This window comes from Echiichthys vipera, assembly GCF_963691815.1.
Source record: "Echiichthys vipera genome assembly, chromosome: 11".
NCBI lineage: Eukaryota > Metazoa > Chordata > Actinopteri > Perciformes > Trachinidae > Echiichthys > Echiichthys vipera.
Genome location: NC_139836.1, coordinates 23,855,793 through 23,999,971, shown reverse-complemented (window position 1 = coordinate 23,999,971; position 144,179 = coordinate 23,855,793). Strand labels below are relative to the sequence as shown.

The 144,179-nt window shown below is 40.4% G+C and overlaps 7 protein-coding genes across 8 annotated transcripts in view; 3 read left to right on the top strand and 4 right to left on the bottom strand.

The window, feature by feature from the left end:
- The window catches only part of ccdc88ab (coiled-coil domain containing 88Ab), a 64,792-nt gene extending 33,860 nt beyond the window's left edge, over positions 1–30,932 (bottom strand). Inside the window, exons 1-4 of the mRNA XM_083923089.1 lie at positions 30,817–30,932; positions 30,582–30,682; positions 20,052–20,160; positions 4,849–4,918 (exon numbers count right to left, since the gene is read on the bottom strand). Coding sequence (XP_083779215.1) covers positions 4,849–4,918; positions 20,052–20,160; positions 30,582–30,682; positions 30,817–30,879 — 343 coding nt within the window. The 5' untranslated portion in view covers positions 30,880–30,932. The remainder of the gene's footprint in view (positions 1–4,848; positions 4,919–20,051; positions 20,161–30,581; positions 30,683–30,816) is intronic.
- An 8,247-nt stretch (positions 30,933–39,179) lies between these two features.
- On the top strand, positions 39,180–48,867 carry pnpt1 (polyribonucleotide nucleotidyltransferase 1; the record flags this gene model as incomplete). Its single annotated transcript, XM_083922377.1, has 28 exons — positions 39,180–39,292; positions 39,541–39,601; positions 40,379–40,453; positions 40,724–40,829; positions 40,948–40,997; positions 41,135–41,198; positions 41,288–41,335; positions 41,995–42,108; positions 42,584–42,770; positions 43,003–43,054; positions 43,660–43,717; positions 43,876–43,972; positions 44,061–44,163; positions 44,335–44,405; positions 44,603–44,639; positions 44,773–44,839; positions 44,980–45,069; positions 45,168–45,221; positions 45,517–45,626; positions 45,780–45,851; positions 45,956–46,019; positions 46,116–46,199; positions 46,738–46,821; positions 46,994–47,100; positions 47,287–47,342; positions 47,507–47,585; positions 47,682–47,729; positions 47,821–48,867. The coding sequence occupies 28 exons, from the start codon at positions 39,180–39,182 to the stop codon at positions 47,974–47,976; spliced, it is 2,307 nt and encodes a 768-aa protein (XP_083778503.1). The 3' UTR covers positions 47,977–48,867.
- A 3,372-nt stretch (positions 48,868–52,239) lies between these two features.
- Positions 52,240–61,662, top strand: ppp4r3b (protein phosphatase 4, regulatory subunit 3B). Its single transcript, XM_083923348.1, has 16 exons — positions 52,240–52,645; positions 53,256–53,311; positions 53,982–54,080; positions 54,197–54,820; positions 55,357–55,434; positions 55,894–56,010; positions 56,121–56,237; positions 56,659–56,790; positions 57,000–57,102; positions 57,205–57,246; positions 58,024–58,182; positions 58,342–58,511; positions 58,602–58,741; positions 58,901–59,049; positions 59,140–59,279; positions 59,377–61,662. The coding sequence occupies exons 1-16, from the start codon at positions 52,519–52,521 to the stop codon at positions 59,482–59,484; spliced, it is 2,361 nt and encodes a 786-aa protein (XP_083779474.1). The 5' UTR covers positions 52,240–52,518; the 3' UTR covers positions 59,485–61,662.
- A 410-nt stretch (positions 61,663–62,072) lies between these two features.
- cfap36 (cilia and flagella associated protein 36) lies at positions 62,073–73,723 on the bottom strand. Of its 2 annotated transcripts, XM_083922771.1 has the most exons (11): positions 73,381–73,723; positions 72,586–72,650; positions 72,373–72,474; positions 69,285–69,399; positions 69,091–69,178; positions 67,008–67,167; positions 65,544–65,649; positions 64,838–65,010; positions 64,126–64,269; positions 63,624–63,728; positions 62,073–63,174 (listed from the first exon to the last, which is right to left on the bottom strand). In XM_083922771.1, the coding sequence occupies exons 1-11, from the start codon at positions 73,484–73,486 to the stop codon at positions 63,091–63,093; spliced, it is 1,248 nt and encodes a 415-aa protein (XP_083778897.1). In that variant the 5' UTR covers positions 73,487–73,723; the 3' UTR covers positions 62,073–63,090. The 2 variants fall into 2 exon arrangements, with proteins under 2 accessions (XP_083778897.1, XP_083778898.1); XM_083922772.1 differs by lacking the exon at positions 63,624–63,728.
- A 5,481-nt stretch (positions 73,724–79,204) lies between these two features.
- Positions 79,205–117,843, bottom strand: LOC310953376 (inactive phospholipase D5-like; the record flags this gene model as incomplete). Its single annotated transcript, XM_083922400.1, has 10 exons — positions 117,739–117,843; positions 91,371–91,507; positions 85,490–85,676; positions 84,556–84,664; positions 84,155–84,282; positions 82,709–82,906; positions 80,823–80,959; positions 80,542–80,707; positions 80,241–80,331; positions 79,205–79,755 (listed from the first exon to the last, which is right to left on the bottom strand). The coding sequence occupies exons 1-10, from the start codon at positions 117,742–117,744 to the stop codon at positions 79,205–79,207; spliced, it is 1,710 nt and encodes a 569-aa protein (XP_083778526.1). The 5' UTR covers positions 117,745–117,843.
- A 15,994-nt stretch (positions 117,844–133,837) lies between these two features.
- Positions 133,838–137,012, top strand: LOC310953694 (SLC35A4 upstream microprotein-like). The gene is made up of 3 exons (XM_083922803.1): positions 133,838–133,876; positions 134,870–134,968; positions 135,139–137,012. The coding sequence occupies exons 1-3, from the start codon at positions 133,862–133,864 to the stop codon at positions 135,334–135,336; spliced, it is 312 nt and encodes a 103-aa protein (XP_083778929.1). The 5' UTR covers positions 133,838–133,861; the 3' UTR covers positions 135,337–137,012.
- Positions 137,013–137,136: 124 nt separating this feature from the next.
- LOC310953693 (uncharacterized protein) lies at positions 137,137–141,723 on the bottom strand. Its single transcript, XM_083922802.1, has 8 exons — positions 141,615–141,723; positions 141,400–141,491; positions 139,777–139,946; positions 139,249–139,313; positions 138,855–138,885; positions 138,548–138,754; positions 138,242–138,292; positions 137,137–137,694 (listed from the first exon to the last, which is right to left on the bottom strand). Exons 2-7 carry the CDS (start codon positions 141,471–141,473, stop codon positions 138,249–138,251), a joined length of 591 nt encoding a protein of 196 aa, XP_083778928.1. The 5' UTR covers positions 141,474–141,491; positions 141,615–141,723; the 3' UTR covers positions 137,137–137,694; positions 138,242–138,248.
- Between the last annotated feature and the right edge of the window lie 2,456 nt (positions 141,724–144,179).

Here is a 144,179-nt window from a genome sequence, read left to right as displayed (position 1 = left end):
ACGGGTAAAGGCATCAGGATACTCCAACAGAAGTGTTTGTCAAATGGTCAAACAGCATCTGAAACTCTCTTCCCTTAGACCTCTGGGACATTGGGGCTGTGTCTGGCAATTTCTGTAACTTTCCAAAGCAGACAATCCGACAATGACTAACTAACACCCTCATCTTTTGTATGAACAACCAAGTGTAACACTATGAATGGCTGAATATAAAACCATTATCCCCATTTAAAAAATGATCGTATCTCACTCCTCTCTATGATGGATTTTTACCATACATCTGATGTCTGACCACTGTGGAAGGCAAATGTTTATAGTTTTATCCAGCAACCGCGCTCAAATTAGTTCTCTTCAAGCATACCTGCACATTAAGGATGTCCCGATCCTGCAACAGCCAAAACGAACTTTATTAAGTAACTACATCTGCAGAGGACTGATTTTACCCAGCAGCACCCAGACATAAATGATCAAGAGGATGTCACTCTTTTGTGCATAGTCAATACTAGACAATTCTTAGTTATGTACTGTATAAGAATGATATGAGAAGCAATATTAAGCATATAGAGAGAATAGGAGCAAATTTGGGCCTAGAAGGGCGACAGTAGATAAAAAAAAAACTTCATTCTCACAGCCTGAGGGCTATATAGTACACTATTATAGCCATAGGAACCTGTTCTATTCAGGGAAGGGATTTAGCTCAGCAAATCGACTCAAGCAACGCAGAAAGGATAAGGACCCTCATACGATAAATAATTCATACATCCAGGGTGGGGGAGCAAGAGGGAGAAATGGTAACAGGGTGAGATAAAAGGAAAAGAGACAAAAGAGGAGAAGCAACACAAACACATGGGATATAGAAATAGAGAAAGCAGAGAGAGAGAAAGAGAGCAGCGGGAAGGCAAAGTGGCAAGGTTGAAAATAGAAAAGAGAAATCTCCCTCCAGCAGCAACAGCAGCAGCAAGGAGGCTTCAAGGAGGCCCTACCATCTCTCTACTAGCCGCATCTTTTCTCCCTCCCTTCTTACACACTCACTTCATCATACATATATTGTCTGTAACATGCATCCACCCGCCCTTCCTTCCTTCCTTCCTTCATCATTGTTACAAGTCATCTGCACCTCCCAAGTGTTTGCATTCACTCATCTAGGCTTCCCTTTTCACCGCGTGTCCTTCCTCCCTGCTTTATCATCCTATCAGGAAACAAGAGGTCATACGGACAGTGACTAACCCTTCTTGCTGCAGTGCCATTGTTAATCTGTGAGCGAGGATGTGAGTGAATAGGAAGAAAAATAAATGCGTGGCTGATGTGCAATAGATTGCTACAAGCCTCTCTTCTGCCATGATGAATAGAGTCATTCAGGGCCCGATGACTTGCACATCAGTGGTGAAACAATCAAGCTTGGTACAAGCAATCTGATATTGCTTTGACAGCATGCCAGCTTATATTCAGACCATCTCACTGTAGCAGAGGAGAGAGTTGGCTGAACCTTATTTTCAGATTATTGCAGCCCGGAGCTGAGGTCAATGTCATGAGCAACAGTGCACGCTACACTGTCTGTTACACAAGGAGCACTGGACCGGCTAAAGATGATCATAAGAAAAGAAAATGATGAAGCACATATCGGTCAAATTGGCACCTTCTCTTGTTTATCTCCATTGTTTTAGTCCCATAACTTTCAAAGTCAACATAGCACTTAAGGCCGACAATTGTGTCTATTCTATTTTTCTTATGCAGACACTAGACACCACAACACTGTATAAACACATCAAACCTACACACATGGACCACTGTTCAGTTGAGAAATAAGTCAGGACTGCTGTTTTTCGGCTTAAAAAGCTACTGCTTCACACGCACACACACACACACACACACACACATACGCACACACACACCCCTCAGTTAATGCTTTCTGTCAGCTGTCAACAGTTGTCTTTCCTGTTGCTTCTAATGTTAAAAGTAGTTCTGTTCATTTAGGTCATTTCATTTATGTTTTCATTTGTTATTCATACAATGTATTTATATTTATAGCAGATAAACAAAAATCTAGACTGCATCTGCGATTTGTATAAGGCAAACTGCCAACTGTGTAAATGTTTTCCTTCAGTAGGGTTATTGGAGAGAGGATATAATGCTTTTGTAGTCAATCACTGTTGAAAACTGAATTTATGCAACAATGATAACGCAAATAAATAACCGCAAAGAACTTGAGTGAGGCAGCTACAGACCAGCAAACACATGAGAGAGAGCAAAGCAGATAGTCACAAACACATTTTGAGGGGAAAGGCTTAAGTTTTCAGAAGATCGGAGCAGAAACAGACAGACTAAATAAACAGGGTTGTGTGCGTGTGTGCCACTGTGCATGTATATATGAGGCAGTGAGGTAAATCACAGCCTGGGGGGTGTACTACAGTGCGTTCCCACTGTTCACAGTTTTAAAGACGGCCCCCTCCCCCATCCACCAACTAAACATACATGTGCACGCACTCACACACACGCAGAGTTGTCCCCTGCCCCCCAATGAGAGCATAATAAAAGCCACATGGCCAATGACTTTCAGCTGGCAGCGGCTGAGCCAGAGAGCCAGACTCCACAGCCACCGCTGGTCTGACGGACTGACTGACTGATTATCTGACAAACCAGAGGGTAAAGGGCAAAAAGAAACCTTGAGGAATGCCGTCTAATGCTTTCTGCCTGCTCTCGTCCACTTGCCCTGAGCTGCCTTCCACTCCTGTCTTCGTTGAGTCCACTTTAGTATTCATTTAATATTCACTTCAGACAAGTACAAGGCTGTTGTGTAAGGCTGTAGGGCTGGACTACTTTCAGAAATTTACTGCTGTGAAATTCAAACAGTAGACGTTTTAGGAGTTCTGTTCATAAAATAATCCCTTTTGGCTTCACAATGACTAGACTTGGTTATAATGTCAAGCAGCACTGAGTTAAGAGTTATTGGGATGCTGCCGATGGTTGTTATGAACAAATACTTAGAATTACTGTTTTAAAAAAGTTTGTACTGTTGATGTTGCAAGGAAGTGGTATAAGTGGATTTTTTTTTTTACCTCCAAAGGTAAATCAAGAACCAAGTTATCCCTGCATGAAACAGGCTGCAGTGAGTGCTCTGTTTTGTTTCTGTTATGGTTAGTTTATTTACCCTTCATGCCCGTGGGGCGTATGGAAATTAAAAGGTTACTGTGACCATTGAAAAGTGATGAAAACCCTCAAATTGCAGAAATGATTGTGGTGAAAGTGTGACAAAGGCAGCTGAGGGAGGACAGGGATTTAAAAGCCATTTTGTCTGCTTTAAAAAAAAAAAAAAAAGGTACAGATATCCTTCAACAGGCTCTGTCGGCCGAACCTGGAAACAATTGTCTCTGAGGAGCTGATGATTTCATGAGAAGAGACAAAGGCTATCAAACTGTGTGCAGACAAGCTTTTCCAAAACAAAAGCAACATATGCAATGCCCTTGTAGTTGTTTTGCAGTGGGGGCTATTGTGCAAATCGTTGATCCACACAGACAGAGAGTTCTCCTTTCATCCTTTCATCCATACCATCCCTTTATTTCCATAACCGGCACACCGTAATCTTAAAGGATGGACTGTTACTAGTTATTTTATCACCTCAGTGGCTTCATCAAGGTCACATTGGGAAATCAAGTAGGGTTCGGGGCTACAGGGGTCAAGCCGCTCAGATAGATCAAATGGCTGAGTTCATAGGTCGAAGCTTTGCTGCAGAACGGTTAAATACATTTAACACTTCAGGTGAAGTATACAGATGTGACCTGCCTTCTTTTATCCTTTTTCCTAGATCTCCATTAAGCCATGGCAAAGAATTTTTACTCTGTGGTTCACATTTAACTGTTCTTGTAAAAGGACATGTTGATGCTATTATGTGCTATTAACAGTGTTTTATAGCCAGGCTCAACATCGTCACTGGATAGCAAATTGAAGCAATCAATTTGACTAATGCTAGGTGGCATAATTCTGCCAACTCTTAGCAATTACATTGAAATACTGCTTTTTCCTGTTTTGTTCCCCAAATGTATCGTATAGTCACCCATGAGAAATATCTCCTTTTAATCCCATTATTTGAGAGCTGTATGAAAGTATTTATTAAATGTGCTGTCAGAAGACGGTGGTTTTAAGTAATTTGGTTGATTCCACTGTATGAGACTTGCACTTAAATGTTCTCTAAATCTGCCATCCCTCTTTTCCTTTCTGAACAAATTGCAGCAAGCGCTGTTAAAGGAATCTATCTTTAAATGTTCCGAATGTGTCTTCTAATAAACAATACTTTTAACATTAAAGTGACCACACAGTGTCCCAAAGCATTTTTGCATCAATAACAGTTTTCAAAAGTTTCATTAGCCTTTTGAAGTGTTATATAGTGTAAATGAGTCCTTGAAACCAACCAACCATGAATCTGGCATTGTAATTTCCCATCACCGCAACAATACATCAGCATTGTTCAATTTGTTCTGTTAAGTCCCTTTTAATTCTGCCATCCAGTCCAATTGTTAAAGCTGTGGGTTATGAATGACGGTCAAATGGGCAGCTCATTATCGAGCATATGGAGAAACAAAGAAAAGAAAAATGAAATCTACAGTCAGGGAGAAAGTCACAGTCACTTGAAACATCAAAAGGAATGTATAATTAGAAAGTGGTCTACTGTTGCTTTCTAATTAGGTGAGAAAAGCACTGCAAAATTGCATGTGTCCTCCTTGTGAACTGTATATGCGTTTGCTGCTCATGCGGTTCGACTAGGGGAATGTCTTGAAGCAGATAGGAACACTTGTTGTACAATACACTGTGTCTGTACAATAATGTGGTTGTATTGATCAGTACATTGACACTTACCAGACAGAGGGTTTCGGCCCAACACCAGCACGTTTGGTAAAGGCATCATCACCAGCTGCTGCAGAGTCTCCTGTTACACAAATACATAAAAAAGAAAGTCAGGAAGAGAGATCACTATTTTGCATTTCAAAAGAATTATGTATATGAACATCTTACAGTGCCCAAATAACTTGATTTAATTATTCAAATTAGTTTTTGGGTGTTGGACTGTGTCACTAGGAGTGTGCTGAAACAACATGTCAATGAAAGATTCAACCACTAATGAAATAACTTTATTGTCTTAATGTTACTCCAAATATGAGCTTGCTATAAGATGAGCCAAGGGTGCAACATTTCTAGTTTACGTCCCCATTTGAGATAACGCGGCACTTCAGTGAGAATATAAACCCTAGAACATGGATCCTTGGGGGTCTGAGTATGACATGAAGGAGGTATATGACTGTAATATCATATCCAATCACACATATCCATCCGCGCGCGTGTGTGTGTGTGTGTGTGTGTGTGTGTGTGTGTGTGTGTGTGTGTGTGTGTGTGTGTGTGTGTGTGTGTGTGTGTGTGTGTGTGTGTGTGTGTGTGTGTGTGTGTGTGTGTGTGTGTGTGTGTGTGTGTGTGTGTGTGTGTGTGTGTGTGTGTGTGTGTGTGTGTGTGTGTGTGTGTGTGAGATAACTCAAGTGACAGTGGTATTTATGTGGGTTAAATTGCTGGTGTGGGTTTTGCCGCAGGGCCCCCCCTCCATTCACATGTCAATCATGGAAACCAAAATGAAAGCATAAGCTGCAGTTTACAGCGCTCATGCAGACACATGCAATGATATGTAGATACTCACATATACAGGCCCACAGCGGGTAAATAGTATATTAGTGTTGATGTTTTGGTTCATCTCCAATCATCAAATCGCGGGCACTGCAATAGTGCACAAACAAGCTACGTGCAACAACAAATTACTTTCATTCATGTCTTTACATAATTATATTACCTAATATTTTCCCTCACTGACATGAAGCACAGTGCATTTACTTAAATAGGATGACTGTTTGGTATGATGGTGCATTATAAAATCCTACATGGAGGCTATGACTCATCGACAGCCTGCCAAACTATTTTTGCAGTCCTAACCTTTACAGCAGTATAAACCAACTCCAAACCACGGTTGTGTTGGAAGGAAAGGCTGGTTTCTTCAAGCAGAAAGGACATGAAGGTCAGCCAACTTGAATATTTCATGTCCACCTGATGGCAGAGTATAGTTTGAGCTCATCTGACCCGCCAGCTTGACTATTCTATGCAGGTTACTGCTGATGTCATGACAAAGAGGCTTATGTAAGTAAGGGGTTCCCGGCCGTAACCATCTGCCCTATACATATTGCATTACCTCATCGTGGAGGTAAAGGGGGGCATGAGATCTGACTCATCTGGTGGTTTTGATTGGTTAAAAATAGAGACACATCTGTGATTATTTTGTTTCTCACTAATCTGTAGGAAGATGTGGAGCTGTTCTTGAGAAGCAACACCTCACCTTAAATGAATAAATGTAGGATGGAGAGCCCCTAAAATGATAATTACAACCATATGGTAAATATTACCATGTTCACTACATCATGAAAACGTTTGAACATGTTTTCTAAGCACATATGTTTCCTAACAATTAGGCTGTCATTTTAATAAAATGTCCACTTTGCATTCTTTCTTCCAAGGTTTTCTTCAAGACGTGCCAGTGTTTGTACACAATGTGCGTGTTGTTTGGAGAACCATAACCATAACAGCGTCATAAATTCTCCATGTCAAAGGAAATTTATTCAGTACAGTTGCAAACACAACTTCAGATATATCCTCCTTATCAGAGCTTGCAGAAAAGGCCACTGGCGCCTCTCGTCATTTAAACCTTTGTTGGCTGTTTGATTTGATGCAGCGACAGAAACAACTGGTTTACAGAGGAAGACGGGGAGAATGGGGAGGTAGATTTCCAGCGCCTCACTCACATCTGGTTCTTAGCAGATAGTAGCACACGGTCTTACAGACTCTGACAATGGAAAAGTACCTAAATTTATCTATGTTCATATAAAAAAACAAATCTGTATCATAGGTGCTGATTAAATGTATTCAAGAGGAGACCAACATCATGAGGATCAGACTCATGCTTTTATACCCACGCAAATACGCAGAGAAGCCTCTATGACCTGAGGTGAAGGTCAAAGTTTAGGTCGCACGGATGGTCAGTCACAGTTATTAGGTTAGGAGCATGGCTGCCATGGTTTTTCTGTCATGGTGATGAAAGCACTAACACCATTTGCCCCGTCTGTTCATCTCTGTTTACACCGGTGTATGCCCCATACGTGCAGGGAGAGAGGTTATGGTGTGTTATGATGGTGTGCCATTTACAAACCTCTCAAAAATAAATGGATGAGACTATTACCCTTTCGGATATGCATTTCAGATCTTGTATTCACAGTGGCTTATATTGGTCTTCACTGTTATCTGTAAAGCAGTATAAATACCAACCAAATGTTTTATAAATACATAGACATCAGCAAATATGCTGATGGCGAAAACAATACTGATAATACTTTTTAGAATATTATATGGTAACCCTGAAACTAATGATGACTGATACTGCATCATGCAGTTCCAGTTAAAAATGACCCAACAGACTAATTGACTCAACAAACGTCAGACTGAATAATGGGCGTAACTCAGATAGCCACAGTCGGTGTCTCACAGAGGCTTTTGATGTGACTGAAAGCCAATCCACATGTAGAACTTGTGACAGCCGCTTTGGACAGAATCACCCAAGACTTTAAAAAGGGCAAAGAAACCAACAGCTGCATCACCAAGAAAACTAAAGATCCTAGAGTCAGCCTAATACCCGACAGTCTTAGATTGTCTCCCAAGTTGTGTCTTATATTAATTTCAGAGAGAAACAGATTTGACGATGACACTAGAAGAAGAGTGTTGTTTGTACACATCTTGCAGGCTTGTGCAAACTGCTAATTGTGCTCTTTGCTAGAAAATGATTCGTCTGCACAGAGAAAAAGAACACCAACTGGATCTTAAGTTTGAACATTCATGCTTTCTCTCCTTCCCAACAACCACCTGTCCCACTTTTGACCACCGCTTCCCATCAACACATACACACACCTGTCCCCTTCAGCATGTGTTTGCCGTGCAAGCGTGACACTTCAGGCTGTGCTTCTTTCCTGTCAATCTTTTTCTCTTTTCATACCACCCACATATTCACATTCAATGTATCACAATAGGCTCACACCGCTAGGGAGTCAAGTATTTAGTCAAGTTCCAGGGCTAAATTACAGTCGAGGCTTAGCTTGAGTGCAGGTTATCAGTTTAAGAGTTTGCAAAGGAATGATCTGTACTGTGCCATGAGCTTGGTGCAACACTATGCCTATTCAGTGCCACTTTTCTTTCCTTTCCTTCCCTTTTCAAAGGTCAATTGAACTGCTCCTTCATAGTCTGTGTTCCTCTGATCTGCCCGGTTGTAAGCTTGGAGCTTTCTGGAAAAAACAGGGCATCATGAGCTTCTGATGCATTTTCTCTCATTTTTAGTCTGACTTTTTAACAGTTAAAATATAGATTGCAGCACTAAAAGGCTAGTGTAGACTAGCTTGTTGATAGGTGTTCAGAGTGCTGCTGTGTCTTTCCTGCAGAGCATGGCACCGTCACTGCTTTATGTCTTCCACCTATTGTGCAGTGGTATACAGCGCAACGTCTATATTTTACGCCTTATGGAGAGGAAAATTAAATCACCAGTTACAAACTGTAATGCTCTGACTTCTTAGGGAGATGGAGATAGAAGAAAATCGCTAAAACAAAAGGGGGTTACCAATAAAAACCAATCCAATAGCTGCAAACTAAACGTGTAAGTCTAACCAGTGATAGTTGTATCATGGAGACGAAATGCATGATTGGATGGAAGTCTAATAGTGCATAGGACTGTATTTTAAAAGATGTGGGTAATAACATGCTTTGAGGATTAGCTGCATGCTAATAAATGCTAAGACTACAGTATACTCATATGCCTCTTGGATTAGCTTGTGAAGGCTTAGCTCTCATACATAAAACATGATGGACACTGCAGAGGGAGACCAGCCACCGCACTGATCATGTCACGGCCATATGCTACAAACACTAACAGGCATGCACATGCACACACACGTTCACACAGTTTTCAAATGGTAAGCTTCAGTGTAGCTGTGACAGCAGAAAGGTCTCTGGCTCAGTCACTGTGTTACTCCAATATTCACCATCGTATATTTAATTCACGCGTGTGGAATGGGGCAAAGCCAGTCAAAAAAATCATGAAAAAAAGAAGGGGGGAGCGAGGACTGAGAGGAAGAGAGAGCTGCAGCTTTGATTCCAATACTTCTCACTCCAGGCACGCAGGGCTGAGCTGCCGCCTCCTCTCTTCCTCCTCTTCTCAACATTTTTCCTCCCCCCCATCCCCCTATCCTGACACTATATTGCTGTATTATTGATTCCGCCAGGATTCACAGCTCCTCAACACTAGCTCATCTTCCATCCCACAGAGACATTTAGACAGACTGATAGAACAACGCCTTGCTTCAAGAGGAGCTTGTGAAACGCAATTTACTCATTCAATACATGTTGTGCAAATAGATGTGGTATTGGACATGAGACTTTACGTATATGTGAGCAGAGCAATAAAGTCTTTGAATGAGCTCTGTTGAGGTTTATTAAGCTGCTCTACTTTAACAAATATTGATCTTCCTCACCCCCCCCCCCCCCTGTATTGTTCAGACATTAGTTCTTGAAAGGTAAAATCATGAGGCAGAAATGTAAAACCTAAATTATTCTGAGTTCTGCATCCTGCTCTATTGCCTTAAGCTACATGTGGGCTGAATGGACGTCTGCTGACAACAGAGATAATATTCTGCTGATCCATCAGCCTGGTAGATGACTCTCACACACACACACACATACACATACACACACAGCTGCAAATGGCCAGGGCCGTGCTAACATAAATAGTACATGTGCTCTTACAGTAAATAGGTGTACGTTTGGTGTAAAACGGTTTCAGTGGAAAGGTTATAAGGCTGCAGTGTTTCTGTCTCACAGGAGCCCTGTCTGTTAAACCAGGCCCCCCAACACACACACCTCCCTACTACTCTTTCCCATCTATCAATCCAAGCACAAGTTCCGCTGTCGGCACAGCTTTAACAGGGGACTAATTGTACTGCTGTGTGCGCGTGCGTGTGCAAACGCAGCCTGAGCCCTGCATGCCTGAATCACACCCATTCTGCAGACATGGTGTGTTACCATAGAAACGAGGAGATGGGTTTATTCTCCCCATGCCTGGGTACGGCACTGCGGACTTCTCTCCTTCTAAAAAAACGCAGAGATTATGAACTTGAAAAGGTTATTACCACCAACAATGGGAAGGAGCATGCTTCCTCTTTCCATCACATCTATCACAAACACACACAGAAACCATTTAACACCAGATCTCGCTACATCCCCACGAGCTGAATCAATGCAAAGAAAGCTTTTCCTGCTGTTCAACACTGTAAGAGATCCATAACAAGAATTGGTTTGTGCACTGCAGTTCAACATGCATTTAGTACATTAATGGATGGATGACCAAAGGCTTTGTTCTGATACTATTATCCAGGAAAAACAACAATTATCTCAAGAGTGATTGCGTATGGGTGCAAACTAGCTACAAGCGGCTAAATGGGCCAAAGGCTTTAATCAAGGAACACTAACGGATCGAACAAATGTATTCATTCATATTTTTGCTTTAAAAATAGTTTTTAAAAATGTCTTTGAAAGCATGAAGAACAACAAAAGAGGTTTTAACTTTAACAAAGCATGAATTATAGAGAATTAAGAATGAACCTGTAAAAATTGTTCTATCAATCATCACATAATTCCTGGTTATGTGCAACACTTTATAATTAAAGAGATTAAATAAAGCTACCATGCTTGCTGAACTACTAATTAATTAGGGTAAATTTGACCCGACAAAAAACATTTAACAGTTGCTCTTGGCTCGGTAGTAAAATCCACTGAAAAGGACAGCAGTTGGGGTCTACTGTCGGCCAGATGGACAGATCATCTCTTACATGAGGAGGAGGAGAAAACGAGCCATTAGTACCCTGTTTCTTTTGTTCTGTGCTGTATTCTATCAGCTAGAGTGCTTTTTACAACTGACCCCTGAGGCTGAACGAGCGGACGGGTTGATCCTGCTGCTCAGCTCAAAGGTGGAGGCAGGTGGGCTGGGGAAGCCCGAACCCTCCAACCTCCACCGCATCACCCCAGGGCTCTGCTTCTGGAAAAGTTAACACGTCATTCTATTCAACTGAAGTCGATGCAATTATTGTTCTGAAATTGAGTTTGATTGTTTCTGCTGATGGTTCTTTCAACTCTAATCTACTGTTTTCAATTTAGGTTTAATTTACTTTATAGCTTCGTTGGATTTCAGAGTGGCTTGGATAACAGGTTTTCTTTTTTTGCAATGACGATTTGGAGTAAATGCGTTTATTCGTTACTACCTGGATGTTACAATAAAAAAAAGTGGTCAATTAAAAATGGGCTTCCTTTTATCCACATTGTGTTATAAAGGAACTGAAAGAATACAGCATAAACAACTTAATTTTTATTTTAATTGAATCCGACCAGTTACTCCTGCAGACACAACCCACATGCTCTAGTTCAGAGATGGAAAACAAGAACTCTGCTCCATGCTTCCCCTCAACACAGCTACTGTGCCAGTGCCTAAAAATAGCTCCCTTTCAGCATATGGGAACTTTTTATACATCATAACTGCCGCAAATTCCCCTTCACATGTACTCTGTATCTCACCAGGCACACAAACAAAGACACAAAGTAAGGGCTTGCAGAGATGTACGCACATTTTGTTATTTTGGTAAACCAATGTTCAGCTCTCACTCAGGGCTGTGATTATATGATGTGACTAGTGAGCGGTTCTGGGTGTAAACGGGAACATCCCTCAACACGAAGGACTTGAAACCTCAGAAACAGTGGGGATGTCTATGTACACATATGTCTCAGAAAAAGTAAAGTGTTTGTTTACAGTAAGAAGCGGACGAGAAAGCTGGCGGCAACAGATGACACTTGGTTACATGAATACTTCCCTTGTTCTTTGAAAACAGATAAAGTATAATGCGTGACTGTTCAGAAGTAATATCAATTCTAGGAATGTGAGAGAAGAAAGATCTTTGATTTCAAGAAATTAATTTCACGGGCAAAAATACTGAATAGTTGTCAGCTTGTTCAAAGCAACTTGTGGCTTTGGCATTTCCTCAGTCTAACAAGCAACCAGTAGAGGATATCGACTTTTAGCAGCGCTGCAGAATCAAGCATATAGCTAAACAACAGTCCTTATTAATAAAGTCAGGTATTTGATTAGGATTTATAAGTAATCAAAGCCAAACCCAAGTACGGTCTTAGAAACAGAACAGAAATTATATGATTATAGGCTTAAAGTATATTGTATGGCTTGATCCATCTAATTCACGTCTGAACTCAATTATAATTATACAGTATACCGTTACTCTACTCAGTGGATAACAGTCTGCTGCCTATTTGATTGTTGAAAAACGTAGCTAGTTGGCTAGCTGTTACACATCATAAACAGGGTTTTCAGACTAGCTAGCATGTGAGTCTGCATGACAACACACACTGAGCCTGCAGCTACAAGCACATGCCCTAATAAACTGATTTGCCCATGACTGATGCTGAAAGGAGCAGCAAGACAATGAGTCAAGAGGGAAATCCAGACAAACATAGCCTTTATAATAGATATGTTTACACATGTACAGCATTTTGACAGAGTTCTAATTGAAGGTAATATCAATAACAGCTGTATTGAGGCAAAAGCTGTAATAACAAGGATGGAAAATTATTTTCTCCATTTTTGATGAAGTCAAAACCAAAAATACCTCCATAGCTACAGTACGTTACAGCAGTGTGTGTGTGTGTGTGTGTGTGTGTGTGTGTGTGTGTGTGTGTGTGTGTGTGTGTGTGTGTGTGTGTGTGTGTGTGTGTGTGTGTGTGTGTGTGTGTGTGTGTGTGTGTGTGTGTGTGTGTGTGTGTGTGTGATTGAGGGTGAAAGAGTGTACTGTATCTGTGTCAATGTCTGTTCCACTTCACTCTGGCCCAGCAACAGAAAAAGGACATTTGCAGACAAATGGGTATAAGACGATAAAGATGAATTCAGAGTATTTAAATAGCAGGTAAAGAGTTTGTTATCATCAGTAATGAAACAAGTGTGTTCTCTCAGTCTGGGTGCATCAAAGGTCTCATGACCTACAGATGATAATGACTAAGGGCGTGATCACACTGTGCTTTTGGCCGCGGCCAAAACCGGTTTTTCAGCTAAAGCCTAGTACCTTTAAGCCATGTGAGTGCACCCGCTCCGCGCTCAGCTGCGGCCAGCTGGCCCTCCACGGCCCGCTTGAAAGAGGTGGGCTTTAGCGGAGCCGTTTGCACATGTACGAGCACGAGCGTGCGCACGTGTACGAGCACGAGCACGAGCCCTGCGGCAGTAGCGTTATGTCCGCCTGTTCGGACATGTAAATAGAAGGACGGACCATGCGCGGACATTTAACAACAACAACAATGTCGGTGAAAGGTTCACGTTGGTGTGGTGCGGAGGTGGAGTGTTTACTGCAGATTTGGTCGGATGAAAATATTCAAAAACAGTCGACAAGACGCACAAAAACTCCGAGGTCTATGGAAAGATTTGTAAACAAAGCCACACACACGCGATCAATGCGTGTGACGTGTTACGGCTTGAAGGCGTATGGACAGCAAGAAGTATTGGCCGAGGCCCTGGTAGTGTGAGTACAAACGGGGCTGGGGCGCCGGGGGGAGAGGGAGGGCCTCCGGGAGGACAGTGTGATCACGCTCTAAGGGTGTGATCACACTGTCCTCCCGGACCACGACCCGGACTTTAGGGTACTTGTCCCCCCTCCCTCTCCCCCCCGCGCCCCAGCCCCGTTTGTACTCACACTACCAGGGCCTCGGCCAATACTTCTTGCTGTCCATACGCCTTCAAGCCGTAACACGTCACACGCATTGATCGCGTGTGTGTGGTTTTGTTTACAAATCTTTCCATAGACCTCGGAGTTTTTGTGCGTCTTGTCGACTGTTTTTGAATATTTTCATCCGACCAAATCTGCAGTAAACACTCCACCTCCGCATCACACCAACATGAACCTTTCACCGCCATTGTTGTTGTTGTTAAATGTCCGCGCATGGTCCGTCCTTCTATTTACATGTCCGAACAGGCGGACATAACGCTACTGCCGTAGGGCTCGTGCTCGTGCTCGTGCGCGTACACGTGCGCACGCTCGTGCTCGTACATGTGCAAACGGCTCCGCTAAAGCCCACCTATTTCAAGCGGGCCGTGGAGGGCCAGCTGGCCCCAGTTGAGCGCGGAGCGGGTGCGCTCACACTACTTAAAGGTACTAGACTTTAGCTGAAAAAACGGTTTTGGCCGCGGCCAAAAGCACAGTGTGATCACACTCTAAAACACCTAAAGGAGGCCTGAAATAACCTTTTCTAGATTATCTATTCCCAGAGTCTTGCCAAAGACCCTTGGAAAGGTTTAGGGCCAGGCTCCCTCAGCATGAATGGTGTCCTCTGTCACCCTTTAAAACAGTCAAAACAGAGCTCCCAAACTTTGCGCCACACCCCAAACCAAAGCAGTGGCAAACTGAGGACAGAAGTGCTCTTATAGTAACGTCTTAAGCTGGGAGCAGAGAAAAATGTTGCTTTTAACTGGACTTCCGTCTACACCAGCCTGCAATAAAACAAATCAACATTGAATAACATCCACTGGAGCTTATAGATTTTTATAAAAAATCGTTTCACAACTAAAGAAACCACATTTTTGTCATTGAGAAAAGCTATCACCATCTCATCAGTTTGAATGAGTGGTTTTGACACTGAATGGCCCCAGATGCTGCCTGAGCCTGATTTTCATAAAGCAGGATAAAGGGACTCACTTTGCAAGCTTTGAGAAAAGCCAGTAAAAGAACAAAGAATTTACTTCAGCTGGCTGAAGCTCCATAATACACCCTGCTGAAGAATGCCAAACCAAGGCCACTAAATTAAAAAGGAGGCCCAGTATATATTTGGACTGACCAACAGAAAAATGAAACCTTCAATGGACTCTGTACAGAAATGACCAACTAACCGGAAAAGTTAATAGCCCACTCGGGACGCAAAAATGCGATAATTGCTACCATGAACATTAACCCTCACCAACGGTAAGGAAATATGTTACTACGATCATCATGGCTGCGTCTATGCATCATTAGAAATAGTAGCAGTATATTAATACGCACATGCATGCTTACAGCTGTTCAGCCTTGATCTGTTCACCAGATTCTGAAATCAAAGTCTGAAGCCTGTCTAGACATTTGACCTCCTCCTACACAATCTACTATACCAGAACAATAACATAGACTTTGATAGCAGACACACACTCAAACTCAGCCCAAGAGAGCTATGAAATGAAAACCATCATTATTGGAATTCTTGTCCTGTGCCAATTCATATTTCACAACCTCTGAGCAAAATCAATCTCTCATTTCCCATCTCCCATCTCCTATTTCCCATGTGGAAAAGGACACATGCTGCCAGGATTACATCTTGTACAGAAGTGAAGGGGCAGGGAGGAGGAGTGGAATAGTAGCGAAGGTAAGGGACATAAGAAAGTCAACTGTCTGCATCTGGCAGTTCAAGAAGGTTAATGATTAGTAATCTCTTGACACCAGAGGAGCCTTTGGGGAGAAGGAGGTGAAGACTTTATTGAATCGGAGCCCTTGCTGACTCGCCACTAACTCTAAATGAAATATAGAGCTTTTATAGAAGAGCCGACATATCTATGGACACCAGTTAGCTTTCAGTTAGACATTGACTGTATGTGTGTGAATTCAGCTCATGTTGATGCATCACTCATTAGCTTTGTCCTCTTAAGATCCAATAAAGAAAACAAGACTATTTGCTCTGTTCACATGCGGTGATATCCTTACCTAGAGTGGTTTCTAACCGATTCTCCGAAAATTTAATTAAAAAGAGTCTTAAGTGAGATCAATTTATTGAATCACAGGAAGCAACGGACCATACAAGGCTTCCACTTACTGCAGGTCCCCTTTTCAAAGTGCTGCGTAGTACAGTACATTGAAAACCTGTTATGTCCATTACCCTAAGACCCGAATAGTTCCATCTTCATCCATATGGCTCTGGAAATCTAAAACCCGTAAGCGACCAAACAACCACAGGAAACGGAGATCACTATAAAACCGTATATCAAAGCCAAGTTTCCTCCTCATTCCCCAAAGAAGAATAGGCTAATTCTGTCTTTCGATCAGAAACTGTGTGTGAGTGTGTGTATTTAGACACATGTTCAGTTTTTTGGGCCTATGAGGTTAAAGAGCTGACTTTCAGCTTTAAGTGTGTTTGAGACATCCATTTTGGTTTAACAATGCAGGACATTTAGCTATTTTCATTCAGTGCACTTCCAATTTTTTTAACAGCACCGCGAAAAGTAGAAAGCGGCACAGGTCCATAGCTGACAGTCACTACTTTAATCTCAAAGTCGTTTCCTTAAAAATTCAATGAGCTGGAACACAGAACCAAACTAAACTATGTGTCACTGGCCTACTGACCAAACCATAACCAGATGATGGGTACTCTGTCCGTCTCTCATACTTAAGCCGCATTCGCATAGCCTCAGGCAGCTTCGGCGATCACTGCAGGGTTGTGTGGCGGTGGGAGTGTCTCTTAAATGGCTCACGCTTGTGACTGTTACATTCTTTAACCCCCTAATGTAGCACAAGTAGACTTTGTACTTCACAATTATTGCTTTCTGTCATATTGTTGTTATAAGGACGGCATTTACATCTGTTTCTGAGGGCGAGAAAAGAGATGGAGGGATCGAGCTTTGTGCACAGACAAGTCTGATCACCATGTGACGTCAGGTTGCATTTCTCCAAAAGTTGAATTCGTCTGAACTTTTCGCCACCGGCCGGTGTGTTTTTTTCCGGCCCCCCCCCCCCCCCCCCCCGTGGTCCCCACTACCAAAGCTTAAACACACTACACCCATTCAAAAAGAATGGGAGGACTTGCGTTTTAGCCAGACCGCCTGATCTAGTCTTAATGCCCGCTTACCATCTTCCTTAGTGGTCTTGCATTTTTAAGCCTAATTCTGAGTCAGCGTCTTTACTCTGATTAAATACACATTAACCAACTGCTTGACACTTTTAGCTGATTAGCAGCTGCAATGATCGCAGCAGTAAAATAAGAAGAGCAACTTAAAGTCTCATCCCTGACAGTCTACTTGTAAATCAAAGAGTGGGAGATGCATAAAAAAAAATCGAGATAATTCAAAGAGCAAACAATCAAGAGTCTCATGCCTTTTTAAATCATCCAACTTTAATCTCTTTGGTATGAAGTACTGAGAGCCCTATGTAAACAAAGCGCTTTGTTTTTTTTCTAAGAACTACATTATGTTACAGTCTGGCTTTTATCTAAATTACGGTAAAAATATCAGTCGATTTCGAAGTCCCTCAAAGGCCATAAAGGGGGCAGACAGATGCACAGTAGGGAACTTTGGGGGTGGGGGGTAGGGGGGTCAAACCTGTAGGTGGTCTCTGTGAGGCAGAGCCTGCAGACACAAGTGGCTGAACAATAGTGTAACCATGAGGTCAACAGAGCGATGCAGCGGCAAACAGAGAAGATTAACGAAACACCATAGACGAACAACAGTCTCATTGTTGGGTTACAATGTCCTCCTAAAGCTAAAACAACTCGGATTACTCAATAGCATGAGTTAAATGCCCACAAAACACATAAAAAGTGCAATCCTTGCCTTTCATTGAGATCTCGAACAGAACACCGGTTTACTCACATTGTGTTAGGTGAAAAACTTACTTTGTCTCTGCTTATGTCCATGTATTGAACACTCTGGCCATATGGAACAAGGCTACCTCAACTTTAAGATAAAACAATGGATCCGTTCAAATCATTTTCGATACATGCTCAAATTCCGCTGGCCAGAAGTAAAACTAAGAACCGGAAGTGAACCGGAAGTAAACCTGCTGTCAAAGGAGTCATGAAGATGCTGTTAATGTTCTTATTTCTCCCTGTTCATCTCATCATCCCCCGACTCTGCTGGTCACTACTTAACTCCAGCAGTCACCGACCCAACCACTGACTCTGAGACCTATAATTCTAGTGAAGCTTTTGTAGGCTTAAAACGTCAAAGTCTAAACAAAAGGCTGATTGTTTAAATAAGATGAAGAGCGTTAACAGGATGTTTGGTACTAAGGCAAACTGGATCTAACAAAGCAATTAACCAACCAGTGACACTCTTCGCTTGACCTCTGGGGCAAAGATAAAGATGAAACTTAAGCATAGAAATAGTAGACTTATCACAATTACAATCTAGACACACAAAAACAAAAACAACCTTAAGAGCTGTTTAGTCTTATTCCAGTACTCTCAAGTACAACAACGAAAATGTAATGAGATGCAGCTAAAGGTAGGAGTTAAAATGCACTGTTTCTCCATTTCATACTGAATAATACCAAATTATGTTAAAAAAAAAAAGATGCCTTTGCACAGCCACAGCCATGAATATATGGGTCATGGTCCCAAACCTAAAGTGTGGGAAATCTGTCTCTATCAGTGCGACTGCTTGGCCATGATGGCATTCCTAAACTCACTGCACTGTCGCAACAGCATGCTGGGTCACGCTCAGTTCCTGGTTATCATAAACACAGTTACAGAGACACTGTTGCAGCAATGTAGTGCATCACATTCTCTATGGACTGTTCATATTTGCCAAGATTACTGGTTTCACAATTGGATTAACAGTCACACACAGTTAAGAAGTGACACTGCATTTAAGTAATACTGTAGATGAATGAATGAATGAATGTATGACAGCAGACTGTAAAAAATAAAAAAGTAAACATCGATTGAAGACAAAGAATTGCAAAATTGTACCATCAACTTGACATTTGGTCGCGTGCACCATGATTGTTATGATTTGTTGAATACCAGCCGAAACCATCACATTTACCTTACATTTAAAAAACGTTTACCTGTCCATCAACGAGGAGGATATAATCATGTCACAATAACTCTCTAGATAACGCTCTAGAGATTACATTCATTAGCACAATGCAGAGGAAAGTAGGACCATGTTCTATGAAGCCAGACAGAACATGCAACTTTCTATCATTTTCATGTTCAGTATATTTTATCTACTTCTATTCAGATTTATTCACAGGCAAATCAACCATGTAGTGTGCTATACTGTATGTGCACACTGCAAAGTTGACTGTGTGCTTAAGAGATGGTTCAGGATGTGCGCATGTATGAGCACAGCATTTTGTTGACTAATTGTTTATTGGTGCATCATTTCCACTTGCACTTACAGCTTTCCACATGTTTTTGAGATCACCAAATGTGCATTGAAGTGCTGTGTGTAAGAAGTATGACTTTATGATATCTTGTTATCAAGGAGTCAATCTTCCATTATTTTAGTTCCCCACACTTCCTCCTCCACTTTTGCTTTACGTCTTAATCATTTCCTTTTAGTATAAGTAATGATCAAATGTGATGGTGATATATCTGCTGTACAAGATCTTTTTTTTTTAAATAAAAAGACAAAAGTAAATTCATTGAATGATTCATCAGAGCAAGCAGGAGCGACAGATCAATGGCTTCATGTGTGTCACATTCCTCAAGTCTCTGTATATTTACTGGGCCCTCTCTGACATCTGGATGAGGATCATGATACCACATCATACGTAGTCAACGACAAACACATCTGCAAGTATATCTCTGTTTATACTTCCAAGTCTTTATGTGGAATGTGCTTCTGTGGGCACATTCAATTCTGTTTGTGTGTGAGTGAAAGCAGTTTTTCACTGTAACATAGAGGGCAAAAAAATGCAGACCACCCTGACTCAGGCATAAAAGGAAGCTTTCCATAGAGCTTAGCTTCAGCCCACACCACGCAGGTCCGTATTTATGCAAGGTATTCAGCAAGTTTCTGACCCAGAGATTCTGCAACAAAACAAACAGCTCACAACCTTCCCCTCAACATGGACACTGTTGAACAACCAAAAGAGGAACATACTGTATATCTGACTTTGCAGCTTGTTTGGGAGCAAAAAAAAAGATCTCACCTGATAGTAGGCTTTAATCTGCCTGATGAGAATAGAGAGGTTCTGGATGCGCAGCGTGGGGTCATTGTTCACCTTCTTGTTGGTCCTCTGCACCGTGGCCTTAGGATTTCTGTGGAATAAATATGGTAAATTGTTATGTAATCTCTGTTTTAGCAGACATAAAATATCAGTTGAAGATGTAGACAGACATTTTAACATTAACGTTTCTTAGCATGTGTTTGGTTAAATTCATAAGCAGCACAGTGACCTTGGACCCTTGGCCCCTGTCCAAGTAGAGTTGGTGCCATAACCATGTTAAGGAAAGTAAAAACGCATTCAAAGACTGAGCTAAATAGAAATGGCGCCCATCCACTGTCTCCGATGTTTCAGACAGACAGTTTCTCCGGCCTTCAAATCAAATCTTCAATGAGTTAAACCCAATTCAAACGTCTTTGGGAAGCAAATTCTACAAGGGACCCTCTGTAGACTGTATATCCAAATACTGAGGAGGAGTTTATTCGCATGGTAAACGGAGCATGTATTTCAGTAACTCTCTAACGTTAGTGATCTCCATTTACCTCATCTTTCTGAATCAAAGAGAAGAAGTATATTCTGAGTGCCTGTAGAAGAGCGACCATGTGTGTGTTTACCTGACTGTGCTGCCCAAAGGACATTAAAAGGAGCATGCATGGCGACTGATGTTATCACGGGTGTCAACATGTTTTAGTGAGCCTCATAGACATTCCTCAAGCTCACACAGTACCACCTCAACAGCCAAACTATCATTAGCATATGCATTGAAATTACCTTTAAAATACCCAAAACAATTTCAGCTCAAAGCTTTTTTAAAACACAGGCACTGACGAGATATATGGTGTGACAAACTGATGCAAAAAGATGAGTTTACTAGCCATTTGTGTGTCTCTTTTTCATGCGCTTATCAGCCAATTACTTTCCCCTTGTTTTAACTGTAAAGTATTCATGTCAGGACTTCTTAACTGCCACCTCTGTAGTACAGACTACTTACAAGTGAACAGTTCAACAGCCTAATTCTATGCAAGACCTGTGATACCTGATAACTGATCCCCTGAGGGAAATTCCTATTTCTTAGACTCCTTCACAAAATAGAAGTGGTGACAAAGCAGCAACCCTAGAGCCGATATGGGTTCACCACGTAGCAGAGGGACACTGTCCCTTTGTAGGCTTCAAATATCTGTGCAAGGTAGTGGGATCCTATGACATCAAGTACATTTGACAATTTATAATAGAAAAATCAGACAATCAAATATCAAGATGAACATCCACTGTATCCATATGTTTTCACAGAACTGAAACAGGACATGCATTTGACTGACACTGAGAGGGGCACATTTTGACACAGGATGACAGTCATCCTTGGTCAACCATGCATCAAGCCCAAGAGGGGAAAGTAGTAAAATCCCACCCACCCTCCCTAAACAATCCCTGTAAGTAATTTATGATACACCTGCTTTGAGATTGTCTGGGAAAACCATCTCATGTATTCGAGATTTGTAGATCTTAACACCGACACTGTTAAAGAGCTGCTGTCTTTTTCATGATATCAACTTCTGACTTCAAAGCATATACATACTATGACCTATATACAAGGGTCAACATGCTCCAAGTAGGGGGAGGAGAGTCCTGTCTGCTTGTGAATGTATGCGTGCTTGCATGTAGTGTGCAGCACATGTGTAGCCATGCATACTGTATGTGTGCACGTCTGCATCTGCACTCCAGAATAGCATGTATGTATGTGCTAACGGCTCAATGAAGCTTCATCCTGAAATGCCATAAGACAGTCTATAAAAATCAAGATTTTTTTTGTCCGTCTTGTTCTGTTTGAGAGAGGAGGTCAAAGGTAAAGGATTATTAATATTCCATCTTCAAGGACATTCAGCTTGATGGATGCTTGGGAGTCACAGGGGACTTCTGGCTGAATGGCTCTTCCTAAATCACTATACCATGCTGCTGTCCTGTTTCTACTAAGACTGATTAAAAATACATCGCATATAAAATCAAACCATAATTTAAGGCTTAAATAATATTCTCATATAATAAAATAATAATCTAATGTTACACCAATAAAAAGGGCAGGTTTACTGTCTCTTAAATCAACCGGCTGCAGTGTGGATGTGTTAATTAGTCTTGTGATCAGCCTCTGCCCTGATATAGACACCCACACACGATCAGGCTAATCAGAAGGACACAGGGTTCTTTTTAATACTGGTCTAAATGAACCATCACGTGACCTCCCCAACTCCCCCCATCCACACACACGCAGCCCCTTTCGAGGTCCATAGTAGGGGGTCTATTTAACCCATTAATCAAAAAGCACAGAGGAGGCTGTAATCCTGTCAGGGCGAGGAGGGTGATGTCGTGTGTGTGTGTGTGTGTGTGTGTGTGTGTGTGTGTGTGTGTGTGTGTGTGTGTGTGTGTGTGTGTGTGTGTGTGTGTGAGTGAGAGAGAGAGAGAGAGAGAGACTGAAAGAGAGAAAAAACAATGAGACGGTTGCCGATTCACACATTCCTTCACCATCAGTCAGCCAAGAACATGGCGTCCACATCAACATGACTCTGACTCCACACAATCCACCCCTCGCTTCTCTGGCTCTCTCCCACACATACTAGCACGCGACAGGCCGACCTCCCAGGGATCAGCATGAGAATATATTCAGGGACTTAGAAGAGTAACAGGGGTCAGAAATCCCTCTTTTTGCCTCCTTCCCTGTTCCTGCTGATATAGTAAACTTAAGACTTTAAATAAATAGATTAGGCACAGACAGGCAGAAAGCCAGCTAAGCAGCTAGCAAGGCAGACAACTACTGAGCAAGTCAGCCAGACGGCCAGTCAATAAGCCGGTCCGTCGGTGCTGTCGATAGGCACTGCAGCCTTATGTAGAGCCTAGGGCCACTGGGCTTTCTCTTCTCGTCTCTTGGCTTTGATTGGCTGGTTAGGGAGTAGTTTTAACCTATATATGACAGGCTACATTACAGTCAGCATGGGCAGCCAGGCACATACACACACACACAAAGTAGGCTAAATGCACACACACAAACAAAAAAATGAAGGCTACACATGGCCACGTGTTGGGGATAGAGCTTATGAGCTGTACTGTCCAAACACAGCGGGGGAGTGTGTGTTTTTGCCTCTGTGTGACACACACACACACACACACACACACACGCACACACACTAAGAGGAATGTGGGGGATGAGCACTTATTAGCAAGGATAACAGTTCAGTTCAGGATAATTCTGTGGGTCTGATTCTGAAACATCCACCATACAAAACTGGCTGACACCAACACGCCTCAACAAACGGCAACATCACAAACAAAACCACAACATCTGCATTATTGGCCAAATGACTCATTTTGACCAGTGTCTCCCTCAGTAAATACACATAACTCAATTACCCAGATCAAAGTCATACTTTAACCATTCACATGCCTTACAGAATCACAACTAACCATGCAATGCTTGTGACATGCCCCAACAGCTGACAGGCCAACAATAAATATGACTGGGAAAATAAATGATCATAATGAATGAATTTACAAGATTTTGTGTTGAATTTTACAGAATATTTTAAGAAGTGTTGCCATTACATTCAAGTCATATCTGAATGGATTAGTAGATAAAATCTCTGCAGACTTTATGTTGCATGCACAGCATCAACAGGGCAGGAATCATTTGAAGTAGTAATGAGTGATACAACTCAAATTATGAGTTCTCAGTATAACCTAAGCACGATAACTTTTTTGAAACGTTTACACAGCAAACCAGTTCCTAGAAATTGAAATTCAGCCTTAACCTTGCTACAATCAAATCCTGTTATACTGGCGTGCATCCCTACTGCCTTTCCAAATGGAATCTGTTAAGTACAGTAAGAGCAGACAGGCAGGTTAACCAGTACTTCTACAAATGCAATTAAACTCAAACTAGGAAAGAGTGATGTGATGATCTCAAAACATCATGTGACGATGGTACTATCATTCTACTTTCAAAATATGCATATACTGTATATTTAGTATGCCAGTAGTTTAGATTTTCCCATCATGTGGACCAATTCTCAAGATGACTGCATCCCATTTTCTCATCCCCCACTCTTTTCCTGTGAGAACTGTAGTATACAAATGGCCCAGTGAGGGTTTGACCATTGGTATGTAATTCTCATCACCCCATTTCCTTGTCTTGACTTTTCATGGCCTCGTTTCTCTCCTGTCTTTGTCTTTCTGTTTCCACAGGGCCTCTTCCCATTATCCTCCTCAGCCATTATAGCCATAGGGACTGCAGCTAAACTCATTCCTTACAAACTGGATGTGATCAAATGCATTACTTTGTACTGGACTGCAAGTTCTTAGACCAGAAAACCTTTAAATGTTATTCAATATCTCACATAATAATTTCTTATATCATAATGGCTCCTAAATTAAATCCAGCGCGTACAATGCCTTAAGTACAACATCGTCCTGCCATACTCACTACTCCAAGTTCCTCTTTTTTAACAGACATGTTGTATTTGATAACTGATATATTCTACTGTGCTGTTAATTCTCAATGTTAAGCTGCTGTTGATGAAACTCAACACTTCATGCAGATGCTTCACAGCAAAAGTCTTCCAGGGGACAGAAGGGCTTATTTCCCCTGAGCTATTGAAGGGCCTGTAACATGAAGCCGGTGGAGGAAGTGTTGAGTTTGCATTAACAGCAGCAGCAGCAGAATTAGGATCTAACCAATTTGATTAAGCATAATCGAATAGAAATCAGGGGGGAATGGGAAATTCATGATAAACCCACGTCTCTAACAAGATCTCAATCTCCAACAAAGGACTGGTTCTCTCTTAGATTGAGGTAGCCTGAATACGTATAAATTAATTTAAGACTTAACAGTATTGTAATTTTTGTTTACATGCTCCTAAGTTAACAGAACGCACAATAGAACATCCAAAACCACAATGTCAAATGGTTAAGGGCTGTGATTCATTCATAGTCAGAGGAAATGCAGCACAAATGGCAGGTTAAATGTTAATATCTATAGCATTTCCTGACACATGCTGAACATCATGGTCAAGTCCCAACTAATCCTGAGAATACATGGCTGTAAGAAAAAACTTTCCTTGTAAATCAGATGGACTGAATTGCTAGGTTTGCAAAACTAACAGCAAACTTGTGTCTAAATTCCTAAAATGGTCCCTGTGGGGTTTAACATGTCCTTGGTTGTGGGATTTTGAGTGTCTCACATTAACACAGCCTTGTTAAATTTTTGTCCTCTCAAGGTCACAGCTGCTGCTTCCTGTCTGACTTGATATACATCCTCCTGCTAGACAGACAGAGCGAGCATGGTATGACAAAGACACTCATGCGAGATGCCGAAATAATGTGCGATTCTACGCTTTGATGCGGAGGGCTGTGGACGCCACAGTCCAGGCAGTAGCAGCAGTGGGAGGACGGAACAGACTGACAACCCAGCAGCAGATCTGCCCGCATCTTTTCTATAGTCCTGCCGGAATCCCAACTATGTCTGCTGTAACTAGCCCTAGAGAAAGCAACAAAGGCTTCAACATGCTGCTCAAAGAAAACAGATGAGGGAAAGGGGCGGGAGAGCGAGAGAGGTGAGGCATGAACAGGAAAGGAGACACAGAGATGAAGACTTCAGCAGGAGGAGGGGAGGGAGGAAGGGGGGAAATTCAAGAGGTACAGTAGCAGAAGGAGTTGACAGAAAGGGAAGAGAGAAAAACAACATGAGGATTAGGACAAGAAGCATAGCATCTCTCGGCGCAACTAACAATTGTGTTCATTTTCACTGAACCGATTATTTTCTATATAAAAACTAGAATCCACGGTAATGTTTTCCAATGTCTTGTACCGTCAGAACAAGTTCAAAATTCAGATATTTCATTTGCATTTGAGAAGCTGAAACCAGCACACATCTGGTAGATTAGCTAAGAAAATTGCCATCGATTCACAAATAGCTGCAGATTAATTTCTTTAGATCAGTTAATCGATAAATGCAGCTCTAGTGCAGTCAGGTGAATACAACACGGGTGGAAGCCAGCAAAGAAAGTGTGGGATCCGTGATGAATTGAATATATTAACATGAATCATGTTTTATGCTTAATTACAGTAGGTCTGAAAGGGCAACATAAATAGGATTTGTGTTCTAGGATAATGCATTCCTTTAGGTCTTAATTTAGAAAATTATGAATTAGAGATTAAGATTGAAATTAAAAACAGGAGGAGAGCTGACTCAGGTTTCTTTTTTAGATTGTGCCTGTAATAATGAAATGTAGCCAAATGGCTGTCTAACCTCAGAATATTCTACTGGAGCCATAAAAAGCAGAGCATGAGTATAACATGGCCTCCGTATGTTAGTATAACAGTTACCAGAGAATCAAATGATGCATCTGATCGTCTACAACAAAAGACCAACTGGGTCCAGGGCTTAAACCAACACATGTCATTCAGTGTTGTCCCTCTTCTAAAGAGCCCATGGGTTGAGTCCAGTGTTTATTTGCATGATGTGTCGAAAAGCCAATTCTGTCATGAAAGGAAGTGATGACAGCAGAGGACTACATCCTGTGTATTTGAGCCTACACAGTGGATTTACTGTAACGTGGCCTTGAGAGAAAAAATAGGCTCTCAGATCAGCCTTCAGTATTAATAAATCCATATTCACTGACTCATCTTTTAACTCCTTCATGATGGACAACCACTGGAAAATACCCTTCTTGTCTGCAAGTTATAAGCAGTTTAAATGCTGGAAGCTGTACTCTTGTGTTTTTTACCCTCTCATTCATGCATGCAGCCATTCAAAAATGTACAGACATGCACAGATCTGTCTGAAATACTCAAGCCAACAGGAGCATTAACTGGTATAACATGTATAACAGCATTCTTTTCCCGATCCACATATTCTACCCATCTGTACTTGCACTTTTCTTCACTCAAACTTGCAACAAAGTAAAAAAACCTGCAAAAAACAGACATAGCTTGCTGTGCCAGCCAACATGATTAATGTTATGTAAAACTCAATGTAAAAAGTAAAGCGCACTAAACCTTTTTTTATTCTTCCAAGTGTCTTTCGCATAACTCTGTCCCAGCAGCCCATAGAGGACAGACTTGACAGTTCACCGAATAGGCCAATGAGCCAGCACGGGTCTACAGCTTTGGCAGGACAAGAGAGAATTCAACCGGACAGTTGTCACTCTGAAAAAACTTTAATTGGTTCCCTCTTGCTGGGCGGGAAAACTAATTGGTTCGACAGCACTGAGGAGGCAATCTAATTGGCTAGGTAATGTCAGTCACGAGAGGGCGGGGGTGGAGGGGACGTGGTGCCATCTGCGAGTCAGCAAACCGTTAGATAATCCTAGGGTCTCTCTCTTCTTCTCTCCCATGCTGTTCTGATGACAACTGCTGCCAGCCTGTCTGCCATGTCTGCACTAAAGCCACACAGAAACATCCACACAGCAACACCACAGCTTATACTACAACAGCTGACATTACCAGTAAAAATGTTAAAAGCTCAAGTTTCCTCAGCCAATACGAATCGTGTGAGTTTTGTAAGAGAGCAAGAGAAACCTGTCTTTAAGTTAATTAATCAAACCATGTTCGACATTATTATGTTCACACATTACTGCACACGTTCCATCGACTAATGTGTGTATATATTTGGAGTCCCCCTCGAGACTAATAAAGGTATGCTTTCTTTAATCGTACACTCCAGAGGATACAAGTGTTTTGTGGCTGCAGAGAACATTTTATTCATGGCAGAGTATGCATCAGCGCTGAACTCTTTTTTTTCAGTGTAAACAGCAGCTACAGACCGGAGGCTGACACCAGCGGAGCCTTTTTTAGCATGACTGGATCAATCGCAAGCAGCGCAATGCCAACAAACACTCACTATAAAACAGATGGGGTGAGGAAAAAACCGAATGAGTAAGTGAGAGTGTATTTGTGGGAGCCCAGGAATTGGAACGAATACAATCCCTGTCAATTATCGCCTACAGTCCCTCAAGGAAGTTGGAAAACTCACCTGTGGTTTCTAAGCTACTTTTAATGAGTAACAGAAGAAGACAGAAGAGAGGAAAGGAGTCATTACCAAACAATTCTTCCAGTATGGCCGGATCTTCATCCACACTTCGGTCTTTTAACACTAAATTCATTTATATTCAGATTTGAGAATGAATAGGAGAAGACAAGGAAAGGAAAGTGCCACCGATGTACGCTCTGTGTCCGTTCCCCGTGTATTATGGATGAGCACATCTCTGGTAAAGAAGATTTAAAGTTGTGCTTTTGAATGATTCTTTAAGGAGAAACTGAGGTTTTGTGTGTTAATCGACTAGAATTTTCTTTCATCGACGTCAAAAAAATTATAGAACATGTCTTTGATGACTGCCATCATAGCTGCAACATACATTTTAGCTTATGATACAGCCTATTTTAGCTCAGCTAACTGGAGGTGACCACATGGTGCTTGTAAAGTGGGAGAGGCGGACAAAAAGCAGTCTCACCAACCAACATAACATCTGACCAATACTGTAGGCCTTTTGTGTGGGAGGGTGGCTGGGCAAGACGACTACCAACAGCTGCCTCAGTCCAAAAAACCCCACAGATACACAAACTCCCACACAGACACAGAAGCCCTACAGAAAACACACACACACACACTCACACAAATATAAACACAGAGTTGGCTGCGACTGGCAATCCCTGACATCCTGTCAGGCGATCACTAAGCCAGTCAGTTCATTTTAGTGCAACGCTGGCTGTTCTGTATTGGAGCACTCGACAACACACCACAGAAAGGTCCCAGCCAGTTCATTCCATTTATTTGTAGACAGAAATCCTACCGAGTGTCTCTCAGTCTTAGTATGTAGATCTAAAGAATTGCCAGTAAAACTGCCTCAGTAAACCAGGGCTTGAAATTATCTTTGCATATCTTTCCTGTCACGTTTAAGGTTTTAAACCATTTTGGCAAATCATTTACTTTCTCGCCTCACACTTCCAACCCTTTATCCCATAGGGAAAAATGCTCTAAAAATATTGCTGACTTGTGTGACTTTGTGTGGAAGAGGCCCTAAACACATTTCTGTTTTTAAGGATTCCTCTGAGAGTTTAGACACAGCCTGGAGCGGTAGGAGGAGAAAGAACAAGCATGGGAAAGAGAGGTGGACAAGGAAGGTAGGTAGGCGGCTTAGTGGAGTGATGCAGCCAAACAGCAGGAGGTCGAGGACAGTGGAAGAGGGCAGAGCAGGAGGAAGAGGACACCAACCAAGAACAGGAAACAGCCAGTCAGAGCTAATCAGCTCCTCATGCAACACAGCTAACAGCTTAACCCTTCTAAAAACAATTCACACGGAGGTATACTCTGCACATGTAAAAATACAGACACTTGTGCAGAAGACAAGCTCCCCCTTACAGAGACACTTATCTGCCAATCTAACCTTGGAATACAAGATACAAAAGCAAGGCGACACGAGAAGCTGCCCTCTGAAACTGCAACACATAATCTCTTGTGAGGTGTAAATCAGTTCCACTGGGAACGGGCTTGGTTAAACTGACAGGCAAACAGGAGGAGTAAATGCTGACAGCGTAGAGTATAGCATTAGCGGAAAAGATGAAAAATTGCCCTGCAAGCTGGAAATAGCAGCCCTAAGCCAGACAAAGGAATGGAAAGCTGTCATGCTATACCATAGAGGGTGACTGGAAAAATACGCACAGACAGATTCAGACAGACACCTAATGCCTCATCATCTCCACCATCCACACTCTATCAAGAGATGTGCCCGAGCATCTCCTTCCCTGTCACTTGAATAAAAACAAACAAATGTGTGTCTGTGCTGGCATGCTACATTACTGAGGGATCTGCATCGCTGTGTAATCTGCATCCAGAATCTGCACTGCTTCCAACGTTTATCACCTTAAGGCTACTATTTCTAGTTTAATCTGCAGCACAGCAGGAAACGTGAGCCCTGTAGCTTCCAGAAGCGGGGTGTCTTCCAGCAGGCTGCAGATGACAGTGACTGAAAAATACTACTTGCTACTGGAAGTTGTGACTGCTTCCTAGATGCTTAAGCAGCATCACACACACCTCCAAAAGATCCTGACAATAACGGTCTGCAAATATCTCTGATGGTGTGTGACCCACGTTTGCCCCCAATACAAGGTCCCTTTGTGCATAGCCTACATTCACTTCAGCAGACAATTTCAAGGGATGGACACAGGCTGGTTCTTAAAGATATGCTAAATTTGCTCATTAGGGGATGACCCAGGTAAAACCCCCATAAATAATTTGCTCATCCACACCCATAGCCCCTGTCACTGAGCAATATATAAGTGGCTACTATTTATTCAATGCATGCTTTTGAGGTGTAGCCTACATAGCCTAGATCTTTCAACATGGTGCGTTTGAGGTCCTAAGCAAAGGTCTGCATGCTCTTATATTGGTCAATCCTGCTGCACTATGGCGGTGCCGTGCAGGGGGACATATGTTGGACTGTAATATTTCGGAATATGTGACAAATAACTCACATCTCGAGCATGATCTCGTTCAGGTAAATCCCATCCACTAATTCGATATATTCCGATAGTGTGGTGCCATCGGTCCACGTCGCCTGGCCGACTGTCTTCACCTGAGAATAAACGGGACAATGCAAATAAGGTGTTAAGACAATCAATGAACACTTGAAAGGGAATGCTTCAGCAGGGCAGGGCCGTTTAATTCGTGCTCTCCCGTTACACATTTGCATAGTTGATTAGGGCTTACCCAGCAGACCAGAGGCGTGAGCATGAACTGCTCCAGCAAAGGGGAGAAAACCTCGCTTTCCATATTTGCCGGGGCGACTGGCGCAGTCCAAAAAAATGTGCGCTCCTCGGAAGAAATATGCGTTTGTTTTGACTTCACTCATGTAAGTGATTCGATTAAATCGACGCTCATTTTGGCCACTGGAAGAAGAAAAAAAACCGGGTCCGGGTTTTTCCTTTGGAGATATTCAGGGGGGCAAAAAAACCCAAAACGTTAATCCACAATCTTCTCGACACGACCCAGCTGTTTCAGATGCCAACGCCTGGGCTTCGCTACCTCGCGGGTGTTGGGAAATGAATCACATTTTCTTGTGTTCAGAACCATTACCTGAGGATATGCTGTATTTTAGATAGTGGTGAATGACCACACAGAGGGGAATCTAACGTTAAAGGGAAATATTCCTCCAAAATATCCAGTGCGTAAAATTTAAAAAAAATCCAGAGGTTCAAGGTCCTGGCTTTAAAATCGTCCTTTTACTCCTCATATTAATTGTGAAGTTGTTTGTGGCCGGGTAGCCTACTTGTCTGTCCCCTGTCTACCTCCGTTCAAATGCAGCACAGTAGTGAACAGAGGGAGTTGACTGAGAGGATGACTGGAGGACACTTAGCACCGCCTCCCTTCCTGTCTCCTCTCTGCATCTCCATCCGCCTCTTTTACTCTAAAAGGAAAAATAGGGCATTGATCATCAAAGCATCCTTTTCTGTTTAGGTTTTATTATAAGGTATAAATGATAATAATGGTTATTAGAAGAACATATAGAAGTCTGCAATTATTTGAAAAACTTTGTTGGAAAAAATAGTTGTTTTTTTAAGAATGATACATAAAGACAGAAATGGGATGGGGATAACTTTTAAATACACTTTTTTCTTATTATTTTATTCTTAACTACTCATACTGGGGGTCCATACACAGCCTTTGTCTGCATGTACAGCATATGGTTTAATACAAATAGGCTGCATTAAAGCAGCAAGGCAAGTAGGCTACTGACACCTGGTGGGTAATGTACAATGGGACTACTGTACGTGTAAATGTAAATGATTAAAACCATTGTCTGGTCACTTCCCTTGTGTGGGAAATGCATCACATCACATCCTGTTTGACGAAATAGAGGGATTCTCAGCAGTGTATCATGCAGGATGTAAAGGAAATACAAAATGAATCAACCAATAATGATTTTAAGGTACTTTGGGTCACACAACTTAGTGAATTGATAATTAAAGTCAGTTCCAGTTCTAGATTTTTTTTAAGATGAATATTTTAGAGGTTTTGGAGCAAAGGTTGGATGTTGCTCTGAGTTTTGAGAAATTGTGATTGACATTTTTTACTATTTCCTGACAATTCTGACTATTTCTGACTATCTATAAACTGAACATATTCAGTTGCCACTCTTGGTGTCACGAACTAACTATGCCAAGATACCAAAGATATACCATCTAAAGAAAAGCCAAGTAAAGAAATGTGCAACATTTAAAACATTGGACTGAAATAAGTATATATGTAAATAATATAATAATACTATAACATAGTATATTTATGTATATGTATAGTATACCACAGTATAGACTACCACATATTTGAAAGAAGAAATGCATTAAGTATTTTTTTAGCTGTATCAGCAGCAAGGTAATGACTGAATGGTAAGTCCAGCCCCACATGCATTCACTTTACATCGAGGAGACAACTAATCAACAATTGATGAATGGCTCTGTCATGTGAAGAGGGAGCAGGGGCTGTGTGGTCAAATAGCCAATTAACACACAATCACTGATTTGGGAGCTGGAGACCTGGGTCACCTCTCAGGAACAAATAGAGTATTGTATGTTCACCTAAAACTTTTAATAAGCACATTTCAGCAGCAGCAGCAGCAGCAGCTCTTGTGGATAAGCAGAGGTTCTCATTTGCATTTAGAATAACGGTTGCTGTGGTTGGTGCTTCAGCTTGAGGCTATACAGTATGAGATCCTGAATAGACCTGTTGTGTCTTGTTTTTTCCGCAAAACATGTTTGACTGGAGGGTTGTGTGCTCAGTGAGTGCAAATCGGAAGGTTACAGCGCGAAGTACAGCTTCTTGAAAATCCACCGCAAAACTGCCATTTGGAGACTCGACATTCTTAAACCCAAACGCATCTACCAAGATACTAAAAATAGAAATTAAGGTTGTCAAAAGTATCGATTCTTCAATACTTATCAATACACGTGCTTCAAAACGATACGGTATCCATATTCGGCGGTATCGAAGCAATCAGAAAAGCTGTTCTACAATCAGATTTTCATCCGAATGCAGCAGATGAAACAGCAGGAAAGATACTCTACTGTGTGTTGTTTTTTGTATCAGATTTAATGTGCCATGGACTTTTTTCTCTTTTTCCTGGTATTTTGCAGTTCTTAAGCCTTTAATTAGATAGGACAGACAGGAAATGGGGTGAGAGAGAGAGGGGAGACATGCAGCAAAGGGCCACAGGTCGGAGTCAAACCCGCGGCCGCTGCCTCGAGGACTTTCTGCCTCTATACATGGGGCAACTGCTCTAACCACTGTACCATCAGCCACCCCTTTGCCTGGTATTTAATTTGGTATCAAGTATCGTTAAAAACTTAAAGTGAGCCTAAGTTTCCCTGAACAGTGGCTTCAGCACAAACAGAGAGTCATGAATTCAGCTAACTGACTCAGTAATATGCGTTATACAGTACAGCTTTATCATTAGCTAGCATCAGCCACATATGCCACTGGTTCTACTGGTCAGACCAAGACCAGACCTGTAAGTGTGAAAAAAACACAGTAACAGTTGGGCCCTTATTTATATTTATTAAGAGTTTAATCTTCAAAAACGTATTCAACCTGCTTCATCAGGATGGTTCAGTGATAAAGTGCCTCATATCACCTCATGTATTCATATTCTCACATTCCACTTTACACCAGTGAGAGCACAGAGCACAGATAAAACTGGAAAATACAGAAAAACTAACTGAATTAGCCAGAAAAGATTGCATTCTTGTTGGACCCCATTAAGAGGCTGATTGAGAAAATACGTTTTCAGTGCTTTTGTTTCCCAAACTACAACACAATGCTCTTGTGATTCAATTTTCTCCTTAGCAATCGACGGAGTTTATCTTGTCTTAATGATGTGATGAGTGTTTTGTTTCAGAATCTTCTCCAATCAAGTCTTTTCAGATGAAATAAAGCCCATTTCTGTGGCACACTTCCCTATACTGACCCTGTCACCCCAGCACACAATTTAACGCTGACGCAGATAATGAAAACCTTTCATGGCTCGTGTATGTGCCTGCTTACCCACACAGCAGTCTGCACACAATTATGTTCTGCTCAATTACTGTGTGGAGGGAGGATTAGGTGGATATTTTGTATAGCTCAGTGCATTTGTGATTGTGTATGCGTGTTTGCATTAATTTGGGATTCATTAACCTTGGATTGAACGGTGTGATCCTGCCTGTTTAATCAAAATCTATTATTCAGGATGCTTTAGAAGTTTTGTCACAAAGCAGCATCCACCTCCATCTAATGACTCAGTGATTCTAAGGACCCGCTGCAGCATTCCTCACACACACACACACACACACACACACACACACACACACACACACACACACACACACACACACACTCAGCTATGAAAGAAGGCAAAAGTACCCAGAGGAAACCCACCGACAGCCTCTTTTGGCTCAGACTCAACAGATCCAGTGTGTGCAGAGACTTTGTTGCAGAGACACATGGAAATGTTTCCTCTTGGTATTAATCCAGCCCAGGGATAAAGTCTATGACCTCGAAGCAGCGCTGCTCTGAAATCCACAACAGAAAAAACAAATGATCTCTCTAAACAACCAGAGGACCTTGCAGTTCCTCTCTCAGATAAACCTTTCTTTCGAACTACTTTATAAGACTGCAGTTTCCTGTTAGTTATTTCACTGGAATTTACAAGTGACCACAAGCATTTTGATTTGGAGCTGTGCTGATGCTCATGCGGCCTTGAATGCAGGGCGGGCTTACTAATGCTGGACAGAATTGTTTGAGTTGTTACCATTTCCTCTTTCTTTGAGTAACAAAGAGTATAAACAGTATGACCACCCCTAATAAAGTAATATGACTCATACTACAGGGACAATGTGTAGTTAAGTTGAAAAGGAGAGTTCAGATCCCCTGTACTCTCATACAATTGGCTACATGCACGCAAGTCAAAACCAAAAAGCTCCTGAATATGGTTAATTCATTTAGTGAAATTCTGTTGACCATAATTAGAATTACATGGTAAAATTTATTACATTACAGCTTTTGGGTTCATCCAGTAAGGATCATGAATATTTATACCAAATTTGATCTGCGATCTGCGGCGATCTGCTGCCAAATGCTCAATCAGGATGCTATAATATAATGTACAATCAGGATTACGTACTTAACATAAATTCTATACTTTCAAATTATCATATTCTGCTGAATCACTAGTTGAAGAGACATCTTGCTTCAGACCAAAGTGTTGAATAGATACCTTGAACTTAAATAATCTTTAAATTGAATGAAGATTCACACTGTTGGAAAAGTCTAGGTGGACTGAGGAACACATGTTCAAATGGATGTTTGTCAAATATGTTGAGCACAGATATGCATAAAAATGTCCATCAGAAACATGACATTAATAACATACTGTATCTTCATGGGAACAACAGCGCAAAAGCACAATTTTTTTACATAGATCATTACTCCTGTCTTTCTAGACTGACTAAATAATTTAAAGGTCTGACCTCTATCTTCACAGCGGAGGTCACTGACCATCATCTCGGCCTCTGCTTGTCTCCATCCTGTAATGCTGCTATGGGAAATCAATATCTGACACTCAGATCTTCAGTTCAAATGATTAAGACCCCCAGTGGCTGAGTCAAAGCCTAATTGCATAACATTGCAGTGTGTCCCAGCCCACTGCATCCTGTAAATTCTGATGCAGAGAGATTAAATAAGTGTTTTCTTTACCATTATATCACCATTATAGAAGCCTAATTCCCTTTACTCTCCCATATCAAACGCCAAACTGTGCTTTATCTAGATTCTTTAACCCTTATAGTCACCGCATAGCTGAGGTCCTCAAGCTGAGCCTTAATAACCACTCTGGATTCAAGGCTTGAAACCAAAAAGTAATCAGCTCTTTGCAGTCCAAGCCTCAAGGCTTTGGATCTCTCTATCTGCCCTCCATCTGAGAGGCTTTTTAGATCAACAACACAGCAGGGAGCCTTTATTTAGGAATGCAGGGGTCAGAGTTGTAATGAAAAAAAATCTTAATTACTCTATATGTTACACGACAATCAAATAAACATTGATTCTGGCCCGCAGTCTTACTGTGAAGACACCCAGTGAATTTAAAAAAGTGCCTTTTCTGTGTCTTTATGTTATATTTTCTCCACTGTCGTTATTATTCATTTATATCTTATTCTGATTTGCTTGAACACTGCATCAACTTGTTGTTTATTGTCCATTTATCATTCAAGCTTCAACACTCATCTATGAATCATCATTTCCTCATCTGCATTCAATCATTAGACTGTTCCTCTGAGGTTCATTTATTATGAGAGCACATAATGCCTGATGACAGGCATGTAATGGCACCTAGGTCATTCGTTTTTTGATCTGTTATAAGGGAAATGACTTTATGATAGTTCAAAGCCGTTGCACTGGACAAATTCTGCTCTGTTTTGTCTGAGGGAGTGGAACCTTATGGTGTGGAACCTTGCCATGTGCTATAATGTAATTACCACGCTTGTGACAAAGGAAGTGATGCCAATTCAAGTCGCTACGAGCTGTCTAAACGTTGGTCCCCTCAAGCTATGCGTGTCAATATAAGTAGATCCAATTACTGTGACACGCAAGTATACCTTTCAACCACACAGGGGGAATGGAAATTTGGAAACATATCCAATTCTGCAAGAAAAGTTACAGGTATAAAAAGGAGAATGAGAGATAATCTACCTCTAAAGAAACAGCCATGTTTGATGCCAAGTTCCAGGGAAAAAAAACCTCGGTTCTCAACCCTGCTGAAAATCCAGTGAATTCTGTGTGTGTTCATGTGAGAGTAACAGAGATCTGTGCAGTCTTGTTGTCAACTGAAATAACACAGCATGAAAATCAGAAACGCACTAAAAACTCTAGAGCTAACACAGCGACACACACGCACAAACAAGGACAGATCAGTACTGAAAAACTGAAGTTTGTATTTGTATCACTCCAAATGTGGTCCATCACTTTGAAGCCCAGTTGCTATGGCTCAAATGTTTTGTAAATTGTTTCCAAAATCATCATATTATTTGCTCTTTAGCTGGATACTTGGTTGTTTAAATTTGACCTGTTTGAATACCACTTAGTTCTCATTAACAACAACCATCGGTCCAAATAATTTTGAGGGTCACAGAGATCTCTTAAGATGACTAAATGATAGTTTAATAAGTAATTGGTAGATTTGCAGACAATCGCCAGATCAATCAATTCATTTCTATGTTGGTCGAAGGGCATTTACATAAGTAGATTCTCTGATTAAGACAAAGCAACACAGCATCATGCACTGAGCTGCTTATGATCCTTTTAGTCTTCCACAAAACACTGACTGGTCCATTGCGCACTAATAGTCCATGGCTCTGCTTGGTAATAACGAGATTGCAATGTGTCCCGGAGCCATGGAAACAAGATAACATGAAAGAACCCTTGGTAATAATGGGCCTGTGTTTTTCAGTGTGTGATGCTTGTGTGAAATCCTGCAATTAACTGGAGTGTGTGCATGTGTTTGCGCGTGTGTGAGTGTGTGCATGTGTGAAAGTAATCCAGAGAGTGTTGGAGATGCTGTTAACACTCATCTGTTGCCATAACAACTGCAGCAGCCCCACTGTGTGAGTTGGCTCAGTGACTGACTGGAGGGTTGTTTGGCTGGTAGGCTAACCTCTGGACTCCCCGTCTGATCCTCATGCAAGGTCACTGATTTACTGACAGTCTGATGTACTGACAGTCGAGCGAATGGCTGTCTGAAGCGCACAGAGTTCATTTTTTCCAGAAAGATTTCCCAGTTAACAACAGTTGGATCCACTGGCACCATTTTTTCTGCCTTGCTGTAAACTAAAAGGCCCTGGATGTTTCATATACGTGTGTCTGAAAAGTTGGCAGGAGATGATCAAACTAATGGGCGTAGCAGCACAAATAATTCAAAAATTAACTTAATTTCTAAACTATAGCCAATACAGTTAACAGGGGTGTATGTAGGATAAAAGGGAGGTGGTTGATGTGTTTATTTAGGCTATAAACCTTCTTACACTCTGAAAGATTATCTTTGTGAAGCAATCCTGACACCTAGCGGTAAGGATTTGAAATTGCACATGACTGCTGCTACCTTCTCCCGCCTGTCGACTTCCAGATACATATACATTGTTTTAAAAGGTTGATTTAGATTGCCTGTACTTAGTGACATTTAAAAAAAATGTATTTTTCCATTTAAGAGATAGACCTGCAGTAATCTATAAGCCTATGATAATTAGGCTAAAAGCGTATCTTTGTTGAGTTGGAGTGAGGTACAATGGGTATAAAAGTTGAGACATTTTCCACATGCATGAGTGAACGGTTTGGTACACTTAAATGTGTTTTTATGTGTGGATATGTGTTTGTATACAGTATAGGTATGACACCCCTCTTTGGGGGTGGAGGTGTGTGTACACGTGTGAACACCTATGTGCATGTTTCTGCTTTTTTTTCTTTATTATTATTATTATTATTATCATCATCATTATTATTATTTTATCGTTTTAAAATCTTTTTATTTCATTCTTTAAAATATATTTTTTCTTTATTTTTCTCTCTCATTTTCTGAGTGTTAGGGTTGAGTAATAAAAATGTATACATTTAAAAATTAGGCTACTTGTTCGGTATGGAGCCTGGTGTAAATGTAAAGGGTTAAATGTATGATAATTCTCGCAGGTGTCAGTTATTTGTATCATAGGAAGATGCATAAGAATTCACAAACACCACAGTTTAACGGTAAAAACTCAAATTAAATAAAATACTGCATCCAAACTGCTTTAAAAAAAGAGAATTTAAGTGGGCTAGGAAAAACCGGGACTCAAATGCCCCTTTTTAAAGAAAGCTAAAGCGGAATTGTTGTGATTGTGCGTCGGAAGGTACGGACTCCTTTTTATGTTACACACTCACCTCGGCCGGTCCAATCAGAAGGCGCGTCTGAATGACGTAATTCCGTACATGTGTTCTGACATGGAAGCGCCCGTCGCGCACACCTGAACTGAATGTTACCCAGATACTTTTCTCTGTTTTGATATCGAGTTTCTTCAGATATGAGGTTTCTGCTCCGACTGGGGCACTCGTTCGCCCGCCTTCATGCCCGTCACCAGAGTGTTTACAGCGGCCATTCAAATCCTCGAAGACTGGCAGTGGACCTTGGGGAGAAGTGAGTTGACTTTACCGGCTTTATTTCTCTTCCAATAACTCTTAACATGCAACATTTGATTTTTGAGCAATTGTTTGTGTACCCATTATCAAAGTGGTTCTCTCAGCCAGACCCAGAACACACAACTTGGATGTGTTGGTATCCAGAACACAAATATGTCACCTTGCTGCATGTATTGACTCTTATGTAAATATAAAAGGGGGTTTTGAGACATTTTGATGTTTTGTCGGGGTCTTGTTTTTTTGTAGGAAGCTTGAGATCTCTTCAGGGAGGTTTGCCAGATTTGCTGATGGATCTGCTGTAGTACAGGTACAGAACAAAAACATGTCAACAGGTATAATAGACAGGATATTCATATCCATATTCCTGTGCTATATGTATATTGGAAATGTCTGTATATATATGACTGGTTGTGTGTAGTTGTATCTATTATCTCTTATTGTTTGTTTTTATTATAATTCATTTCATCTCATCTTCAACCGCTTATCTGGGGTCGGGTCGCGGGGGCAGCAGCTTTAGCATGGGAGCCCAAACTTCCCTTTCCTGGGCCACATTAACCAGCTCTAACTGGGGGATCCCGAGGCGTTCCCAGGCCAGTGTGGAGATCTAATCTCTTCACCTGGTCCTGGGTCTTCCCCGAGGCCTCCTCCCAGCTGGACTTGCCTGGAACACCTCCATAGGGAGGCGCCCAGAGGGCATCCTTACTAGATAATTGATAATAATTGATGTTCTCTAATCTGCACTGTGCCTAGTTTTATTTTTTATTCTACGCCAACTTTATATTTTTCTACACCATATGTGTGGAAAAATAGAATTTCCCCTGTGTGGATGAATTAAGTTTATTCATTTACACATCACAGCAGTGATGAAGTGCATTCACTCAAATACTGTAGTCTACCTAACTACAGTTTGGTCATACTTGAACTACACTTGAATATTTCCCTTTAATGCTATTTTATACTTCTGCTCCACTGCATTAATATGGGACCAGTTAGCCCCCTTTTATTCAGACGAAGAACATGTGTGGCACTTCACTGTCTAATTCCCCAATATATATTCCTTTGTAACCTCTCTCTGTTTTTGAAGCTGGGAGACACCTCTGTGATGGTGACCGCTGTGAGCAAAACCAGACCTTCTCCGTCTCAGTTCATGCCTCTTGTGGTATGTTAACGCTAACATTACTGTAAAAATACCCAACCTGTCTTCGTTTTTAGACTGTGATTATGTCTTCATGTTCATTCTGTCTTGTCTTGTAATATCTTGTTGTATCTATTATGTAATGTAAATGGATTGGGTAGAAAAATCATTAAGTACTAAGTGTTATCCAGTCTGTCAGCACCAGATGTTTGCGACTTATTGCCCCAGAACTAGAAACTAGAAAGACTACCTTATGAGTCAGACGACAAGGACGATGTCCATTTTGATTGACAGGTGGACTACAGACAGAAAGCCGCCGCTGCAGGTCGCATCCCCACTAACCATTTGAGACGAGAGCTGGGCGTCACTGACAATGAGATCCTCACCAGCAGACTCATAGGTGAGCTGATGAGAATGTGCCGTGTTATATGCATACCTTTTGATGTAGCACTTCTGTGTTTGTGTGTACTCTGACTTGAGTGCTTTGACTAAACGTTCCTCATGTTTCTGTTGCTCAGACAGGTGTATAAGACCACTTTTCCCTGCTGGTTACTTTTATGATACTCAGGTCAGTTCAGTTTGAAATTGTTCTCACCATTATGCTTTGATAGTTTTGCCCTCTTTTGCTTTTTGCACAAAGATGATATTAATGTGTATCTGCCTCCCAACTTTTTGTATGTATGTGTCCGTTTATGTCTCCTGAAGATCCTTTGTAACCTGCTGGCAGTTGATGGTGTCAATGATCCAGATGTGCTGGCTATTAATGCAGGTGAGTTAAATCTCAGCTATTTATGTTTCCCACAGAGCATAGTTTTCTTTCCCGATCCTTAGATAAAACTATATCTTCTTTTGTTAAAGCTTCCGCTGCTCTGGCCCTGTCTGACATCCCCTGGGATGGACCCATAGGTGAGGAACCCACAGCAGATTTAGGCCTCTTACCATATTTAATTTATTGGCCTTAAAGTTGTACTCCATAAGAATTGAGATCTTGTTTCTCGCAGCCTCTTAGGCAGTAAGATGTTATTGCGGAAGAGCCTGTTCGTTCAGAGCCTCCATCTCGTCACGTTCACGGTCACTTTGTGTTTTGACTATTTCTTTTTAATTTTTTTACTCTTTTGTAAACTTTATTGAAACACATTAACCTCTCTACTTCTGATCCGTCCCCTATATGTTATCCTCTTAAATCCATAAACACACACACACACACACACACACACACGTTACAAGCCTGACTCAGAAGTTGGGATTTCTTATTACAAGTGAATGCAGCATAACCGCTCGTAGTGACGGCTTATTTACATCTAGCCTGCGAATTTCGCCACATACACCGATATTGGAATACTCTGTAAAAAGGTAAGTAGAAGTGCATTCATTAGTGGGTCATATGATCAATCACCATTGCAATCACCAACTCACTATTTGATAGATAGTAACTTAAAATAAAATCTTACGGCGAACAACTTTAAATCTTAGTTTTCACATGTTCAATTTAAATTCCATATTATTATTATTATACTTTATTTCAATCTATCTTGGGTCTATTTGTGCAATTTGTATTTTTCCAGGTGCTGTGCGGGTGGGCTTGGTAGACGGAGAGTTGCTGATTAACCCCACAAGGGCAGAAATGTCTTCCAGCAGTCTGAACCTGATTGTGGCTGGAGCCCCCAGCAGTCAAGTGGGTGAGTTGGCAAACAAGATAAAACTTCCATCAGAAGCTTGGATGTTTATTGGACTGGCAATAACACAAGTAGTTCATTTAGTATTCATTCTTTCACACAAACACGTCATAATGCTATGAACTAACTGCTTATAAATCAGTTCCAAAGTGTAGTTGTCATGCCCAGCAGCCTAACACATATACCTGATGCATATATAGCAGTAAATGTGATGGACAATGTAGTAATATGTCAAACTTTATAAATGTTCCACTGAATCTAAATAGGTTAAAAATGTAATAAAACCTGTAGGCAATGTAATAATCATGTACACTATGCAAATTATTAAAGAAGTGTTGATGAGATGGAATACCCCCTTTAGATTGCAACAACTTAAAATGTTATGTTAATGTAATAATACTATCAAACAATGCTCTCTTCTGTCTATCTGATGGCAGCATCATGCATCTCTTTTTTAATGTGACTCTGTGTCTGCCAGTGATGATTGAGGCGTCAGCAGAGAACATTCTGCAGCAGGACTTTTGCCACGCAGTGAAGGTGGGAATCAAACACACCCAGCAGATCATACATGCCATCCAGCAGCTGGCACGAGAACAGAAGGTCACCAAGCGCACCCCGGTCAAGATCTTCTCCGTCCCGGCTGACATGGTGGAATACGTTCGGCAGTAAGACCAGTGATTGCACTGTTTTTACGTTGTTCCACAGCGATGGAGTGAATTAGCACCAGGACTGTATTTAGATATCATTTCCAGGCTAAAACAAAACCAAATTCTGGATTTTTCCCAATTTAATGATTCTGACCTTGGTCAAGTGAGCTTTATTTCCCAAATTGAGTGACAAAAGTAGTCCTCATTGTTTTAAAGGTTAATGTCTTGTTTTTTCTTTTCTTCTTTGCAGAGTGGCCTCCAAGGAGATCTATGCTGTATTCACTGATTACACTCTTGATAAGGTCTGACGCTTGTTGCCCAGGTGTTGGCTCAATGTGTGTGTGTGTGTGTTAGCTTTGTCTTATCATCTTATGTGGTCATTTTGAACCCATGTTAGTCCCTGTTTATGGTTTTAAATGCATTTTGGTGAGCTGAAAACACTCTCACCATGTACGTTAGCAGTAGTGTGGGTACAGCCGGGGATATTACTGTCAGCAGAGCACAACAACAGATCTCCTTCCTTAAGACAAAAGGATGGGCGGTCATGCACAAGTTATTGAGCATTAGTTGAATTGATGATGTATTTTCCAGTCACGTCCGTGTCGGGAATGCATCAGGACGCATTAGCGCTTTCACTACAAAAGACATGCTGTCAAATATTTCCCAGAACGGATCACAATGTGTCTTTGTGGTTGTTTTTTAATATTTAGCACTTGTGATTCGATCGCCAAAGATGCATTTTAAAACCAAGTGTAAACATTGTCTTAGAGTGTATTCAGTTTTATTTCTTTAAGTAATCTAAAGCCGCTAGAATCACTGAAGTTTCTCTTCTCTGTGATATGACCAAGTTTATGTATCTTAATTCTTGATCAGTTATAGTAATAATCTCATCCTGATCTCGTTTAAGATTTCCAGAGATGAAGCCATCAATAAAGTCCGACTAGAAACTGAAGAAGGCCTAAAAGGTACATCATTTTCAGTGTCTATGTTGCATGGAAAGAATTCAAGTTAGCTGTTTCATATACTGTTGGAACCCCTTCATACGATCATGTGATTACATTTCAATTCAGCTGGGCCTGTGTATCTAATTTTAGTTTTGTCAATCGATGTCCTCCTTGTTTAGAAAGATTCCCTGAGGCTGAGCACTTTGAAGTGATTGAATCCTTCAACACTGTGAGCAAAGAAATCTTCCGCAATTTAGTGCTCAATGAGTACAAGAGGTAAGCGCTGTACATGGTAAAATTTATGTTTTTTCTCATGACATAATGTTCCTTTGTAACTGGATTTTCTAAATTGTACGTGCTGTAGATGTGATGGGAGGGAGTTGACCGCTTTAAGGAACATTTCCTGTGATGTCGACCTCTTTAAACCGCTGCATGGCTCGGCTCTATTCCAGAGAGGTCAAACACAGGTAGGTACAGAGCAGGAAGCTCCATTCTAAAATATACATTTTGTTGAAGGAGAAATACCCTTGTACCTAAATTTGATGGAACAGATAGAAAACTGATGTTTTACTAAGAAACAGCCGCTCTAGTCTTTTAAAGTTAAAGCTCAGTCCTCATCTTCTTCCTTTTTCATATAGGTGCTGTGCAGTGTCACGTTTGATTCCCTGGAATCCATTATCAAAGCAGATATTATCACCACAGCTTTGAGGTACAGTTATCACCCATTTTCACACATGAAACAACATAATCAAGACAGATAGTGGTCTCAGGAACATTACATATCTATATCTGAATGTCATGGCACACAGGGTATCACCCGAAAGGCACCCTAAATTACTTAAAGACTCAAATAAAAGTATATAAACGACTTTTTAACCAGGTTTTCCATTCCATTTCTTTCTGCAGTGGCATCAAATCTAAAAATTTCATGCTTCATTATGAGGTGAGTAAAATCCTCTTCATTAAAGTCATGTAGATTATAATGTTTGATTATGTACGTATATACAATACGAGTATGATTCTGTATCTTTTAGTTTTCAAGGTGAACTTAAAATCCGCCTCGCCTTTAATTTCAGTTCCCTCCATATGCAACCAATGAAACTGGAAAGATGGGAGGCACCAACAGAAGAGAGCTCGGACACGGTTTGTGTTCAAATTGACATCTTCTTCTTGTATTCAGTGACCGCTAACTACGCATTTCCATCAAGAATCTACTGGACAAAGACTGTGTGTATGTGTATGTGTTTGTCTTGGTTAATGTCTGTGTGCTTGTGTATTCCCAGGGGCCCTGGCTGAGAAAGCTCTGAGACCTGTCATTCCTAAAGACTTCCCTTTCACTATCCGTGTCACTGCTGAGGTGCTGGAGTCAAACGGTCAGAGTGGTAACACAGTTTTACATCATTGTCTGAATTCATCTTTTTCTTCTTCCTCTCCTTATTTACACCTTTTTTTTTGTTAAATCTCCTCTCAGGATCCTCCTCAATGGCTTCAGCATGTGGAGGCAGCCTTGCTCTAATGGATGCAGGTACTACAGTGGAGCACATTTTATCTGTTCATTTAATAATTACTGTTTATTTACATTATCAGGGTATTAGTGTGTTCCAGTTACGAAGCTACTATCCATTTTACAAATACTCAACACACCCTGGAACTCAACAATGCAAAACACATTTATGTTTCATCATAAGACAAATTAAAGATGGATAGATGATAGGATAGTGATAGGATCTCTTGATTGGCTTTTGCGTCAGTATTTCTATTAAGTAAAGTGCAATTGTGTGATAACATGTAACTAATTCATCAAAATCTCTGTCTCCCAGGTGTGCCCATCTCTTCTGCTGTGGCAGGTGTTGCAGTCGGCCTCATCTCCAAGGCCAACCCAGAGAAACCTACTGAGATCCAAGACTACAGATTACTCACTGATATTCTGGTACATACAATGTGTGGTCAACCATTTCTATCTACCCAGGAGAAGAAAGAAATCTAGCTAACCAATACGTGTCTTCAAAAAAGTTATAACCAATGCCCCCGCATGATCATTTTGGAGATGTTGAATATGAGGCAATTATTGTTTTCTACACAGGGAATAGAGGATTACCTTGGAGACATGGACTTCAAACTGGCAGGAACAAACAAGGGCATCACTGCTTTACAGGTACTGTCTCTGATAACTCATAGTTACTGCCAAAATACGCTCTTAATGCAACTTTATGTTTTGTCCTTTGGTCCATATTTTACACTCATTTGTTTCACCTCCAGGCGGACGTGAAGATCCCAGGTTTGCCCCTGAAGGTGGTCATGGAGGCTATCCAGCAGGCCACAGGTAAGCTCAAATGGCAGTGAAACTGAGTATTTCACACCAAAGAATAAAGTGTGTGCATATTTTGATGACGTTTGTTTCAATATTATTATGTTCCAGTGGCAAAGAGAGAAATCTTGGGCATCATGAACAAATCTATAGCAAAACCCAGAGAGACGAGGAAAGAGAATGGACCTGTTGTTGGTAAGTTTTTCGTTTGAACATAAATTTGTGTTTGCACATCATACAGGAAGAGGGAGATGCTTGGACTTGGTCAGACACTGGTGTGAAATGTTTACCAGACATAACTAGGAACTATCTGTTAGTTAAGTTAGAGAAGTAGGGATGATAGCTGGACTACTGGCCATTAAGATGATACTGCCAACCAAGCCGGAGAGACCAACCATAGCAGTTTAACCTGAGTTGCTGTTTGCTCATGGAGGAATTGTTGGGTCTCTGTAAATCACAATAAATGAGTCATAGAGTGTGGTTGTTGAATTGAATTTGCTCGTGTGAAAGTAGGAGTTAAAGGCAGCTTAGAGGTACATAAGGTCAGGGCCAGGGAATGGTATTGCCTATCATGCCCATTAGATTTACGACTGCACAGCCTGATCTCCACTGCAGGGCCTAATGATAGGTCAAAACATTCATTTAACATAAACACTGCTCTTCCACGCAATGTTTGGCACATTTCACTGTGTATTTGAGACTAATGTGTGCAAGTTCTATTCTGTCTTTTCAGAAAACGTCCGAGTGCCCGTTTCAAAGCGAGCACGCTTTGTTGGTCCAGGGGGTTATAACCTTCGCAGGCTACAAGCTGAAACAGGTAACTAGTTAGGTCAAATCGATATTTAACGGAATTTAAAAAAACAGGAAGATGACATTGTTGTGAATGAAGTACAGTATTAACCAAGCATCTGTTTTCTTTTCCCATACTACTGCATGATGCAGACTCCTTGACATAATGTTGAAACTGTAATTTGGTGTTTCTTCTCGAGGTGTGACGATAAGTCAGGTGGACGAGGAGACTTTCTCTGTGTTCGCTCCAACACCAGGAGCCATGAATGAAGCCCAAGCTTTCATCGGTGACATCTGCAAAGATGATGTGAGTCTCCACCATTTTAAACACTGTGCATTTAAGAGAAAAACCTAAGACCCATAAAAAAGTACTTACCACAGCATAGCACTGTCCATGATGAAAAAGAGTCTTAACATTGATTTGAACATGAGTGTGTGTGTGTAAATTCGTATGTGCTTGAACATACATGTGTGTTTCTGTTTTGTGTTGCAGCAAGAACAGCAGCTGGAGTTTGGGGCTATCTATACTGCCACCATCACTGAGATGAGGTAAACCAATTACATAGCAATATTTACGGTAAAGCAGTGTTTGATGCCAGTCATTAACACGCAGTTTAAACATGTTATATAGGATAATTTTATTCATGATCTCAATAAAAATCAAACGGTTAGTGTTCAAACTGCCCCTGAAGCCTTTTCCTGCTCTGTTTCAGGGACATCGGTGTGATGGTGAAACTTTATCCCAACATGAGTGCTGTCCTTCTGCACAACTCACAACTGGACCACAAACGGGTCAGTGAATGTGTCTCTGCATACTGTTGTGTCTATGTTTCTGCGAGTGAGGAAAACGCTACTGAATGGTAATTTCTTTGTATCTTAATCTTCTAGATCAAACATCCAAGTGCGTTGGGATTAGACGTGGGACAGCAGATACAGGTACGTGTCAGTAACTACTGACTGTGTTGTCAAAATTAGCCTCCTGTGTTTACATCCTGGGCTCATTGTCTCTCCCTGGACTTGCTTACAGGTCAAGTACTTCGGCCGGGACCCAACAGACGGCAGAATGAGACTTTCACGGAAGGTGCTCCAGTCTCCCGCTGCAACAGTCGTCAAGACACTAAGTGAGAAACAGAGCATCACCATGGGTTCGAGCAACAGCAACACGACCAGCACTGATATGTGACAAACCAACACAACAGGCTAACGTTTGGCTTTGTTGCTACAGAACAGTTCTGTTGAGAAATCTACTAAACCGAGAGACACAAACGGAACCCAGTGCTGTACAAAGAGAGGTTTACCTTACTGGGTATGGAAGTGATTCAAGTGCACTGGAGAGAACTGCAGCTCACCGAGGACAGGTTCCTGCTGACATTGTGCTTCAGTGGATATGCACAAACTGATAAGAAGACATGCGCACATTTTCACGTTTTATTGTAAAGTATCCCCTTTTGTGGTGTCTTGTCACAGCCATCTAGCAGTAAGAGGTCTTTTCTTTCAGCCCCCCCAGCAGTCATCTAGCAGCTTTCATCCAACAGAGACAGTGCAATCTCACATCTCTCTTATTCATATGTGTGATAATACTGCCTCTTGTGGTATGAGACCTCCATATTTGGGGTCTACTGTGGCAGTGTCTCCCCCAAGTTGCCAGGATCAAGATATGGACAGAGATGGCAAAGTTAGAGAAGTGTACCGTTTTTTTTAAATGTCCCCTTAATGTTAGGTTGCATTTACAGCACATGTGAGTCATCGGTAAGTAGAGCAATTACTGGTTGCTTTGTAAACTCAAATCAAAATGCTGACTTTATACATTGCCACTGTAATTCATTTGTTCAGGCAATTGGAAAATACCATGTGCCCTGATGGTGAATTATGTGATATTAAATACAAACGGAATGATTTGGCCTTTGTAGTTATATTTATAACTCTCAACCCTAACCGTGTAGCAGAAATATTCACCAAATTAAGATGGACTCTTCCTGGGGTGACAATTGAAACAATTTTAATACGATTATGCAAACTCTGTTAATGCATACTCTTCCCATATGTTGTGAACTTTTTCTGAATAATTCAGAGAACAGAAGGAGTCCCCTTTACCGTCCAATGCTGCCTGGAGCTTTATCTGTTGTATAAAGACTGTCCCCCTTTGGGCAGGGAAAGTACAGTACTTACTGTAGCATGGAGTGTTTTTTGTGGTTGGAGGACGCGGGATGCTCAGTATTAGTTCTAATAAACTGAGCTGGTTTTGAAATAATCTGTGTGCCTGTCTTGCTTACTGGTCCAGTTTATAAAAGAATACCTTCTTTTTTTCCTGTTTTAACCATTTAAAATAATTTGGTTATTTGGATGCATAGCCACATATAGCTAATGTACGGCCACAGCTGGCATCTGGTGTGTATCCAGGACACTGGACACTAAACTTCATACTGGGATGGTCTATATATATTTTGCACACCCCATCCTTATAACTTCAAACACTGTATAGCTTAGTGACAAATACATAATAGATGTATTTTGCATATTTTTAAATATATATATTCACATTTTTATTGAAAATGTTTCTATCTTCTCTTTATGTTAATAGATGTTAACTCCCCTATGTGTTAATCAGAGTTACAGCAGGGCCAAATTGTTTGATAATCTTTCCTAAAAAGTAAATAATCCATTTTTACAACCTACAATAGACTAACTGGCTTGTAGGCAAGGTAGCCATGCACAGATATTACTGAGTTGAATGATTCAATGTGCCTTCATAATGTATGTTTAACATTTAAGGGTGAATATGGAGAATGAGCAGAACACCGTCATGTAGTGTCTTAAGATTGTAGTTGGAACAACAAAAAAGAATTCCACCACTCAGGTTTCCAGGTTGGTCAGACTCGGCCCAGTAGCCTACAGGAGACCGGAGTCTGTTTGAGCCTAATTGAACCCGTCCACTCCGGCAAATCACACCATAAAAAAAAGTATTGCAGAGGAGTTTGACTGACAGTTAGCAATAGCCGTTACAGCTACATAAACACGAAAGTTAACTTACCGATCAAGGAGAAACGTAGCCATTTGGGCGTGCGTTTTAATGCCACTGAACTCCTTTATCTTAGTGAATCAAGTGAATGCTTGGCCTATATTGACTCTGGTTTTTGCCCGTCTCTGGTCACTCAGCTGCTGGGACAAATAAGCAGCTGCAGGATTGGCAAACTCCATTTCACCCAGTGCCAGCCTACAGTAGCTGCACCCAACAACAGACAACCCTGGCATCCAGCAATGCCCAACGCTATTGGCTGTTACAATGTAAACAGAACGTGACAGAAAGTCATTGTCAAACCCTAAAAAAAATATGTAAATATCAAGTCAGACTAAATTTTTTTTTTTTTTTGGAAAAGCGAGACTTTTATTCTGTACCCCTCAAAACGGCAAGTGGCTGTATTATAATTATTATTATTAAATACAGTGAAGAAAATAAGTATTTGAACACTCTGCTATTTTGCAAGTTCTCCCACTTAGAAATCATGGAGGGGTCTGAAAATTTTCATGGTAGGTCAATTTCCACTGTGTGAGAGATAATCTAAAAAGAAAAACCCAGAAACCACAATCTATGATTTTCTAACAATTTATTCGTGTGATACAGCTGAAAATAAGTATTTGAACACCAACGTTAATATTTGGTAGAGTAGCCTTTGTTTGCAATTACAGAGGTCAAACGTTTCCTGTAGTTCTTCACCAGGTTTGTACAGACTGCAGGAGGGATTTTGGCCCACTCCTCCACACAGATCTTCTCTAGATCAGTCAGGTTTCTGGGCTGTCGCTGAGAAACACGGAGTTTCAGCTCCCTCCAAAGATTTTCAATTGGATTTAGGTCTGGAGACTGGCTAGGCCACTCCAGAACCTTGATATGCTTCTTACGAAGCCACTCCTTGGTTTTCCTGGCTGTGTGCTTTGGGTCATTGTCATGTTGGAAGATCCAGCCACGACTCATCTTCAATGATCTGACTGAGGGAAAGAGGTTGTTCCCCAAAATCTCACAATACATGGCTGCAGTCATCCTCTCCTTAATACAGTACAGTCGTCCTGTCCCATGAGCAGAAAAACACCCCCAAAGCATGATGCTACCACCCCCATGCTTCACAGTAGGGATGGTGTTCTTGGGATGGTACGCATCATTCTTCTTCCTCCAAACACGCTTAGTGGAATTATGACCAAAAAGGTCAATTTTGGTCTCATCTGACCACAAAACTTTCTCCCATGACTCCTCTGGATCATCCAAATGGTCATTGGCAAACTTAAGACGGGCCTTAACATGTGCTGGTTTAAGCAGGGGAACCTTCCGTGCCATGCATGATTTCAAACCATGATGGTCATTGACCAAGTCCTGCTGTGTAGTTCTGGGCTGATTCCTCACCTTTCTTAGCATCATTGAGATCCCACGAGGTGATATCTTGCATGGGGCTCCACTCTGATTGAGATTGACCGTCATGTTTAGCTTCTTCCATTTTCTAATGATTGCTCCAACAGTGGACCTTTTTTCACCAAGCTGCTTGGCAATTTCTCCGTAGCCCTTTCCAGCCTTGTGGAGTTGTACAATTTTGTCTCTGGTGTCTTTGGACAGCTCTTTGCTCTTAGCCATGCTGAATGTTTGGGTCTTACTGATTGTATGGGGTGGACAGGTGTCTTTATGCAGCTAACGACCTCACAAAGGTGCATCTGATTCAGGATAATACAGTGGAGTGGAGGAGGACTTTTAAAGGCGGACTAACAGGTCTTTGAAGGTCAAAATTCTAGCTGATAGACAGGTGTTCAAATACTTATTTTCAGCTGTATCACACAAATAAATTGTTAGAAAATCATATATTGTGATTTCTGGGTTTTCCTTTTTAGATTATCTCTCACACAGTGGAAATGGACCTACCATGAAAATTTCAGACCCCTCCATGATTTCTAAGTGGGAGAACTTGCAAAATAGCAGAGTGTTCAAATACTTATTTTCTTCACTGTAGCTTTTAATGAAGATTCTACATAATCAACCTTTAACATATGATGTATAAATATATGAATATGTTAATGATGATGTAATATCTTAGTATTGTATGCACCATAAATGTGTGCATAAGCTTTAAACCACCCAAGCAGTTTAATGTGCTGCTCAATTGAATCAAATATTTGTAGTAGGGGGTCCCTGCTCCATCTCTCTTTCAGCTGAGGGGTCCTTGGCTTAATAACGTTGAATGCCCCCGGTCTACATCACAGACTACTGTATATACAGTATATATACAGTACTGTACAGTAGTCTATGGTATACATCTGAGCTGCTATTACTTTCCCTGCCTATAGGCGGCGCTCTAAGCTTCCGTCGCTGACGTCGCTCGGGGGGAGGAGCCCCCGCGGCAGTTAGCGCCGCTTGATTGACGTCGAGGAAGAAAAAAGAACACAAGATCGGATTACAAGATGGCGGTCTGTGGACGTTAGCAAGAAGGCCGTTAGAGTTGTTGTGTTCTCTGTGAATTTTTACTGTTTGACAATAGGCCCTCCTGTTGAGTCATTTCATACCGTGAGGGTAACATGTTTATGAAATAGCTACTGATAAAGTGTACTACTGTTGTGAGCGTTACTTTAGACGTGCATGTTTTTATAACATGCGGGTGGAAACAAAGTTAACAGGTCGAGGGTAGAAGACACCAGACGGGGGTGAGGTGGTAGCTTGTTAGCAGCCTGCTAGCTCCGACTCGGTACAACCATGTCGGACACTCGGCGGCGAGTGAAAGTATATACGTTAAACGAAGACCGGCAGTGGGACGATCGGGGCACCGGACACGTTTCGTCCACATTTGTTGAATCATTATTAGTTCGGGCCGAATCAGACGGTAAGTTCACCAGTTAGCATAGCCACATTGACGTCACATTGGCTATTAGCATTAGCACGCTCACTTCTGGTTGTTCAGACAAGAATGCTTCAATGTGTCACTATGTAACTTTTATACGTGGTTATACCTTGCTGTTGGGGTTGCTGCTTTACATTTGTTGCAGTTAGTGGTTTCTAACAGTTGTATAAACACTATCCCTTAGGTAAAAAGGCAAATCATTTATTGAATAGCTGGTTAGTTTAGCAGCAGGCGACGTGATATCGGTAGCATGAGGGGCCTGCATAGTCTATAGTCTTAATGTACAGACTTGTTATTGCTTAGGGAGATAGTAAACTATAATGGGTCCAAGCACAAATCGCCCCGCCCTTAAACAACAACACTGAAAGACACTGGCGATAATAAGCCGTGCTTTTGTTCGTTTTGACTTTTGCAACATTGTTTGATCTAAAGCTAGCATTTCGCATTGTCTAAAATGCTCTCTTGCCAGGCAGATTAATTGATCTTAACCTTCAAGAATGTTGTTACGTGTTATATGGTGATCTCTGTTGAGATCATTAGCTCAGAAGTTACCCAACTCTTTTTTTTCGTTTGTTTGTTTGTTTTGTTGTAGGATCTCTTCTATTGGAGTCCAAGATAAGCCCAAACACTGCATATCAGAAACAACAGGTAAGAATGGATTATCTTGAGGTTGGATCAGATACAAAAAGCATGCACAAATCAGTATTTTCACATTTTAATTCAGTGAACTTAATGTATCTGTTAGGAACTTAATTTGTGCAGGAAATCAGTTCATGTACAGTTCACATACTCTGCAACTCAACACAATAAACCACACACATCAAATACCATCTGTGTGAAAATGTAATAATTTCAACATTGAGATTTGTGGCTGGACAAATAATGTCGCTCTACAATTATGCGGTGTAGATGACAGGGATTCAGTATCTGGTCTAATCGTAATCCTGGAAATAAGTAATACACAGCTCATATTCTCAGTATAAACACCAGCTTTTATTGTTCATCATTTTTGCAGACAGTGCCATGAAATTAATTTGAAACAGAAACCTGCCACATGGTGTGAAATTAAGATCTGATCCAAATGTTTGTCTTGCCGTTTGTAGATAAAATAATCTCATTCATCATTTTAAAGGACGTAAAAAGGCATTAAAGGGCTTGTAGGTGTGTTGCTAATATGTGAGGTCTCACTCTTTTTGACATGTTTTAAGAATGTGACCATTTTGTGTGTAAGCGCATGCAACCATATTTGAATGTGTCCGGGGAATATGATAAACATTTCTTTTTATGCAGTTTGACATTTTTTTTCTCCTCCTTCCAGGACACACTGATTGTCTGGTCAGAAGCAGATAATTACGACCTTGCCCTAAGTTTCCAGGAAAAGGCGGGCTGTGATGAGATATGGGAGAAGATTTGCCAGGTAAAATCAACTCAGTTTTCCAAGTTTCCTAGTCTTTTAAAACATTTGTTTGCTGCAGAGTATGTAACAAGCTGCAATTTCCCAGTTTCTGCAATTTCCAACTATTTCTTTTCCAGGTTCAAGGCAAGGACCCTGCCCTGGACATCACCCAGGACCCCATTGATGAGTCAGAGGAGGAACGTTTCGAGGAGATTCCAGAAACGAGCCATCTGGTGGAACTCCCTCCTTGCGAGCTAAGTCGACTGGAGGAGATTGCTGACCTGGTTACCTCTGTCCTGTCCTCGCCCATTCGGAGAGAAAAACTAGCCCTGGCCCTGATGAGTGAGGGCTACATCAAGAAACTCCTGGGTCTCTTCAGAGTATGTGAGGACCTGGACAACAGGGAAGGCCTACATCACCTCTACGAGATTGTTCGGGGTGTCTTGTTTCTCAATAAAGCGGCCCTCTTCGAGGTGATGTTCTCTGATGACTGTATCATGGATGTGGTGGGCTGCCTTGAATATGACCCAGCGCTGGTTCAGCCTAAACGGCACCGGGAATTCTTGACCAAGACAGCAAAGTTTAAGGAGGTGATTCCTATCACGGACTCTGAGCTGCGGCAGAAGATCCACCAGACCTACAGAGTGCAGTACATCCAGGACATCATCTTGCCTACGCCATCCGTTTTTGAGGAGAACTTCCTGTCCACACTCACCTCCTTCATCTTCTTCAACAAGGTGGAGATTGTCAGTATGTTGCAGGTAAGGATTGAAACCAGGTGACTTGTATTATTTTGTTAAGGCATAGTATCAACAAGCCATGGTTCCAGACGATAACATAAAATAACATAACACACTTAAATAAATAATAATGAATAAACAACTGAATTTCCATTGATTGAAATGGATACGGATTGTGATGATCTACCTCTACATGCTGTCATCAAACATTGCATATGGAGTATGGGAGAAAACATTTTGTAAGGTAATTAAACAAATGAGTTGAGGTCCAATTGTGTTGCTTGTAAGTAGATTTCAATGTGGAAGTTTGAGATATCCTACATTATTTTCATGATGTGAACAGTACCTTACAGTCCATTCATTTTCTTGTCTTCTGTTCATCCATCCAGTTATTGTATATAAGAAACATTGTTTTTTTAATGTTGTAGCAAAACTTGACTGATGCAAATTATCCACGATTCTGTTTTGTATTTTTCTTTTTTTTTTGCCGTGGAAGTGTTTTAGCCTTTAATGTCTCGGTATCTCAATTTATTAAACCTGTTTTTCATGTGCCACAGGAGGACGAGAAGTTCCTAACAGAGGTCTTTGCACAGCTCACAGATGAAGCCACAGAGGACAGTAAAAGGAGAGAGCTTGTAAGTTCTTAGCTTACTTTGCTGTAAGAATGAAATGTGCTCAGTATTACTGTTCTTGTTATATTGATTCATTCTGTGGTCTGTAATGCCATTTCTTTCACAAGGCTTAAATATTTACTGCAGGGTTTTCCATAATGATGTTGACGTTATTTAGCTCTTTGTCTATTGGTTTGTAATTTAACAACTTTTGCAACAGTATACATTTAACAGTATAGGCTCTCATTGAGAGAGAAATAGGAGATGTTTCATTCTATTGGTCCATGCAGTTTTTTTTGATTCCGCTGTTGAAAAGTATCCTTTGAAGATGGCTAAGTTTGTGACTGGAAATGATCATTCTGCTGTACAATATCACAAATGAAACAATGCTTGGGAATAGTGTTTTTGTTAATTTAACTGTTGGCTTCAATTGGTCCAACACTGAATAACCATTACCTTTGTTCTTTTCTCTCGACTCCCCAGGTGAACTTTGTCAAGGAATTCTGTGCTTTTTCACAAACGTTGCAGCCTCAAAACAGGGATGCTTTCTTCAAAACTCTGGCAAATCTGGGCATTTTACCTGCTCTTGAAATAGTCATGGTATGTTCTGCGTGTCTTAAGTTGCTGTAAACAAACTGTTTCTCTGTTATTTATTGTTTAGGAAATATTTCTTTGTTCTGATCTTGAGCTTTTCTCTTTCTCCTGTTCAGGGAATGGATGACCTGCAGGTGAGGGCAGCAGCTACAGACATCTTCTCTTACCTGGTGGAATTCAGCCCCTCCATGGTCAGAGAGTTTGTAATGCAGGAACCACAGCAGACGGATGACGTAAGTATCTAAACAGGCTGTCAGAGCAGTGCTCCTCTTGAGTACTTAGCAATTGATGCATTGTGTTCTAAACAAGGTTTTTTTTTAAGCCTGTGTGACTGTGAGCACTTTGCCCTACTCTATCTGAGATGTACAATAGGGTAGAGGGGATGGACAAGAGACCTACAACTGGCAGAGAAACTATGCATTGGCTGCAGTTGATCTACGTATCGACAAGGCCGCTTTTAATTGACTTCTATACTTAAAGGAGGGGAGCCTGTATAGTTCAGGGAATCCACAATCTTTCTTTGAAATAAATTTTATTTAGTAGGGCTAGGGTTGCTTTACTGTGTCATGCAAAGTTTTTTTTGTTGAATTCATCTTTTAATCGGAATACACAACACAACTATAACTTCTATTATGTGTTTTATTTCATTTACAGGATGTTTTGCTGATAAATGTTGTGATCAAGCAGATGATTTGTGACTCTGACCCAGAGTTGGGAGGGGCTGTCCAGCTCATGGGTCTACTCAGGACGCTCATCGACCCTGAAAACATGCTGGCTTCAACCAATGTAAGCAGAATCAACACACACAAGACCTTTAATGGTGACAGGCACTAAATTTCATAGTGATGGCAAGGGTCAGATTTTGCATTATATTTCCCAAAATGAAATATAGACACGCTGCTGCCCGCTGGTACACTGCAAACCCCGGTTGCGTTGTCCGACACTTAAACATCAATGGCACTTACTAAATCTTCTTGTCATATGTTTCCTTTTAGAAAACAGAGAAGACAGAATTTCTGAGTTTCTTCTACAAGTACTGCATGCATGTCCTTACTGCTCCTCTGCTGGCCAACACTGCACATGACAAAAACTCAAAAGGTGAGCTGAGGACAGAGGCCTCGCATAAACTGAACTAGTGTGTTTCAGATTGTAAGATAAACAGAGAATGTGACTGATTTATTCCATGTCATGGCCTTTCAGATCTGCAGGAGGGATCAACTAAGATCAACCCGGTTTGTCCAGGTGGGTGTTATGTAATTCATCACCAAGCATGAACCACCAAACAGTGAAAAACCTATTCATGTCAGAGTTTACTGGAAATTAGTCATGTCTCGGGGCATTGTAACATTACAGTTTAGTTTAGATTTAGTCTTGTTTCTTTTACTTGAACCCACCAGAAAAGACCAGTTACCTCTTCATAGTGGCTTTAATAACTTGTAAGATAAAACCATATATTCTAGGATTACCTACATGCTTTAAGGGCACACTGTCCTTCCGCACCGGGCCAAAACAGGTTTTTCGGCTAAAGCCTAGTGCGTTTGACCAGTATGAGTGCACAAGCTCCGCTCATAGCTGCGGCCAGCTGGCCGTTCAGGCCCGTCTGGAGAGGTGGGCTTTTGTAGAGCACGTTTGCACATGTACGAGCACAAGGCCTACTGTGGTTCTGACGTCATTTATGTGCGCCTGTTCGGACATAGAAAATGGAAGGACGGACCATGCGTGGACATTTAACAACAACAACAATGGCGGCGAAAGGTTCATGTTGGTGTGATGCGGAGGTGTAATGTTTACTGCAGATTCGGTCGGATGAAAATATTCAAAAACAGTCGGACAAGACGCAAGCAAGCGGGGGGAGAGGGAGGGAGGGGAGGGCAAGTACCCTAAACCCCGGGGACAGTGCGAGTGCGCCCTAAATTGAATAAGTGAAAATGATCAGGCTTGCGTTTTGATATACTCTGCTGCTGAATGTGAATTTTGGAAATGTTGCATTGCTTATTTGCATGGTTTTATTTTGTGTAGACAACTTCCAGACAGCTCAGCTGCTGGCACTGATCCTGGAGCTCCTGACCTTCTGTGTGGAGCACCACACCTATCACATCAAGACCTACATCATGAACAAAGACCTGCTCAGGAGAGTGCTGGTTCTTATGAATTCAAAACACACCTTTCTTGCTCTTTGTAAGTTCCCATACACACAAATGGTTTACACACACACCTTTCCGCTGTGTTTTCAGTCATGTTTTTTACCCTTACATGAGCTGTGGGTTGCTGCTATATGCATCCATGCTCGAAAGCAAGAGGCTTAATTTGTTATTAAGTTGTCTGTTTTTGTCCAAGGTGCCCTGCGTTTCATGCGCAGAATCATCGGTCTGAAGGATGAGTATTACAACCGCTACATCATCAAAGGGAACCTGTTTGAACCTGTCATCAATGCCCTGCTGGACAACGGCACCCGATACAACCTCCTCAACTCAGCCATCATAGAGCTCTTTGAGTTCATTAAAGTGGTATGCAAATACAAAATTTACCCCGGTGAAAAATATGCATGTGGCACTGAAGGTATGTAGTTTGCGATTTTTACCGTTTTCTCTTCCCAGGAGGATGTCAAGTCTCTTATAGCTCACATTGTGGATAACTTCTACAAAGCACTTGAACCCATTGAGTACGTCCAGACTTTCAAGGGCCTTAAAGGGCGGTACGAGCAGGAAAAAGACAGGCAGAGTCAGAGACTAAACAGGTTAGTAGACTGATAGGAGCTAAAGGTCATATCATGGCAGTGTTCTTTATCTTGGAGATGTTATGCCTCTTTCTATATACCTAATTCTCCCACATACATGATTTTTTTTCATCACCTTTCATTTAGATAAAGTGTAATGAAGTAAAATTTCCCCTGTAGGTATCGCAGAGATGCAAGGTCATTGGACGAGGATGAGGAGTTGTGGTTCAATGATGACGACGACGATGATGATGGAGAGGCCGTGGAGAAGAGCCGAATGGAGGATGACTTCACTGACAGCTACGGCAAGTACATGGAAGCCAAAAAAGGTAAGCTGCTCCAGTATTGTCAAATGTATAGCTTTTCCCCAGATTACAACAGCCCTTTAAGTTTGATACTGACGGTCTGTGTTACTGCAGGAGCTGCCAACGGAGCTAATGGTGCCAACAATAACGGGAAAGCTGCTGTAATCCCACCTGCCTCACCAGCCGCCACTCCAAACAACAGTTCAACTTCCTCTGTCAAAACAGTTGCTCTTCCTGCTACACCAGTAGTGAAGGTAATGACAAACTGACACATTTGAATTTTTAATTTTGCCTTGCTTGTCCTTTGTATGCATTTTTGACAATCTTTGTTTCTCTTCTTGTTTGTCGTAGACTGCTCTGGTTGGTTTGGTGGACTACCCCGACGATGAGGATGAAGAGGAAGAAGACGAGGAGGAGGAAGAGCAGTCTCCAAGGAAGCGACCCCGTCTGAGTTCTTAAGGCTAATTGTCCTCTGTTTGGTCGTAGTGGACGGACACTGAGTCCCTCCCATCCTCCCTCCTCTGGTCGTCTCATTGGTCCTTGGCCTGCCTGTGCCACCTGTCAGTCTCACTGAGGAGACGGGCAAAGACGAGCTCCCACCTCACCCAGTTCCTCCAGATCTCTGCTCCTCTTTTCTCCCTCAGTGCAGGGAGATGGAGAGCTTCTCTTTTTGGAAAGAAAGGCAAATGAGTCTGTTCCTTCAGTCTGTTGATTTTACCTCTTCTTTTTTACAAACCGCCTCCTCTAAGAGTCCCCAACATGTCCTTTCTGCCTCCTGAGGAGAAACTCATTGATCCTTTGCGAACTCATCCCTCCTCTCTGTCCTAACTGTCTCCTGCTCTCCCTGTTCTGACCTTCTCCTGAACAACTTTATCCTCCTCATACACCTTCCTACATACTGACCAGAGAGGCTGCGGTAGAAGTAACGGTGACAAGGCGGTTCCCAACTCTTCTCTGTTGCTATAGCAACAGTAGAAAGGAAGCTGCAGTACTACAGCAACCCTCACGTGTCCTCATTTGAACTCCCTTTCGTCCTTCTTGACCCTGAACCAATGAGCTCCAGAGACAGAGGAAGCCAGAACACAACCAGCCACCTGTTCAGAAAGCCAGTCAGTCTAGCAGGACTAGCCGTCATAGTTATAGAAAGCTTGACTGGCTGAAGCAGTGTGTGCCGCTCTGCCACAGAACTGTTCACTTTTGTCGGAGATAGAGGGATCTAGGCAACATAGAAGAATTAAACCAAATGTTGAGAGGGAGGTCACATGACAAAATGTACCAGGATGAAAACTCATCAGTAATGAGGCTTAGATCCAGAGGAGCAGGACTCAAACCTACAAAAGCCATGGAGTCAGTTTGGCCAAGGCACACACAAAACACACACACACGTCTCACACACACAGGACTGCGTTAGCCAGAAATCCTGTAATTTCATGACTTTGTTAAAAAGTACTGTACAGATGTTTTTTTTTTTCTTTTTAATCATTTTACCCTGATCTAATTTTCAAAAGGGGAGAGAGTTACCTACCTACCTGTGTATTTTTGTTGTTGTTGCACAAAAAGGTGGGGTCACTGTTCACCCTTTCAGTCCAGTTCATTTGTTTCAATGTTAAATGCGGAGAAGTTGCAAATGCTGGTTTTAAGAATAACATTAAAACTGCAGTAAAGTCATTTTTGCAGCCAATATTTTGAGGATGTCTGGAGTTTTGTATTTTAGTGGATTTAAGAATTTTAGTGGCCTCATTATGACGCACACAGCCCAGTTTTTGTTTTAACTGGGTGACAGCCCTGAGATGTTGGTGTGCTTAGAGTAGATTTAGCGCACACTCTCGTTTCAGGAGGTTCAAGACTTGGCACCCTTCTTTCAGACAGATCTCAGGTTCAGAGTCATATCTGCATCAGAAACAAAACGCTGCCCACCTTGTCTGTGCACTGTAACACTGCTAACTGGTGAAACGTACTGAATGAAGAATTACTCAAGTGAGCTACGAGGGGCTTGAGGTGCCAGGAGCTTTTATCCCAGTTTGAAGGTCCAGAATGTTCAACACCAGTTGTTCTAGGTCTTTGGCCTGTGATGTTAGAAACAACTCTGTGAATCAAAAATAAGTTAAAGGAAAACCTTTCTTTTACAATTTAATTCAAGGTCCATGATTGGATGAGCTGTTTTTATTTGTTATGGAGACAATTTAACCCCAGAGTTGATGCATTGCAGTTTTAGAATCAAACCATGTTGTTTAAGTGGAGTTTTTGTAACACAACACAGGTTTGACAAAATCAGAAGGTGATGAGACACGTTGTTGTCTGACTGAAACGCATGTGTTGTGTCTTCTCTCCTGGTCTTAACCACAAGCACACAGAGAGACGGACGAAGGGAATCCAAATTTGCTAAAAAGAAAAAAAAACGCCAGATCACAGACTTCTGACTAACGAGCAGCAGGGTAGGAGCACAAGTAAAATGATTGCCAACGTGCTTTTCAGCAGTACATGAGCAGCGAATTGTCTTTCCTCCTGTCTGTAAGCGTCACCCAACAATGACTGTTTTTGCTCCCCCTTGATGAATTTGTACCAAGTGCATTTACTACCACTATCCATTCTTAACATTTGTATGAATTTATTTGATAAGTTTTGAAATTAAATGTGACCCTGACATTGAACTTGTGAATCTAGCTTTGTTTTAATTTTTCGGATTTGGCAATTGGAGCTACCAAATTTCTAATTGATTCTGAGTTATTCCAGATGGTTGTATTTGATCAAATCTTCCAAACCTGACTCTTTATATATATATATATATATCACATTGTGGAAAACAGTTCATGCTAATTTTACAGCAAGTAATCAACTGTATTTTTGTACGAGGAAAATTATTCATGCGCAGTATTCTGTACTGATGATGGAAACTGTTCCATTTCTCATTTGGCTCTGCAAAGCACCAAAGCTCTATTTTCCAGATTAAAACTGACGATAAGTGTGAGACCTGCCACCTTCCTTCTGACCACAAAGTACTTATCAACCGAGTGTAGTTTTCATACACACAAAGTCTGGAGTCAAGCTTGTTTCTATAAAATGTGATTTATTCAACAGCGTACATGAAATACTGCATTCCTTATAGAAAGCGACCCGCTTTTCTCTTGGCCGCATCACGTGACACACAACAATGTGTCCATCTCGACAACTTGCACAGCGCTCTTTGACCACGATGAGCTCTTACAGTGTTATCAGCTTTATGATGTAGCAGCTGACTCTTCCCTCTGGGACTGTAATGTTACTACCTTCACCTCAACATAAACTCTTCCATGAGTCTATCACCAGTGTTAACCCCTGACTCGCAGATACCTGTCCAGGCCAGTTGTGCTAACATTGAGTTTTGAACATTTTTGACTGCTGTCTACAGAGAAACAAACCAGGAGATGTAGCAAAAATGACTTCTTCAGGCAACAGTCATTGGTTAGGTCTACAGTGATTACAAAAATTATTTATGACTCATGATTTTGCACTATTACCAACTAGTGTGACGTTGCATAGTAAACATTTACGCTGTCAATAGTGAAGCAATGCATAGAAAGATTTTTAGAAAGTTTGGACACATTTTTCACTGCAATGTGGGGGCACTGTATAGCCATATATTTTGCACTTCGAATTTCAACACCACAATGTCATTAAAGTAAATCTAGTGCACCCAATGGTAAAATAAGGAGTGCCTTACGCACAGCCCAGATGTGTCTTGTGGTTAAAGTAAAAGCCATCTGGGTTCTCCACTCAAGTGTACTAACACTGGCAGCATATTGCCTGAATGATCTGTGTTTTTAAGTTTGCCTGGCTTGCCTCATTTTCTTAACTTGCACAGTCAAGCAGATGCTCGAATATCCGTGTGTGAAAACTGCCACTTGATGTCACATCCAAAACCCTCTGCAGACAGCAATCAAAAGAACCTTTAAAGAAGGAAGATCTCAGACTTTGTGTTTATTTGGAAAAACTGATCTGTGTCATGCAAAGTGAATGATCTGTCTGAAGGAGGCAGTGTAAAGGAAGCCATAGTAGATAAATGAGAATATTGCAAATAGAGGGAAATCATTTCTTGATCACCTCCTCTTTCAGCTTGTCAGCCAGATGTTTTCTCTTCTGTAGCTTCTTCCTCTCCTCAGCAGATATCTCCTGCGTAAAGAGACCAGAGCAGGCAGCGGAGTTAAAAACACAATAGAAAAGATAATAACCACCACCTGTGGCTCAAGACAAAATGTTGCAGGAGTGAAATAGCAGCAGGAAAAACTACTAAAACACAACCAAGTACACATGCATAGGTGTTTTTTACAAAGCTTTATACATCTAAAGAGGAAATGTTGATAAATTCAAATGGTAGTTGTCAATTCAAAACCGAAAGCATCCACAATGTAAGTGAGTCCTCATTCTCTTTCCTTTGTGGAGTAAAAAAAGCTCAGATTGGAGACTGTTCCTTCTCTTTGCTTGTGGGACGGAGACTGAGGACTTTCAGTTAGTTTGTGTGGATCGAGTACCACAGAGATAGAGGGGGGAGAGTGCACTACACATCAAAACCTTAGACGTAAATGACTACATGTCTTCCCATCAGGCAGCTGATGGATCACCTTCTGTTTGGAGGAGTTAGCGGAGTGTTGTGCTGGAGGAAGAGGAGCAGGAGGAAGTGGAGGAGGGGTACAGGCCCCATTCCTCTGGGACTGCCCCACTGCCTCCTGACAGATCAGGTCCGATACAGGCAGAGGACAATGAGAACAAGCAAGTCATACAGATGATTTGAAAAAAAAAAAGAAATCAGGAGGAAAATGGGGTTAAAGAAAATCATGTGGAATGAAGGAAAGTAGTTTTGGCATTAAAAAAGATTTAAAAAACAAATGTGACCAAAATGAATAGTATGGATATGAAGTCTAAATTAGGAGGTCCTGGTGCAATCTCTTACTATGATCGCTGAAAGACACATGAAATTATCTGTAGTCTGTATTTATAACAATTTCTCTAAATAACCCTAATGTGCCAATAGGAGGAAATACACACTTAATTACATTTTACATCAAGTCAAATGTAATCAGGCCTGTATCAGTCATGGAAGGAACAGATACAGACTGTACTTACTGGGGCGGGGGTGGGTGCCTCCTCTGGTGGGGTTGCCTGCTTGGGTTTCTGCTGTTCTTTTTTCAGTGCATGCAGCTTGTCTCGCTGCTGACGCAGATATGCCGCCCTCTGCTGGAGCTGCTCCTGCTGAGACGCTGACAACTCCTGGAGGGAAAGGGAAGTGGAGGTGGAGGTGAAACAGAAGGAGTACCAGTACAACTCAAACAATGCATTAGAGCTGCGAAGATTAATCGATTGATGGATCAGTTGTCAGGTAATACATTGATCAGAACTATTTTGATTATCAATTAATGGGTCAAAATTCTCTGATTCCAGCTTCTTTAATGTGAATGTGGTTTCTTTACTCCTTGAGAGAGTAAACTGAATATATTTGGGTTGTGCACAAAATAAGACATTTGGGGACGGCATCTTGAGCTTTAATAAACACTGATTGATGTTTCTTTTTTTTCACACCATTTCTGACATTTTATAAACCACACAACTAATCAGTTAATTTAGAAAATGATCTCTGTTGAGCAGAAACTACACAGCTGGTCTGAGAGTCTGTTTTTCCTACAGTTCCCTTCTGACGTGGTGGTGTGCAAACCAAAAAATATGAAAGTCACATAAAGAAACTTCTTACTTGAATTAGGTCACAAGGGGATTTGATATCCTACTGTTCAACAACTTCACACAGTTGTGCTAAATGAAACAAGGGGAAGGGAAGACTCACAGTATATGGTTTAGAGAAGCCGGCCTCCCTGTGTGCCTCCTCCAGCCAAGTCTGGCTGCTGCCGCTGCTCTGTTCCTTGGTACCAGGACTGAGGCTGACGGAGGGTCCGACCGACTTTACTGGAGCTCTCACTGCTGGAAGGACTCTTGACTCCACACCGTTACTGCCACAATCTGCACACACATATTCTCATCAGTTTGGCAACGTGCAGCTTTATATGGTTGGTTGCGTGTTAAAAAAAAAAGATACAATATTATAAAAATAAAGGCTTATTTACTTGGCAAACAATAGAACACAATCTTCACATTTTTCATCAGAGGTTAATAAGGAATTATGCAGCATTTTTCAAGATTAAAAGAACTTAAATAACAGCTAATTGTGGTGGGTGTCCGTACCGTGCCCCGTGCTTTAGGGTACTTGTCCCCCCTCCCTCTTCCCCGCGGGCCAGGCCCGTTTGTACTCACACTACCTGGGCCTCGCGCGAATGCTTCTTGTTGCCTATACGTCATCACGCCGTAACACCTCACACGCCCACCTCTCCCAAACGGGCCGTGGTCGGCAAGCGTACCGCACCTAGGAGTGGTACAGTTGCACTCACACTGGTCAAACGAACTAGACTTTAGCCATGAAACGTCCTGGGGCACGGTACGGAAGGACAGTGTGAGTGCCACCTAAGAAGAGTTGGAAGTTCTAGAGTTAATGATACCTGGTGTAGGTTTAGACATGGAGCTGCTCTTAGTCGCACTTTTCTTATCTCCACCTCCTGGGGCAGCCGTCTTGCTCTCTTCTTTTGTGACAGATTTGCCATTGACCTGGAGGGATGGACCCACAGGCATTAATACATATCGTACAGATAACACCAACACTGCATCAAATTCTACCCACTGTTGTCACATGCTAATGCAGCTACAGCACTATACAGCCTACTCAGATTATAGGCACTAGTGTGTCACATTACTTTAGGACATTGCCAGATGCTGAAAAACAAGCCACATTTTTCAGTTGACCTGATTCTCTTGCTCTTATTTTGCTGATACCTCATCAGACAGACCCTTTAACGCAGCCTCGGGTAGTCCAGCTCTGATTGGTACCAAACTGGTCGGGAAAGATCCTGACCGGTGAACGACTCGGTACATACAACCAACGTCCTCTAAATATCCAAAGGCAATCAGCCGCATTCCCCAAGTTTATTCTTAAATGTGTTCTTGAGAAAGGTCCTAAGAAAAGTCTGTTAGATTCATGACGTGTTCTAAAACTACAAAATTGTTTCCAACTGTGTTCTTATAATGATGATGACTCTCCAAATTCAAAGCCCCACTAATGCACACAAAAGGGTGTGAGAGTGCAGGACCCTATGATACTATACAACTGAAGAACGCAATAACCAATTATGTTTCCAGTCTAACCTCAGAACAAATGCCAAATAAGAAAAAAGAGGTGAATGTCGGAGGAGTTGTGAAAACTGTGAAAAATGGCTTTTAAGAAAAAAATCCTTCTTCAGAACCGTCAACATCATAATTGTTTATAGTGACTAAAATGCACAAACACTTCCCAGTCATTTATTGATACTACATAAGCAACATACAATAGTTCACAGGCTTTAAAACTACAACGCTTCTACATGAGTCAACTACTATGTAGGCTATGAAACAGAAAAGTTACTATCTGCCCTTGGGATGCACTAATACCTAGGTTTGTTCATGCCAGTACTGCAATTTACCTGTAACCCCAGAAACATTATTTTCAACCCGATTCACAGATATTCAGTTTTACATTTACCTTCTCTTTAGCCTTTACAGATACTGCTGAAATGGTATTAATGCATCCTTAGACTGGACAGTAAACTGTGGCAAATTCATTTTTAGGTCACTGACTAAAATGTTACTACATGGATAGTTCAGTTACCAGATTCAATTTTGTGGCAGGGTTTCCATTCATTAGTGGGGCATTGTGACCATTACTGTGGCTGCTGTCACCATTCCTCTCAGCTTTGCCCTTAGCATGGAATAAATGACACATAAAGGACAGACTGGGCTTTAAGGGGAAAAGAGGTGTTAGCAATGACTGATAAGCATTGGTAGCATCAGGCGCTACGCGTCTGAGTTGTGAGATAACAGTCCAACAAAACATCCGAACCCATAATGCTGCTCGTAATAGCTCGTGAGCTCACCTTGGCAGTGTGGCTTTGTTGGCTGGGAGCAGAGGTGGTATTCTGGGCGTCACTGCTTTCTGCCATTGACTTATCAGAGCAGCTTCTGGAGGTGGAGCCAATCTCTTCCTCTAATAGCAGCCTCCTAGACATTTCCTCATCATACTCCTCTTTTGACTTTCTGAGGAATAAGAAGCAGGAGAGAAAATAAAATATATTACATGTGATCGATGGGCATTTGTCTAAATTGTTCCTATGCATAAGCTAAAAATCAGAAGTAATATATTTGGCAAAGCCTCAACTGGTCCTGCTACAAAGCATCCAAGAGCCCACTTAGACGGCTTCTGAGTATGTGGAATAGCTCAGTTGTAATAAGATCTCAGTTAATCTACAGTTAAGCCGTTTCTATTGTATATTTAACCTTAGGCAGATTGCACAAATGGACTCGACACTAGAATAAAACAGCAATGTAAAGGATTCCCACGCTATGCCCTAGCTTGTTCACAGGTATCACCAGAGCTCCTCACACAGATCCTTTAATTTGATTTAACAACTTAAATTGCCTTAGAGGAGACTTCCGCAAAGCATTTGTCAGCAGATAGAGAGAGATGTAGAAGAGCAAGGTGGTGGTCTATAATTTAATTTTTCCAAGTTAAGCTGTAGAAAAAGTGATTGCTCTCAGTGATGGTGGCTTTATGTCTTTTCACAAGTGCTCTTAATTACTTTACAAGAGCCGTATGTGACCATTAAAGATATTTTAAATTAAATTGTTTGTTTGGCTTATGTTGAAATGCAAACTAATATTGAATTAATTGGCAGTATAGTTGTATTTGATCACGGTTATTGCAGGTGTTACTGTGACAGAAATCCTGCAAAGATTTTTACTGCATGTCAATGGACCTTGAAACCGTTACTGAACTGTCTCATTGAAATGACACTCTAACCACAATGCAGTGGGCATCAAGGGACAAATCCAAGTCGGTCAACCAAACGTAAGACTGCTACCTGAGCTCTAGTACATAGTTTACTGTACTTGAGAAAAAACATTTCTATAAATCATGCAGTTTATTTAGCAGTATCTGTTTACACAAAGAAAGCATTTATTTATTATTTGAAGATTTGACCCAACTTTGAAACATTTCTTTTTTGGCAAAACTAGTGGCTTTAATGCATACTTGCATACATGAAACTTGCTTGAGATTGGTAATCCAAAACCATCATAGTCATTTAGCTGCTTCAAAGTGTTGTCATTGCATGGTAATGCAGTTGCAGTCGGGGACTAGGGAAAACAATTCCTTTATTGTGCATTCAATTGCTTGTAGGTAAGACAGTTGCATAAAAGCAGAGAAGTAAAAAGATGTATCCCCGACATTAAGAAGCAAAGATGACAAGAAAAATGTATCTTGGAGTTTCTGAAGTCTCTCCAAGTTGATTTTCAGATCACACTGAAATGAACTAGTGGTGATCTGGAAGGGAGGCATGCAAAATAATGCAGTGCTGATAAGAAGCCAAGGTATCCTGGTAAGACAAAGGGGATAAAAATACTATTTCTCTCAGTTGTTAAGTGTCAATCAGTCCAACCTAGCTGGACCCTAAGGAGCTTAACTGCGGCTCCATTTGACTCAGTGTGTTCTACTTGGCCAGGCTGCCACTAGCAAAATCCCATTAGAGAGCAGGAACAGGAGCTTCAACACATGGGCACACAGGAGCAATGGATGCATAGAGAAAATGTGAAAATATTAGTGCGGTGTAATGTAGAAAAAACTGACCGAGTGACTGAATTAATCTGCAGTCTTATAAGGCTGATTTTTGTGCTTTCTGTCAGAATAAAGAGTCAGAAGTCACGACACGTGAGGATAAGATATGATAAAAAAATGATCCTATCTTTGTATCTGTTCATGCACACTTTATGACAACTTTGCTGGAAATAATTTCAGAAATATCATAAAGTCTGTCCATCATCCAGGTCAGGATAAAGGTTGATTTTTATTGAATTGTGGTTCCCATGCAATGAAGCCCCCAACCAATGCAAAGTCTTTAAATGTTTAAGATGTCCCTTTAAAAAATCCCAAAAGAGGGACAGTCGTCTGAACAGATGACTTACTTGAGAACCTCCTGCAGGATTTTCATCTCTTGATCCTCCAACTCTGTCATCACATCCACACCATCAGTTAGACACTCTGGGAGGGCCCCTGCTGACACACAACCGTCGTATTACTTGCAGCTATATCGATATTGTTTTCCTGTTTGTGAGTGTGTGTTTGGTGTGTTTGATGAATGTGTGTTTGTCCAGCCTACCGTTTCTTTCTTTAATGACTCTGAGGGCCTGAAGCTGCAGCTCCATGTTCTTTTGGACCATCAGGGAGCGAAATGTCTGGAAGTCGTCTGTAGCCAGAACTGGCTGGAACACCGACTGAACAACAAAAACAACAACGACCACAACCATATAAGACTCAAAAAATCACTGTGCCCACAAGATAATGATGAATGAATGGCATGAAGATCAGGGAGAGAGAAGTGTCTGTGACTGTAGAGAGTGGGTCAGTTTACAAAGCTATATAAACACAGTACATGTCATTCATCATTGGGTAAAATTAGGATCAGTTTATTTAAATGTTAGAAACTCTTTTGGTATCAAACTTATCCAAAAGGCTAAACCATACCCACCATACTCTTGCATACTCTCCTGTTTTGTCAAAATCACTGAGGTCTAAAAAGTATTTAACAGAAAAACAATCAAGATATTGACACATTAGAAAAACTTTGGCAGCTATTGGTCTGGCTATGAATTTGAAATTTACAATCTCCTTCATTTTGGTTCAGTATTTCAAACACGTTCTCCATTATATACAAACAGGTGTCTGTCTGCATAAAGGATAAAGACTGAATGATAAAGAGTCAATGTTCCTAGACAGTCATGCCCTGTCAGCCACCTGCAGATTAGGACAGGACGTATGGTCCTCTCAGCCTGGTAGACAAGTCCTTCACATATCAAGCTATGTTTGCAAACAGAGAGGTACTTAGGCCTAATCTTTCACATTAGCTTCCTGACTATGTTCAAAGGTTTGTCCCCCATCAAGACTAATGCTAGGCAAATCTTTCTGACCAACCTTTAATACAAGTTCACTGTTCTTAGTTCAACTGGGTCACCAGGTTCTCAGTACCTATGGTTAGTCTTATGTGTTGTCCAAAGTATATCCTGTTTCTCTGAGTAACGAGTTTCTCTACAGTAAGTAAGTTTTAAGAGCTATGACAACACAACACACTAGTCTCCGTCTGTCTACTGCATCCCAGTTCTTTACAAATGAAAACAAAGGCCTCTTCTTTTATCAGTGCAGATGCTTTAAACTACTTTTTCAGTGAGATACAGCGCCATGTGCTAGACTTCAAGTAAGCCTATACAAAGTAACGGAGTTAGTGATTTTAAGCCTGATTCTTATTCTTTATTTTCAATTTATTAAGGTAAATTATGCTTTGCTGATTTTACAATACAGGACACAAAGGTCAAGCAAGTAATCTCTTGTTGAACCCAAAAACCAACTGAAACACAACACTACACTAAGCCTGTGAATATTCTAATTTGTCCAGGTCATCGTTATCCCCAAAGCAATTTCAGTCAAACGCAACTGGACTTGGTTAATTGTCTAGGAAGACGTTTCACCTCTCATCCAAGAGACTATCTGGTGTGGAGATCCACGTATTTAACCTTTCTCAAAGCCGATGATGTCACTGGAACCCCTTGTGCTCCAAGTGCCAACTACCGTCGCTAGAGTGACAGTCGTTGGTGGGATGTGGGTTTTCTACTTCGTGAGTGCTCTACTGGGTTACAACAACAGTGGTTGGAGCCACAGGAGGCCATTTGTGAACAGTTAGATTGGTTATATTGATTAGGTTAGATTGTTGAGTCTCCTGGGAAAGGATGAGAGGGCAGCATTGTAAATTGGAAATAAGTGGTGTCTCAGACCTCCTCCTCTATTTGTCTACTTTTACACAGAGCACAAAGGGCTCCAGTGACATCATCGGCCTTGTGAGAGGTTAAATACATGGATCTCCACACCAGACAGTTGGACCAGTCCCAGCCTGGTCAGATGCGTACATGAACTGAGGAAGCCTCTTGGATGAGAGGTGAAACGTCTTCCTAGACAAATAACCAAGTCCAGTTGCTTTTGACTGAAATTGCTTTGGTGGACAACACTACGCTGTTTCTATGAGTGCACAAGACTATTTTTTCATGCATCTCATAAAGTCTCTGCAATGGCAAACTGAAATAGAACATATGTGTAATAAAAACTGCAACTTCTTCTATTATTTATCTTTGTATTAGGAGAATCTGATCTGCTTTGCAGGTCTCAGCGGTAAATAATGAGATCAGAGTCTTGAGGATTGTGATGGTATCCAGTTCTGAATCACTGCCAATCTGGCACAGCCACATTAAACCTGTTGTCATTAAATCAGTGCCAGGGAAAATATAACGATAGATTGTAAAATCTAGAGCTGTAACTTGTATTGTCTTTAAATTCCTATTCAAGCAAAGTGATATGAAATCCCAAATCCTCACAATTCCATGCTTGTTTATACATTAGCCACACGAGAGCATAAACATGCACAAACATGCATGAGAAGGAGCCCAAAGTTTAAGTTTTCAGGGTCTCATTAAGCACTGCCAGTTTATTGCCTCCACCACCATAGATGGATGGGGTTCTGCTTCAAGAAAATGTTATTTAAGTGAATTAGCAACACACGTTTTCATGCAAGAACTAAACAGTTGAAATTTCCCCCCACCAACTACATATAGCAGGTGCTGTGGAGGGCATGAATCCTAAAAAAAGCGCCCTTTCTCTAAAGATTAAAGTTACCTATCAGGAGACTGTGTTGGATTTTTCTGAAAAAAATAATATCTTGCCATTAGATACAAGCACCTAGTTAATGTAACAAAATAAAAAGTTGTAGATATATTTGTTTTAAAACAAATATAGTGTTGGCAGGCAAAATTTAAATAAAATGATAAAAGTGGCAATAACCATGGAAAGGAGTATGTCATGTTGAGGTTTAGGTACAGTTATGAAACTATGAGAGAATCCTGATGTACTAGGGTCCAGGCAAAGAATGAATAGCTTTTGATGAAAATATGTTGCACAGTGTCATAGCCATGCACATAAATAGGTCAAATCTAAATTTAAGATAAACGCCTTGCAGGCTATATCTCAAACAAAAAAACACACATATGCCTTGAAGGAGGAGACAGAGACAGAGACCAGTTATGTCCGGCACAAGGTAAACAGCCGCCTACAGTAACTAGTGCTATGTAAGCAAATCCCTTCCTTGATTCTCCACTCAGGTTAGCTGGCAGTCTGAAAATGCTGTGGGGACAGAGAGCTTAACATACCTGCAGTGTTTTGGACTTGGCAAGAGGAGAGGTGCATGCATCCAGAAACTGCTGCTCGTCGATGCCAACCTCCTGCATGTAAGTCTCCAACAGCTTCTCCACCTACACAAGCAAAGCAGCTTACATCAGTGCAGTTTGATGAGTCAGACCATTGAAGAGTAGGTTAATGTTGACGAGGCAGTTTGACACATCTGGACCAAAGAGTGTACTCACCAATTTCTTATACTGCTGGTGGATCTCTGTGTATGATAGCTTATTCTCATCCTCATCGTCAAAAACTAAGAGAGGGCCAAATGAATAAGGTACTAAATGTTAGTAATTCAACATTTATACTGTGCCTAGAGGAGAAATTTAAAAAGAACTTCACAAACTATCTTTATTTACCTAGCTGTGTATATGTGGTCGCGTTAATTGACCACAAAAAGATAATATACACAACCTTTGTGGTAGCTAAGGTTTCTACCTTGTTAGCTATCAGTACAGAAGTTTGTTCAGAACAGGAGTGGTCACCATATAGCAATTGTGCAAAATTATATCATCACTGGATTTGGACATCATTTTTTAATTTATTATTATAGATATAGATATCTTATCTTATCTTATATATATATATATATATATATATATATATATATATATATATATATATATTATTTAGATATTTTTTATATGCATTACTAGCACACAGGTCTTATTTTTATGAATATCTATTTTTGCAGATTGTCTCCTTGCTCTTAATCTGGAATAAAAACGTGTTACCTATCTACCCTATGTAAACTATCTTTACTGGGTTAATACTTGCTACCTTTGCGGCTCAATATCTGTCTGTGAGTCTAATTAGTTCACAAAAAGGGACTGTAAGAAGCGCAGAGTTATCAAACAGAGCCTACACATATGTCAACAAAAACAGCGTTAGCTTAGCCGCTGCGCTAACGGTGCACAGCTCCAGAGAAGCTTTACTGTATTACCAAAGGGCTGAACATGGCGGATAACCTGTGTTTTTATTACCTGTGCATTTGTTTTCCATAAAGTCCGAGACAGGAATGACCCATTCGGGACTCCCCAGGTAGCCTACGATGCTCTCTACTACCCATTCACTGTCCTCCTCAGCCATGTTGGCTGCTGCTGCTGCTGCTGCTGCGGCTGGGTGATAACAACAACACCAGCACAGCGATGTTCGTCAGGTCGGGTCGGTGACGTCCAGCTCCGCTACTAGTCCAAGGATATACACAATCCAAAGAGATAGGAAAAGACATCTGCTTTAGTGTCCTTCATAGATAAACGAGTCCCCCATTTGAGCGTCACACCGTGGCCGCTGTTTCCTCCACTCCTGACGGGGACGGGACGGTCTCCGTCCGGGAAGAGGGAAGAAAAATTCGCAGCCCGGAGCGGTGACACCTAATCGGTTGCTAAGGGAACCGTTACGTCACACAGGTAGGCGGGGCCCTCCTGTAACATTTTGCTGGATTGTGAATAACTTAGATTGGGAAAACAATTTGGTCTCTTCCTCAAACGTTTTGTGTGATTAATAAGGTGCAAGAGGTGTTTAAAATTATTAATCGGTTAAATCCTTCTTTATCAAATTCAAATATGTTGTTCTAGGTCTGATGTGTGCCTTTTGTGACTCCCATACTGTTATTCATCTGTTTTGGAAATGTGAATATACCTGTAGATTCATTTTAGATAATATCTGCTGTGACTTTGAGCTCTTCTTGCAAAATGTCCTTTTTGGCATTGTAAAGAGTGAAAAAGAATATTTTTTAATTCATCTCATTTTAATTCTTGCAAAGTTTTACATCCACAAGTGTAAGTTTGCCAAAGTAAAACCCTTTTTTTGTGTTTTCATGAAACAACTGGAGGTGTATTTTATGTCAGCATCCTCTGCTAATAACAAGAAAGCTATCAAAACTATAAATCTGTGCTCCCACTTTAATACATTTAATTCAATCTAGTTTTCATTGCTCATGTCCCCTAGTGTATCATACTTTTTTCAAAACAAATATTAATATTTTTTATCTCTATTTATGTATGTATTTATTTTGTTGTTACGTCTATTTGTTATCCAATTGTTATTAATGTGATGCTCATCATATGGGTTGATGCACTGTTAGTGAACAAACCAAAAAAAAAATCCAGTTTGAAATGTATCTAAGTTTACAGTCTGTTTATTCATCACTTTTTGTGTTTTGTGTCACATATTTTTCTAAGGCTACTTTTAACTGTTAATTGTTTATAACTGTGTACAAAAGTTACGATATTTTGTTATTGATGCTTTTGTTATTTTCACTCTTTTGCTGCTGTAACACTGTTTCCCCACTATATGCCTTTATGTGGGTCTACTAAAAGAACCATCTCATCATATCTTATATCCTACCTTAAGTACTGCATCCTATGTAAATACAATTACTTCACTTCAATATTACCCTATATATGATGAATAATATAATAATAATACATATTTATGCTACTTTATACTTCTTCTCCATTACAGGCAAAAAGTTTAACTTTTTATTCCACTACATTTGTCTTTAGATAAACAACTTTAACACCTCATTGGACTTAATGAATATGATGCACTGCAGTAGATTAAACTATAAACTACTCCAAAACAGCTCAGCCGTAAACAGCTACAGCAATAAATTGCCGCATACACATTAATGCACTAGTAATATTAATTCAAACCATCATATATATAAAATAATAAAACAGTGCCAGGGACCATTTTAGTGCTTTTGATTTAAGTACATGTTGCTGAAAATACTCACATACTTTCAGTTAAGTGCATGGTCTGAATATCTTCCGCCACTAATCCCTATTATGATCAATCATAAAGAAATACTGTTGCAGCCAAATATGTATGCACATTTTACTAGTTTTAAATTAAGTAATCAATAGTGCAAACACACAAATCACAGCAAATAATATTATAGTAGAAGAATAATATACTACTACACCATACTGCCCTACCGCACTCAACACTATTTAAGTGTGTGCATTGATTAGCGCACAAGTCAGTTTTCACAACATGGCAGGCAAACACCCAATAGCACAGCACAAAAAAACAGTTCAGGTGCAGAACGATATCCAATAAACATGCAGAGGTCAAATCAGATTGGCAAACAAATCCAGTAAAGGGCAGGCAAAAGGGAAAAAGGCAGGTTAAAACACAAACAGGCAGAATCAGGTTAGTGTAACGATCATCATAACAGATCACTGAAAAGCTATTAACACTTGACAATCTGGCAAAGAACTGAGAGAATGGAGCGGTGCATTTACTGGAGGGCTGATTTGCTGATGAAGAGCAGGTGAGTATGGGGGTGGGGCAGGTCAGGTTAATGGGATGCCTGTTGTAACCTGACCTTTCAGGCTGTATGTAGGGCCCGACTGGCAGCCACAGTGCAGTTATGTACTACAGATTAACTTCTGAGGTCAGCCACCCTGCTTTAACTAAAAGCCTTTGTGTTAAGGAAACACAAATCACTTAGAATTTAACACAAACACACGCAGACACAACAAGCTAAGAGTATATTTTTTTTATTAATAGTAAAAACATAGCAATCATATAATTCAGTAATGTGCATTAACAAGGGTATTCAATAAATATACATTCTTTCTGTATTTTTTAAAGGTATATAAGCTTTTATTATTATTATTATTATTATTATCTTTAGAAAGGCTTATAGCTACTGTGCACAGTTCATAAAGGCAGGGCATGCAAGCAGCAGTCATGCCAAAACAATTGAATAGAAGAGGCAACATTTAAAAGCTTTTACAGTGACATTTAAATTGAACCAATCTTCATTCTTGTAAACTTTGCAGCTACCTAAAAACCCTTCCCCTTCTGACATCAAGAAAAACAATATCTTTGAGTACTCAGTGAACATCGCTCAATATCCTTTAATCTCACTGGAGGGACAGGCAGACAGACAGGTGACACAGAAACATTCGTATAGTTTTTGCAGGATTTTTTTAGTTTGCATGTAGCGGATTGCAAACCATTGCTTTTTAAAATGTAGTCCATGGACCCAACTAGAAAAAAGTCACTGTTTTTAATCATCAAAATAGTAAAAGTTAATGCACACAAAGACTTGGGTACAAGGGTGCACTAGCAGCCGTCCATTACCAGTGTAACATAGATAATAGCAGCGTAAAGTACTGAATCTGACTCCAGACCAGTTGTCAGATTACAAGCAATACAACGTGCTTGGCAAGAAAATATGTGCACAAAGTTATTGAGATAATGCTCTCCAAGCTTTACAAACGTGTGACAGTTTCACATTGTGATCAGTTTATGGATGAATGAATGCTTGTGTCGTGCACAGACAGAGAGAAAGTGTTAGGGCACACATACAGCAGCAAGGGATGTTAAAACAAAACATGGAACTGTTTATTTTGACTTGTATTATGTCTTATATTAGTATTTTAATATCTTTATATTGCGTTATTTGTCTTGTTATGTAGTCTTTTAAAAAAAATGAATGATCGCTTTATACCAAGGAATAATAGCTTTCAACCTAATTTCACTTCAAACTTTAGCAGGAGAATCCCTTTCAGTCCCATGTCTCTGCCCTTTTATACTTTATATAAATTGGTAGTAGTAGTCGTGACCCAACATATAGTTCATCAAGGATGACCTTTTTTCTAAATTATCATGTCAAGTTGCAGAAAATAATTGAGAAGAAATGTTATTTCACAAGACATCCTCTAGATGGCAGAAGATATCCTTCATGACCAGATTACAATTGCCAAGTGGTTTGATTTCGACTGCTACACAATGGTTCAGCTACATGTGTCCTGTCTGTACATATAGAGAACAGGTTATGACCCGCTGTAACTGAGTCTGTATAGTGTCTTACATTTAACCCTTTAGCACAAAAAGAGCAGCCACAAATACTGCGTATGGTGATATCCACCAACAATCATGTGAATGGCTGCCTGTTTATATTTCTTGGTTACAGCTAAACCTTCTAGGCCTCCTGAATATAAGAACATACGTTTTTCAGGCAGAATTACAGAATGCAATTGTTCTTCTATCTAAAAACAATCATTACACCTGTGCTGCTTTCACATTAAAGCACCAACACTCTGCGTCCTGCATGAAGACATCACTTTGTAGAGCTTTTCTTGTTTAAGGGCCTTGGAAGTTTAAAAAAATGTTACTACCTTAAAACCTAACAAGCATTGTTGCACTCACAGCAAAGAGAGTCTTAAACTGACATACAATCATTCAAAATGCAAATGAAAGTCGCAACAAGCTTTCAGTCAAACATAAATGACTTGTTCTTTATAGATTTTTAGCTCCACCTTTATACGGTTATATAATGATATATATATATATATATATATATATATACATGTTGCTTCTATATATATATATATATATATATATATATATATATATTCAGCCGCAGGCATGACATCACAGGCAACACTGTCATTGAGGTGACACTGGAACAACTGCAACTGTCAAACTCTGTTAAAAATTCATTGTATTGATTTGTCAGCAGAGACCCTGTGTCCCCTTCTTCTTACCCCTCCTTTAGTTCAATAAGTCACAACATTGCATTTGGAAGAATATTATAGATATGATATCCATTTAATTTGTCTTGTTTCAGGATTTGTATAGTAACTGGAATGATTATCTGTAATGACTCATTCAGATCAATAGCCCTTCTTCCTCAGGGGGAAACCTGCCTTAACAGAATGACGGCTTTAGTTTTTTAATGGTGGCGACCGATCGAAAACCGACCTTAGTTCTTTTAGGGTTATGCGATAAAGACAATAGAATAGGTGCATCATCTAATTCAATTATGACCTCCCTATAATAAAACATTTGGATATACCCCATCCTGCCGTGGAGACGTATTGTGTTTTATGTGCCTGTATAGTGTAGGGCTTCTGGTACTGTGAATAAAACATGGAGGACATGATTTGATCAATCCTTTTAGAGCTACTCGACTCCGGGTCAGAACTCAAAATGAGTAATGGGGCTGATTCCATTACAGGACCAATGGCAATGCTCATCAATTTCAGTGTGTTGTTGCAAGTGGGACTGGGGGATCTGTGTTAATACGTACACATAGGTTTGTTTTCTATTAATGTCATTCGACCCGAACTTAGTTTAGTTTATTAAATGGATTGGTTGATTTGGTCTTTAGCAAAGATCTTAAGTTATCAGTGGTAACAAGTTAGAGTTTTAAGTAATTATTTCAATGCACAGTAACTTATTCAGAATACTGCTGGAGATAAATGCACAAACAATCTGAATTAGGCAAAAGTTATCTACTAACAATCTGAGTACAGTGGCAATAGCACATGTAAAGCTGTGTAAATCTTTAATGCTAAATGTAGCTACATGAGCTGCCCTGCTTCCCATCTCTGCATAGGCATGCAGGTGTCATTCACCCTTTTAAAGGGTGATACATTATGACTGCCACAAACAGCTAAAGTGACATACATTAATTAGGCAATCCATAAGATTTTATCAAGATGTCCTTTGCTTGAAAGATTTCAACAAGGAGAAAAAAAGGATTAAATAAGTAGTCAGGTAAGTTCTTATTATTACAGTGTATTAATCAGTGTTTCTTTTAAACCAAAATGTTTTGGTTCCATTATTTTAAAAAGCCATCGAAAGTGCACTCTGCAGTGGAGCGTTTACTTTCCTTCCTGAGTTCTGCTGTGGACGTTATCAAGTCCTGCAAACCAGAGACACTTAAATCTTCAACGCTTTTGTTTCCTTCAAAATGGCAACGATAAAATGCTACAAAGACCCAGTTTGTTAAGTCCATTGTTGCTCATCATTCAGTGAAAAGGAACTTATCATGCTCTGTGGTCACAGGGATCTGTTGAAGACCTCTCTGCTGCCACTGCTCTCAGGTGACTGACTGGAGGGCTCCATTGGATTGTCATGGTAATTACCTTTGATTTGTACCTGTCTGTTGTCAAGGTGACTCATTTTGACTCTTCCCCTCTCTTGGTAACCGTCTATAACAGGCACCAGTCCATTGGCCATGCCTTGGTGAGTCATTTTGTTGAGTCTGTCATCATGGTGCTTTGCTTTAACTGGCGTCTGTGCATCATCTTTGTGACTGTGTCTAATTGGTGCCGGTCGGATATCATGCTGGCTTGTTCTGATAGGCACAGGTCTATTGTCTAGTTGGCTGGTTTTGACTGTCACCAATCTGTTGATCTGGTGCTTGTTGCAGACGGGAATCTTATTGGCCTGCAGAGAGCGGGTGTAACGTGAAAACCAGTCCCTCTCAAATGCTGCCCGTAGCTGCTCCACCACTGTAGAGTTCCTCTCCTCAAAGCCCTCTGGCTGACTGATCACCAAGCCTGCTCCTGCGTTGAAGGTGAACTCATTCCCCACCCAGTCAAGGTTACCTGCCAGGACACAGAGGAAGGGACAAATAAGTGACCACACTTTATTGTTGAAATATAATGTAGCAAACTATTATAAAAGCAACAATTTGTGGCTGAGATCTGCATGAGGTGAGTGCATTCATTTGCATAGTGAAGAATAAATGCATAAAGAAATGTATAAATAAATAATTATATAAAGAGAACAAAACATAAATACATTAAATGCAAAAATGAATAAACACATTGTAATTTAAAATAATAAAAATAAATAAAAAGGAAAATTAAATAGGAAACTAAATAAATAAAGGAGTCAATTAAAACAATTATGAATTTTACATCACATTTTATCAATTAACTAATGCCTTTATTTATTTTAATATGTTTTGGTACATTTGACGTCATATTAATTTATTTATCAAGTAATTTATTTATTTATTTTGTAGCTTCTGACCTCCATAAGCAGAGGCATGTAGGACACAGTCATAAAGTCTAGTCGATGAGCTCACCTAAATAAATGGCTCTGTCTGTCACCATAAACCTGTTGTGGTTTATTCCCTGGAGAGTGCCATCCCTCTGCACTCTGGGGTTGAAGAACTTCTACACACACACACACACACACACACACACACACACACACACACACACACACACACACACACACACACACACACACACACACACACACACACACACACACACACACACACACACACACACACACACGCACACACACACACACAAAGGTTCAAGTGAGCGTTGATAAAGCTTATCTGTAGAGTTGAAAATAGCATGTGGTCTTGTACTTACAGCTTCCAGTGAGCAGTTGGCCTGCTCCATGCACAGACTCCTCAGAGACCAGACGAAGTTGAAAGTAAGTGGATGAGTCTTTTCCCAGCAACTTATCAGCAGTCGGACCCGGACCTTCCTTAGGATCAGGGCCTCCCGGATAAGACCATCGATACGGGACCAGTACCTTGGCACAGATACAAACACAGACAAATGTGGGCATGCAGAATTTAATCACTTGACCCAAAACCAAGGCAGCCAAGCTTTTGATATCATAAATGCCTGTTCAAAGTGTTTCTAACCTTTGAGCATTGCGGCTGAGGAGGGGCAGGTAATCGATGATGGAGATATAAATGAAATGGCGGGCTTCCTGGATCACCCTGGAAATTGCTTCAAGATCATTGCTTCGATCTTTGGGGATGAAAACATCTGGGGAGCACTGTCATCAAAGGAGGAAAGACAGGCAAAGGGAGTTAGGAAGTGGTGGTGTTGGGCGATGAGAGCATGCACAAACAGTGACTGTGTACTCTCTGAAGAAACACACATAAGAGATGATCACATCATTGTGTAAACAGAGCTTTACACAAACATAATCTAAATAACACCCAGAATTACCATCATGGTCAGTATCAGAACAGTCATAACCACCAACTGAGCTCTGATCCTTATCTACACTAACATTAGAATGTGATTGCATTCTTTTGTTTTATGTCTGCATTCATTGTGCAAAGCCTTGAAGTTTGATTCTCAACCTCTTGCTGACAGACATCTGTGAATGTTTGACTGCAAGTCTGTGCTTTATGTGTGCTTTTTGTGTTGATATTTATCATCTAGAGGTGCACAGCCAAGCCAAATCAACTGCAGGTAGGAAGACATCGCCATCACTCATCTCCAGGAAGGTGACACTGAAAGACTCAGTGTCATGCAGAGACACACGGTATGAAAAATGTATTCTCCCACCTAACTCTCACCTCCAATGAAGATGGTTGCTACACTTGTGTTCTGCACTTTAAAGTCCCTTGAATCCCTTGCATCGCAGCCTCTGCCATGGGTATATAAATGTGCGTAAAAGGATGCGAGGGTGTGAAATAGGCAAGTAGTGCAAAAGTGCTTTGAGTGCTCAGAAGGCTTTCTAAGTACACTGCTGTTATTAATGTTAATAATTACACCTTTTCCTGAGAGATGTCAAAATCCACTGAAAATGACTGTAAGTAGCCTAAGCCACAAGTGATACACAAACTACACAATACTCTAGAAAAGTAACACACAAAGGGTTATAGTTAGGTGCATATCCGTGGAAGCAAACCTGGAAATAGGAAAAAAGTCTAACACACTCCACGCTCCATATGCATTTCTCTCTTATTCAGATGGCGTTTCATCCCTCAGGCATTCTGTTGATCCTGAAGAAGGCCTGAGGGCCGAAACATCATCTGAATAAACAAGATATGTATATGGAGCCAGTGTGCTAAATGTTTTTCCTGTTTGCAAACCACAACCAAACACTGAAGCTCAGTTTTTGGGCGGTAGTAGCTCAGTCCATAGGTGACTTGGCTGGGAACCGTAGGGTCGCTGGTTCAAGTCCCTGTGTGGACCATGTATGGAGCGTGGACTGGTGGCTGGAGAGGTGCAAGTTAATCTGCTTGAGCAAGGCACCGAACCCCCATCTGCTTGGGGTGCTGGTCACTTGCAGCCCCCTCGTTCCAACATCTCGTCTTAATTGCATGTATAGGTCCTGTCTTTGCATGTGTGTATTTTGGGCCTGTGTGTGTGTGTAACATGATTAATAATAAGAGTGAAAAAATTCAATTTCCCCGTTGAGGAATAAATAAAGTAATTCTTCTTTCTTTGAAATGTCTGTTCTAACATCCTATTTCAAATGACATGACATTGAACTAGCTCCCGGTAATATGTAATGTCCTTTAATGGTAAGAAATTGAATGCTGTTTATATCATTCAAGTATCTAGATAGATACTTTCTAAAGTTAACTTTAGACAACAAATGTTAACCATCACTAAGCATCACTTTAAATAAATGTTTTGGCTTTTGGGAATCTTACAATAAACAAGCCTCTTTACTTGTGCCATCAATACAAAAAAAGCTCCTAAATTATAGGCTGGCATGTTATCTATGTGCATGATTTACCTGGGCACATGAAATATATCAACTAATGCTATAACTGTCACTTACAGAGACATAGGCCTGAGCCTTTGTGTTGTTGAGAGTGAGCTCCAGCGGTGTGTCCCTGTTGAAGAGGGCAAAGAGGCGCTTGGACCAGAAGGAGGGGATGAAGTCTCTATACTGGAGCCCCCAGTAGAGGCTGAATACTCTGTGGAGGTCCAGAGCCAGACAGCTGCAATCGTACACCAACACTCCCAGCTCCTTCCTCTGGGAACAAACACAATCTCTGTTACATCACCATGAGCATAGAGACATTCAACACTTACAACATCTAACTGAACATTATCTCCATCCCTCATCTCCAGCAACATCAGACTCCCTTCTTTCCAAATAATCGCAGTCTATCAGTTTTAACCCATTCAGCACTTTCATACATCTATCCACCTACAAGCATATTGTACCTTCCCCTCTTCAGGCCATACTGCCCATTAAAGGCAGTCTCATTCAATTACAGGCCTTTGCCCATTGTCACAGCAACAGCAGGGTTTAAGAACACACTAGTGGTTCTTCTCTTCTTCTCAGTTTCTTTCCTGGCTCTCTGCTGCATTTTAATTTCAAAGAGGCACTTCTCAATTTCAGCTTCTCCACATGTTCCTTCTAAATTGGCTTCTTTTTTGCCTTCTCTCTTTCACTTCGCACATTATTTCTCTCCCTGCAGTTTTTACATGAGCAAATTATTCCTAAATAAAGCTTAGATCCTACTTACGAAAGTCTTATTTGAAACAATTTACCCTCAAACTCTCTCAAAAGACACCAACATGCAAATTCCCTTTGTATCTCTAGGAAGAATCTCAGCTTTGAAGAAGAAGAAGATGAAAGAATAGACACTTTCTATTTTTGCATGCTATCTCACCTTGTATGCACCCACTAAACACCCACACCATCCACGCCCTACCCCATCTATTGCCTTTTGGAGAAGACACTGTCATCACACTAACACATTTGGAAACTAGTGGTGGGGACATTGTAGTCATGCAAACGTGGTGTAGTTTGTTGAGCCTAATGTTAGCTTTTTCATAAAAGTGGTGTGAATTTGTGAAGATTACCTTGCTGAACAAAACATGTAATTATCTATTTGCTTATTTTCTGCTATAATACAAAACCCAGAGGAAACATTATCGAGGGAAACAGGGCGATGCTAACTCCAGGTTGGCCTCCAAAAATACGTTATCCCTGCAGCAACATCTCTCATGGCAATAAATGTAAAAAATTCTGGCTATATTTGCAAAACTAATTAACAGGCAATCATGGCATTATTTCAGATGATGCTGTTTTCTAGAGGGACATCCTTTTGCATAACAGGGATGATGATAAAGAACTTGTTATGCAATTAAATCTCATGTAAATCTGTTGGATGCAAAATGACAACAGAGGGAGTACGTTGGGATTTGTAATTATATGTCTAAGTATCTATGTTTCTGTGTGTGCTGTGATGTGCTGAGTAATCTTGGATACTGTGGCAAGGGATCTCCAGTCCATGCTGGCGCTGCCGATGTAGAAGTGTCTTCTGTCGACCACCCAGAAGGATGAGAGAAGGTGGCCTCTGGTCAGCGCTGTCGTGTTCACGTAGTGGACTTCAGCATCTGGAAATGGAGAGTGAAACAGAAACGGAGATCCAATAAAAGACAGAAGGCAGTAGGACAAAGAGATTAAAATGAAGGAAGACGGATAGGGGGAAGGATCAAGGCAGCTATAGCAGAAGAAAATGAAACACAAAGACAGTGGAAGGGGAAAGATGGAAATAGAGTGAGAGATTGAGCAGGACAAACAAGGAGAGCGAACAGTCAACAGAAAGAGCTAAGCTGCAGAATGTTTGAACACAGACACACAGAATGTATAATACAGTGAGAGCTGACTGTGTTTGGCGAGCATCCGGAGCTCAGCCGAGTCGATCATCCCGCTGGAGATCTTCAGCTGGATTCCTTTAGCTTTCAGCCCTTGCAGCCTGGACAGCAGAGCCCTGCCCTGGGGGGATAAAGCATCTGCTGTCACATCAAATTTATGAACCGTTTATTCAGACAAGATTCTTGAGTTTATCTTAGTTTTTCTTTATGATGATGCCATTTATGTGCTATTCCCGTGCTACATTTCCCAGAGGTCCTTCGTCTACAGCCAACACCTGTGATGTCTACTTTCTCTTTTGTTTTGATCAAGTATTACTATTTTTTTTTGGTTTGTTCAGTTACCTGCAGAACCCCAGAACGCCAGTCAGCAACCATATCAGTGACATGGGAATAGAAGCTTCTTGTCTTGCACAGCACAGTTCAGGAAACTCTTCAATCCCTTAATTTATCAGCCAGTCAAAGTGTCCAGTTCAACAGGGTGCTTTAATAGATTCTCAGATCAGAACATCAACTAACATCAACAAACCACCTTTGCAGTCACATGAGGAATTCACTATACCAACCCCGGTGGGATGCCATAATATAACAAGCTTACCAAATACTTTACTCAGGAGTAAACTAGTGGCCTTATGTCTTCTGCTTGTGACTGTTTGAGATCTTACAAATAGAACATTTTAGAAGAATGTCCAAATACAGATTAGACACACTTTTTTTTTCTTACCCCATTAATCATCTCACCACAGAGCAAGTACATTAAATGTGATACTTTCATACAGTTTTGCTGATAATAATTCTGTACTTTAAACTTCAGTAAATTGTTCATTGTTCTATTGGTACTTTAATTAAAGTACAGAATCAGAGTACGTCTGATTAGAGGAGGCAAAGACTGAAATATACGCCACAACTTCTTCCGAGTCAAGTCTCTGTAGGCTTGCTCTGGTTTTACCTGTCTGGCAGCAGGCTGGAAGCTGGATTCATACTCGGAGGAGTTGAGGAGCCACAGTGGGGAAACGATCTCTACGACCCGGATAGCTCGGTCCAGTAAGCTGTACAGCCCCTCTGAGAGAGGGAGGTAAGATGTAGCATTGTCTAAGAAGGAGATGTCCTCTGGGATGTTCTCTACAAGCACGACTCTGAGGAACATAAACAGAGAAAGAAAAACTGAGTTAAGCAGAAACATGATGTCAAATTTAGGACCTGCAGCAGAGCATCATTAGGTTAAGGCACAGAGACCTATTAATGGAAGAAATGCTGAGGAAATCAATGTGAGGTTCATCGTCTTCCATAAAGCAATTATCGTGTTATACCGCTTCTTTATTACTACTCCGAGACAAATTAGCTAACAGCACCCTTCCTCTGGATCGTTAACTTAATGACAGTTATCACAACTTCTAGGCTCTGCATACCCTTACACCCCAAAAAGCAAAATTAAATCTTGTACCGGTTGCCTCTGGGAGAGGCTGACAATAATTGAGGGTTGATATGCAAAGTTGTCAGCAATGCAGATTCAATTACACCCAGTCAGGGATTTTTTTCCAGTCATTTTTGCTGTATTGTTTCTCATATACGCTACTCCCTAGCTATCACATGGTGGTTTTAATGTATTCATCAGCAGTCTGATGTCGTATAATATACTGTTGTTGCAGCAAGCATAATTAATTTATATACAAAGGCAAAACCTATCTACTCTTACAGATTTAGTGAATTGCTTGAAGTACAGTAGAAAGAAAAGATGATCTCCTTAGATTCAGTGCAGTGCAAGTATTTCTCTATATCATAAAACAGTCCCACCAACATGAAAGTTAAATGATGTGGAAAATGCTCTCAGCTATTGCATTTTAATGTTTTGTATGTACCACTGTGAATATCCCTGCACTTCCTGTCAAGGTGTAATGTTAATTTGTCTGGCTAACCATGAGCTCTTCCTATTGAATCTCCAATTCCCATTTTACCCCACCAGGATGCCTGAAAGCTGCATTCACACTGGAGTCAACAGACTGAATTAGCTGTGGCAGCCCTGGATCTGCGGGAACACAAAACCAGGCTATTATCAAGCTCCAGTGCTCACCACATTCTCCCTGTGTGGCTCTAACATTGATTTCTGCCTGTTAGATTTTATAAGAGGAAAAATAAATGGAGGGTGTTCAGTAAGGGTGCACTCAGACATTAATTCTGCACCTACAGTATGTGGTTGATTAGGTTTCTGGATAAAATGCTCTCAGAACCACTTCTGCACACGACTTTACTCAATTCAATGTGATATAATTAATTGTAAAGGACATGTTATGAACTAAATCAGTACGTCAAATGTGGGAAAACCAAAACGGTGCGCTGAAAGACACAAAATAATGCATAAAGCTGAGGTGAGCTGCCGAGACAACCGAGTGATAATCCTAAGCTGGTTCGTCGCTCATTACACATTTTTTGTAGTTTTCATTATTGTTCATTCCGCTTAGCCAACTCATAAAATCTACTTTTGGCCAATTATCAAATAGAATATGAGGTTTAAAGTGCATGAACGAAACGTAAATACTGTTCACATATAGTTGCATTTTATTGGAATGAAGTGGGTAAAGCTTTCATTGTGTTGTTTTCAGGCAAATTATCTTTTTTGATTTATAATTTTGGCATATTTATGACTTATTTTAGTCTGTAAAACACAGTGAAGTATATGCCAAAGAGCTCCCTGGTGAGGACAAATCTTAGCACTCGGACCTGTCAGAGCATAGGGTCAGCTAAGGTTTGACAGCTCAGGGTCTGTTGAGGGCTTCCTTCAAGGGCACACTGGTGAGAGCATGTGCAGCAGGTAATAATGTACTGGAATCACGTTGAAGTGCCAGTCGCCAGCTCACAGCTTGAAAATGTATTCCTAGCTATAGCCAAGTCAGGATTTGGAAACTGGCCAAGGGTCAAATCGTAGGACTCACCCTCTGTGATCATAACTCGCTGATTTCTCCTCATGGAATTGACAATCAATATGTTAAGTAAAGCAGAGTTTGGGAGAGTCACAAGTAAAGTTGACTCATATGTTACTAAGGCGGGATATTCTTCTATTTGTCAGCCACAGAGCTTGAGGACTGAACATGGAGGGAATAAAAATATGAATGTACAGACCGATATAGCAGGCTGTGATGAAACGACAGTTTAACATTCACACCACACAGCACCGTCTTCTTTGTTCTGTAAAGACAGCAAGAACTAGGACAGCTACAGTAAACACCTCACAATGAGGAAAACAAGAATGGATGGAAAACAGATGGAAGAGGCGGAGTGGTAATCTTATTTCTAAAAAATCCTCTCAGTCCTTTGTAATTGCTGTGAGGTGTGATTAATGGTCTTTCTGGCACACAGGCTTTGGTATTAAAAATGGAGGAAACAGGGAGGCAGTCATCTCTGCCTCTGGGATTTATCGATTTAGGCGGTCTGCAATGTCCACTGCTGGTCCCCTCCATATGCACACTCATGGATGGGATTCATCCCCAGCAGCCAATACCCAAGTAGTGTAAGCTTCGTGGTGTTTGTGTGCGTGCATACATGAGACAGCGGGACAGAAACAGGGACCGAGATTGTGTCAAAATGTAAAATCCTTCACTCTCTGAATGATAAAGGATTCCTATCTTCACAGGTGGTTGGTGAGTGCAGTTGCAGAACATAAACTGATCAGATAATATGTATCACTGAAGCGTGTCAGGATACTGTATATAAAAATGCCAATTACACATACAAATGCTTGTTATACTGTGTGCCTGGCTGTTGTAGCACAGCATGGGATGTGCCAGTGTCAGCCCCTGACATCTGATATAAATTATCCATCCTCTCATGAGCTGCCCTGAGCTGCAGTACAGCTGCCAGGACATTAATATGGGCAGGAGCCGCTGCTGCTGCTCTGCTCCCTGCACGCTGTTCATATTAAAGGTAAATGTCAAGTTCAATGTTTCATGGGTTACAAGCAAAACACTGTTGTCATGGTAAACACACTTCATATGTAAATATCAATCTATCATCTGACATTTGAACCACTTAATGAAATGTTCCTTGCATGCCCCGCTGTGTTTTATGCAAATGAATGTAGTACTTAGTTTATTACATTGGTCTGTCACGACTGCTGTCCTGGGTGTTCCCTGACATTTTGACTGATGGCCAATAGTTTGCATTCACTATCACTATCAGACTTTGGCTATACTGCATATACCGTGCTTTTCCAGATAATGGCCGCTGAGTCTCAGAGACACCAAACTACCTTTGTTAAGGTTAATTCTGCATCTTTTAAGAAAGTTTTTTTGGCAAGCTCAGTTGGTTTTCTCTGCCCATTCTAGCTGTAGCTTGCTGTTCTTGTTTTGTGTTGGCTTCAGATGTATGGTAAAGTCTGCAAATGTGTGTGTGGTGTTCTCTGCACTGTCATCGGCTCTGATGCTCACAAGTTATAATGCAAAAGTGGCTACACAAGATTTGGGTATATGGCAAGTCTGGTTCTCCAAGCATTATTTCTGCCCTTCCACAAGGAAACTGTACATCATCACCAACCTGCTTATCAACCATCTGACACTGGGCAATTGCACGTGAACATCAGGGATGCACCAGAACTGCTTTGCTCCAACAACCAAGCAACACATGTTGTTATAAGCATATAAAGAGGATTAACATTTACTGCAATCATAGCTGAAGTTGTTCATCCTCAGAGGAGATAATATAAAGCAAATTAAGTATGTGTTTGATTGTACTGCTAGAGAAATACACATTCAGATGTCAGGGGCATAATTTGGCATCAACAACATGAAGGCATGGATCCACCCTGCCTTGTGTGGGTTCGGCTCAGGCTGCTGCTGCTGGTGTAATGGTAAGGGGGATTATTTTCTTGGCACACTTTGAGCCCACTAGTACCCATTGAGTATTGCTATTAAGTTTGTTGCTGACCATGACTATTCCTTTATTACCACAGTGTACCCATCCTCTAATTGCTACTTCTAGAACATGACAATGAGTTCATTGTATTCAAATGAGCCCCACAGTCAGCAGATCGCGGTCCAATAGAGCACCTTTGGGATGTGTTGGATCGGAAGATTCACATCATGGAAGTGCAGCCAACAAATCTGCAGCAACTGCGAGATGCAATCATGTCAATATGGACCAAAATCTCTGAGGATTATTTCCACAAACCTTGTTGAATCTATGCCGCAAAGAATTAAGGCAATTCTGAAAGCAAATGAGGGTCCAGCATGGTTCTAGCATGGTGTACCTAAAGTGCGTGTACATGAAGTGATCATGATCATCTAACGCCATCAGTGGCAGATTTAATTGTTTTGTTTGTTTGTTTAAATGCAGAGGAACATTAGCAGCAACCCATCTCCGGTGTCCTGTGCCTGAGATCCAAGCGTGAGCACTGTTAATAATGCAGCAAAATCGATTAAAGCGAAATCTGTATAACAAAACACCCGGCTGCGCGTGACATGTCTGAATAACAACATCACACAAAAGCTGACAAATCATTATCTGGGATGCCTTAAGGCTCAGAAACAGAGTTTTTAATGGCTGCAAAGAAGACAAGATAGAAGACAGATTGATAGTCCCCTGTAATTTAGATGATTGAGATGAAATAGTCATGAATTAATCATTTGATCACGAGTGAATACTGACTGAGAGGGTTTCATGTGAAATCAATCGGTGAACTGCAAGCACCTTTAGGAATTTAAGTGAGCATGCTTTCCATTATAAAAATGTCAGCAATCTATCACTTTTCCTATTTTGTATTGCAACTTGCTTTGAGCCAAACACTTTACTAAATCATTAGTTATGTTAAAGGTCTTTCAAATGATGCATGACACAGTTAAACCTCATCATTAAGCTTATGGGATATAAATAACAGGGCACACCTGGAAAAATGATGCGCATTTCTGAAATTTGTTTGCTTTTCAAATCTAAACTGACACTGGCACCCTTTCATCACAGACAGCAAGCCAGATGAATCTCATTCCCACCCCACATTTAATATCCTCTTCTCCTTCTTCTCCCTCCATCTAGCTCACCCATCATCCCTCCCTCAGCTTCGTATTCATCTCTCATTCTACCCCCGATCTTTAGGAGTTCAATCCGCTTTACACATTTGAATTACACTTTCAGCCTTAAGTGGAAGAAAGGGACACCAGTTTTCTGAAAGGTTGGTAACTGGCTGATTTGGGGAAGAGAGGGGAGAGATTAGATGTACTTAGACAAAAAGGAAAAAGGGACAGAGAGGGAAGTAATTCAATTCTGTATGGTAAATTGGATGATAAGAGTCTAATGGAGGGGAACTAGTAGGAAGTGGAGAGCAGGGGGTTTTGTATCCGAGGAAAATGATTGCAACTCAGTGAGTTTCCAGGGCATTCTGCAATGGTTTTTAGGTTTTGTCTGGGGATCAATACTCTTAAACAGACAGAAGAAACTTTCTGCTATAAAGTAACTTTCAGGAGAGCCTGCTGGTAATCATTTCAGGGCTGAGGGAGGCTACAATAGGATCAGGTTAAAGGAACACAGATCTGTATTGATGCGACTTAGCATTCACCATTTTTCACTCGAGACAACAGTGTGCTCTCATTAAAATGAATGCAAGTGTGGGATCTGCAGCCTCTACACTGCAGTTTATATTTTGTGCCAGTGGGTTTGACCTGCTAGGTTGCAACAGACTGTATTCATTTATTGTTCGAAACTGGAGCTAAAAAGAGTTTTTGGCAATGGTATGTACCCAAGTGTGAACGACTGCCAATCCCATAACTTGTGATGAGGTGTCGCAAGCCAATAACTTTGGGAAGCACTGAAAATGAACTGTTTGTTTGTGGTTCTGCAGCACTCACCTGCAGTTCCTGCTGCAGTTCTCCTCCGTGATCCCGTCTTCATCTTCACCCCAAATGTCCACTGCTGAGAAAATCAAGGCCATCAGAACGGCGAAGCAGCACACCAAGGCAAAGATCACAATGCACTTCTGCTGAGACTGCAAGAGAGAGAAGGAGAACAACATTGATTTGCAAGGTGGGTTTTCTACTTTTCATCCATACTGTAAAAACAAGGCCAAAGTGCTCCAACCTTGGCTCCCATTAGCTGCCCACTCGGGCTGACACAACATCTGATTTAATGCACAGCTCAGCAGGTCATAACATGATATAGCCAGGAATTCAACACAAACATGTAAGGTCTACATATGACCTTGAGAGTCCAGGCTTTATATAAAGAACAGGAGGCAGGGATGAGGAGAAGAAAGGGAAGAGGGAAGAAAGAGAGTAAAGAGTTAGGAGAGCGATAGAGGGGGGGATAAGAAAACAAAGGAATCACTAACGAACATTAACATTGGATATTTGGATAAACAGACTTTTCTAGTATCACCACTTCAGGGATTCCTGCTTCATAAGTTTGCTTATAGGAAGGTTATTTTCATTTTTCATAAAGCTATGATTTATGTTTCATTTGACACATGTATGAGAAAACCTCTCATATCACCTTCATACCATTGATTCTGTGTGGTTCTGTCTAACCTGCAACATCAGCTCAGGTCGTTTACATGTTTGTGGTGCTCTGGTGGTGACGGGACGGCTCTCATTTTCCGTATTAGCTTGATAACCGAGAATAGAACAGATGCTTTTTTTACTAAACCTATCTCCTGGAAATTGTGTTTGAGTAATTTGTTCACTATGGTTGTGGTTAAATGTTATAAAGTAAACAAATCATGTCTTTGAATCAGGGTTGGCCTTTTGATTATTTAACAGACAACTTATTTCCCTGTCCTTCACCTAGTTCTTTGACCAAACCTAATCTTAAAAACATTAAATATGCTGTTGTTGCTATGAGAAAACAAATTAAATATGTTGTCAATCTAAGTGAATGATTTTCAACTTTGCATATAAATTTCATTAACATTCATTCTGTCAATAAAAGCGTAATTTTGGCAGCTTAAAATGTGTATGAACATTCAAAGCATGTTGTACATTTTGAGTTGTCACAACAGGAAGAACACATGTGTAACTACCAATCATTGATTATGTCTCTCAGCCATGTTTATGAGCCAGCATGTGTTAATACCAGGACACATATTAATAAAAAGCAATCATTATTGTTATACTGCCAAGTATTTAATAACAAGTCAAAATAACTGCAGTCAGGTCTATAAAACATCCACTCTGGAGAATTGAGACATGAGTATTGATTACTACCTGATAATGCGATCATTATTATATTACAGTGCAACGATATACATTGTTTTAATTATGTAAACAGTATATCATTATCTAGCATAACTATGGTCGTATTATATTACATTTTAATCGACGCTAGACTGAGATTTACATTACAGCAGGTGTATCTATTGCAGCCTCACCAACCTGCCTTCGATATGCACAATTTGACCCAGTTACTGGGAATCGCCTCAACTATTTGTAAAACAATAACAAATGTATCCAGATCCCTTTGAAACCTGCCAGAAGAGCCAAAACTAATTATCCTTGAACACAGCAGATCATTAGCAGAGTCAGCCAGACTCCACTCATTATCCTCAGAGACAAATCTCATATCATACTTCATCGACCTCTGAGAGCCGCGCATCTACAAAGCCCTGGTTATTTTATTGTGTTTGTAGCTAAAGACATTCATGCCCACTGGTTTTCATGTGGGAATTAAATTAATCTACCAACCAGTCAATGGAGTGTCCCCAATGGACCAAGGAGACACTGGCAGGGATATTTAGCTTCACACTCTAATCCTCACAACCATCTGTCTGAGCTGATGTCTGACATTATAATTGTGTTTTCTATTTCTTGGCCGCACTGGTGGTTGGAATATTATACCTAATTTCTATGTACAGCCACAGTCTGCTCAACCAACTTGTTCACGCTCAGTCCTCTGTGTGTGGTTAATCTCTATGAACTGATTCTACCGTATATACTAATGCAGAATATTCAGGCAATAGGACACAATTTGGGGAGCTGAAGCATTCTGCTTTCCATTTGGAGCCCAAGAAGTGTTAACCAATCACATTAGAGAATGCTTTGGTTACAGGTTAACAGTCCGTGTGGAGAGCAAAAGGGGCGGAACGCACGGCACCCAGCGCCTACATGTCTAACAAGGATTTAGCTTTAAATTAGCTTTTTGTTATCATTTATATGCATTCCTATGTCTATATGTAGAGACGTCATATCTCAAGTTGCTAATCAGACAGTAAACAATGATAGCCACTTAGAGGAGGAAGTCTTGGCCCAGATATCCGCTGGCTGCACCAGAAAGCCCGATATTTTTTCGCTATTGCCCCCAGATGCTAAATGGTCCTCAGACGAATAGCCGATGAGATCCATGATTGCGTACTGGTTGCAAAAGGGTGACAACAGCATGAAGGTTAGAGGAATCAACTTCTGATCATGAGGCAACTGGTTCACATTCCCAGACTGATTGAAAAAAAAAAAAAAGAACTTTCATGTCTACCCCTGAACATCAAGAACCCCAGGCACTTGACCAAAGCATACTCAGCAAACACTCACAGGGTAAATGGAGGTTAAATCAAATCTGTCACTCATCTGTCGGACCTTATTCCGGAGGTAGTGCAATAAAAGCAAGTGCAGATGGAGGTCGCACTGCGTGCTTCTCATATTTCCAGTGTCTGTGTACCTGCTGCTACGTTCACATTTGGTCAGATGTGTTTGTGCATGATGGCAGATAAATAAAGAGGTCAGACTCAAAGTGTGCACTAGGGACAGTGTTACCTGACACCGGTGCACAGCTAGGGATCAATGCACCTACAATTACAGGAAATAGTTTGCCTCACAGTTTAGAAACACAAAGACTATTTTATTTATTAGATCTCTCAAAATCTGGACACATGAAAGCATGTCTAGATCCAATAAGGGAAGGCTACATGCCTTTTTTTTAACTTTTGGGTGAATGGACCCTGTAACTGTGCAATTCTGGGGTAGCTGATGCTAAAACAATCTCATTCCCGCTGCATTTGCTGCCTCACTGCAAACTGAGCACTGAATCCCACGTACCACTTTTTTCAAGCTAACGTACAAACGTTTGTGCTGTCTTGTGTACTTATGCTCTCTCTTGCATGTCTCCGAGCATATCAATTCACAGAGAAATATTACAACAGTGCATCAGTAGCAATATGCTTAAACATCTTTTAACAACAACAACAACAACAACATGCAACTTGGCTTAGATTCCAGGGAAGCCATGTATTTGACGCTCTGGTATGTATTTGCTTACTGTTCCAAGCAGGAGCACGTCTAATTCCAGGGTAAATATTCTATGGTTTAATCACATTAGCGCCACACAGGCAGGTTTAGGAGATTGGAGATTCAGCTTCTGTGTTCAGACTCAGAGACAGTTGAGCTGACACTGAAAACCTGTGTAAATCTACTTTTTTCCATACAGACAATTGATCAGGAATCAATGAGGAAATCAAGCAAGAGCATCAAAAGCGTTGGTATCCATAAAATCTTGAGAAAGTCTTTTTTCCATTAGTTAACAGATAAATTTCCCTTTTTGACAGTGTCTGTTGGTCTAACATGAATTAGTCTCACATAGTTTAATGACCATGACCATTTAATGACCTTGACGTCATTTTGTTTCACTACTTGGTTCAGAAAGCCCTCACTCACACACACATAAGGCATTTTGGTTGTTTACAGTTAATTACAGCGGCATATGCTGGAAAATTCCTTCTACCAGAAGGAAAGCTAGCCTTGAGTGAGTTGCAAAAAAAGAGAGTCATAAATAACATGATTTAGTGAGATCGCTCACTGTGCTGTTTTAAAAAGCTCCCCGGAGTCCATCTAAAAAAGGCTGTGCAAGGTGGATGGCACGGTGCCACACACACACAAAAACAAATATACAGTCGCTGTTGCTGTCTTACATGCAGTCAGAAGCGAAGGCCAGGCCATAGAGGGTGGATGTTTATATCCCCAGTTCAGAGACAGACTTTATAAACAGAGGACTTCGCTCTGCCAAACCTCTTAGTTGTTTTAAGTCTGCCCTTTGTAACTCGTTGAAAGATTGACACTTTCTACTCATCTACAAGAGAGACGGAAAACTATCTGCTTTACAGAGTTTGAGAACAGACGCAGTGAGGTGATTGTTTAAAGTACACTCTATCTTTCTTATGTCCCAGTTTCTAGAAATGTTGCAGTGAGCTGAGGGTTTGTGAAAACGACGCAGAAGTCATACGGCCCCTGCAGCTTTGGAAGGACATCTTGAGTGTGCCTACAGAGAAGTAGAAAGAGTTTCCTCACAGTCTAGCTGGTGAAAAGTGTCAAGGGCCCAATTATGCTCTTATGTGTGTTTCCTCTTTCTCAAGGCATGGTGAGAACAAGGAGTCATGTTGCTGAGGGGGAAAGAGAAGTAAACATCACACCAACAAAAAAATATCAGCAACATCTCTGTCTAATTTGCATCTTGAATGCTTGGAGCACTGCGGATCTGAGGACGGGTAGAGCACAAGATCGCCACTAGCCTGGTGACAGGATGAGTTTTGCTGGCATTTGAAGAGACGCCTTGCCTTTAGTAAAGCCAGTTTTCATCCATGCACACACATGTTTGTGGAGAAGTGAAGGAAGGAAGGGAAGAAAAAGAGAATGAGAAGAGGCAAGCATCAATACAACCGACCACTCTGTATGCAGATCACTAGTCTCTCTACTATCTGGACACTTGAGATGTTGAGTGTATATTGGCAACCCTCTGCTTGGTGCTGTTACCTTTTCATCCCTCTATCACCTTTTTCACCCCTTGCTGCATCCATCTGCAGTTTTATCACATCTGTGACGAGCAAAGTGCCCTAAGTGAAAAAACACATTTTGTCCTCTTTTTTGCTCATCCCGCAAGAAAAAAACAGATGGTTTACACAGCTGCCTGACAACACCTAATCACTCAAATAGGGACAGTGTGATCTCACACAGATACGTGTATGCACATGTATATGGAGTTACAACCACATGTTGAAAGGTGTGGAAACAGTTCATGAACTGTTGATGAACTTGCTTTGTGGTGTGAAGGTGATAAATGTGTCCCAGAGACTTTTTGTCGTGCTGTGACAGAGAAGGACACAGTGCAGGTTATTCTACATCCTACAAATGGATGAACCTATGAAAACAATCTGATTATGATTTTTACCAGATGTTGCCTAGGTGGAGCGGTTAAATATGTGCAGTTTAATTAATACTCCTTCATCCTAATATTTACCATTGAAAAGGTGGCACTGATGACTAGCATATTAATAGATTTGGCTGAGCGTAAGTGTGCGTGTTTTCAGTGAGTGCAGCAGTCATATACTCTATGTACCTAAGCCTGAATTGAATATACAGTATAAGAGAAAATCCACTAATCCTGTGAATAGTGATTTAAACATAGATGATGTGATGTCACGTGGAGATATTTCTAGCACAACTACAACCGTCTTTTGATGGAGGAAACCCCTCATCTGTTCAAAACATCAAGAGTGGATGTTAGATGTTTGTGTCTTCCCTTCAGAATGAGAGAACAATGGCTGCTTTATAGGCTCTCCTTTTTGCACCATTCAGTAGTCACACATTTTTCTTATACAAAGCAGAACTCAGTGCAATACAGCTGCGAGACATCATGCAGTTCTGATAAGGGTGTGGTTGCAATCAAGTGCCACAGTGTACTAATATTACCATAGTCTGTGCACAACTGCAACACTAGACAGATGTATCAATCAGGCCATGTTACATTCTTTCATTTACCTTGTGCTATAGTGAAAGTGAGCTGAACATGTACTTATAGAACTGGAAATCAATGCAGGTTACTCTTATTTAGGCTCATGACGCTGTAAGTTGAATACTTTTTTCACAAAGTAAAAATATTTAGAATTCATTACTTTACTTGAGTAATCCAAGGGAATAAACTACAGATTACATTTTACAACATGTAATCAGTAATCTGTAGAGGAATACACACTAATATCTAAAATAAATTGACCCCATCATACTAAATTTAAAAAGTAATGATGCTTAGAAGAAAATTGGGACTCTGAGATGCAGCTCAGAGAGCAGCTCTGTCTGCGCAGGCACCTAATGACATAGGCCTTCAGTTGAGGGGTATTTTCACCTCTTATTATCTGGATACTGTACATCATACTGTTGCATGTATCTTTGGAGAATGACTGGGGAGTTTGTATTTTCACGTGGTGTTTAATGTCCACTGCTGATCTTGACCAGCTTTACACCGTCTCTTCCCCACACAAAAAAAGTGTCATCATTCTATGCAGTATGTATTTTTTGTCACAGCAGGGATCTGGAGGTTGCAGAAGAAAAGGATGATGAAACACACACACACGCACACGCACACGCACACGCACACGCACACACACACACACACACGCACACGCACACGCACACACACACACACACACACACACACACACACACACACACACGCACACGCACACACACACACACACACACACACACACACACACACACACACACACACACACCCTGCGCATTCGTGTCTCAAAGCTGCCTGGTGCAACTGCAGTCTTGGCTTCTGCGCTAAGGTTTACCATTAACCAATTTATCACAATCAAGCAACACTGCAGTTAAATGAAAGTAACTTGACTAAGCCACATGAATTGGAATACAATAAGCTTTGCAGCAAACTGGATAAATCAGGAATATGTTAAGCCTTTTCAGCTTTGGCTAGTATTTCTTTTACTAAATCAAGTTAATATTAAGCTAGAAGGAAAATATATATTTTTTAAAGTTTATCTGTCAGCATTACACTGCTGGTTTGTGTGAATTGTGCACTGAGAATTACTTTATGAGTTTTCCTAACCATTTCTGTTTGTCAATCTGTAAGTGTTTGGACCGAAAACTCTGGACATTTTCAAGAAGTAAAGGCGGACACGGCCTGACAAGAGTTGGGACGGAGTGACATCAGCTTCCCATTAAACTTTATCTTCAGGCTTCCTCACCAGTCGAAGCAAACTGTTCGCCTCAATAACGTGGTACATCCCGGGTCTGAGTCTCTCTTAAATGTCAGTCTATCATTCATCTTTCTCATAGAGTGTTAAATGTTTCATAAAGATAAAACAACAGCAATAATCACCAATTCAACTACACAGTATTCCCCAATATGGCTGCTTCTAGCACTTGCGTCTCTACACACATACAGGTAAGCTGTAACAATTTGTGTTTGTGTGTCCGTGCATGCAATGTATTTGTGTACAGTAGCTTTTGAATGTCAGAGGTGCAGAATGAGTGACAGCAAGAATGCAATATCAGACAGTGTTTTGACGTCCAAGTAAGTGCTGAAGGGGCAGTTTATTTGTTTGTGTGTCTTGAGGCTTGAAGCAAAATGCTAGGAATGCAGGTCATTCTCCAATAAACTGCTCTCTCTCTCTCTCTCTCTCTCTCTCTCTCTCTCTCTCTCTCTCTCTCTCTCTCTCTCTCTCTCTCTCTCTCTCTCTCTCTCTCTCTCTCTCTCTCTCTCTCTCTCTCTCTCTCTCTCTCTCTCTCTCTCTCTCTCTCTCTCTCTCCAGCTCTGTGTAATGAGTTGAGCCAGATTTCATGAAGGTATGCTCGTCATCATTATACATTATACTGCCGGTGCGGCGTCTATGTCCGGTCTCTTCTGCCTATTTTCTGTCTCTGTTTCTCCTCCCTCAGTTTTCATTGTATTCACTTTATCCTTAACACTTCCAGTACACACACACACAGCGATTACAGTGATAATATTCCTGTTCAGTTTATTAAGCCGTCTGTCAGTGGAGGCTATGGAGGAGTGTATTTATTCATGTCCTGCTTAAAGATAAAAAAGTGATGGCTTATCTACTTTGTGTTGAAATGTTAGATGAAAAGATGGATACCATTCTCCTATCTGTAAGCTAAGTACTAATTTCACTTTTTCAACCTCTGTTGTGTGTATTCCATTTCCACTTCTCCAGGTCCTTTCAGCGTTATTCTTTATCTGTCCACCAATAAGAGGTCCTCCGACATATTTGCCCTGCAATCAACCTTATTCCCCTCATTCCCCTCACCTGAGCTTCCCACCATCATCCCACCTGCATCTCCTTTCCTCATCGTCATGTCGTTTTAACAGCATCTTTCCCCAGTCAGTGCCAGTGTATCACAGTTGCCATGTGCCTCGTGCCTTTGTGTTCTAGCGTCTGTAATCGGCCTATTATCAGTTACCTGAAAACCTGAATCTGAAACTTGTATGCAACTTGTATTGTACTTGCATGGAGACAGGAAACAACTAGCCTATCTCTGTCCAAAGGTAACAACATACTTCCGAAACTCACCAATTCACAAAGTGTATTTTTCCCCATTTTTCCAAAATGTCGAACTATTCTTTTCATGACACATCACTACACAGATGTTGGGGGTTAAGTCAGGAGCGTATCCATCTCCCCAGGGTCCTATGTGCCCCAGTTCAATACCCTTAATATGGCTCATTAAGAAGAGCTTACAAATGGTTTTATGTTCTCAGCAATGCTTCTTTTGCTATAGGTCAAATGTTTCTCTGGGTAATTATGTTGAAATTCCCCAGTGACATCTTATAGCCTACTGATGTAACTTATGCCCTTACATTTGCAGGCAGATAGATTTCCTGACTTTATATATTGATATCTCCACAGGGACTGAATTCATTTTTACAATTCAAACTGTATTTAAAACGTCCATCTCCCTTCATTTTCATGCATTTTGTGTGAAGATGGCCCTTACCAATCTCCTACAGTGAGGACCCTGGAAACATAGGAATGACCCTGTTTAGTCATGTTTAGTCATTCTGGTTTCACCATCACCCCCATCTAAACAACAACTTCCTTCTTAGCTCTTGACCGAGCCAAAACTTTCTTTCTGTCTTCCTGTGCTACAGTTTGGTCATCGCATGAATAGATGCTGTCCTGACACAGAGCTGGATAATTTGATGTTTGAGTCTAAAGTGACGGCATAAATGTAGACTAGGATGAACTGATGGAGACTCATCTTCATAAGCTGTCATAAGTCATTTTTTGCTGTCTGTGATCAAGGTGACACTGGAATTTCACTTCAGGAAGTGAGGAGATGATTGTCCCCGGAAAATTCATCAAAATTAAATGAAGGCTGTTGAAGGGATGTTGAAAGCTATTACCTCTGCCACTTAGTAAGCATTCAGTACAGAAATTATCAAGATGTTTACAGGTATAGAAGATATAGAGGTTCAAAATAAAAGACGAAGCAACTGAGAGGACAAGACATGTTGGTCACGTTAAGTTTGAAAGGCTTGTAGTGCACACAAGTGATGGACACATAAAGTAACGCAGACTGACAGGGGCGGGGCAGCTCGAAAGGGCTTTGTTACTGAAATGACATGACACATTGGTGAAAAATAGAAAATTAGTATATGAATTCCTGTGTTTTTTCTTACATGCAAAGAAGCCTATGAGTGCGCACATAGACGCCTGAGCAATGAAGCAAGTGGAGCAAATGCGTCCCGATTATTTAGTTCGGGGGAGCAAAGTTATAGTTTAGCTCTTCTTACGTCTGTGCAGATCAATCTTGCAGCACTACAGCCTTCAAGACGACATTCAAGAGCGATGTGAGAGCTGATGTAAGTTGAGTGAACAGCAAATGGACAGGTCTGCTGACTATTGTCATAAATATGTTTTGGACAGGTAAGATTACTGGGACTGTGAAATTGACAAAATCACTATTTTCGTAGTTCATATTCCTGGGTTTTGCTGTACTTCGGTCTTTAAACTAAACTGCACTTGGTCATGAATACCTTTGGACTATTTAAAAGTTAGCAGGTATCAACATCCATCATCACTAAATGGCTTCAGCGAACAAAGATCAAGATGGTCCTCTGCTGTCGCCTGCCCTCCATCTAGCTCCACATGATAAGATAATGAAATGGTTCTCACCATTTTTGTCTAATAAGTGACAGTGTGCTGCTCCATTCGTGCTGACACAGCTTGTCACCTTATGGAAAGTGACATGGAGTGCACCTCTCCAGAGAGACAGCGTGCTCTTAGTTCAGTGCACTGACTGTCTGCTCGGGTCTCCTGGGTGAACACAGGTCTCTAAGTGCTCTGCCTGCAGGATGAGCAGTCAAACACATCTGCACTTACTCAAGCACAATCACAGCAGCTTTTTAAGGATGTGACTTCACGATAATAAGTGCTATAATAATGAAGATTCTCTGCTGTCCAGGTCATGGGGTTTCTAATACTCTAAGATAAACGCAACTGGCTTCACAGAGTTTTGGTCTCTTGGATAAGTAAGAACTACAAAACAAATCACATTGACTTTAAATTACAGAGTGCTGGAGCTGGTTGGCGGAGGGTTCTTTTTCCATCTCTGGTTAATTTGAAAAAGCGATGATCATCTCAGCTTGACGCCGCTGGTCAAATAAAAGAAAGAAATGGATGACCCGATTCTTGGCACTTGGTCTGTAATGGCTGGAAGCCCAGACCTACATGTCTTTGAAGATTTTCCACTATCGTTCTGTTTGACAGCTCTGTCGAGTCTTGTGGGTTTATGGGTTTGCTCACTTTTGTGTTGACTGTAGAACAGGAACTGTTACTAGTAACCTTTTGCAGACATTATGAATTCAGTCATAAATATATAACTTTCTTGTATATATAACAGTGACCCCAGTGTAATTCCATGAAAGGTTATCTCATGTTGACAAGAAAAGTGACAGCTATTGTACTTCCATACAAACTCTTCTAAACTGAACTGCCTTTTGTGTTTTACTTCATTCATTCAGGCTGGCATTGCGTTATTGGGCAGACTGTTTTGGGAGGTGGGGTTATTTTGTCTTCTTTTGACTGAAAAGTGACATATCCATCCCAGGAACATCATTTTAAATAGTTTTATCTTTTGGGCAAATATGCTAATTCGTTTTTCCTCTGAAAGTCAGACGTGAAGATCAATACTACTCTCATGTCTGTACACTTAATATGAAGCCAGAGCCAGGACACAATTAGCTTAAAGGTTGAATATGGAGAATGAGCAGAACACCGCCATTTAGTGTCTCAAGATCGTAGTCGCAACAACAAAAAAATAATTCCAACAGTCAGGTTGCCAGGTTCGTTGCCAAGTGTGCCAAGCGATCAGCCTGCGCCATGTCAAGTGATGAATCATACAGGGTAATGACTCTCTTCGCTCTCAACTCAAATGATTCCTTGTTTCTGTAGCCTAACAACGGACAACTCTAGCAACCCGCAATGCCGGCTGCTATTGGCTGGTACAATGTAAACAGAACGTGACAGAAAGTCATTGTCAAACCCGTCAAAAAATTTTAAAATATTAATTCTGACAAAAACTATTTTTTATGGAAAAGCAATAATTTCACTCTGTACCCCTCAAAATGCACCATGTGTGTATTATTTTGTAAAATATATAGCTTTTAATAAGGATTCTACATATTCAACCTTTAACTTAGCTCAAAGAAAGAAAGTAGGGGGAATCTCCCGGTGACAACAAGACGCCACAAAGTTAGTGATGGGCAAAAACTAACAAACTTTTTGAACAATTCACTCAGGTCAGCCTGCCGAATGTACCGAATGATCATGCATCACACTTTACTTTCTCTCCACTCTCCCACTCACTGACCAAAGTTTTTTCTGTGATATGTCAAAACACGTTTAACACTGTATCCTGGTTTTTGTCAAGCACCCAAAGGTCTAGATTGTCCTTTGCTTACAAGGCAGAAAAATGGATGATGAGGCTTCTTTCATGGACCTTTTCTTTGGGAGATTTTCTATGCATGCTTTGACGGTCAAAAGCTGATGGTGCCATTATTCTTTCTCCATTGAGTCCTTTAGGACAAAAATAAACTTACACCATTATTTGACTTCACTCCACTTTATCTCTCTGACTGTCTGTCTCGACACAGCCACATGTAACGACAATCTTTTTGTAACAGAAATAGTTCCTGGCTTAATGCCAACTTCTGTCATTTTCACTATCAGTCTAAATACACACAACATCATTGGAGCGAATCAATAGAGCAGGAACACCATCCATCTTTAAGACAGTTACACACATAGGAAGGAGGGTACAATCTGTAATACTGACGGGAAAGAGCCAAAACGTAAGACATCGACTTTAATCCAAACAAAAGAGTATTTAACAAAATCTTCTTCCCTGAAAGATAACACACTGTCTCTCATTGTGGAGAGTGTCAGATACTATTTGTGTGAATACAGGCAATGTATTCTTGTGAGTGGCACGATTGTATGGGTTGAAATATGTTTGTAAGATGACAAAAACATTTCTACCCATTCTTAGACAAAATGTCCCCATGCATTTTCCCTTTCGCTCTGCAAATGTTCTTGCCAAGGTGGCTTATAATGGTGCTAATGATCCCATTAAAGAATGGTTATGAATCTGTGTGAATGCAATCACATCTCAGCAGTACCTCCTTTCCTTTTATCACTCTCCTCTATAATGTTGTGCAATCAGCTGCTGCCCCCAGGTAGCCTCGCCTCAGATGAACTCCTGGAGATCTGTGCACTGTGTATTCTATATCAGTGAAAATGTGGGTGTTTTCACATGGTCCTTGAGAGTTGAATGTTTAAGGAAAGAGAAAACTAATATTAATAAATTAAATTGGTTATGGCAATAACTAATTATTAACCTGTGTTATTTGATTTTATAGTCACTTCAGTCAAGTCTAATAGTCACTCTCCTTGCATCTCAGTTTTGGTCTCCATAAACTCCTGAGGGACATTGGCTCTTGAGATGATGCGAGAAAGATGCGAAAGATGCTGTGAGAGGGAACCAGAACAGTTCATCTGGGTACAGACAGCTAACAATGAGCTGAAACAGCTGCCGTGGCTGGGAAATGTAGAGTTGGCAGATAAATCTCTGATATTACCACTATGAACTACTCCTTTTCGTGACAGATCATATCAGTCATATCAGCATTACCAACCCAGTAACAAGATTAAAATATTGGCATTGATACGTTCAGTAAACCACAGATTTCAGAATCTCACCATTTCTGAACCGCTGCAAAAATAGCCTCACTCCCTACTCGTCACATACCGACAATTTGTTAGAACCCCCAGTCCTGTGTACATGACTGATTTAATGAGACACAAATTCGACCAAAATGAGAATAAACAGTGTATTCCTACAGCTTTAACTACTGGCGCTGCCATGTTGGATTTTGAGGTTGCGGCTCCAAGGGACGATGAACTCGGAAAATCCAACTTCTGTTATACTACGACACATGACGTCTGGAGAACATGAGTATGTAATGTAATGTAATGTATGAGCATGTTAGTTGTGCCAATGTAAAAAATAAAAGTTCTACTAACTGGGCTGGCTTATCGGTAATAAGTAAGCCTGAAAGTGGTCAAATAGGGCATTTTATTGAAAGCATCTGTGGAAAAGGTTCTAATCAGACATTCAGTCATTTTAGCACAGTTAACATGCTGCAGTGTAACTTCTTATTTATAGCCCTGTGAATGTTCTCATTTGTCCAGGTCATCGTTATCCCCAAAGCAATTTCAGTCAAAAGCAACTGGACTTGGTTATTTGTCTAGGAAGACGTTTCATCAGTTCATGCATCTGACCAGGCTTGTTTATATAGTCTTGTATTCATATACACTGATTCATGTGCTGCAGGTACACACACAAAACAACAAAAGGAATATGCTCACAAAGCTTCAAACACACTCACACTCTCATCCCATTTCTTGGGGTTGACACTGATATATTTCATGCTGTATCCATTTGTTTTGTAAACCTTCATTTAATTAATGTGACAAATTACTTCTGGTATGAACCATGTTTTGTCCCCAATGTTCTTGTTCCAGTGAGACTTATAAATATAGTTGTTCTAAATTGAATTGCTTCTATGTCAGTGAAAGATTCCTCTGTAGAAACTGAAGGCAGGGCCATCTATCACTTCTCAAGGCAGTCTGGAGACGAGCAAGTTGGAGCTCGACAGTCCCTGCAGCTCCGATCTCTCCTGGATTTACTCTGACAGTCATTCACCGTCACACCTGCACTCTATAAAAAAAACAATCAATTCTAGCTCAACTGGGTTCTGGTCTCAATCTGTTCATTCTATCTCTCTATCTGCACCCTTCCTCCCTGGATCTTTCCCCTGATAGCCACTGACCCTTGCACACTGGATTGTTCAGAGGTCTGCTGAAATGATCCACCAATCCAGCTTAATCCACCATGTCATGTTTTCACAAGGGAGGCTGCGATACAGGAGCTGTGTAGCTTATGTGTGTGTAATTTGTGCAGGAAAACTCTCTGTAGCAATGCCATCCGTAATATATCATTTCAATTTCAGACAGTTGTCTAAAGGCCCAACGACACTGTGACTGATGCACCTTTCCACCCAGAGAACACAAAAACTGATTGTTTTCTGTGATCTAGTGAGAATGCACCTGCTGCCTCTGATTGGATGTGGATGCGTGTGTGACCCAGCCAACCGGGACTGATTATTGATTGCACGATGAGTGATTTAGAAACTCTGTGGTGGCCTATTTATAACTTACATTTATCTTCATGCTTGTCAAATAATACATATACTGTACTTTTAAGTGACACTCACAATATGAATCTAATTACTGACATTCAAACATCCAAGACAGCCAACCCCCTGCAGTATGTATCACATTTTGAAGCCCAATTAGTTGAAGCAATGCAGCTTGTGGCTCCCTCATCGTAACTTTTTGCTGACCTTTTCAATAACTGACTTACAGAGAAAGGTCAGTGTCAATCTCCGAAGACAAACGCCAGAGTTGACCTGTACAGGCTGACATATATCCCCAAGTGGGACAGGAAGACAAAAGCCATAGCATCACTAAACAAATCACACTGATAACTGTTATATGTGTGGGTAAGCTACTATGTGTATAAATACATTTGTGTGGATGTATCTCCTGTTTCTCATGTTAGGGCGTATGATGTATTTATGTATTTATGTAAGGCTTAGTAGACATGTGGCAACACATTTCCTTGGAAAAGGAACAACAAAGAATCAATTTAGTGTTAATTGACAAATATTATACCTGCCAAACATTTAGCTAGTGTTAGCATTTAGCTCAAAGTACCACTGTGCTTTAATGTAGCCTCACATAGCTGCTAGCATGGCTGTAGACTCTTATTGTTTGTCTGGTCTGATTGCAAACCTGTTAATTTGATCTCTGAACTATGTAAACATCCTGTTACACAACTGTTTGAGTCTCAAGGGCCACTGCTGACGACAACCAAAACTATAACAAAGCCGACTGCTGCACTATTGTATATGCCATACTTAATACTTTCTGTGCCCCCCGTCTCTTCATTTTGTAACTCCCACATGAAATCACTGCAGACTCTGCATATATCTCTCAAGATATCATGTTGTGTGTGGGTCATTAATAAAACCTCACTGCTTTCCCTTTACAGCAGTTACAACAGTATCTCAGCCACAATCAGAGACTCTGTCCACTTTCTGCACTCTCCCCTTGCAAAGCAGCTGTTCCTATTGATCCCAGCTGGGCTCTCGAAATCAATAAGTCAATTATAGTTCCATTAAAATGACACGAGAACCCTGCTGACCATGATGAGACCTGAGCCCACCGTTAACTCACCCAATCAACCCTCTGTCGCTACATCGAGTCAGCCCTGTCTAAGCCTTCGACTTGTTCCAGTCTTTAAGCTGGGAGAGTGGGAGCACTTGGTTGCATAAGACATACACACACACACACACACACACACACACACACACACACACACACACACACACAAACAGGGAAACACAGCACTGCATGCACTGTCTAAAATAAAGACAGCTTTATAGATACAGATATAAATACAGCACCGAGTGGTTTGAAAACTGTGGAGAGCCTTATTTTTCCTTTTTTTCTGTGTCAGCAATAAAAATGAAGAAAATGTGTCAGGAGTTTATCGCCTTTGCTTCCTTTGTCCCTTTAAGAGTCTGGGCTGTTCACTGGAGAGCTTAAAACCAAAAAGCTTCTGTTTTTTTAAGAGATGGAAAATCATCATTATTTGCATATTCGTTTTTGATTATGACATTACTGAACTGACTTGCACACATTGCAGACTTATTTTCTGTCTGCTGTGCGGTGCTGAGTGGGTTTGTAGAGCTTAAAACAACTGAAAACAGCTGCCTGCCGCAACGGAAAACACTAAAAGAGCGATGAGAAAGAACCTGAACGGTAAAGTTGTGGGCCGGACAGCTGAACAATGAGCTGAAACGCAGTTTAAAGCTCAATAAAACAGAGGGGAGCTGCAGACTTGGGTGATAATTCTCTGCAGGTTCATCGCATGATTGACCCCTATCTACAATGTCACATTTTGTAAATATAAATTATATCTGCTTTCGTAATGAGCAACTGTTTTTGTAGTTGTCTAAATCAGTAGACTTGAAATACTGAATATTATGTATGACTTTTTTTTCCTGAAGATGCTGATTAGCAAAATTCTTTCTCATTTGAACTTGGACAGGGATCCTGTGTCCTAAGGATATTCAAATACATGGTTGAGCAGTTAAATATATATGTTTGATCAATTATTGGAGGTGCAATTGATGTTTTTGATTTGCCCCCTATTGGATTGACCGTTGCACCCTGTGACTGGAGAACGATGTATTCCGTTTACAGAAGACTATGATTGAAATGTTGCTTTCTCAAAGTACGCAGTGCTGACAGTGTGCCGGAGCTACTGCTTTCCTTTGCAAGCCTTTATTCTTCTGTGCACCTGGTTACCAGTAGTGCATTAAACAATACTCCAGTCCAGCCTGAATGTTATTAAGACATATTGCCAAATCTCCACAAAACCTCCATTATGAACAAAGTACAAAGTTTCAATTGGTTGTATTGTGTTTTATCTGATTCCACAGTTTTCTGCAGAGTTGACCGTGCTGCTCACCCTATTCATACAAAAAACACATTTATTTATAATAACAAACCCTTTATGTATATGAAAAATATTTAATCTGGTTTTATCTCTCCAATTTTGCCATTGAATTATCTTCTTTTAACAGTATCTTAATGTTTCGGTTTGATGATTCCACTCACACTTGCTTCTAGAGCGGTTTGTAACTATGTAAATAAAAGGGTTTGATATAGATTTAGTTAAAAATTATTGTTGTGATTACCATGATTACTACTATTCTGCAGACACACAACCATTTGACCCAACATTTCATGCATGCTCTTTTAAAATTGATATACTTTCTAAAATGATCCAAGCTACTCCAAGCTATCAATGAAATAATCATGATATCACTCTTACAATATGCTCCTGCTGGTGTAGCGATACATGAGATACGTGCTTTTTGTTGACTACAGTACTCTAGCTACCACAGCGTTCTCATCTTACTAAAAAAGTAGATGCTTTTGCAGACCCCTGCATTTTTCGCCTCACTTCTGATGGCATTTCCTGCCACTGCTCTCCTCTGCATATCCATAATAGCGTGTGTATCCTATTACTGTTGGTCACGTCACGATCACTACACTTCACTGCCTGGTGCATGTGCTGTGTATGTGGTCTCTGCGTGTTTGTGGAGGAATCAGCAGGATGTTCAATTACACTGGCTCAGATGGTGTGTATATAGAGAGAGGATGGTTAACTGAGTACCCCCCCCCCCCCCCCCCCACACACACACACACACACACTTTTACACATATCCAGTCAAGCATATACATCCTTTGTGAGCCAAAAGGGTTTCATTAAAGCTTTGCCAGTAAAGCTGCTTGGACTTGATCCTTTGACAAGCCACAGGCCTAAAATTACCGTGATGGCAGGGAACAAAGAACCAGAGAGTGAGAGAGGGTGAGAGAGGGAGACTGTTATGAATCGATTCACAATCAGGGCTCAGTTCACCGTCTCCTCTTGTTTAATTTGACGGGACTTTTCATGCCTGAGTAAAGACATTATCAGCAACTTTAAAGACAGGATGAGCCAAACTGTTTAGATTGCAAAAGCTGATGGGAAATATGTCTGCGGGGTAACAAAATATTCCTGTTAAATAGGTACATTCACAAATGCACATGGAAAGAAGCATACCCAACTCAACTCACAAGTTGTTTGAACTGCTTAAAACAAAAAAACATTTTTTCCAGTGTCTGAGTCAGTGATCACGCTCACAAAGAGAAGTGTTCTCTAGAAGGGGCTTCGGCACAATATCTGCAGTGCAGCTAAAATAAAGCTGAGCAACAACTCTTTAACATGACCTTTTTTCCAAAGCTTGAAGTCCCCAAAATTTTTCACAGTGCAGAATTTTGTGAAATGCTTACATGCTTTTTTTTGTCAGTGCATCTGCACTTAGGGTGCTTGTGTGTTTGTGTGTTTGTGTGTGTACGCGATTACAATATATGGGAGTGGGAGTCTTTCTTATATAAATTCTACCCCTGCAGCAGCTCTTTGACAATATGTGTGTGTGTGTGTGTGTGTGTGTGTGTGTGTGTGTGTTCGTGTGTGTGTGTCAGTTGGCCAGTCCATCACTTCAGTCCACACTGGAATATCTCTGCAACGGTTGCTTTGATTGCCATAAAAATCTGAGGATGAATTGGTGATCCCCTGACTTTTCCTCTTGCATCACCGTAAGGCTGACATTTTGGGGCTTTAGTGAAATATCTCCACAACTTTTAGGTGGATTGCCATGCAATTTGGTACAGATACGGTGCCCAGAGAATGCATTTACAATACTTTGGTGATCCCCATGGACCGTGTAAATATGGACGTAGTCTCTGTGCAGCTTCTGAAGAGCCATTATATAAAAATTCACCTCCTTTACGGTGGTTGGGGACATTAGCTATAGTGACCAAAAATGTTGTTGTCATGTTTATTTTTGCTGTAAAGTTTAGCATTTTAACATGAGGTCCATGGGGATTGCCTTGCTTTTGGAGCCAGTCTCAAGTGGCCTTTTTGGGGAACTGCGGCTTTTGGCACCTCAGTGGGTTTTTTTAGCCAAGAAATGATCCCCTGATTATTATTCTAGACCCACAATCATTTGTAGTTTTTGAGTGAAATATCTCAACAGCTTTTGCATTGATTGACATGAAATGTAATACATCCATTCATGTTCCCCTTAGGATGAATTGAAACAATGTTTCTGATCCTTTAACCTCTATGGAGTACAGCTTCACTGAGCCACTAACATGGCTGTTTTCAGTCGTGTTAATCTGTTAGCGTGAACCAAACAGGGGCATTTGGCACTTTATTGATGTGATGACCCCTGCTGTGGCATCTTGTGTTAGCTGCGATTCACCTGTGATTCAGTGCTCTCTCCATGCAGGTGATGGTGGGGATGGACTTAAGCCTGGATTCAGCTGGCAGCCCTCTCTTGTTGCTGCTGCTGTATGTCTCTGTCCCTTCTCCCTACAGACACCCATAACAGCAAGCAACTGTTTAGCGTGCTGTCTTCTTTCTTTCAAAGTTCTTTGCTTTGCTTTTATGCACCTTTTAAACAGTCCCATCCCCATCTTCTATTTATGCACATCACCCACATCACTGACTCCACAGCCCACACTACTAGTTAGCTGTTTGATTTGGCTTAAATTGGTTTATCTTGATTGAATAAATATATATTAAAATTTGATCATAACATGTCTTACTTGTGTTGTGGTCAATAAAGCCAGGTCATTACACTGTACAGTCTGTACTATTAGACATCATGCAGCTGCTTTTGCATGACACTAAGTTTTACCTTGAGCAGAGTACATGAATGGAATTTTTGTGTGTGCGCCGTCTGTCAGCCTTCTGTGTCTTCTTCCCCTCATTCAGGCCCAGTAAAGAGCTGACACTTGGAAGTTAACACACTACAGGCAGAGAACTTTAAAATCACTGAGTCTAGACTTTTCTACACTGATGATAACACTGCCATAAAAAATGCACCTCCTGCACATCATCTGCAGTTCTTCCGGGCCTCAACCAGATGTGGCCATTAAAAAATTATGATTTCATTTTTTAATAGTGTGTAAACATTTCTCTGCCCCAGGGAGGGAAAGATGCGTTTTTTCTTCTGCACAGGGAAAAGGCTGTGGTGGAACAACAGTATATAAATACTTTTGTCTTACACATATTGTATTGTCTTTTAATAATATGCAAAACAAAATTATAATGAAATAGGCCTACTGTATATTTTTTTCCATTGCGTACTTACCTAACCTATTTTAATATGGCTACATCCTGTGTAGTTCTGCCAGCACCAAGCGCTTGATATTGTGAATGACACGTCCCTGGCATGACATGAATGCAATGGAGTCTTTGTAATGTTATTCATTCCACTTGTGCTGTTTTTGATATTACAGATCAAAAAATCTGCTATGTAAAAAGTCTAAAATGTTCCATCTGCAAAGCCACTGTTCACATTAATCAACTTTTTCACAATAACATCACATCTTTTTCTAACAAATTGATCATCTCTCTGCGTGTTTTATCTCCCCTAGTCAATTAAAGTGAAATTAATGTAGCTGTTAATTGCTACAGTGACAGCAGCTTAATGAGAATTGATGCAAATCGAAGCTGTCACAGACATGAAATGAGATGAGCTCTCACACTTCAGTTGTGCAAAACACTGAACCATCGAAGACATGAATGCGACTGAAGAGGCGGTACTTAAAGCACACTGAATATCAAGGACAAACATGCACATCCCAGACTGTGTAGCTGTGAAAAATGTATACCGCTGGTTTGCAACAATGCCATCTGTCACACACACACACACACACACACACACACACACAACAGCTATAAAACTGTAAAATTATACTGATGCACTGAAACTATAGTGCAATTTAATCTAGTCTCAAAACGATCAAGTTAATGCATATCAATAAAAACATTTATGAAATGTGTACAATACATTGGGCTCTGCAAGAAGTGATCTATCAAGTCATTTAATCAAAGAAAGCATGAAGATTGAAGTCAACATCCTCTCCTCTCCTCCTACGTATCTGATGTTATAAAGGTCCATCCATAATGAATGCTTTGATAAATCAGAAGATCTTGTAATGATCTGAGACTGTTATTTGTTTTGCTTGGTAAAACCCTTGTTAGCACAGGCTGATGGATAATGTGTCGACCCACAGCGAGACTCTGTGGTTTCAGTGGGTGTTTGTGCGTCAAATCAGTGAGGAGGGCAGCTGCTTGCTCCTGGACTGCTTCATGGCGACTGGTAGCTTTGGGCATCCAACTTCAAAACAGGTATTTTAGATATAACCACCGCTAAGGTGCCCTTCAACAGAGTCCTTCACCCCAACTGCTCCAGTGGAGCTGCTCAGTGGCCAACAGATCACACTGTGGTTGTACTGGACATCTTCCAGGTGTGAACGTGATGAAGATTTTCCAGAAAAAACACAATATTGCTCTCAGTTACATGTCCCTGGATAAATAAAGGTAAAAAAAAAATCTGAGTCTTTCATTGTCTCTGATGACAAGAGTGACATGAGTGATGCATGAGTGATGCTTTGATCCACATTCACTCAGCTAACGCCGGCTAGTGCAAAGAGGAGGCTCCTGTAGGTTTACCAAATACTACATTACCCATGGGTCCAAGCTGTTGAGTGGAACTTATGTTAATTTGGTCTGCTTTCAGACAAGACAAGATAAGAGCGCAACTGAAATGTCTGAACAATGGTTTGATGTTTTTATATCACAGCTAAAAGTAGTGATGGGTGTACAATGACTTTAACAATAGGGGCTCAGTTTGTGTGAGGGCTTTTTTAAAAAAATATTCACAATCTTAGTGGTTATAGTTGCCTAAATCTCGCCACACTGTATCATAACTATATGGTAGTTTCAGGACTTATAGACCTTTTTTCATGGCAGACATTTTGACATGTTATTGCAGGAAAATTATAACATTAATATGACTGTATACTATTTAGTGTTATCATGTCTAGGACCCTGGTATTAAGTCACTGCAATATGTCTACCTTGTAGATGGTCAATTCAAATTGTTGCAAAGGATCATCTCAAAACACACAGTACACACAGATACTTGGAACAACAATATGTATCTGATATGTTTTTCCACAAAATAAATATAATTTCCACATTAAAATCTGATTCTTTTACCTACATTGATGAATATGCACGTTTTTCATTTCTAAAGTTTTCCTGCTCTTCCAGACACAAAATATCTGCTACTTCACCGCAAGCCTGTGGTTCGTCGTATGTGCACTGGATGCTTGAGGTTTCTACATCACACAGTATACTGTGTGTTTGACCGGGATTCCAAAACTTCCAAGCTAGTTTTGATGTCATAAATCATGCTTGAGGACCAGACGCGCCTTAAAATCTTATTTTCAATGAGCATAGAGAAACAGATTAAAGTTAAAACCGCTTTCTCGTGTCAAACTCTGCACATAGTGCATCACTCTGCACAGTGAAGCTCAAACATCCAACTGTAGGTACAAGAATGAAAACATTTTTAAATGGAGGGGGACATGCTTATCAGCTGGAATGTATCAGATTGAATTCACAAGAAATGCAGAGAATAAATTGAAAAAGCTCCTCCGGTAACACTGTGTGTGTACAGGTCTAGATCAGAGGTAGATTTGTCCAAGGATTTTATATTATTCCTTGTCAAAAGCTTACCTCCGACTGCAGAACAAGTCATCCATGCTTTTGGCATCACACTGCAGAAAGGTTACTGACAGAATATCAAACTTGAACAGCTCTCAGTGACAGCTAAGACAGCACAAACACCTGTTTATAGGCATTGACTGCATAGTGCATTTTTTCAACTTTTTGTCACAGCAGCAGAGACGATATCATAATGTGAAGCATTCCTTGAAAGTGAACCAATGCTGAGAAGCCAACCAGGTGTCTAACACACTCAGCATACAGGTAGCAGTCTGAGCGCTTCCCTTAAATGACAGGATCAGGAGGACATTATACTAATATCAGTCTAAAGGGCAGATTAAAAAATAATAATAATAATAACATTTTTGTTGGACGGAGACTGCGCACTATAGAGAGTGGATTTTTTTTCCGGCAGGTTGAAAAATACAGTTACACAGATTTATTAAGGGAAGTACTGATTGTGCTTCAAATCTCATATGGCATTTTGTATGTTAAGTATGTTATAATCTTACATTTACAGACATAGCAGATGTCTACATTAGGGCACTCTACACATCTGCCACGAGACATCCATCACGCCATGTACAGGTAAATGCAAACGCATTGGGAGAGACCGCTATGGTGGGTGATAGAACTGACATTCAATGCTATCTTCTCTACCTCCTGAACCACTTCACAACTTGTGAACTTGTGAACATCTCCTACCTATAGTTGTAGGGGATATAAATTCTGTCAGACTGCACTTTCAACCTGCCAGAAATTGTATCCCCCTCTATAATTTACAGTTTCTGTCCTAAACTCATCTGTTTTATTTTGTGTTTACTTCAGTTTGAGCCAAATATCCTTGGTGAAAATGGAAACTTCTCTACCTCTTGAGCCAATGCACTCCTTGGGACATGGAGAAATCACTACTTTCCTAACTATAGGGGGATTTCATGGGGTGTACTTCACAAGATATGTGGTGAAAATGTGGTGTTCCTTTTCTTGCCCTAGTAACTATAGACCGGAGGGGTATTGAACCAACAATCTTCTATAGTCAGAGCTAACATATCTAGCTCTTGAGCCTATGCACACATTGACAGATGGAAAAATCACTGGTTTCATAACAAATTCTGTCAGACTGCATTTTCAGCCTGCCAGAGATGGTATCCCCCCTTTATAATTTACAGTATCTTTCCAAACACAGGTGATTTGTTTTGTGTTCACTTTAGTTCAAGCCTAATATTCTTGGTGAAAATGGAAACATTTCTTCTTCCTGGCAAATGTTTTAGGGGGATACAAATCATGTCAGCCTGCATGTTCAATCTAATAAACTAAAAAATAAAATGCAATGACATTGATCTATTATTAAGTGTTTCATGATGTGTACTTCACACCATGAGCAATATTCTTGGTGAATATGGAGAAGTTTCCCCTTTCCTTGCAAAACGACTTTCTTACAGCTAACTTCTCTACCTCTTGAGCCAATGCACACGTCAGGACATTGAGAAATGACTAATTTGCTAGCTGAACTATCAGGGGGCACACAATGAATGAATGATGTCATTATTGCCTTTAATACAGTACAGTAATTAATAAGCACTCAGAGAGCACATACATCTACAAGCTGCACAATCCATCAAGTGTTTTAATGACAGAAAATGTATAGAGCAAATACATTTGCACACAAAGCTGCATCATAATAAGCCCAGCAAATGTTCAAGATAATAAGCTTTATTATCTTTTACATTATACCAGAATGTAAATGACCACACTGAGACATAGAGGCACAATATTCACCAGCTATAAAAAACCCTTGTTACTCTTGTGAGTTTTCTATCATTAGAGTGCAGTTGGGTCTGGCACTTATTGTTTCTCATTGGTAGGAGCAAAACAGACGACGCCAGAGAGGACGAGTAGAAGGACACCATGGTCTCTGTAGAGAACATGCGCTAAGTCGGACAGCTTTAACTCTGAGAGTCTAACCTTCAGTGTAAACAAGCAACTTCAAGAAGCAAGGTCTGGCCACGATGACCCGTCTTTGAAGAAATATCACGCACAGTGAATGCACTGACTCTGGATCTGTCCCATTGTTTCTAACAAGCATGCAGGGAGGCACCTATAACTGGCACTGGTTACCATGGATACTGTTTCAGGTGTTTTGGGCTCGGTCTGCTGGCGCTTTGCACCATGGTCTGATGGGCTTTTGGGTCTGTTTGTGTGTGTGTGTGTGTGTGTGTGTGTGTGCGCCTGTGTACCCAGCATATTGATGCTGGCTGTGAGCAGCATTCTCTCTCTCTCTCTCTCTCTCTCTCTCTCTTTTTTTTTTTCTGCCATGCCACCTTTTCTGTTTTCTTCTCTACCCTTCACCATGTCACAGAACCGGATTTTTATCTTGCTACCCCTCCCATTCTCTCTTTATCGCGCCTTTCTTGATCCCTCCATTCCCATAACCCCCATCCCCCTTCTCTCCCTTCCTCTGCACTGATAGACAGTCTAAGTGTAGTAGGTCAGACTTGACCAGCCCATTTTGGCCCAGCAGCACACTTGCTCTGTGCACCCAGGCTGAAAGACTGATGGGGACCAGGAAAGATAGAGACAGAGATGTATAGGAAGAATCAGACTAAGACAGAGGGAAAGAAAGAGTAATGGTAAAGGGAAAACCTCTTTGTAAAGATCTCTGGCTGATTTATAGATGTCTAAGCTTCTCTTATGGCACACGCTGGATAAAATGACAGTTAAACACAGTTACATTCACACTCCTCCTGCCCAGTTATTGTTAAGGGGTGACTGGGTGATTTTAATCTGGTTGTCCTGTGTGTTATGAGATTATAAATCCTGCATTCAGTGAGATGGATATTGTCAGAATATAGGCATGCTGTTTGGTAAGACAAGCCTTGATTACTTTGTATTACTTTTTAAACTTTCTAAACTAGAAGGTTGACATTAATATTGAGTCTCAAAGGAATCTGATTGTATTGGCTAATGGCACCATAAACACTTAATATAAGCAATCATTTCCCATAAGTATCCTTTAAATTTGTCTTTTCAAAGAACGGTGAACAAGATATACTTCTTCAGTCACAGCAAAACTATGTTAGCCGCTGAATTAAATATATCAAACCAGACTTAATCAATATCAGCACATTCTTCTAGATTTAGTATGCACCGTACTGTATGCATGCATGCATTAATTTACATACTGTACAGGGGATACACACATAGAAATAGTTTTAAGCAACTTCAACTATAGCAACTATAACAGCAGAAATAAGGCACAATATGCAAGAATGTCGCCAACACAACTGTCCTTGAATCCTACACAATATTCAAGACTCTGCACATATACCACACAAACACACACACACACACAGTTGAGTGTGAAGCACTTGAAGCCGTCAGAACACCTGACACTTCCTGAGAGGAACATTATCACTCTCTCATCTACAGAACACGGGTTGAGAGCACAGTGTTATTCCTAGTTAAGATAGATAGATAGATGGATAGATGGATAGATAGATAGATAGATAGATAGATAGATAGATAGATAGATAGATAGATAGATAGATAGATAGATAGATAGATAGATAGATAGATAGATAGATGGATGAATTAATAGAGCAGTAACACTACACACACACACACACACACATACACACACACACAAAACAAATTCATAGTAAGCAGACCTCACCTTCATGATGCATCCTTCTGTCGCTCGTCCACTCTGAAACACGTGCTTTTTTGGAGTGTGTGATGAGAGAAACAGCAAGAGTGTGTGTGAGCTGTAAAATCTGTCTCTTCCCTCTTCCCCTGGAGTCACAGGGGCGGGGAGTCGGTCCTTCTCTCCGCAGCAAATATGTATGTGTTGTAAATGCACGTGTATGTGTGTGAGATGTGTCGGAAAGGGAAAGTGCTGCTCCTCCTGCCTGTTAGATGAATGAAAACAACTCTAACACAGGAAGACACACCTAAATCCTAACATGATGCCACCTGCCTCTATCCATCTACTGTATCTATCTATCTATCTATCTATCTATCTATCTATCTATCTATCTATCTATCTATCTATCTATCTATCTATCTATCTATCTATCTATCTATCTATCTATCTATCTATCTATCTATCTATCTATCTATCTATCTATCTATCTATCTATCTATCTATCTATCTATCTATCTATCTATCTCACACTTTTTCTATCAACTGTTTTTCTATCCTCTCTCTTCTCTGTTTCCTGTCTTCCCTCCTCTCTCTCTCACTTTCCTCCTCTCATCTCACCGTATCGTGTGTGCATCCCCCTCCTTCTAACTCTCCCTCCCTCTCTCTAATAGAAAGCTCACATTTCTCTGCTATCCCATATAGACACAGAAATAGGGAGGGAAGAGATGAAAAATAGATGGTCCAGCTCCCTTCTTCTTTACACTGTCCACCTATTCGCCTGTCCTCTCACCCTGTGCATGATAGTGAGCTGTCTCCATGTGAATGATTAATTCTGAAATACAATAAACATAAAGGGACATGTCTTGTTGATGCCAAAGCACAGGTAAAAAGCAGTGGACCACAACTTTAAGAAAGTGTTATCCCCCTACATCTACACAATAACATTTTTCTTTCACTCTCCTGCTCTCAGTTGGTGATGCAGTCAGCAAGTTTGCAATAACTCAGAGCCCACACACAAACACACACTGATGCATCCTATTCCCTGTTCCTCTAGAAAGAGATGCTTTATTGAATTCAACAGTGATACTCAATGGGAGTAAGTTTAGTAACATCGCCAGCAATGGCAGCACATTGAAATGCACCGCAATCTTCTGCTCACATGCAGAGTTCTGTATCTGGATAGTAAATCTTTTAAAGTCAGTCCGCCCTGCAGCTGTGTACTGACACAGGACCACCAAAGGAGGGTGCTGTTGGACCAGCCAGAGCTCATTATGCAGTTGGTATGAAGGAACTATAAGAGGAGAAATTTACCTTTTTATGCTCTACTGAATTTTTGTCAATCAGTTGTCCATTAATGTCAACTCTGTATCATGAGATAGCCTGGGTAGGTAGAAGTATATGTTTTTAGTCAGTTAATCATCAGTATGGGAATCGTTAAACTCACTAGTGTAAATGCAAAATGGAGCAGGGAATTGCACAGAATAGAAGATCAAAAATGTTATTCCCTTCCATTGAGAGAGCTCTCATAAATACATTGTCTTTATGTCTTTTAGGGAGTACCCACCTGCAGCTTCTAGCGCACTGGCAATATCAGCCCATAAACAAACATTATCACTGTAACTTACACTTTCAGCTTTCACAGACCACTTGCGTCAAGGATGATCTTAAGCTCAAGTTTAAGATTGTTATACTTGCCCGTTAGTGAAACTGTATTATGGGATATTCTTGTTTATTTCAACAGTATAGGCGACAGGAAGATAGTGACTGAAAAAATGTACTTAAGAGTATGCTAACTCTTATTCTAACTTCATGTAAATCATCCTAAAGCCCAAAAAAAGTGAGTGTTACTAAGTATTAATGTCATCCATATTTGTCTAATGTATATTATATATGCCTAATCCTTTGTGGCCAATTCAGTTCTACCTGCTGTGAATATCTTTGAACTCTGAACTGTGAGTGTGTCTTTGTGCTCAGAAGAATTTTCATCACAGAGGGGATGATAATAGAGATACTACAAAATTAAATTAACTGAAGACACATAAATCATCTGTAGAAGTTGGAGCATTTTGACTGCAGAACTGTGACTTTATAGCTTACTCGCTCGTAACACAGGATGAGGGAGACTTTGCTTGGTCCTGTCTTATAATGAGAGTTTGGTGTGTGCGTGAGTGCGTGTGCGTGTGTGTGTGTGTGCGTGTGTGTGCGTGTGTGCGTGTGTGCGTGTGTGCGTGTGTGTGTGTGTGTGTGTGTGTGTTTTAAAACAACTGGCTCAGGTCATTTCACAGCCAGTTTTCAGGTATCAGTTCCAGCCTTTCTTTGGCATGTCCACAGGTAGGTGGTGGGGAGTCGTCAGATGCCGGGCTTCATGAAAGGTCAAGCTGATGCCTCCCTCTGGTCACTGTCAGCTAGCACTGTTAGAAGTCAGGCATTGTGCTAATGTGTTTTTTTACCCTTCAACTTCCCGCTGTACTCTTTTTGAATGTTTTTGTGCAATATTCCCCAAAGCTTTGACACTTTAACCAGTGAAGCTAAATAACTGCAACCGTCAGAGCCACAGTGACTATATCGTCCTGTCACTACAATATTAATATTTCCAGTGCTACAGCACTAACATGTCACACTCAGGACAGGGTACGGTCACTTTAACACCATCTTAATTACATTACAGTGGCTCTTTGTTTTCTGACTAACTACCTAGCCTCCTCTCTCTTTGAATGCTTAGAGTCCTGAACATATATTTTCATTTCATATTAAGAACATTAGTTTTGGACTCTCTAAAGACCATGGGCAAAACAAAATAGGGGCACTTCTACCACACTGTACACACTTTCGGCATTCACAGTGAAAAAGCCAGGGGGCAGTCCAAATAGCTAGAGACTAAAAAGCTAATTTTCATATTGAGGTATGTTGAATGTACTGGTATGCCATTTCGGGGAAATTCTATTGTAAGCATGATGTAAACTCAGTGTTACTGTATTATTATATTACAAATCAGTGTGTGTTTGTGTGTGCGTGTGTGTGTGTGTGCGTGTGCGTGTGCGTGTGCGTGTGTGTATAGCAGTTACGCAGTTTCTGTGGGATTTGCTGTCAGTAAGTGACAGCCTGGAAAAGAGTTGCACCAACAAACCACATCTGCTGTTGGATGTGATTTTGCCTCTTTGTACAAACAGAACATCTTCCTGCACCAGATGGCGATTTGTTACAGGAAATACACTGGTGACTCGAGAATGTTTCATGCTTCCTTTTGCTCTCTTTCTTACTGTATTTGTACATGAACCATATCAATGAACTGCAAATACTGTTGATCTTCTCATTTAACTCTGCTACAAAGTTATTAAGAGTATTTTCCCAGAAGATTTCTACTGTTTTACTATAGCCTAATCTAGCGTATACATCTGTAGGTTTTGAACATCTTCTCAATGACTAATGAACATGAATGTGTCCAGCGTCACCTGCAGTCAACAGAGTATTGTCAGAGTTATGAGAGATATGACACAACCAAGGATTTTGATCCCCAGAACAACAGAGACTCATCAATAATGCATCACTGAGCTCCTTGTACCTGTATATTCATCATAGTTGCTCTGAATGAAAACAGAAAGATTGCTTTAAATAAATTATACTCCCTCCAGACAGGAAGTAATTCTGCAGTAGAAGGACTCCTTGACCTGACAGCTCAGAAGCTATGAGTCTCCTTTCATGAACCATCTCACTGTCAGCACACACTTTGGAACCTGATACACACAAACATGCATAAGAGACTCTGCAATAAATAAAGGCATAAAGTGATAACAATGCAGCTCTGCTTCATCTGCTTTATTAAAGATTTAAACAATAAGCAGTGAAACTCAGTGCAACACATTCCAACAAATCAAGATAGTGGAGAGGGCTGAAGGGAATATTGAATTGGATTATGAAATGCCAACATGAAAAACATCTATTAAACCTCTGTTCTGAGCTCAATGCTGCAAACGTTTAAACAGCTTCTTCTCCACACAGATGTGTATGCCACATTTAAATTCCTCTGACATTTTGTTGACATATGGATTTCACAAACCAGTGAGCACCCCACGATCACATTCCTGTAGCACTTTTTCTACTTAAACAACTTGTCTTTGAGTCTAATGAATTTCAGCTAATTGCCTAATTAGTTTGCCTCATGAAAAAGCATGGGTAAGGCTTCCAGTGGATTCTCACCATTAATCTGCCTCGGCATGTGGTTGTGTGTGTGTGTGTGTGTGTGTGTATGTGTGTGTGTGTGTGTGTGTGTGTGTGTGTGTGTGTGTGTGTGTGTGTGTGTGTGTGTGTGTGTGTGTGTGTGTGTGTGTGTGTGTGTGTGTGTGTGTGTGTGTGTTTGGTGTCTGAGATGCCACGCAGTAAAGAATCTTGTCAAAAAAGAAAAAGCCAATTAAAGTAAAAGAGACAAGGGAGATTTAAAGCTGACATATGGTAAAACTGACAGCCACATTACTTCAAACCCTTGGATCCTGGAGAGAGATTCAATTACTGTTGAAACTGATAGTGTTCATTATCATGGCTCCTGTATGTATAACACACACCTGCACACAGACTTTCAGATGTGAGCACAGAGACACAAGAACTTTAGGCAATAGCTCCCTCTACTGTTCTTAAGGTCTAAATTGACTGTAGTTATAGTAAACAGTGCATGACCTACACTGATCTCTCATTACGCCTCTGTGGATGAAATGATTATATACACAAGGATATAATTATTTTTTCCGAAGCCACTCAGTTTGCTGTCACCATGATGGCAATAGACAACAAATAACATGCTATGCTTCATCAACTTGTGTATATACTGTAAATCCTCATGTCTGCATACTTTATGTGCAGTGGGGGAAAGTGTTGCACGCTCAACCAGACATTAATAAAATAACACAGCATAATAACAGCATCCTCAAGGGGCCATTATGCCTGACAGCAATACTTTTGCTCTTGACATTTAAATGCATTTTAGAGCCAATACTTCTATGCTTTCATTTGATTACAATTTTAAAAAACGCTTTAAACTTTTACTTGTAATGGAGTATTTTTCATTGTGGTGTTGCTACTTTGTAAAAGACCTGAGAACCTGATGTCAAAATGCCATATTGTCTGATCATGTTCATTTGCACAAACACTTTTTCATTGCAGATGGATTTTTGCCTAAATCGATTACAAGAGAGACCAAAATACAGTGATTCATAGACGATTATGTCTCACTAGCAGACAGCAAAGAGTGTCGATTGGATAACCTCAAGATGTCTGAAAAGCAGTGTGAATGGTTAGAGTGTTAATCCATGTCATCGATTTGGCGTTTTGGTTCAGCCGATGACACTGAGTTCACTGAGATCAATTTGATATTTCTAACAGCTGCAGCATCACTCATTTTTAGCAGCAGACTAACGGGAGGGAGGAAAAACTTAATTAAAGCCAGAAGCTGCGACACATTGCTGCTGAAGTGAAGTGAGCCAAGCTGTCAAACAGGGAGCCAAGCACCCCGAGCATCAGTTTAATTGGTACCCAGTATCGAGCACTCTCCATATATCACTATATCTAGATTTTTTTCTGACTATAAAATCTGATTGCAGTCAAACCGACATCATATCTCTCTCACAAAAATAAAGCGATCTCTCCCCTTGTCTCACTTTCTGTAAAAGTAACCCTATAACCTGATTAGGGGGAAAAAAACCTTATTAGTGAATGCTTGGGAAACTTTAATCAGCCCCTGCAGGCAATGAAGAGTGTCCTCTTTCATTTTACTGGCTTCCCTTCATTGGCTGTCTTCCATCAACCACACAGAGAGAATATCCTCCACATGAGAAAACTCCCTTTATTAACCAATCACACTGACACTGATGTAGTTTGTTTTTAAGCCGAATAGCAAACGATGACACTGGAACGTCTTATTGAAAGATCAAAGCCATGTAACTGCATTGTAAGGAAGCTGCTTTATGCCTGAGTTGAGGTGTTGACAGGCAGTTACAGTACAGCACTAAGCTCAAGGTGAGTTTCCTCCTGTCAGATAAAACTCACCAATTAAAAATGAAAGGGAATACAAAACTGAAAACATGTCCGTCTCAAACTGAAAAAGTCAGGTCTGTGTTGCTTTAAAACTGGAGACAAAGCCCGAAGTCTTCACCAGATAATGGGGATGAACGTCAGAGTGTTCAGTGTGTAAGAAATGCCCAGAGGACAGCAGCATTAATGCAGCTTTCTTCATACGTTAACCACCCTTTATTAAAGGGATTTGTTGGGATTAAATATGATCCTTTAAGATCATCTAGGGAGCAGATGTGTAACTGAGTTCAACTCCCCCTGAAAACTCATCACTGTTCTTTTGTGAGCCTGATAAAGCCTGTAAATCTGACATCACTTATAGTGAGTATTTAGTTTTAAAGGACTATTTTCTAACTGTGTGTACTGCAGTAGTGAGTGTAACTTACAGTAAGTACAATTTTGAGGTACTTTCTGCTTCTTCTCCTGACTTCTTCTAAAAGTTTGAATGCAAACATTGAATTTATTTTTACTTCAATACATTTATTTTTTTATTTTGTCTCTGAAGAGATATTGCTGTGGATGTTATTGTTTGAAGTTATATATAAATGCTGTTTATTACAAATGCAATCCCTTTCATCTCCACCATAAGTTGGGCCATATGAGGATACAGTATAGACAATACCATGATAAGGTTTTGACTCTTTGTGTAGCTCCACTTCCCCTAGTTTATAGTTTGGCTTGGGAACCAAGCTTTCAACAGACCATCATGGCCAAAGTTGCAAATCAATGGGAAATACTTTTTTGTAGAAATATTTGATGTTAATATGATGCTTTCCCACACATGTCCTTAACTCTCTTCTTCACAATCCTCCTCATCATGATCATGGGTCTCCTACACAAAAGTGAAATAAACTTCTTAGGCCACTTTGTATCCAGGAGAGAAAATGTTATAACTAACACCCACACACCTGGGCCTATGCACAGTCACCATGAAATTGAAAACTCAATCAGCATGAGGAGCCAGCTCTACTTTGAGCTGCCAACCTTTCAAAATCGCCTGGGACATTGCACCATCTTTGATCCAGCCTCCCAAACTGGCTATAAGCTGCTGTCTTGTCTACTTTAAGTCAGTCTGAAGAGCATACCGTGAACACACTTAATCAATAGAATATTGAAAGGGTAATTTGCTAACCTAAAATGAAATAAACATTTGAAACCAAGCATGTTTAATGTATGCTATTAGTAGTGACTACAAAGTACAGAACAATGCAAACACATAATATCCATACAGCCATTTACTAAGACTCCTAATGGTATTCCAGCCACTTAGATGCACTTACATAGTTTTAGTAAAGCAGTCACAGTAGCCACACTGCTAGAGTCAGCAAAGGTTCATGTAACAGAAAAGATAGTGGCTAATAAACTCTATCAGCATGTCCAAACAGAACGCTGGCGCTCCACCGACTGTTTAGAGGACAAAAGACTGCAGAAACAACTCAGCAGCTCACAAATTCACACTGTAAACTTGTGAGATCATGTATTCTGACTGGTTAGTTTGTGAAACATAAAGTGTAACAACAGTCCCCATAGGGTAGGCCTATTATGGTTTTAAATTTCAAACAGCCAGATTTTGATGCTCACAAAAGGATCTAAGACCACCAGTCTTCCATTGACGACCAAAGACTTTCATCATGTTTCTCTCATTTCATTCATTTTTGTGCGGGGACAGCCCAAAGTCAGACACTGCCAAGGGCCTGAAGTGAGGCTCATACTTGAAGTGACTAGTGGGTGTCATTTATCCGTGTTTGACTGGATAAAAATAAGTAAAGATTTGTTACTGAACTGTATGTGTTTCACCTGTAGAATAACTGGATGCTGTTATGAAACCATAGTTTTTCTTGGCAAACTTATAGCATCTTAAATCCTGAATGCAACATTTCACATTGTTTCATGTTAAAAATGCTCTAGGGTTATTAAAAAGAAAAGGAATGAAAGGTTTAAAATACAAAAAATGACAACAGGTTAGAGGTGCTCTTCTGATTTGTTGCACTTTAGGTCAGGATTTCCTGAGATTCATCACTGACTCAGAGTTTTACAGGTTAATGCTGAACTTCTGACTTTCATGCTGCTTTGACTCAATGTCCCTGAAGAACTCTGTATTCACCTTCTTATCTCACTCTCCTCGCACATCCTCCTCATTTATCATTGTTGTCAGCAGGGTAACTCTGGCGTTAAATCCAGGCTGAATCTGTTGAATAAAACCCCGTTTAATAATGAGGTTTTTGAAAACTAGAAAGAGGAATCTAATCAGTCAGATGTTGCCAACACACCCTGAGCATTAGAAGGTCACTTAATCAGACGTAATTACAACATTTTCAAAAACAAATGTCAGTACCGTTAACTTACTGCAAAGAGACCACATGGTTTGCATTTAGTATTTGCTAAATATTACTCTGTGTGTGAGTCTGGGAGGTCAGCTTGGTGTAGTGTTAAACTGGAAAAATGGTTTGCCTGCTGAGAGCCTGCTAAAGGCTTGTCGGAAAAAAAACTTGTCTGGTTGTGGTCTGGTGTCTGCAAGAAAACACTTAAGCCTACAGTATGTCTGTGTGTGCGTTTAAATGGCTGTGTGTACAGTACAGTGTGTGTGCGTGTGTGTGTGTGTGTGTGTGTGTGTGTGTGTGTGTGTGTGTGTGTGTGTGTGTGTGTGTGTGTGTGTGTGTGTGTGTGTGTGTGTGTGTGTGTGTGTGTGTGTGTGTGTGTGTGTGTGTGTGTGTGTGTGTGTGTGTGTAAGTCTGCATGAAGGGGACAGGCTGATTGATCCTTCTAATTGGTTATGCACACAGGCCTAGATAGCAGTTCTCTGGACACGGCACTGTTCCCCTCCGACATCAAATATTCAACACACACCTTTTCCATTCCTTTCCCTGATGCTAAATGTCTGCACCTACAAGCCCTGTGTGTGTAAGTCTCCTAAGGATCTTTCAACTCCTTTGTAAAAGAAAGCGAAAGTGACTTTGTGATATTGTTGAATACCACAAAGAAATAAAAGAAAGGAAAAGTGTTTCAGAACAACCTGTTCCTTCAACAATGTCTCCCACAACATGTAAAATTTAGAGAGGTGCACTGTATGACCTAGAGCCTAAGGGTTTGTTCCTCAAAATATACTCCGTGGTATGCCAATATTCCTAAACAATTATGTCTGCAATTATTTTTCATCGTTGATTCATTTGAATATTGTCTCAATTAATTGATTTGTTGTAAACAAAAAAAATAATATAATGAAGAATTAGAATTCTAATTTCCAAGAGCTGTGAAAGTGAAAGTGAAAGCAAATGTCTTGTTTCTTCCAACCAACAGTTCACAATGATAGGAAACAGAGAGGAGCAGCAAGTCCACATATTAAGGATGATGCAGCCGACAAATGTTTTACAGTTTTAACTTGAAAGATGAAAACAGTTGCTGATTCAATTTCTGACATCTTCTATTTCTATCTATTAATCGACTTGTCAGTTAATTGTTCCAGATCTTAATACATTTATTCTGAATGTTTTCTCCACACTGTGGCCCTACATACTAGTCCGCAGACTTTGCAAACATTTTATGTCAAAACACATTACTGCCTCCAAACCAAACCCCGATTTCCAGCATTTCAGCATACAGCATGCAGCCTTTCTCTTCTTCTATACCAATCCAACCCCATTATTAAAACAATCACTTGCTCTATGTTCCTCTCTACTTATTTAGTGCCAACATTGATACATCCATACTTCTCTCTTTGTTTTGTCCAGTAAACATTTTCTGAATTTCTTAAACCAGTGATCAGGGTGTAGGAACATGCCTCCATGGAATCTCCAAGTATTTTTCAGTGTTTTAGTTGAGAAAAATGCAAGAATACAACATGTTTTGGCTAAAACAACCTCTGCGGTATATGAGTAGAATAGTGTTTTTCAGTTGGTCCTATTGCACTACTCTTTAAAAGGTAAAACAAACATTTATCTATTCACATACATTCATACACTGGTGGCATAGACAACAAGGTGCAATGTGCCTCATCAGGTGCAATAAACATTCATACTCAAACGCCTATGGCACAGCCATCTGGAGAAATTTGAGGTTCAGTATCTTGCCCCAAGGACACTTGACAGAAGGGCCAGGCAACTTTTCTGATTAGTGGACGACCACTCTCCCCCCTGAGCCACAGCCACAGCCACAATTTATTTTTATTTTTTGTTACAACCAAATAAGTATTTCTTGTTTGTATTTTAACTGAATGACTCAGGGCCCAACATTTCAGCCTCCTTCCATCTGTTTCTCCAAGCCTAGCTCTAGCATTCAGAACTTACATGTTCCAGTTTGTCCTTCCTGCGAAGCCAGACGCTGGCTGAGTAGTCCTGATGCTGCACAGCTGTTATTATGGAACTAGCTGGAACCCCAATGGGTGGCATACCATATCCTAACCCATGACCCCTCATGTCCAGGTCAGCCATTGCCCCCCGGGCCCCCATATTGCGATATGGATGGTCTCTCAGTCTTGGTAAAAAAAATAAGTCAATTAACTTGTTGAGCTGTGGTTAATAGCAGAAGGAAACCCTTCCTTTATGGGATACATTATGTAAACTTGACTGCACCGTTCCTTTGCACGTTGCTGCAGTCAGCTCCAGTGAGTTATCATCTGACAGGATGTTGAAGTTTTGAATAAAAATTTGACAAAGTTTACCTCTCTTATAACCAAAAGTTGACGCAAACACCCAAGATCTGAGTTTGAAGCTTTACATTCCTCAAATGCGTCACCGTATCGCTTTCATTGTCATCATACTCCTGTCTTCATATAATAGGAGTATCCCTGTCTTCACCACTTTTGGCAAATGTCCACTGGCTATAGGAAAATCCTCTTCCAATGTGTCTCCAAAAAGCAGGACTTTTCAGGATAATGCACAGATCTTTGCTGACCAAAGCTGGACTGGGTTTAGCTGAGCACAGACCTGTTAGGCTCAGCTCTCACCGTGGACTTCGACACCTCTGATCAGGAGTTCCACTCATTCAGGCATCCCCGGTATTGGAGTGTATGTGTGAGGAAGTGGAGAGAGGGGAAGGGAGGGGTATAGGAGCATGGAGAAAGAGACGGAGAGAGTTGTGGTGATGCTGATGCAGCGTCACGGAGGAAGGAAAGACCCATATGTAAAACAGACACCAGTGGAACCAATATAACAGAGTCTTTCAGACACTTTCACACCATATCACTCTTTTCCTCCACCTATATGACGCCAACTTTCTCACTCTTTCAGTCTTTTGATGCCTGCATGTACAGTCTTGTTCTCTCTTTCTTTTCACCACTCCCAACCGAAACCCAACCCAAAATTGACAGGGTGCTATCCCAGGCAGCACATATCATATGGACCGCTGACTACACACATACACATGCACATACACACTCACTGACACACACCTTGGCACATAACGGCCGAGTGGTGCAGTGGGGCTGCAGTGCCTCTCTTCCCTTACCTTGGCTTGCCAGGAGAGCAACAGAGCTTAAAAACTTTAATTGGCTTATAACTGGCATATGGGTAAAGCCAGATATGCTATGCTGCACACACACACACACACACACACACACACACACACACACACACACACACACACACACACACACACACACACACACACACACACACACACACACACACACACACACCACCTAAATAAATCATTAGAGGCAAACAGCCAGTGCACCTTAATGCAAACTTGAAATGGAAATAATCCATTATAATTGCATGCCCTGACTCTCAGGTACTGCTGATGAGATGCTTACAGCCAACAAGAGTACCAAGATACAACTGGTATGCCAATTATATTTTTAAAAAAACATTGCCATCTCGGTATCTTGTTGTTTATGCATTACAATTAAATTAATTCAGGGTGCTTTCAAAATGAGTGTTTATGTTCAGGTGACATCTGTATTGACCTGAATGGAGTTCCCCTTCCATTGAACACAATTCACCATTCAACTCATTATTACTATCTGCTGCAATGGTGGAAATAGTACATTTACACTCTTTTCTGACAAAGAAGAAGTACATAATCACATTGCATCATTTGCCATCCAGAAACAGGTAAATATCAAATATATGTGTATGGTACTTCACATTCAGTATTGCTCTTTAGTTTTCAATACCTTGATCATCAGTGTTAAACAGGAAATATTGTATTAGAAGGATTCACAGGCTAAAGGAGCATCTGGTGCTTATCTGCTTGCAGCCATGACTTGATGCCGCAAAGTCAACTATCTATAAAGTAGGGAGCCTGAACTGCCTCCTGGAATCCAGTTGATGTGTATTTTTCAATAGATCAGTTTTCTCTTCTATTATATCGAGGTCCCGACAAATAATGCATATTTCAATTAGTATAGTGCTCATTTTTCAAAGTGGCATATCATTTTTTGGTGGCACCGTACTCCATCTCAACAATGCTGAGTCATTCACATGTGTGAGGAAGCTCTCACATCACAAACAATAGTCCTTCTACTGAATTGTACTTTGTCCAAACCCAAATCTCTCTGCAGCCTTCAGAGGAAACGCCAGCTGAATACTGAACACTGAGGTTAATGGGAGAACTTGACTGAACGCGAGCCAACTCAGTGCAGATAAATATCCAGCCAAGCCAAAAGGCTTTCAGATTTAAGACATGGAGAAATGCATGACGTCATTTGGCGGGAAGGTTCAATTGAATCAGAATTAAATATTTCCACATATAACCATAAACAGGTTAGGCCATTGATATTTTGCTTTTTACAGGATACCCTCTTTGCTGCTGTAAAAAACAACTGAGCTTCAGGCTTGAAACCTGCAAATATATTTCACAACTCTTTATATGGAGAACTGGAAATGATCACCTTCAGTAAAGTACTTGTCAGTAGTTACAGTCCATCAAATTACGATGGTTTGAGCTGATGAAGATAGAATAATATATGTGCTTATGACTGAAACTCATATTGCACTCAATGATGCTTTTTAAAACCACTTGCTTCTCCCATTTTCAGTAAATTCTCGGTTGAAGAAACGTGTTTTGTTACACCTGTTTAAACAAATCATATTTGAAAGACAGTCGGATGCACAGACATACAGTGCACTGATGTATAAAGTATATTTTGAATTATTCCTCACAGAAAAATACTGCATATACGTCCTGAAACTGATGTGTACAGGACTTTCTTTTCCAGCCTTTGAATTAAAACAAGCCTTGCAATTACTGTTTGGAGTATTCATACGAATCATTTTCATGATATCATAGTCAAAACTCAGCTGGGCATGATGAATAATAGATGAAGCTTTGGTTGCAAAGCTTTAAAAGTCAAAATTATTTATTGTCTTGCTGCACACTGAATATAAACAACTTCATGTTTACTTCACTGCTCCTTCTTCTGACAGTAGAACAGATTGTTATCCTTCTTGTGCCCTGATGTTAATGGTATATGAAGACCCATTTCCCAGAAGCACTTCACTGTGATTATTGCACCACAAGTTTCAATGACCTTTCCTTTACAGCAGCCTCCAAAGATTAGTCAGCCAAATATGCCTCAGCCAAAATCAATAACTCCCCTAAACCGTCAACGGCTTTGAAGATCAGTGACGCCTTACCTCCATCGCTCCCTGCAGCTCTGAAACGCCTGCTGTTTGAGCGGTGTTTCATCTTATGCAAAAAGTCTGTTTTTTTCCAGACCATCGAATACTGTGGTCCATTATATCAGGTTGGTCCTGTGATAACTCTGAATCAGGAAAGGTTAATGGACTGTCTGTCCTGCTGAATGTGAGGATTAAATAGTTTCAGGCTCTCCAGAGTAACAAAGTGCTGCAGCAAAAAACACCAAGTAATGTATAAGAAGTAATCGTAAATATTCAGGCAAAATTTATATTTTAAGATAAGTCTGAAGTATAGTTTTCTCTTGCAAGTTTTGCCTGTCTGGCTCCACATATTTTATGGAAATCACTCTCTTGTTCTCTGTTAAATAGATCATTTTCTTCATCTTTCTCTGTCTCTCTCTTGCCTCCTGTCATGCCAAGCTCTGTCTTGTATTCTCACTTTCCCATTCTCTCTGCGAATCACGCTTGTGGCTGTCACCCAGGCTCTCAATACATCACCTGTCAATTTTCAACCGAAAAGGAACATAATGGTTTGAATGCAACTCAGTCCAGTCTTATATCTGGACGGAAACATTCATCTTACCACTCTTTAATCCTCAAAATCTTCCTTCCCTCTTCAGGCTGTGAGTTGTTGCAGTGGTGGTTTCAAAGTGGTGGGAATTTAACAGCTCTGATTAATGGGTATCTCGTTGCTTCCATTACACTTTCTTTACTTTACACATCCTTTTGTCTCTCTAATTATTTTCTCCAATTCTCTCTCAGTCTTTTCTCCCCCTCTCAGTGTCTCATCAGCTGTGCTCTCTCATGCAGATTCTCTGGCAGCAGCAAGTGGAAAGCTCAGATTGCACAGAAACTCACGTTAATTGGACTGATTCCGCTCATCTTCCTCTCAGTCGGTTCCCAGTGAGAATATGGAAGTTTGTATAACCCCGCTTTAGATTTAATGCTTGAAAATAAATGTATCTGTGGTAGGGTATACACTGATATTTTGAGCAAACATATGATTTCTTCAATAATAGAAGGATAAATTGCTTTATCTGAGGGGATGAGCGGTAAAAATCCCAGTATTAGAGAATCTGCGTTCAAAAACGTATTTTCTAATGTAACTTGTAACTTCTCTCGTAACTGGGCTGTGTGCACTATGTTAATATACACAGTAACTAGCGTATATCACACAATTGGAACTTGATAGTACTTAAGGGTCTTCAACATGTATGTTGGTTTTGGCTGTGGAAACATTTCTGAAGGCTCATCTAATAATCATGACCTTGAAACAGTAAGTCTACATAATTGTATACTACGAGCAAGATAGTCTGGGTAATAGTGTATTATTTTGAAAGTGTCTTCATCTTTATTCTGCTTTACTTATAAAGTCACTAGGCTAGCAGCTCATTATAAAGTAACTCTCCAACCCTAGATAGTGTCTGTGGAAATCAAAGGCATTATTATGCATAGACTGAAGGGAAGATGACAAAAGCAATGGGAGGAAGAGCGGAAAGGTCGGTGGTTCTTACAAAGGAAAGTGGGAGAAATGAGATGTGCAGGAAAGAACAGAGAAGAGGAGACAGTAATTTCAAGAATCCGATTTGGACACACAGTTCTGAACAACACACTTTTTTATATAATAGGCGAGCTGCATAATACAGGCAGATGTGTGCATACTTACTGTGGGCAAGAAGAGACAATAGAGCAGGTTATTATACACTGTGATAGGTATTCAGAAAAAAGAACAAATGAGCAAACAATTCAGAAAAGAAAAGGTAGACAAAGACATTTACAAATAGACATTTTACAAAATAATTCTGCTCCCCGCTGACACACACACTCTCTTCCCTTACCTTGGTTTGCCAGGAGAGCAACAGAGCTTAAAAACTTTATTTTGGCTTATAACTGGCATATGGGCAAAGCCAAATATGCTATGCTGCACACACACACACACACACACACACACACACACACACACACACACACACACACACACACACACACACACACACACACACACACACACACACACACACACACACACACACACACACACACACACACACACACACTACTGCTTATTTATCACTATTTGTGTTTTACTGTCACTTGCCCTTCTTTACTGTTCATTTCAACTGGTAATTGGTTTGTTACTGTGTACATGGGCTATTATTATATTTTGTATTTTGCATCTGTTATCGATGTTTGTGTTATTCGCACTTTCCTCTTTTGCTGCTGTGACACTGTAAATGTCCCCACTGTGGCACCAGTAAAGGATGATCTAATTTTATCTAATTCAAGTATGCGCTATCAAACTGTATTGCATTTTCTCAGGGTAAATCATTTGTTTGGAAAGATATAGGTTATTATTGTTATGATTAGTATTCTATTTGTATTTATTTTAATATTATGTATTAATTTAATTTGTTGTTAATCTGAGTTCAGGTGCATCCAGCGGGGGGCAGTAGAGTTCATTTTCAACATAGCCACAAGAAAACGAAGAAGAGAGAAACATCAACACAGTGAAAGATATGGCAGATGACAAGGTCGGAGTTTTCAACTTTCAACACTAGTTATACAGTGTAGATAAATGTCGTTACTAACTTTACATTATTTTAATTGAACATACTGTAAAAATCCGCCTTATCTACAGTGTTACCCAGCAGTCATCCATAAACGTTAGCTAGCTTATGAAGTTAACCTGTAGCAATCTGGTGTTGGCTAGCGAAGTTAGCGTCAACCTTGTGCTAAGTAGCTGGTGTTAGTTGGCTAGTTTTCCTTCATATAAATTACTCTTGATGTTTTGGAAGCGGTTTTAACATCCAGCTGTTAAAATGCAAGGATTAATGAACTGATGGCTAACTGCTAACGTTAACGCTAAGTGAGCTGATGCAGCTAACTAGCTTGCTTACGTTAGCTCACTTATGAAAGTTTGTCCGTTAATGAGAAAACTGTAGCGTTTGTTTACTTTGATGCTGTATTTACCGGTTTGCAAACGAGGAACGCGTTATCTCACGGTATATTGCTTAACTTAACTCACTTGGTGTGTGTAGAAGGTGAAATACCTCTTAGCTAATGAATACATCAGATTATTATAGTGAATGAGTGACACAATGCCGTCTTGTGTTGTGTTATAGTATGTTTATTATCACTAACACCACCATTAATAACCAAGTGGACTAGTTTTCATAAGTCCTTCACCTGTTTTATATATTCCTTAATGATCAAACCATTGTTGTTGTCCCATTAGTAGATGGAAAATAGCGTTTATAAGCTTAGAAGCAAACATTTTAACCTTAGGTCCTATTATAGTTGTTGAAATTGTCTGTTGATGCAACTTATATACTTTTTAATTTGATCTACTGTGTTTAGAGTCATGATAATTAATATCATACACAGCTCTATTGTGCATTTTTTTTCATTTTGGTTGTCATTATTGTCATGATTTACAGGTTATAATGTTTTACCATTCTCTGTATTTTAGGAAACCTTTGTCAGCTGCACTAACCTGCTGTTTGTTTATGTCTGTGTGTATGCAGGGTCCTCTGGGACAGCTCAAGGACCTGGTCGAGCTGAAGGACCAGCTGGAAGACATCCAGAGACGGGTGGAGGATGAGATCCATGCTGGGGTTCCTCCAGTAAGGCTCACACAGGCACACATACATATATACTCAAGTTACTCTGCCTTGAACTTTGCTCACATGTCAGGCAGTATAAAAACATAACTATTAGTATGCAGATGTTAATTTAAAACCACTGGTTAATCTACCAAGTGCCAGGTCTGATCTCTCATCTCCTTTCTCTTTAGGGAGGCAGTCTACTGGCTTCTCCTTTTCTCAAGGGTTTTCTGGCCGGTTACATTGTTGCAAGACTACGTTCTTCAGCGTTGATGGGTGTTGCCGTGGGAATGTGTACAGGAATCTATGCAGCACAAAGTTATGCTGTTCCCAACATTGAAAACACCATCAAAGAGTACATAAACAACCTGAAAGGAGGACGCAAATAGGAAGACAAGTAAGAAATCAAGAGAGCAACGGTGTCTACAAGCAGACAGTGCCACCACAGCTGCACATGGGAACAGATATGTACAGTATGTCAAAAGTTTCAAAAATGTTTCGGTAGTTATTATTCTTCACCTAAAGTAGCAAGCTATCTTATTGAGCAAGGTCAACGGTGATTGTTTTCATATTTCTTTTGATTCAGTTTATCATCTGAACACTAGAGTATGGAGAATGGGTTATGACATACAGAATGTTATACATTTAGCATATTATAACATGGACATTATTACAATTCAGTTAATTAAAACATAGGGTACCCCTGCTTTGTTTCACAACATGTGCTTACTAAAGATTTATTGATACATAATGAGACTGACCAATATTCACTACAGGCAAACTGTGCTATCCCTCCTTCTTTCTTAAGAGAAGATTTCACATGATAGGAACACACCACACCTCTTTTGCTGTTCAGATAGAGAGTATTGAGGAACACACATAGTGCTTTGGTGGTTGGGAATCAATTATAGCAGCCTTTACTGATTTGCACCTTTTTTGCTAAGGGGTTTATGGGGCATGTAATGGTCTGACCTCACACTCATGGTGCTCTTTTGTGTAAAACCTGTCAAAACCCTTCATGTTTTCAGGTGTCAGAGCAAAGTCTGTGGTGCGATGCGTCTTTGCAGAGACAACACACCTCTCATGGTGGTTATAGGTCACTTTATTTTTAAATTATAGTGCTCATCTTTGTAGAGGTTCCTAACCATAACCTGTTACTCCAAACATAAAACAAGATAAACATTTATTGATCCCCAGAATTGATTGGATTCCTTTAAATTACACACTCCATTCAAAATTAACAAGCTCTCAATATATTCCACCTCAGACAGTTAGTATGCTCTATCAAATGAAAATGAATGCCAAAGTGAGATTTTTTTGTTGAAAGATGTAGTTTTAATTGCACTTGGAGTGTTTTAACAAAACAGGAAAGTGTGTGTGTTAAGTAGTTGATGTAAATTATATATTAAGATTGCCTACTCTGGTTTGGACTTGATATTATCATCTCATGCCATGTGTGCAATAGCCTTTCCTGGTGAGCTCGGGCTGCCTATTTCATATGCTGGAAACTATCTTTTGCACTTATATGGATTTTATCGAATTGAAATAGTTTGTCTTTTAAACAACCTAACTTTAAAGTGGATATCTGAACAGTGCTGTTGCTGCAGGACACTATACTGAAAACCTAACCTAACAGTAGCACACATAATATAGCCAGTTGTTTGAATTTTTACTTTGCTGGGCAAACATTTCTCTTTGGTTGATAATCTGAAAATGTACACAAGTTTTTGTTAATTCCCACAACTAAGATATTTTCTCTCATGACCCCAGGTACTGTATTGCTGCCGTTTAAATGTACAGAGCCTACCTACGCAGTCAGGCCAGGTAACATGTATTCGACAAAGAAGCCATATTTGAGTTCAGTTTGAGGTTGTGGTTTTTTACTTTGCCTGGAAAGTTTATTAGAAAATGTGTAACGTATGTTTGGTAACTGGAACACAGACAACTCGTGCCTATCGACAATCATTGTGTTGACGTCTTTGTATTGCATGTTCTTAGTTTCCTCATTTCCCGTCTACTATGCTTTTTGCATGTTTACGCTTTCAAAGAAATACCTTTCTTTAAACACTTGATATGCTGTGGTATGTAGAATATGACAGGTCAACTCATGGTGCTTTGACCCCGTTGTCATGGGGTTTTACTCCGTTTAAAATTCCTTTGTGATATTTGAAGAAAAAAACAACAGAAACTGTCTTTTAGAGTTTTATTTGGGTTGTTCAAATAAATGGAGAATATATAGTTTACAATTGTCTCAGAAGTTCCTGATTGTGCTCAAAAGTGTGTCAGTATTTTTAATCACTGTTTCATCCACTTAACTTTCAATTATTGTAAAGAAGCCAAAAATCTACTCTTCATAAAAATATATTAATTAATAATTACCATATGGCCCCTTGGTTATACTTTTATTTCCGCTCTACAAACTTCCCAACATAGACATTAGATAACTTTTAAAACTGTTAACTTTTACCAGCCATATAAAAAAACTGAAAGATGGTGGTATATAATAAAAAAAAAAAAGAAAAGTCACCTCACAGCACATAATATTAGTGGCAAAGGAGTTGCAAAAAACATAAGATGTTAGCAACAAGCAGATAAATGTTTGTAATGTGTTCAATTATCAGCAGGATATAAAACACCATTAGCTTATAAAGTATTAAAAATATGATGGTGATTGGAAGTTGATAAGGATGTGACGTGCCATGATTTGGAGTTTATCTGTTGCTTGTCTCTGGAGGAGATTTCATCAGCTTCAGTTCCCCCAGAAAGAGAAAGAGAAAACAGAAAATGAAAAAATACAGTTGATTCAAAGTTTTATGGTAAACGGTAAATGGACTTTCTAGTCTTCTGACTACTCAAGGCGCTTTCACAGTGTTTGTCACATTCACCCATTCACACAGACATTCACACTGATGGCGGTGGACATCTACAGACCATCTAATCTAATCTGACCATTCACACCACATTTACACACCTATGCGCAGCACAGGGAGCAATTTGGGGTTCAGTGTCTTGCTCAAGGACAATTCAACAGGTGGACCGGGGGAGGTGGGGATTGAACCGCCAATCTCTCATGAATAGAAAATCATTTTACTTTAAAACCACCCCTTTTAAAAAGTATTTTAATGTTCAAAGTCTGAAAAAAAAAAACGCACTTCTTAATTGGACTGATTTAAACTGTACTGAAGGTATAGTGGAGCGAGGCCTTTAATCACATCCTACATACAGGGCTGTTCGTAGATATTAATATATGAATACATAAATAGACAATCAGAGGAACACCATGTGTGTACTCACCACAGTATCAGGCATCGGCATCAGACAGAGTCAACATTTTGCTCATGCTGCCTAAAGAGAGAAACTTTACTATTAGCAACCTTGTATCTTAAATCAGGGCTCAGAAATATTTTTTTTTAAACAATATTAACAAAAATAATTAACAATTTACAACTAAATCCAGATCTGTATCAAAATAAAAAACAATGATTGTCGCTAATAGAATTACATATGACTTTTTTTCATTAATTTAGTGCAGAATAAAATGATGTTAGTTTGGTGACCTCCAAAATAAATCTCAATCAGACTTCATGGCCAAATTCTCACCAGTGAAGACACCGCAACTGGCCTTTCCTCTGCGCAGGGACTCAGGGACCTGACGCCCGGTGGCTGGGTTCACACACCAGCAGTGCTGTCCAAAGCATTGCTGGGCCTGGTAGAGACCGCGCTCGTCACAGACAGGACGGAAGCCTGGGACCGGCACCTTCTTCACACCAGCTGCCTCCAGCTGGCAGTCGGTGGCCTGCAGATCGACTTGGAGAGGAGAGTTAAATGTAATTGTAATCGTAAACTGTGATGTCTTCTATAAAGATAGATGATTAATTGATTCACTGTAAATATGAACAGAACATACCCGTTTTGTCTGGGACTCCGGTGGAAGCCTCCTACATCACAAACAGATTTGATTTTTTAAGAATATGACAGAATTCATCCCAAGAGGAGCAAGACATAAACATTAAAATCATTGTATTAAATATTTTGTTCTTATTTTATCGCATCATTAGATTCACGCTGATGAAACGACTGCACTATATCGGATGATAGTAGCTTATAAGTATCAGCAAATTTGTCAGCTGGTACCTAACAAAAAACTGCAAGATCCACCTGAGAGCCAATTTAAGCGATAATTATCAGTGTTTTGTACGTCTTTGTGTCAAACAACAAATGCACCATTATAAAGTGTTTAAAACTCAATTATTGATATTGCTATCAGCCCCAAAAGTCAACAAGTGGACAATTATTTTTACCTCGTCCACAGAGACATCCATGAGCTGAGCGTTCATAGGCATTTGCATCTGTACGGGCACGGCAGCTACGGACAGAAAGAGAAACGCGTCAGAGAGGAAGGAAAAAAACCCTGGATCCAGTCTAGTACCAGTACAACAATAATAATAATAAATTGTCTTTTTAAGAGGAAGAAATGCACTAATGTAGCATACATCCAATGAGTAATATTACAGGTGACTGGGGATTTTTTGGGGGGTAAATGTAACATTTCCTCTTCTTTTATCATTTCATTATATTATTTAGCTGCTCACAAGACTGTTGATTAATGTACAGTACAGTGTATCGTGTGCGTGTTGGTGTGTAAGCTTGTCGTTTTGAATGTGTCTTTCATAGGTCGAGTCTATTCTATTTGATGCTTTAAATGTTAAATTATTTCTGCACTTTTAAGGGATTGTACTGTAAATTTTGTTGTGCTGGTACAATGACAATAAAGACAATTGTATTCTATTCTATTCTCTCCTAATCTGAGCTGAATTTGGCCTCCTCACCAGATCTTCCCTTCTTCAGCTCTGACTCCAGGTTGTTGCTCTGCTCCGCAAGAGATTTGATGTCGCTCCTTTGGCTGAGGAGGAAGTAGGCGATCATCGCCTGTCCCACAATCAGGACACATGCCAACAGGGTGATACCTGCCACCTTATATGCCCGGGAGGAGCGGCCACTAGAAAGCAAGAAGAGACAGAAAGAGGGCGGAGGTGAGGAGGCGAGTGGAGGTTGAGAAAGAGAGGAGAAACACTTTTAATTTGGAGGACCTGTTGGATATTTACATATCAAATCAGAAGCGGAGACAGAAGAGTGACAGGTGGCAGAACATGAGGAGAGACATGAGCCATTTTAACTGTTCATGGATCGGACAGGTCTCGCTTGATTTATGACTATAAGATTAAAAAAAAGGGAAAAGGCAGAATGATATCTGCCACTGACAAAGAGACCATAGGGATTAAATCTGAATCTGTATGTTGGAAAGAGATGAAGAGAGGAAGATATTGACAGGAGAGTGAGGGATCAGAGGAGAATGCGAAGTAAATGAGGAACATTACAGAGGCTGAGAATCACTGCAGTTCAATGAAACAGGAACCTCTGCCACGGTATTTATCGTTTACAGTAGTCACCAACTACTGAGAGGTGAAATCAGCTGTTGCCCTTTTCTAGCTCACACCAAGGTCCTCTTTTGGAAATCCCCATTGCTTTAAATGCCATGTCCTCTCTGAGACCACTTTTAAATCTCAACTAACTGACATTTCCATTCTGTAATGAACTGATGCTACAATCATTAAGTGAAATCTTGTTTCTTGTATAAATACATTTTTGAATCGGTATCTATGAAAACAAACGTGAAATACAATGAAATTTCCCAGAAGTCTTCCACAGACCTTTGGTACATTACAAATGACTTAAATGACTGCACCGTTGCACTTTCTGTTTCCTTATCCATAACTCCATGTATACTTTGATGTATTTTCTTGCTTTTCCCACAGCCATTGGTTTCCATTAATGCATCTCTGACTTTTCTCACAGTGCCATTATTGTTGTTTGTTTGTTGTGTATGGTTTTATTAATGCTGACAGATTAGAAAAGTCTGTACATGTTCAGTGAATGGATTACACAAATCAATCAAGTTTCAAGAGTCTGCTGATTATTGATTTAAATGGAGAAGAATGGGAATCAATGGCTGACGGGAGGCTAGCAAATATGCACTGTTACTCTGAAGAATTTGCAAAACTGTTACTTGTAATTAAGTATACATATTTGTAGTAAATGGGTTAAACATGAATACATTCTGTTATGGTTTGGTCCCTCAAACTTTAGATCTGTTCAACCTCAGACATAGTTATGGTAATATACATCTCACAGGAAACTTTTCATCTTAAAGCTATAATCTGCTACCGTGCATCCAGTGTTGACATTTGTGTTTTAAACTGTATGCAGTCCCCTTTAAATGAATAAGAAAATAAAAACATGTAACATATAACATTTACATCATCAGGGAAGTGTCTCTAACTAATTTAACAAAAATGGTTAAGCTAAATGGTTAACTTTAAGGGGACCAGCTTTGTGGTCCTAGTATTGGGACCCCGTAAAGGGAGAAAAACAAGAACACACACAATCCTTACCTCTGTGCATTGTTGGTGGCCTGCTGGTTCGGGGGTGCCAGGAGAGGCTGGTATGTTCCCTGGGGTTCCGACATGATCACACAAAGACAAACCTGTAAACACACACACACACACACACACACACACACATAAGTGTTTAAACACATATGCTGCTGACAAATAAACAGACACATACACACATACACTTGCAGTAAGCAAACACACTGAAATAATACCTTAATCAGGTCAAATTGCGAGATGTTTCGCAGATATGAATGACTGAATTCAGAGACTTTCTGTCTTTAAGGCTGAGGAGAGACAGGAGGAACTGAAAGCAACAGGCGGGGGAAAACCCACAGTCACTACCTGCACAACCAAATTCTAGTTTGGCTGTGTTTCTTTCAAACCGAATTTCTGATTGGCTCCTCTTGGTGACACATCATCTGTTACCAGGGGCAGACTAAACAGATATCTAGCAATCGTTAAACAGCTGGTTGAGATGTTTATGATGCCTTTATATATGATGATATATGACAAATGATAATGATACAGTTAGGATTATAAAACAGATACCATTTATAAGAATATAACAAAATATACATATGATGATCCAATTCTTGTAGTTCAGGATTGATAAATCCTTAAATCTCAGTCTCTTGAACTTAATCTTGCCCCAGATCATAACCCCCTGACCCAGATTTCATATCCCACACTCCCCAACAGCCCAGCATTACACATGGTTATAAGGTATTATGGTATGTCATTACCTTGTCTTTACCGTGGAGAATTTGCCAAAAGGATTATACATACAGTACATAATGAATAATATGTATTATATACATTTCAACACATTCTGCTTAGCCTTCTTCTGTGCTCATGTCTTCTTGTATGTCTATTCTAAGTATGTATGGTAGGTATATATTAATTATATGCCCATGTTGTAGTCCTACTTGCAGACGTCTCAATTTTATTAAAACTATAAAGCTTTTGCTGTAGCTGCTTCACAATGTGATTGCCCAAATATTTAAAAAATGTGACCTGGACTGGTTCAAGCCTGACCTGCTCACAATAAGGATAAAACAAATTAGGCTATCATATAGTTATTGAGCTAAGACATGTTTTTTCCAGGTTTTTATTTGTTTCGACATTTACATTTGAGGAACAAAAAGGTTACGTCATATGGAGATACATTAAAAGTCTGACGTTTGGGAAGTGGCTAAAGGAAGCGAGAGTGCAGTGGGGGGAGATGTGCACAGGGGGGATTTCGTGAGACACAGTTGAACATTGAGCCTACAAATGTCTGAAACAATCATATACAAAGATATTGTCTCAGTTGTGCAAGTTATAAAACGGTTTCCTTTTCCTTTTATGACATAATTTACAGACAGAACAGACTGGGAGTTGAGATGGACAATGGATGTTGAAGATAAGATAGTCCTTTATTGCTTCACAAGTGAGAAATGAACATTATTGCAGCAGCAAAGTGGATAGAAAAAACAATATATACCTATAACAAATGACAACAATATATACACATATAACGAATGACAACAATATAACAGTAAACAATTTAAAACAAATTCTGGGATAGTCTCAAAGCTTCTTGAATCATCATCATTAAAAAAAAGTATTGAAAAGTATATATATAGAAAACATGTGTATATAATATATACATTACTTTTCTTACATGTTCCGGAGTTATACACCATACCAGACATATATTTCTAAATGTATAAATAACGAAAATGAAAATCTGAATTCTGAATTATTGAATTTTTCTGAAAATGATAATAATAATGATAATAATAATAGCAATAATGATAATACTAATAATAATAGCAGTAATAACAATAATAATAATAATAATAATAATAATAATAATAATAATAGCAGTAATAATAATAATAATAATAATTGAAAAAAGCCCACTCCAGTCCAGTAGGTGGCGCTGAAGGTGCGCTAAGCCTTTAAACTCTTGGATGTTGTCATTGGTTGAACCGGGTTGAACTCGCACTGTTGCAGGAAGTAAAGCGTTCCTGCTTCACTAGCTACAATTTCTGACGGAACACCCACAAATAACTAGAGAATTTTCCACGGTATGTGTGAAACATATGTGTTACACTTTCTCTCATGCGGGAACATAGTGTCTTTTGTGTATATGCCACTTTCATTGAGCTTTTTCGCTAGCTCATAGCCTTCCTAACGCCGGCATGGGGCGGCAAATTTGAAACAAGAGCTAACAGCTAACCTAGCTTAATCTTGGTTTTAATGCCTGACATTAGCAAACTTTTGCAGGTGCATGGCTGCTACAGTAAATTCAATGTCGCGGCAAAAGTTAGCACGGATAGAAAAATGTTCTCGCTCCCTTTTGAACGGTCATTTGCGAGGTAACTACATATATGGGGTTACCAGGTCATTTGGCTATTCACACTGCAGCTCTGGAGTATGATATGGCAATGCAAGAGTTGTCTGAAGTTGAAAGAGGCTGAAGGTCATCAAGGCAGCGGCCGCGGGTTCGAATCCGACCTGCGGCCCTTTGCTGTATGTCTGCACACATCATTTCCTGTCTGTCCTGTATAATAAAGGCTTGAAAAACGGCAAGACTTGTCTACGAGGGAATTGTTGGGTCTCTGTAAATCATAAATAAGTCAGTGTGTGGTCTATACCTAGTTTGTAAAGTGTCCTTAGATGACTTTTGTTATTATTTGGCACTATAAATAAAATTGAATTGAATTATATCACTGATTCTCAAACTGTACTTCATCTCTCTCTGGAGGTGCTTGAAGGAATCTCCAAAATAA

Coding starts and splice junctions, on each gene's coding strand:
- ppp4r3b (XM_083923348.1), top strand. CDS start 52,519: ATGTCGGACACTCGGCGGCGAGTGAAAGTATATACGTTAAACGAAGAC. Junction 56,011..56,120: donor CTGCTCTTGAAATAGTCATG/GTATGTTCTGCG, acceptor TCTCCTGTTCAG/GGAATGGATGACCTGCAGGT. Junction 57,247..58,023: donor GATCAACCCGGTTTGTCCAG/GTGGGTGTTATG, acceptor TATTTTGTGTAG/ACAACTTCCAGACAGCTCAG.
- cfap36 (XM_083922771.1), bottom strand. CDS start 73,486: ATGGCTGAGGAGGACAGTGAATGGGTAGTAGAGAGCATCGTAGGCTAC. Junction 67,168..69,090: donor ATCCTGCAGGAGGTTCTCAA/GTAAGTCATCTG, acceptor CTTATTCCTCAG/AAAGTCAAAAGAGGAGTATG. Junction 63,729..64,125: donor AGGCACCCACCCCCGCCCCA/GTAAGTACAGTC, acceptor CTGATCTGTCAG/GAGGCAGTGGGGCAGTCCCA.
- LOC310953694 (XM_083922803.1), top strand. Junction 134,969..135,138: donor TCCATGCTGGGGTTCCTCCA/GTAAGGCTCACA, acceptor CTTTCTCTTTAG/GGAGGCAGTCTACTGGCTTC.
- LOC310953693 (XM_083922802.1), bottom strand. CDS start 141,473: ATGTCGGAACCCCAGGGAACATACCAGCCTCTCCTGGCACCCCCGAAC. Junction 139,947..141,399: donor GCCACCAACAATGCACAGAG/GTAAGGATTGTG, acceptor CTTGCTTTCTAG/TGGCCGCTCCTCCCGGGCAT. Junction 138,293..138,547: donor CAGTTGCGGTGTCTTCACTG/GTGAGAATTTGG, acceptor TTCTCTCTTTAG/GCAGCATGAGCAAAATGTTG.